At 41.6% G+C, this 144,179-nt stretch overlaps 2 protein-coding genes and 1 long non-coding RNA gene across 4 annotated transcripts; all 3 read right to left on the bottom strand.

Annotated features, from left to right (window-relative positions):
- Positions 1-4,277: 4,277 nt before the first annotated feature.
- Positions 4,278-21,689, bottom strand: Irf4 (interferon regulatory factor 4). The gene is given in 10 exon segments (XM_048348506.1): positions 4,278-5,250; positions 7,549-7,661; positions 11,476-11,694; positions 11,697-11,827; positions 15,012-15,123; positions 17,161-17,302; positions 17,939-18,024; positions 18,806-18,992; positions 20,074-20,345; positions 21,639-21,689. Coding segments are annotated over 9 exon segments (1,350 nt in total). The 5' UTR covers positions 20,290-20,345; positions 21,639-21,689; the 3' UTR covers positions 4,278-5,106.
- Positions 21,690-35,942: 14,253 nt separating this feature from the next.
- On the bottom strand, positions 35,943-133,997 carry Dusp22 (dual specificity phosphatase 22). Of its 2 annotated transcripts, XM_048348505.1 has the most exons (9): positions 133,771-133,997; positions 118,048-118,081; positions 109,389-109,471; positions 85,138-85,187; positions 72,990-73,064; positions 70,593-70,764; positions 69,733-69,805; positions 39,653-39,728; positions 35,943-36,163 (listed from the first exon to the last, which is right to left on the bottom strand). In XM_048348505.1, the coding sequence occupies exons 1-8, from the start codon at positions 133,789-133,791 to the stop codon at positions 39,676-39,678; spliced, it is 561 nt and encodes a 186-aa protein (XP_048204462.1). In that variant the 5' UTR covers positions 133,792-133,997; the 3' UTR covers positions 35,943-36,163; positions 39,653-39,675. The 2 variants fall into 2 exon arrangements, with proteins under 2 accessions (XP_048204462.1, XP_048204461.1); XM_048348504.1 differs by lacking the exons at positions 35,943-36,163; positions 39,653-39,728 and having other exon boundaries at positions 69,253-69,805; positions 133,771-133,993.
- Positions 110,644-110,971, bottom strand: LOC125353053. Its single transcript, XR_007211245.1, has 2 exons — positions 110,936-110,971; positions 110,644-110,782 (listed from the first exon to the last, which is right to left on the bottom strand). It is a non-coding gene; the product is annotated as an uncharacterized LOC125353053 (long non-coding RNA).
- Positions 133,998-144,179: the final 10,182 nt, after the last annotated feature.

The raw sequence follows: 144,179 nt of genomic DNA, 5'->3' as shown, positions 1-144,179 counted from the left end.
TGTATTTATATAGCTTGCTGGAACAAGGGTGCTGAAAGAAATGCAACTTGTAATTCATACCTGTGCAGTGATTTGAAACTATTAGTTTAGGCAAGGCCTGTCCTAGGGGAAAAAAAAAAGGAACTAGATTCTGGAGTTCTCTCTCTTCTAGAGATATATGGTGAATGTATGTTTTCTAGACTAAATGAACATCACCCTTGTATTGACCACAAAATTGTTTAATGATTATAACTGCTTTGATTAAATCAACAGCCAAACTCATTGGGTTTTTTTTTTAAATGATTAACTCCCCAGTCACAGAAGTGTAAAATTACCTAAGATCAAGGGCTCAAAATACTTTTTAGATATACTCTTTAAATACTACCAATTGACGTATTATTTGAAGAGAAATTTTTGCCTAAGTATACTGACTTGATTGAACCCATGACTATTTGTGGAGCAAATAAAATCTCCAAAACCGTGTGATTTTTCCCCCCATTATGTCTATATAGTTACCATTTAGCATATTTAAACTTATCTTAATATGTTGGGGAATCCTAAATCCAATCTGCAAACTTTTCTCATAGATTCATTTAATCTTCAGTGTTTAACACAGCAGGATGGAGCCCTATGCCTGGACAGCCTTCCTGTTAGACTGGAACAAGGTGAGTCAACAACAGACATAGGGGGCCTACATTCAGGGCCCTTTCTCCACAGTTTTATATCAGAATGCTAGTTGGTGACACCTCATGCTCTGCAACAACAAAATCAGAGGAGCTTTACATATAGAAGGAAAAGTTACAGACTTTCTCAGCTTTCTACTAAGCTTTTCAAGACACAGGTACCGAAGTGTGTGTGTGTGTGTGTGTGTGTGTGTGTGTGTGTGTGTGTGTGTGTGTGTGAAGACTAAATATTCTCTAATGACATCCCCTCACTACATCTGATTAGAGTACTACCCAATGTTGGGACAACATTTGAAGTTTTCTTTCTCTTCTTTTTCTTGAATACTCTGAGCTCTTTGAGATTTGAGTTCAGGGACAAAGAGGCAACCAGGAAGGAAGCAGCCTCACAAGAACCCAACAGAAGGAGGAAGTAACTAAAGCAATATGAGGATGAGACCTTGACAACAGACATAATTCATGACACATTTTCTTTTCTTTTTTTTAATTAAAAAACACCAATAGTACACAGGGCTTCATTATGAGAATTCCACAGATAAGTGTAAAGTATTTTAAACACCCTTATTCCTTCTGTTATATTCTCTTAACCTTCGGTCTCCTTCCCCCTTTTCAAGCAGAATTTGATGGGTTTCATTATACTATCTTCATGTGTAAGTATGCAACTTACTTCAGTCCCCTTCACCCTCCCAGTACTTTCTCATTTCCCTCTCCCCCTCCCCCAATGTTCTTTAAAAGTCTGTACTTATCAACTACCTAAAACCACTATTATACATATCAGTATGCTACAAAAGCAAATTTACATAAAAATTGTAACATATACTCACACTATTCACAGGATGATCTGCCTATTTCTGGAGATTTTCTTGCCTGCCAGTCTTAGATACAACAGAACCAGCAGTACTAGGTTAAAGCCAGGGATCTCCTGGGTCCTATCTACCAGCATAGGAAAAGGGAACGGGCAAAATGGACCTCATTACTTGTAAAGTCTCTTCTACCTCAGTGTCTGGAGCATATAGGAACATTTAGTAGAGTTGGCCCCTGGCCTTTCTCTTTCTTTCTCCTCCATTTCTCCTCCATTTCAGCCTCACTTCATGTTCTTCAAAGCAGTGAAAATAAATATCAGTAAAAATCAACCTTTACCACATTCATGTGACACTAATGAAGGATAAATAAGGTCTGTGTACATCTACCTGGCTCAGTCTCACAGATAAGGCATGTAAAGGAGAAACTTGTAAAATGAAGAGTATGGTAGGGTAGCCACGGTGCTACCTGTACATGGATGTAGGCAGTTACAAACAATTTAGGAGATAGTTAATAAAAATAGAGACCTTAAGAGTCTTATAGCTTTGAGAAAAACATTCACTGATAGAGAAAAGACAGAGTGTTATTACAGAGATATAAAAAGGATTGGAATTATATGTAGATTTTTACTTTAAAAGTCATCAGTGGGGAAAACTAAAATAATAGTGAGCCTTCCTGATGCAGCAGAGCAGCAAACATGGGGGGTGAGCATGCTTACAACTTCCTGTGTCTTCCAGAAAAGACATACAATGATGAAAGAGGGCCAGGAAGTCTCCCAGATGCCCAAGCAGGCTTCAGATGCCACGTGAGTCTTTCCAATCAGGCTCTAGGCTTCCCATGCTGGACCCCAGCCACACATCAGTGCCACTCAGGCCTCCGCAGGTTGAGGCAGTCTCACAGTGAAGCAGTGTCATTCTGGTTCAAGTCATGGTTCCAGCTACCCTGTTCTATTCCTCTTCCTCTCACCCAGGGTGTGTGTATACATGTGTATGTGGGGGTGGGGAGTATACAGAGTTTCAGACTGGAGTTGGTCATCTGGTTTTCTGCAGTGTTCCAGACATTAATTGCTACCCAGTTTTACTAAACATGAAAATCCCAAAAAGAAAGAAGCCAAAAAATAAAAGTAAAAAAACAAAACAAAATGAGATGGCTTCATTTTCTCTGTGATCCAGGGCTCTTTAGCATGAGTACCTAAAGTCTTTCAACACCATCTTCTAGTGGGGACAAATCAAATTTGACTGAATGTATCTCAATATGTGACAAGAAACAAGAAATCCATCCTTTCCAGGCACACAAGACAGCAGTCAGGTTCCTCACCTGACCATATCATAGATCACTCCCCGTGAATCACTCAAGATTTAAAATCAGCATAGATAGCTATCGAGAGGAGACGGAAGGCATGGCCCCAGCCAACAGACCTTTTCCTGAAAATGCACCTCCATTGTTAAAGCAGCACAATATTAAAGAAAATTAAAAAATATGCACAGCAACTGAACTCAAACATCTGCTTGGAGAAGGAGGACCTGTGGGTTCTGAGAGAATCCTGAAGAGAACTTAGGTGAACTGCTAGGATGGGATGAAATATTCTCTAGCGAGTTCGGAACCAAGTTGGAGGCCCTGGAAAATAGCAAGTTCTAGTTTTATCTTCTTCTTGACCTTAAGACAGGGATAATATACCCTCAAATACCTTACATCTATAAGATGTGTAAATTACTGCAGCTTGTGGGACATAATCTGCATATAAACATACCCATGCAGAGTGTTAGGTTAATAAGAAACCTTAAACCCTACTGGGCACATTGCAGCAGAATTCAATGACTGTACAAGAAGGAGCTAAGTCTCTACTGTTAGGTATAAAGAACACAGCATAAAAAGGTTTGAACTCAAAGATTTTTAAAGTTTATATATGTTTATAGAAAACTGAAATGTGTTGAAGGAATAAATTGAGTTATTCTTGTAGAGACTTTGAAGGAGGAAGATTTAAGGTAGGAAAAAAAAGAAGAGATGCTTTTCACTTTTTTTCCCTCTTGTAGATTCCTTACATTTTCCAGAATGTGTTATTTTAGTATTAAATAAAAAAAAAAACATTTCTTAAGAGTTAAAAACAACACATTCGGGCTGGGGATATAGCCTAGTGGCAAGAGTGCCTGCCTCGGATACACGAGGCCCTAGGTTCGATTCCCCAGCACCACATATACAGAAAACGGCCAGAAGCGGCGCTGTGGCTCAAGTGGCAGAGTGCTAGCCTTGAGCGGGAAGAAGCCAGGGACAGTGCTCAGGCCCTGAGTCCAAGGCCAAGGACTGGCCAAAAAAAAAAAACAAAAAACACATTCATTACTTAAGGAACTTGATAAATGCTGTTCCCTATATAATACAAGGGATATAGCAGGCTTTCAATATGTGCTTGTGAAATGAACTAAAGAATAAAGAGTGGCATGTATTTGAAAACTAGTGCCTCTTGCTGTGGCTTGAGTAACAGTGATTGTTTTGTAGTTGGAAAAAAGTATATGAACTTGGCTCCTCCAGTCTAAACAAAACAGATAAGAAAATAAGAGGTCAAGTTTACAGAAACAAGTGGGTATCTTCAGGATGCTCTAAAAGAATACATTTGGAAAAGGCCCGATCAAACTATTATTGGCATGAGGAAGCATCTAATATACAAAATAAGCAGAAATAGCCCTCTGAGTGGCAGCTGCACAGTCAGCTGAGTGCTGCCAGGGTGTCCTGACAAAGCTCATCAAACTGAGCTGCTGACTCCTCCCCTTTAGTGTTGCCATGCCTACTACCAATAGCCAACAAAACAAACAAAAAGAGGGGAAATGTCACAGAGCTTTAAAAATGTATCATCAGTACTTAGATTGTTGTTCTTTGAGGAAAAAAGGTCTTACCAGTAATTCAAAAGAATGTGACAGAGACAAAAAATACAAAGGAACAGATAAAACCCTCTTAAGTAGTTATTATTAGATTGTATGACAGATAAAAAAGACCATCCAAGAGTAGCCCTAATAATTTTGATTCAAAAAAATAGTCATACTCCATCAACTATGTTCCAGGAAAGCCCAAGGAGGGGAAGCAGTGAGATTAGGGGCAGAGACCATCCTGAGGAGACTCAAGCACACTCCTGGGCACTACAGTCAAGCCTCAGACTAAGAACCTCAGCCTGAAGTCCTTTCACTCAGTGAACATTTTGGCAACAACCACAGCCCTTATATCTATGGGGGGAGGAAGAAGCAGAGTAGTTTCCTATTCAGATTTTACTTCCCTGAGAAATGGAACATTTAACTGTTCTCCTGATCAGATTTAAAGATCTATACTTCAAGGTTTCTGTCTTTAAGCAAGAACTAATCTACACAAGATTGATGAAAGCGCTTAACTCAATGTAAACAAATTAATAGGTGAATTTTCACAGTTATTCATGACAGCAGACACTACAACACTGGAATCATCTACTTGTCGTGGTGGAAAACCATCCCTTCTTCTAGAAGAAGCTTGATTGTCAGTCAGATGCCCATGCTGCTGCACCTCCTCTCACTGCATTTTTCTCCATTGTGGAAATGAGACCTCTGCTTCTGAATTCCTCAGAAGAAATCAAGGACTGTGCTCAGAGTCAGATATTTACAATGAAACAAAATCATCTAGTAGTTGTTCACTCCTGTATGGAAGAATGGCGGATGGATCTGTGGTAGTCCTCAGGACTGGTAATGTGTTCAGGTAAATCATAGCCTCTCAGGAAATGTCCACTGTTTTGTTGAGCAAAATAATAAAGTTGTCTGGCTAGCAGAGGTTCCACCTTTAATAAGACATTTAAGAAGATGTTACTGAGATATTCTTTTAACATCCTGTAGTTGGCTCATTATGAAATAACCCTCAAATTTTAAAGATTAAAAGTTAAGTCAAGTATAAAGTTACATGCTGTAACACATTAGAACACTTCATATTTTGAACCATTGGAAGAGCCATTTTTAATTAGTCCTTATGCAAAACAACCTGCGAACAGAATCTATTTAGTTCTGAGTTGCAACTGAGACTACAGTTAAAGAGGATACTGTTTAACCAACTCTCTCTTTAATTTTACTTTTAATTAGGGCTGAACATTTTCAGATGAAATGGTTAAATTAAAAACCAAGTGAATTGGAGAGTAAGTCTAGTTGTGACTTCAGATTGACAGGGTGATGGGCTCACCCAAAACAACTTATGATGATAGGTAGGATTCATATTTTTACATCAATGGTAAAAGAAAAAGCCACAAAATTCAATTACACAAGCTGCTAGTTATGAGTGCGGGTCACATTCACCAAAACAAAACTCAATATATGGCTTTTAAGACTGGTATCTAAGACTGTTTTTATGATAAATTAATGTTAAAAGTTATTTATATAAGCCTTTTTAATAGAGTCTCAAACAAACTGCATGCTCTTGATAAGTCAATCATGCCATTAAACTGAGCCTTTATGTGTTTTGATACATGAAGACCAGCATAAATCCTTTATAAGTACCTGGGATTAATTAAACCCATCTAAACATTTTAATTTAATTTATTTTTATTAAGCTGATACTGGAGCTTGAACTAAGGGCCTCAGGCTCTTTCATGGCTTTTTTTACTCAAGGATGGTGTTCAACTACTTTAGCTGCACCTCCACTTCCTGCATTTTGCCAGTTAATTAGAGATAAGAGTCTCACAGACTTTTTTTGCCTTGGCTAGCTTCAAACTGCAATCCTCTGACCTCATTCTCTGGAGTAGCTTGGATTATAGGCCTGAATCACTAGTGCTTTTCCAAAGTCATTAAAAAATTCATCTTATGGGTAATAAGGTGTTCAATTTCTTTTTGGGACATATGATATCATTTTGAGGGCTGCCTTATTTGGCTAACCTTAAAGTCCCAATGATGCCTCACTTCTTAAATATTGTTTATTAATTCAAATTTTTAAGGCAATCCCTGTTGATAACAAATGCCAATGATTATATGAATTATGAACTAAATCACTGGATAGCATTCATGAGAAAATGATAAAGTCCAGGATTCTGTTTGTTTTTACAATCAAGAAGTGGGGTTGTATGTTCAATATTAGGTTTGAGAGTGTTTTATCTCTAATAATAGGAATTGAATGAGAGCCTGTTTTCCTTTTTATAAAAAATTTGTTTATTCATCATAGCTCTGCCCATCTTAAGCAGTGTTAGAGGAAGGACCAATCACTTGGATTTCTTGAAAGATACAGCTTCCTCTATCAACATGTCCAAAAACTAAATAATTCCTAAATATTTGTGGCAGAAACACATATGTGAACAAGCAGCTTCACGGTGAGAAAAAATAATTAAGGAATGTGATGCTTGCAATACAGCATTTTTTCTCAGTGGTACTGAAGTTTGAAGTGGCCTCCCACTTGGTAGGCAAGTACTCTATACTTGAGCCATACACCCACATCTTTAGTTTTCTTAAGCTCTTTATCAGACAGGGTCTCCTGATTTTGCCTAAGGGTCAGTTTCAAGAGGCAATCCTCTCACTTAAGGTTCTGGGACTTCAAGAATACATCACCACACCAACCTTACTCAAGTAGACTCTGGCAAAATTTTTTGCCTGGACTGGCTATGAGCCATAATCTTCCCAATCTCTATACCCCAAGTGGCTGGGATTATAGATGTGAGCCACCAAACATTTGGGGCTGGGGGGGGGGGGGAGAGGAGGCAGTACTAAAGTTTGAGCTCAGGGCCTTGTCCTTGTCCATGTTCTTCAAACCATTAAACATAAGAGAATGTTAAAGAACAACTTTTAGTATTCATCCTTTTAATTCCTGTAGTATAGAAATGTAACAAGTTGAAGAGGAGAGAAAGATGGAATTAGATCCCTGGTTTGAAACATCACTCTAGTACTGTGATGACAAGGTCTTAGGTGAACAGCATGTGGAACCTGAGTTATGCTGATCGCTGGACCTCACTTCCTCCTGTTCTATTTTGAGGTTACATTTATTTTCCCAGGTCACTTGACCTTTGCCTTTCACTTGAGACTTCTCTAAATTGGACTTAACTCTTGATAAAGAATAGGAAAATGCACTGATGTGTAAGTCAATGACAGTGTAATGGAATACTCACGTGGGCTGTGATGAGCTTCCTCTGCCTCTGGGGGTCTGGAAACTCCTCCCCAAAGCACAGAGTCACCTGGAATCTTGGCAGGGGCCGGCCGTGGTGAGCAAATGGCTGCAGCTCTGTGAACCCACAAGAAAAAACCCTCCTCAGAAACCCAGTAAAGCAGCTAAACAGGAAGCAAGAGCTGCCTGTAAGCTCCTCACTGTGAGAAGCCTTGAGTGGTAGGGTTCCTCTAAATAGGTCCCTGAGGGAAAGGAGCAGGCCCCAGGTCCAAAATCACATGTATATGTGTGCATTTCCTGACAGGGAAACTGCCAGAGGAACCAGGCCGAAGTTATGAACACTGCTCTGCAGCATTGGACCCACAAGAAAGCAAAAGGTTGCCAAAAGGAATAAAGGGGGCAGGAAAGAAAAAGAAATTCAGGCAAACCGGGGAATACACTTTTGTTTCTTAAAATGACAAGTTTCTGGCGTCCCAGGATTAAAACACTATTCCATGATTGCAGAGGCCACACTATTGAGCAACTGCTACCAGGGTAATGATAAAGCCTCACTGGGCCCTGCTCTGGTGGATATGCATATCCTGAAGCTAGAGCTCTTACCCAAAGATACAAAGCAAGAGGGACATTGTTGGGAAGACACTTACCCAAAGCCCAGGGGTATAGCTCTGTGGTAAAGCCCTAGCTTCACATTCTCAGTGCCTCAGGTTCTCTACTTAGCACACCAATAAAGGAGGAGGAGGAGAAGAAATACATGTGCTAAGCACTGATGATTCATGATTATAATCCTAACTACTCAGGAGCCTAAGATCTCAGTAATGATCTAGCTGATACAACAAATCCTGAGACTCTTATCTCTAATTAAATGGTAAAAACCAGAAGTAGAGGAATGGATCTGAGTTCAAGCTCCAGTATTGGCAAAATAATAATCATAGCAATATTAATAGTATAAAGAAAATGAAAAAGTGCATGTGTCCAATTTCTGGTATTGAGCCCTGTCAACCTTAACAGATTCAAGAAAATTCTTAGGCCTTGAGGTAGATTCTAAGGTCTTATCTTCAAAAGAATAGAATGTATATGACTGAGGCTTATATAGAGTAGCAGTGCAGCTGTGGTTGGTCGTTGTGAAATGTGCACCCTCAGCTATGCCTTTGGGGACAGTCCCTGGCAGGGTGCAAGTCCTGAATTAGTAGATATCAAAGATTCCACTGCTCTCTGCAGATGAAATGTTTCTAGCTAACTCACAACACCCTTTGACTTCCTGCTTTCTCTTTTCCTTCTTTTTCCAGAATTCAAATTAAATGCAACAGACTTAGAATATGTAAAACTCACTCACACTGCTGTGGCCTGAAAGGATACCTACAGATACTAATAAGTGTGGATGCTAATAAGTGTGGCAAGTTGGCCTAATTCTCTACAAATCCCTGCTTCAACTGCTTGCTAACCCCAAAATGCTTGGTGGGAACTTTTAACCATGTGGAGGCTGGCCTGCCCACCTGTGGTGTCTAATGTTCTCCTTCAACATAAGTAAACCTCAGAGACTCTAGGCCAAAAAAAAAAGAGAGAGAAAGAAAGAAGGGAGGGAGGGAGGGAAGAAAGAAAGAAAGGAAGAAAGAAAGAAAAGAAAGAAAGAAAGAAAGAAAGAAAGAAAGAAAGAAAGAAAGAAAGAAAGAAAGAAAGGAAGGAAGGAAGGAAGGAAGGAAGGAAGGAAGGAAGGAAGGAAGGAAGGAAAGAAGGAAGGAAGGAAGGAAGGAAGGAAGGAAGGAAGGAAGGAAGAAGGAAAGAAAAAGAAAATATGCCCTGGTTACATGGGGAGAAAAGGAAAAGAGGATCAACTTTTACTTGGAACTAAATATTGAATTCTACACAAATCAGTCTGCAGCCTGAGGATGATGTCCTTCTGTCACACCAGTTTCTCACCTGCACCCACAGGTTACTTGTGCATCTGTGACTCAAAATGTACCTTGCAGATCAGTCACACGCTTGGTAAGAGAAACTAGGAGAAACAGCAGCAGATTCCTGGGATTTTGTCATTTGAAAGCTCTCTTCCCGTGGTGTAGTTTGAATCCAGTCCTCTTGGGAAACTCAAACTTGAGAAGTAAGACTACCTTCCTGGACAATCTTATAATCATTTCAGATGTCTCTTAGCATAAACACTGGGCCTGACACCAAGACATAAAAGGCAGTATGACCAAGACTTGGAGGTGATTTGCTGCTTGGATGAAAGGCATTGGCCCTGAGTACCTTAACCACATAGCTGCCTTAGGGGAGCCAGGGTCAATTCTCTTCTTCCTTCTTGTGACCCATCTCTATGTCAAGAGCTTTTATCTAGGGACACATTTATTTGGGGACACTAAAAGAATTTAAATAAGCTGAAGCAAATTTGGGTGAGGCACTGGCACTGAGCCAATAGGCACTTTATGTTCTTACTGAAAAAGAACAGAATGAAGAAGCACCTTCAAGAACCAGCTTCCTACTCCTGGGTATGTATCTGAAGGATGGAGATAAAGTCAGCAAGGTTAAGGGCTATCTGCACTGACTGAAGCATTGTTTACAAAAGTCCCATTCAAAGAAACCAGGATAAGGAATGTATACAAGGACTCAGAAAGAGATAAATGGATACAGAGAATGTGATGTGGTGTGTGTTTGTGTGTGTGTGTGTATGTATACAACACTAAGCTTGTAAAGAGAAGGTAAACCTGTAATTTGCAACAGCATAGCTGAACCTGAAGTGAATTATTGATAAATGACTTAGGCTTGCATAGAAAGAAAAATAGGGCTGGACCTCACCTGGAGAAACTAAAATAGTTGAACTCATGAAAGTGGGGTAGAATGGTGGTTATCAGAGGCTGGGGGAGATGTGAGTGGCTCTAGGTCAAGAGATAGTAAATTTCAGTAAATCAGGAAGAACAAATTCAAGAGATCTGAATCCATCCTTGAGATGCCTCCCTTAAAAAAGATATTTATGTGAGGTAATACATCTGTTAACTAGCTTAGCTGAATTTGGCCATTCTATACTATGTACATATTTCAGAACAATATGCTGTTATAGGTGAGGGGAGGTACATGAAAAACCAACTTCATGGGGTATTTCAGACAGGGCATGTGTGAAGCAGTAGATTTAGAATAAAAGTGCCCAAACTAGCCATAATCGATAGGCAGAACAACTTTCCCTACCCAAGCTGCCCTCCATCCAAGGGTCCCCTCTGGATGAAGCCAAACTATGATCTGGTCAAAGATTTCACAAAAGCCAGCTCCGGACTAATTTAACTTCACAATATGAAAACTAGGGCAACAAAAAGTATTGGAAAATATGATGAGACACACTTGTATATGACAGAGAACATAAAGCCCTGTCATCATTTCTCTCTAGCTAAATCAATTCAGTGCATGCTTAGCCTTGGTCCACCTGTGGGGTAGCATCTGCATAGACAATACATCTTATAACCAAGAATGTTATCAGTGTACTTTTCTAACCTTTGTTATTTTTGTTGAAACCAGAAAAGCGCTGAACTATCAGGAGATAAGCTTGTGGAAGTCACACTATCAATAAAACCGGAACCCTGTGAAGAAAACTACCACTGAAAACCAAAATGGAAAGGTATCCACTTAGTACCACAACTACCATGGCTATTTCATCCAGACTCTTCTTTGTGCCCCGTTGCTGATGTGAGGAGCAAATGGCAGGCAGGCAGAGGTAAGATAGGAACCCAGAAGGAAATCTATTCTGGGATGATGCCCACTGGGTGCATAGTAGGAGTTAGAGCACTGTCTGGGGTAAAAGGGACCCTGTCATGTTCGGACTGTCATGGCTGGGGCTATGGAATGCAAGAGAGCAGCCAGGCAGGAAAGTACTCCTACAGTGACTTCCTTAGATTGAAGGATGAATAGGATTCCTAGTTGTCGGATAAAAGCAGCCAATAGAGTATATTACCTGACAGAAACTGCTGTGTGTCAAAGAGCTTGCAGGTCTGGTCTCTCTCCAACTTGTTGGGTCGATCACTGCACAGTGCCAGAGGCCCATCCCAGTAGATCCTGCTCTGGCACAATCTTTTGGCATAAAGCCCATCTGGGGCCATCCACAGGACCACACCCCTCTCAAGGTGACTCAGCAGCTTTTCAATGTTCTTCCTCTGCCCATTGTCTTCTGGTAAGGGAATAGGACCTGGTCCAGGTTGCTGGCATCATAGGTGTGTCCGTGGGAAATTCGGCAACCCTCGGGGCTGGATGTGGTTAGTTCCTTCACCAAGATTTCTCGGTAGTATAGGCAGATGTGCAGCGACAGTCTGAAAACACAGAGTTCTGGAGTCAATGCTGTTGGGCCTGGGCCATCTGCCACCATGCCCAGAGACTCAACCAGAAACAAAGGACAGAACACTAAATCTCAAGATGCACCAGGAGCAAGCAAGAAGTTCCAGTGTCTAAGAAGTCTGGGAGAACATTATTCTCATAAAAATTACGTTGAAGTGAAATCCCATTGTATAACTACTTAAAGATAGTTGTTAAAATTTTCTATGTAAGAAGACGTAGAGATACCGCATGCCTTGTTTCCCCCATTGAGAATTCCAGGAGATTAGTGCATTTCAATACTTAAAGAAGCCCACAGCAAGAAACTTATTTATCTACCTCAGCAGTTTCCAAATGCATGTGACCATGTATTCTATTTTCTTGTGGGGGAGCATATCTTTCACTAATTTTATGCAAAACAGAAAGAACCTTTGTTAATAACGTTATTTTTGAATGATAATGAGGATGAAAAGAGTAATAATATTTGTGTATAAAATACTATGTCAGATGTCACTAGGAATTATTAAAGCAAATTGATTCTGCACATGGACTTTAATTTCTAGTAGCAAAAAGAATTACAATGATTCTGGGCACTAGTGGCTCACACCTTTAATCCTAGCTACCCTCAGGAGGCTGAGAGTTGGAGGATTGTGCTCTTAACCAAGAAAATCAGAAAAGCTGAGAGACTTCATCTCAAATTAACCAGCAAGAAGCCAGGCTGGAGGCATGGCTCAAGTGGAAGAGTGTTCAGCTGTGAGCAAAAGCCAAGCAAACTTGAGGCTCTGTGTTGAAGCCTTGGCACTGGCGCGCACACACACACACACACACACACACACACACACTATTATATATACATGTATGTATATATGTACATACATATGTGTATATATCATATATGTACATATATATATGAATGCAAATATGTCAACATACCTCCAACTTCCTAAAATATCAATATGATGTGATTTGGTAAAAATTATACACATATGTTGAAGGGTAGGTCCTAGGCTTTAAGAATGGTGATGGGGTGGTGGTAAATGGTATTTTTATCTTCCACTTTTTTCCTGATTTTAAATTAATTTCCTACTGTATACATATGTATACTCATATATATGTGTATATGTATATAATATATATATGTATGATTCTTTTTTTTTTTTTGCCAGTCCTGGGGCTTGGACTCAGGGCCTGAGCACTGTCCCTGGCTTCTTTTTTGCTCAAGGCTGGCACTCTACCTCTTGAGCCACAGTGCCACTTCTGGCTTTTTCTGTTTATGTGGTGCTGAGGAATCAAACCCAGGGCTTCATGAATGCTAGGCAAGCACTCTACCACTAAGCCATATTCCCAGCCCATATGTATGATTCTTATAGGAAGAAATTAGTGAGAAAAATGCTGTAGGAGACAACTGTTAATATTGAAATCTCACTAAGCTTTGTGTTTTAAGATTGAACATATCTCTAAAATATGTTTTCTAAAACTTTAGGGAAAAATTAAATTCATTTACAATAGCCTTACTGAGTTTATAAATCTCTTTAAAATATCAAGCATAGGCAGAATGTCCCAGGCTAGATTTGCAAAGAACCCCTTAACTGAGTTCCTGGACTGAAAGAGAACTGGGAATCATAGTTCTGTGATAGATGTACTCAGGCTTATAACTAATGTCTCTTATGCACATCAAAAAAAAAAAAAAGAAACCCACAAAAGCCTCTTATTCCTCAATGACAGGTTTTGATATGTAGCCCACACCACTGTCTCTTCCATTTCTGTCACTGCAAACAGCTAGTCAGGTATTTCACTGATGACAGTGGGTATTGGCCATCAGAGATGACTTATAGGGTAGGTTTCATTTCATTCATGTCATCAGAAATCACGAGGTTGAAGACACATAAATAACTGTTGGTTTCCTATTCTTCAAATACCCACACAAGTTGTATGTGATCAAGAAAAGGGCTTGAAAGTTGCTAAAAACAGACAAGGCTTGCTCCTCAGAAGTGCTTTCCTCTAGAGGATACCCTCAGTTATTCTATGCATCTCAGGAAATGGCTACGCCTCTCAGAACTTGCGATCTAGAAGGATATGGCAGGAACTGGAAGGTAAAACTCCTCCTCTGGGAGCCAGGAAAGTTCCAACTCTCCTCTTCCTTAGAACTTAGTATTTTTGTCACAGACTGTTAAAGAGCCAGTGGCAAGATATGATTTCTGAAGTGTAAGTTATTTATTTATTTATTTAAATTCAAATTCTACTTGAAACAATTCAAAATATCCTCAAAATCATAAATACACCGATAGAAATACATGCTGCACACTCTGTGATAGCCTTTCTTAAAGTAGATAAGCTTTTCCTGGTGCATGGATTCTTCTAGAAATGGGAATTTACAATTAAGAACAGATCCATATTGTATAGATGATCAAACGGCATGGTCCCCTTGGGTGTAAGAATGCCACTAAAGGGTAGGGGGTATGAGGGACAAGGTAACAAACAGTACAAGAAATGTATCCAATGCCTAATGTATGAAACTGTAACCTCTCTGTACATCAGTTTGATAATAAAAATTTGAAAAAAAAAAAAAAAGAATGCCACTAAAGCCCAGCAATGGTAGCCTACACCTGCAATCATAGCTTTGAGCAAAAAAAAAAGGGGGGGGGGAGCCTCAGGAACAGTGCCCAGGCCAAGCTGCAGGGCCAGCATGTGCACGCATGCGCGTGCACACACGTCATGGTGACCAGTGGCCAAGATCCACGTCCTCAGAAAATGAATGCAAGACCACCTGTTTATAGCTGAACCCTGGACAGATAGACAGCTTTCTGTAATGAGAAGCCTTTATGCTTTTCTAAAAAGTTATCCTATCATGAAGATGTTGGCTACAGGAAATGTTTAAAAATGGAGTGTTTTCACAGTCCTAGAAATTCAGAGAAGTATTGATAGAGCAATTAGAATGACTCTATCAGTGTTCGGGACTGTTATCAAAATCACAAGCTAGCTGGCTTTGCGTCTAGATTTTCTCACAGGTTCTTTATTCACTGTGGTGACTACATAGCCTGGGTGCCAGGATGCACCTACACCCACTCCTGAACCCAAGGGTGCAAAGTGAGTATTTAAATCCATGCCCAAACTACCCCAGGAGAGCAAAGCTAAGCAGAGGCTGGGGCCTCCCGTGGGTGATGCCAGAAGCAAGTACAGCACTCACCTGACAGCGCCAGGGCTTCAGCAGACCTTATGCTTGGCTCTATTGGGATTCCAGGAGCCTGAGATTCAGGTGGGGCACAAGCATAAAAGGTTCCTGTCACCTGGCAACCTGCATTTGCAAATGAAAATCAGATGATGTCTAAGCAGCCTCTGAGGGCACTGGGTTTGGGAGGGAGGACCTGGGTCCCCTGCCTTCCAACCAAAGCCCAGCTCTAAGCATCCACTAACAGAGGGCACATGGCTGTGAAGCAAAAGCAGGTCAAATAGGAGGAAAAACCAAGTTTGAAAGAGGAAGGAACTGTTGTTCAACTTTGAAAGAAAACACAGAGCTCTCTCTGTGTCTCTGATCATAGAGGTTGATTTTAAAAGTAACAAGTTGTTTAGTACACATCTTTATTTTGTTTACTACTTCTGGATTCAGAAGATAATAGAACCATGCTTCCTGAGCCCCAGTAGGCATGTGCTACAATAGATATGAATACACATGGCTGGAATATAGGTCAGTGGTACAGAACTTCTCTAGCCCTGGGTCAGATCCCTGACACTGAACATGAAGCTAATTTATCTGGCACTTCACTTACTGTTATCTATGCTATCTATGCATTGAAACACATCTATCCATTCTAATTTCTGTGCAATCTAAAGCATTGCTCCTTTCTTGTGACTGCTATTGGTGCACTTGTCCCAAGCCTAAAATTTCAAATACTAGTTTAATGTGAGTTGATTCTTCTACAGCAAACTAGAAAAACAAACTTTGCTTCACATCACTCTTTAGACATGAATAAAATTTAATTTCAATTAGATATGGTACTAAATACAAGCATTAAATAGTGATAGACTCCAATGCCAGAATGATGGAGGCAAAGGAGGAAAATGAAGGGACAAGGAATTGTGGAGAACCAAACACTCCAAGAACACATGGAAGGATGAGTGTGGACTCATTTCTGGACTTTGATTTACATAACTAACTCTAAAGTCCTAAAAAGCTTGTTACCATTCATTGGACACACATTGAAAAAATTTTCTTTACCTAGAAAACTAGTTAGAATACAATGTCTCATTTTTATGTTTGTAGGACTCTTTATGGGCATGAAACTACATATAATCCAGAATAAGCAAGTCCTTGGGGACTCAATAGTAGCTAGGTTTCTGTAGTGGTATTTTGTATTTTCATTTTTTATGGTGTTTGTCTACTCCACTCACCTCTAATATGTATCACCTTTAACGCTAAAAACAGCTACAATGCACATATCACTGCACAAAAGAGGTATACCGGCTCAGTAATCTTTCCCCATGTTCCCATACAGCTAATGTATACTCACTTTACAGATGGGAAGAAAGAAATAGATTAGTGAGATTATGTGACCCTTTGTTAGTACTAAGGGACAATCCAAGAGAAAAGACTGTCAAAATCTCTTATTCAGGGAGGATGAAAAAATATGAACCTATTAAGATTGCTATATATATATTATATGTATATATACTTACATATAATATATATTATGCATATGTATACATATGCATATGTATACATGCATATGCATGTATATGTATGTAAGCATATATATTAATATAATATATTAATATAATTTGATTATAATATAATATATACAGTATTACATATATCTATGTATGTATCTATATCTCTAGATATCTATAAATATATATGTATCTATATCTAGAGATATAGATACATATAGAGATACAGTTATAGCCAGGTTGCCAGATTGTCATCTGACAACCCCGGTCTTATGTAGAAAGTGGGGCTTTGTCTTAAAGGATATAGAACTGAACTCCAGATCTTTTCTAGGATTTTCTGGGCACATTACTTACATTCTGTGAGCTTCCATGACCTCCTCTAATTAAAAATTTTACATTTTACCTATCTGGAATGATCTCTGGGGTTTTAATTAAGGCCCCACCTAGGGAAGGGTGTAATACTGTTTCTGAGATTCTATTTGTCTCTGAAGACCTTAGCATCCAATAGGACAAAATACAACCCAACCCCCACCCCCATGAGCTGCACAGATCTTTCTGGCAGCCTCTGGAAAGGGGAAAGCCAAGTGGTGCTGTTTAGGAGGACTGTTTGGGATTTCCCCACAGCCAAAGTCTGCTCTTTGGTCTCATGGCCTAGCGCACTCCTTACCATTTTCACATGCCGGGCCTTGCCAATGGTGGCCACGAGCACCAAATGTCACAGGACATTGATATGGGATTTCTGAGTGTGGCTGTTCTGGGATATAATCCCTCCAGCTTCTGTCATGGGGTGGCATCATGTAGTTATGAACCTGCTGAAGAAACACAGGAATTGCTTAGATGAAAGCATCTACTCTAGGGTGCCTACCTATCCCCAAACTCCTCAAGGAATTTCCTCCTTGGCTTAAAGCCAAATCATTTTATCAACCCAAAAGACTGGGGGAAAAGTGTTTATAAAAACTAGGTGGAAAGTAGCCATTGAAGATCTAAAAGCACAATTGAGACATTGTTGTAAAGTAACAAAATCTGTGTAAAGTTTCATCATATGGTTCAGCCCTGAACCAAAAATACTGCAGGGAAATTTGCCTTCTTTTACCCACCAAAGCAAATAAAACAGAGCTGTAATTCAGATCAGGAAGCCTGGAGAGATCAGCTGCCCTGTGGTTTCACATGATAGAGCACTACTTCCAAAACCTTTGACTTCTACAAAAGATCTGCTTCCCAGGGATTTTGAGAATCCATAGAAAAAGTATATCTGACAGGCAGGACTCAACCATCAGGGAATGATGGTCACTTCGAAAGTGAAACATGGATTCAATGACTAGGGGTTGGTTTTATTCAGCTTTTGGACCAGTCATAGCAAACACTTAAATCCTGCTAGTTTTGCTTAGGTTTTCTCCTATGGACCCAGCCCATAGAATCCAGAAGCCCAGCACCCTCTCCTGTACCTGGGCAGGGAGTGAGGTATAAGATGTCATGGTATATGGGTGGCCCATGGTCATCTGTGGGTCTTCCAGAGGAAGCTGCTTTGCTCCTGTGTTTGAGGAAAAGGAAAAAGGAGCTGACTTAACTAGATATAAAATACTGGAAAAATACCTAAGGGCTGGATTCTTAGAATGCGTAGTACTGTGTGGAGAAATAGGGATTTTTAACATTTCCCTTGAATGCTTATTTATTCATGCCATTCAACTAATTATACAAGCTCTTACTAGTGTATAATAGGTTTTTTTTTTTAAGGAAAAACATGTTTAAATGTGTTTTATGACCAACTATCCTCCACCAAACAGGTGCTTCCCAGATGAGGTCACTTCTATGATGTATTTAAAATGAAGATTGTTTCTCTTGGATATACTGGTCAGAAAGAAGGACCCTGGGACCTGATTTTAATAAAGCACTCATCTGACTGCATTCTATTCTAAAGTTGTCATCTTTATTACTATAAATGTATCAATTCATGGGTGTGCGGTATGCTTCCCCTTGTAGAAAATGGTTATTCATTATAAGTTATTAGGTAATTAAACCTAATGAGTCTTCTAGTTTTTGTTTGGAAATTTGGCCTGTACTGTTCTTGAATTGCCTAATTGAAAAAATACACAATGCAAATATTGACGAACACAGAAATTATCCTGTTCAGCTATCATAGGATTTTCAATGTATAATCTAGAGTATGTGGGCAAGAGGCTGCTGGCTTGAACATAGATAAAGCAAGAGGCAGCAGGCTATAGAAGAGCAAAAAATAGCCTGCTAATAAAGTTAAGACACTATAAGCGTGAGGCTGCCTCTATTCTGCCACCCACATTCAGAAAAGCCCCTACCTTTCTTGGCTCCCTCTGGAACAATCCGGTACACCTTATATGGGTCAGAAATATCAAGCTGGCTCCTCTCAACCAATTCCTCAAAGTCATTGCTCTTGTTCAAAGCACATCGTAATCGTGTTTTCCAGGTAGGAGGGTCTGGCTTATCGATGCCTTCTCGAAATTTTCCTTTAAATAGTGCCCAAGCCTGGTTGGGAAGGATGAAAAGCATGAAAAAAAATCAAAACTCAAGTCTTTAAAAAAAGAATCAGGAGGCTATGTTTCTTAAAGAATGGTGCTTCAAATCGACACTGTTGCTTAAAAAAGGGTCAGAAAGACTCCAGGGGTCCACTAGGTAAAGCATTTCTAACCTAAGCCCCTATCACTGGGTATTTATAAAGTGCAAGCTGGGCTGTGGAGGCTCCTGAAATGGAGTCTACCCATTCAGTACCTGAATTAAGTGTGGCCAAGACAGTGGCCAAAAACTGTTGTCAGAAAAGGTCCCCACAGAGCATATGTGAATGGTCACATCGTCTAAGGTACTCTCAGAGGGAGTTCCCTTCCGCTGCCCTTCTCTGCCAGCAGGAGGGGGCTAGACCTCATAATTCACAAGTTGGAGTGCTGTGGGTGGGTGGGGGAGAAGGAAGGGAGAGAAAAGGAGAGGGAGAGAGGGAAAAGGGAAAGAGAGAGAAGGGGAGAGAGGGAAAGAGAGGAAATATCCAGAGATGGAACCAAATATTGCAAACTGAATCTAAGGAGGTGGGGTGGGGGGTGGAATCCAGAGTGAGAAACAAGAGTAATTAGGAAAGCAGACACAGTAAGGAAGAAAACCAGAAGGCAGATAAGAGCACTGACTAGTGAGTGCCCCGTGGGACAGAAGCGCACTGGGGCCAAATAAGGCAGAGAGGGATCCAGAGGGTTTGAGGCTTGGCTGGGAACCCAGGAACCCAGGAACCCTCAGAGCAGCAACCACGTGCCCTCAGGCCTTTGACCGCCTCCTGGACAATACTCCAGGGATACACTGTTTCCGGAGCCCTCTGACTTCCTGGAAGTACTTGTTCGGGATTGGGAAGGGTCCTCCTTCCTCCTTGCCTTCTTCCTTGGCTTTGGGCAAGTGCCACCTAATGCTCCTGGCCACTGTCACTTAGGACTCAATCCATCCCACGCGAGGGGACAATAAGTGGTTCGCTGCGGGATAGCGTGTGTGTGTGTGGGGGGGGGGGGGTTCTAAGGACTCAGGGACTCACAGCCTCTCATCTCATCCCACCCTGCCCCGGGCCAGTAGTGACCTTGAAGAGGGCGGCGTCTTCCTCGCGGTTGTAGTCCTGTTTTCCTGCGTGCTTCCACGGGATGCGGAAGATGCTCTTCTCCTCGTTTTCCCACACCAGCCCGGGGTACTTGCCACTGTCAATTTGGTCGATCAGCCACTGGCGGAGTTTCCCATTACCGCAGCTCACGGTGCTCATGCCGAACTCTCCGCCTCGGCTGCCGCCCTCCAAGTTCATGCCCAAGGTGCCGCCTGCCACCTTGCGCGCCTAGAATCTCACTGGGCACTCTCGGGCTGCAGGGACATAGAGCCGCCCTTCAGGACTCGCCGCACGGCTCCGGGTCACCCGGTCTCAACCCCTTCCCGCAGTGGCCCCGGGACCGGCCCCCGGACTCTGAGGCTTGGGAGCGTGAGGCACAGTGCCAGAATCCCCCATGGAACAGGCCTTGGAGGATCCCCTCAGCACTCACGGTTCTACCGCTTCCCTCGCGCACCCTCCACCGAGGCCAGCCTCCTTTCCCCATTCTCTCACTCTCTGCGTTATTTTAACGCACCCCCACATCCCAAAGGTTCTGGGACACATGCAACTGTCCACACACTGCCGGATCCAGCCGTCCCCTTTGGGTATTCGGTTTGCGCACTCACTTGCTCGGGTTCCTCTTTGTCCACCGCAGTCCCTCCCCGTCTCACTTTTCCCTCCGCTCTGGGGGGGTGGGGGGTGAGGGGGGAGGTTCCCTTACTCATTCCTCACTTCGCACTCCTGGGCTCCCACAAAGATGCGACCTCGCACGTGGAGGCTCGCCTGCCTCCAGGCTCTGAATCCAGGCTTTCTAGGTGTGAAATCCCTAGCGGGTCCTCCACTGATCTTTCTTTACCCTCCTTTGGTCCCCAGAACGCTCTCAGCGCTCTCCAGCTAGCTAGGACGAAGTGAGCCCTGGAGGCAACAAGTGGCCGCCTAGATGTATTGGTTTGGAGCCGGGCATTCTGAGTGCGGAGCAGGGCAGAGAGGGTGCTGCGGGGGTTGGGGGGGTAGGGGGGGTGGGGAGGATTCAGTACCCAGGCCTGGTGGCAAACCAGATCACTGGGATGGGGTGGAGGCAGCACTGCACAGGGCTCAGAATCTCCCACATTTGGAGCCTCTCTCCCTTCATCAGCACACCAGAGCCTGGGGTGCGTTTGGTCCCTTAAGAACGAGGAAGGAGCCTCTAATAGGTGCCAAAGGGACTTGGGGGCTGTCCTCCGTGGACAAAGCGGGCCCCCGCCTCCTCGGTGTGGATTCCCTTGACTGCCCGCCTCGGCCACTCCAGGGGTCCCGACGGTTCCGTTGGCCCAGGCCTCCCGCGCGTGGCGCCTCTGGGGCGCGGGCTGGGGAGCAGGGTGAGGAGGCTTGTAGAACCGCGAGGGCGGCGGGATGCTCTAGCCGCGCCCAGGAGCCTGCACCTGCACCCCAGACCCGGCACAGACGGGCAGGAATCGGGGCTCCCTGACCCAGCAAGCACAGTTCCCACTGAAGCTAGGGTCCCCGGCGCTGTTCCATCCTTTTACGCCATCCTCACACTACTTCCCCGGCCTGATTCCTGGCCTTACCTCACCGGGCACTCGGAGTTGAGGGCAGCGGTGCGTCCCAAGTTCAAGTGGTGAAACCAAGAGTGAGGTGAGAAAGAGGAACTTTATAGACTTGACAGCCGCGGCGGGGCGGGGCGGAGCGGGCGGCGGGAGGGGCGGGGCAGCTCCGCCTGCGGGGTGGGTGGCTGGGGTTGCTGGCCCATACCAAGGGCCCCAGAGGAGCCCGCGAGCCTGGGTGCCGGCGATCGTCGGTGGCGGGCGTAGGAACTCTGACCCTCGGTGCCTAGAGCCCGGCGTGCGCGACCCCTTCAGAGCTGCGTCCTCCCAAGCTCCAGGCGCGAAAGGACCTGCCCCCAAGGCTCGTAGAAAACGAGTCACAGCTGAGATCGCTCTGCGGCCGGGGCGGGAAGTGGGAGGCTAGTAGTAGCGGGAATCTAGAGCCTAAAGGACTTCCTTTGCAAAGCGCATTGAAAAGTACGTGTGAGGACTTGGGGAGCACTCTTTGCCTAGCTGGTGTAAAAAGAGAAGTCTGTTTCCAGCAGAGGTCAGAGAATGGCATCCCCATTAAAAAGGAAACATCTCTAATCTCTTGAGCTGTAAATCATGGCTCAAATACTGGGTCTGCATGCTTAAAAGGCAAACTCGCTCTTGCATCCCTTAAACTGATGAATTGAGATGGCTCAGAATGCATAGCAGTCGAAGTTTCACTTATAGCAACATGAAAGAAGACAGGGCATGGTCTATGTACTTGATTGCTTTCGGTGGTCAGTTCACCTTAAAATGATCAAGTATTAACCTCATTCTGGTGGGGAATCAATGTCCGAAGTAGAAGTAATATTTGAGTGTACTTTAAGTTTTTACTTGAGTTTCTAAGCTGTCCTTAGCCTCCAAAACAAACTCCCACAGCTTATGCCTTCTGGCCTTTGACCAGCTCATCTTGAATGCTATGGTTCTGTTTGTTTACTTAGTGTTTTCAGGTAAACTATCAGATCTTCAGTTTCTATATGATTTTAGATCACAACCCCAGCTCAACAGGCAACCTCTGAAAAACTTTTGATTTCACTTACTTCTCAGTTTTCTTTTCATCTTACATATTGAGTCAATGTCTCCTAATTGAGGAAACGATGAAGTTGAGGCTGGAGAAAAAAAGGTGCAGTTTAGCACAGATTAGGTATGTTTTCCCAACTACTAAAGGACTTTCTCAGAAATTAACAGGATGCTCTACATTTCACCCAAGTAGATTTTCCACTGTCAAAAACAACAGTTTCCTTGGGAGAAAATTCTTGTTACAACTTGTTTTTCTTCCTTTCTACTTCTTTCACAGGTTCATTCATTCAACAGATATTTTTGAGCACATGCTACTGTGTCAGGAGCTGGTATAAACAGTTAAGGCACAATGTGAACAAATCACAGATTTCTGCCTTCAGAAAGCATTCTCTTCTCAGCCATGTGTTACCTTTTTGCAAAATATGCACACACATTAGACAAAAGGGGACTAAAGACACACTGTGGCAAACTAGCGCTTTTGCTCTTTTGTCCACTTGTCCTCTAACCTTATGAGTCAGTTTCAGCATTTGCTTCACTCATCCACATCCTCTGTTTTTTGAAGTTCAAACAACAGTCATCATATGAAATGTTCGGAGACGTTTCACAGTTACCTTGTTTTAAAATGTGATTGCTAACCTTCAACGCCATCTTCTGGTTTACTTGTTGGTCGGTGAGTCACTATAAGTCATGTTTTAAAATGACAAGATGAATACTAAACTTTTGAATCATAAAACCTTAAAATGTATTTTATTAACTTATGTTAATTGCACCAAATCTTGGGTTTAATTATGATGCTTCTACACATGCATATAATGTGTTTCCATCCTACTGCCCCTTCTTTACCCTTTCTTATTTTCTTCCCTGTTTCCTTTTTCTTCTTCCATGCCCATGACAGTCCCCCCCCCCCTTTTTTTTTTGCCAGTCCTGGGCCTTGGACTCAGGGCCTGAGCACTGTCCCTGGCTTCTTCTTGCTCAAGGCGAGCACTCTGCCACGAGGCAAGCACTCTTGCAACTAGGCCATATCCCCAGCCATGACAGTCCCCTTTTTAACCTTTACATTCTTGCTCCTCTCTTCAGTTCCACATATTAGTGACAATCTGGGATACTTGTCTGTGAGTTACTTGTCTTGCTTCACAGAACATGATGATCTTAAGTTTTATCCATTTTCTTGCAAAAAAAGAAAAAGAAAGAAAACAACAACAATCATTTTGTTTTTCTAGGAAGAAGGAGTAAGTGACAAAGTGGATGCTGCCAGTCATTCATCAGTGACTTCTACATCTCAGTCATAATTGAAACAAACATGTCAGTTTTTTGAGTTGGAGTTTACTTTTAGCCTAAAAATCCTGTTCTACAGTAAAATGCTAGACATTTATCTTCAAATGCCACAACTTACTTACACATGAAAAATAAAAACAAATAGGAAGTAGGTTAATTAGACTGTCTACCTCAAACAAGGGCATATCATATCCCATAAGGAGACTATTCCAGTGACCATTCATACCCAGATTCAGTGTTGTTGGGAATGGAGTCTAGTGTTGATTCTCACTTACCAGAAAGAGACTGCAAGAAAGATGAAAATACCTAAATCTAGCACTTTAAGGAGGGATCTTTTAAAATGATATATTTCCATAGAAGGAAAATGTTTTAGAAGCTTTCATATTATATGTGCACATACATGGGAAGAGCCACTGGAGGAGCTCAATGGGAGCTTGTTTTGCCCCCATGGTTCATCTCAGCATCACAAAACAAAATAACCAGAAAAATAATAGCAAAATTACAAAGAATAGAAAGAGAGATTGAAATTTTGTTTACCTAACATTATTTTATCACTAATTTATTCTCTACAGTGCAACTACTCTTGAAAAATGTAAAGGGTGGTCATTTTAAATTATTTATTAACTAGGGAAAAATAAGTTTTGTTGTTTTGATGCTGTTCTTGACAAGTAAATCTCCTTTAATGTCTTTTAGCTATTATGTATATACACTGCCAATTATTACCATTGATCATGAGGAGATAAGTGACTATATGCTTGGGTTTGAGGTGAGGCGGCCATATTTCACACTAGTGAGACCTTGGATGAACTAACTCTCTAGCCTTCACATGTTCATTTAGGGTGGTAGTATTTCTGCCTCCTAGTGGTGCTGTGATAATAAAGTGTGATGCTTAGCATGATGTCTGGCACATTATGAATGCCCAACTAGTCAAGCCTATTAGCATCTATATCCTACTTCAACACTATTTGCTCTGATTTGCCAGTCAGGTCTTCCTTGTGGCCAGGCAGCCAGTATTCTGTCTAGTTGCAAAGATAAGGAAAGAAAGCCAGAGTGGTCTTTTGCCCAAGAACACAGCTCTAATTTTTTCCCCTCCATATACTGTTTGGCTTCCTGGCTGCCCTTAGAGTTAATGTTTTCAAATTGGCCTCTGAGTACAGGTTAACATTTGGGAGGTAATGTTTTCATTTCAATCTTAGCATTCACCACTTAAGCCAGGGTCAGAAAGTCTCTTTGCCTGTGAAATGGAAGTTGGTAGTAGGTAGCCATCAGGTCTGTATCCTACCTCTAAATATTTTTTCTTCCTGCTCTAACTAGTGATCATTACTAGTTCCCCACTAGCCTTTTTTATGATAAATTTGGAGCCAGAAAAGCTGTATATCTTTTAAAGCCACTGGCCTAACTAACCATTGGTCTTCATTTCATTCTTCAAATACCTAAGTCCACTTTGAGGAAATTGGAGGAAACTGGTATTCTTCCTCAGACACTCCTCTTGGATAATCAATCAAATAAAAAAGAAGATCTAACTTCATATGCTACTTTTATAAGAGAGGAATTACGATGGAACATTCTGGAAATTTTACCACCCACACAATCCAAAAGAATTGAACATTTTTTTAAAGGGATACATCTTTGGCAATTCTAATATAATGGTAAAATATGATTTTGTTCAGGTAAAGCTATATACTTTTCTAATTTAATTTGTAAAATGCTCTTTCTGGATGAAAGAATGTCCAGAACTCTAGCATTAAAATTCTAGAACATAGGCTGTTGAGAAGCAGCTGAGAAGCAGCTCATGATCTCCTCTGTACAGAGTTAATGTGTACTACTTTTCTCTAGGCAAAGTAAAACCCACGTGCAGACTGTTAGGAAATGGGACTTGTCTTTCTAATCCATTATGTAATAAGAAATCATGAAGTCAAAGATGCTAGGGCAACATGGTTGCTTTTCTCTGTGTTAATAAACAACTAGCTTTTCCCTTTTTGCCTCCTTTTACTGCCAGCATTCTAAGAAGTTTCTTTTCTCTCTGACTTGTTACAGTCACTAAGTAAGTAGTGACTTGGCTTTCTACAAGGAACCACTTGATACTGACAATTCCCTTTCCCAAGGCAACAAAAAGGCAAATACTTCATAGTCATGTGGAAAATTTTGTGAAAACTAAAGCAATAGGTGAAAGGAAAGGGGCATCATTTCATTTCATTCATTTGTACCAAGGTTAGCTTACTCTAACCTCATCAACTGTTCTTTCAGCTACAAGAACAAAACTGTGTACCATCACTTGTCACACAGGAGTGTTACTCCTGAGACTGGGGACATTTGCATGGTCAAGTGTTCCTTTCAGAAGCTCTATTTTGCTTTGATAACAAGACTCCATGAAATTTGGGAGGTGGTGGGGTGGGGGAGTTCCTCCTTGCTCACATAAAATATTCTTGGTCAGTCAGTCATCACCACTCTGAGAATCCAGGCTGACCAATGAGCATAGTAAAAAGCATTCCTGATTATTTGGCACAGAGAAAGGATTCAGGAAGATTTATGTGCTAGCTCTTTGAGTTTAACCTGGGCGGTGGGTCATATAACAATGCCTCCAATTTCCCTGTAGTGGGTAGCAATCATAGTAGAGAAAATGTTGTTTGGCCATATTATATGTATGACAGGAGGGAGGGCAATGACCAGGAGTTCGTAGAGGACTCATGAGAGACAATGAGCTACTAGACAGAGCAAACAGGCAAGATGCACAGGAGAAGGAGAAAGAAAATAGATTAGGGTGTTTGGACAAGTATGGTGAGGCTCAGAGACTGAGGAATGGTGTCACCAAGAAGATATATGTGTGTATGTATATATGTATACACACACATATATGGATGTACACACATATGTACATATATAATACATATGTATATATATACATATATATTGAAGCTGGTGCTTAGACCTAAATATAGACAAAAGTACATTTATTTCATAAATATCATATGCACATAGCCAGAAGGAAATAGTTTAAATAATTTTGTGCACATTTTCAGTTTTATGTTATAGAAATTTCTACTTGTAGCATCATATCAGCACTTGGAGTTTGGGAGACTTGAATTAGGGAAGCTCCACCTATATTGCTAGGAAGTGATCTGAACTTTATGTCTCAATTAAAATGTATTTGGAGGTGAAGCTTATTTGTGGTAATTAGGATTTGATAAGTTCATACATTTAGGACCCTCCTGATGGCCCTGGGGCATTCCCCCCAAACAAGAAGGTAGTCCTGAGCTAGCTCCTCACTGTATTTTGTGGTGTTGTGTCCTGTGATATGCCGTGGAGCAGCATGAAGCACCTCATTGGATGCCAGTGCCAGCCTCCAGGACTGAGAGCTGAGTATGTCTCTATGCCTTTTCCCTTTTTACTATGCCAGCACTGAGACTTGAACTAAAGGCCTTACACACTCACTTGGCTTTTTCATTCACTACTGGGATTCTACCACTGTGCTACATCTCCACTTCAGGCTTTTTGGGGGTTAACTAGAGATAAGAGTCTCATGCGCTTTGTTTTTCCTCTTCCTATTCAGACAAGAATAATCTGACTTTAGTGTAGGTACAGTATGGAAAGAAAGACACTAGATTGCATGATTTGGTAAGTATATTGAATGTATACACACACTAGGAACTTAGGAGGCAGTGTGTAAGGAAGGGGCAAGTAGGGGGCCCTGGCTGGGATTATATGATCTGGACCCTAACTTCCACTCTGCCCTCTACCAAGCCACCACGTGCACCTTCTCCAGCTTGTCTCACCTCGACTCCCCTCACCCTTAAGGCAGGGATGCTGAAAACAATATCTATCCCACAGAATTGTTGGGAGAATTATTAAGGTAGATGCTGGTATGTGTAAAGCACTTAGAGCAGTGTCTCCTTCTTGGCTTTTTAGCCAGGGCTACGTAAGAGAAAGTGCATGTCCTCTATATTCACTATTTGCCTTATCTTTTGCTTGTAGCATATGACTCCTATGATAGAACATGTAGAATATATATTTGTACTCATGTGGACACAATATTTAATATACTTGCTATCAATTTAAGACTAACAGATGGCAGTCTCAAAAGTTGCTTGAAGGGGCTGGGGATATAGCCTAGTGGCAAGAGTGCCTGCCTCGGATACACGAGGCCCTAGGTTCGATTCCCCAGCACCACATATACAGAAAACGGCCAGAAGTGGTGCTGTGGCTCAAGTGGCAGAGTGCTAGCCTTGAGCGGGAAGAAGCCAGGGACAGTGCTCAGGCCCTGAGTCCAAGGCCCAGGATTGGCAAAAAAAAAAAAAAAAGTTGCTTGAAGATATTTTATAGAATACTAACTGCACTATATTTCATTAGAGAAAGTTTATAATTACTAATTTTGATGCCTATGGGAGTATTTCATCTGAAGTCTAATGCATCAGACATTTTAGTATAGATTCATGAGAAGTAAATAGTATTGGCTGGTTTGGAGGTTTCCTTTCCCATCTTGTGGAATAATGTAAAGAAATCAGATGCAAACTACTGCAACTAGAAAATAAAATATGAAACAACTTGGAACAATGTACACAATTGATTTTTTTGCAAACTAATATTTTTAATTAACCTTTTTCATTAGTGACTCTGTTCTGAAATTTTTATTTTTTGAAAACAATGTGACTTGAGGAAAGAGGCTATGTATCTGTTTTTCCTTTTTACCTGGTTTTGGTTGTTTGATCTGAATGGGCCCATTAAATCATATTTTTTAAAAAAGAGTCTCATAATGTTTTCTCCCTGAGATGATTTCTAATCATGATCCTCAGATTCATGCATGGTAGGCACATTGCCAGCCCCTAAATATCTTTTCTTTATGAAGTAGCTATCATCAGGCATTTTGTAGTTATAATGGGAAATTAACTAGTATAGAAGAATCTGTCTCCAAGACTGGTGGCAAGACCTAATTTTCATTCATGAGAGACTTGAAATGGTCACCAGTCTTCTCCTGGACTGTTCTCCCACTTATCATTTTCTACCACTCTGACAAGGGAAGCTCAAAGAGTGTTCAAGTGGGTTACATGGTCTTGCTGTATTATTGTACAACATCCCTGTGTCTCCTAATGACCAGAATCTTGATGGCATCTTCTCCCTGACGGCTCTTACCTAAAGAGCCTCCTAGATGATTGCTTCAGCGGTGAGCTCAGTGTACCCTCTTGGTGTCTCCTGGAATCTGTATTTCTTGGAGGCTGTAATTCTAACCACCAGAGCCCAAATTTATAGAGATAAGAAGTACAAGTTCCCTAGTGCTCACTGGCACTAGTTGGAACCACACAACATTTCTCCACTGGCTCCCTAAATTGCAGATCCCACAGTAGATGACTTTTGATTACTGTAATTGTGTGCTGCATCCTTCCATCCCTTTTGCAAGCACACAGCTGATCTGTCCCACTTATGTCCTGGTTAGTGTGGGACCATTGCTTTCTCACATATTTGAGAGCCATAGAAGTGTTATTCTCAATATCTACAGAACCTGTATTAGGTATACAGTGATTTGTACCAAGAGAGTGACCACACAGTGACCTTATCCTCTGAGTCTGGGCTCCTTACCGTTATCGTCAGTACCCAGCCCTATTAGGGCTCTCTGAGATCTTGTTGGTATTTCCTAGGTACATGGAGATTCTACTTGGATTTTGATGGAGTTATGTCTGGATAAACTCATCATAAATTGAAAATAACAGAACTTTAAATACACAGATACATGCAAACAACCAAACACTCAGCATCATAGCACACACTGTACAGTTGTCTCTTCTTGTAACTGTGGGTCTTCAAGAGCTAGGTCTTGGGGCTGGGAATATGGCCTAGTGGCAAGAGAGCTTGTCTTGTATACATGAAGCCCTGGGTTCGATTCCTCAGCACCACATATATAGAAAAGGCCAGGATTGGCGCTGTGGCTCAAGTGGCAGAGTGCTAGCCTTGAGCAAAAAGAAGCCAGGGACAGTGCTCAGGCCCTGAGTCCAAGTCCGATGACTGGCAAAAAAAAAAAAAAAAAAAAAAAAAAATATATATATATATATATATATATATATAGAGAGAGAGAGAGAGAGAGAGAGAGAGAGAGAGAGAGAGAGTCAAACTATCCCACACTGGGGACCGGCTCTGTTGGGGTTCCGGTGGGACACAGCCCCTTACTCCTTAGCATGCACAGCACATCCCCATACAGGTCTTCTTGGATGATGATCCACAGGGAGTCAAGAGGGTGGAGGGGGAAAATCTTGGGGTGCACAAATGCTGAATCACAGGAGTAAAGGTTTTGCATCATTTCTGGACATGAGGGAGAGTTCCTTGGAAGGCCCCTGGGGACTCCAGGGGCCCCAGAACTAGAGGGAAGAAATCCTTCCTTTCCAAAGGCCATCTGGGCAGCCCCGTCCAGCAAATGCACAGGATATGTGAAGGAAATGTCTTTTGTTTTCAGTGTCTTCACTGTATGATTCATCAGCTTATTTCTTCTCTTCTTTTTCTACATGAAAGTAGTTCATTAATGCAGAGTCCTGCATAGCAAGGGACAGAAAGGGAAATTGGTGAAAGAATAAAAAAGTTGCATTCAAAAATGAAGTCTCTGATCTTCATGAATACACAGGAAGGAAACAGTTGCCTTGAATTGTCTTTGGTCCTGCAGAGGCAGAGAGGCAAAAGATTTTTCTGAACACTCCAAAGAAATGTTTGCTTATGTATTATTGGAACAGGCTAAAAGTTACTCCCCATATTTAGAGGACTTAATTTTTTTAAGTTTATCTTTTTTAGCTGACAGATATGAAGATAAAATTCCACTATTAATTTGGTACTATGTGATGTTCTAAAACATGTGTACACTGTGCAATTGTTTCTTTAAACCCTGATGTGTTTCCCAGGCAGGTGACACATGAGTGGCAGGCTCATGTGAGGTCATATGTAAGTAAGACAAGGACAGAACCAAGCATGAGGATAAGGAGAGTTTTGCTGAAAAATATCACATGAGAACTGCCATTTGTGCAGAACTTTGATCAGAGAGCTAGACTTCAGGCAAGGAAGGGTAGAGGAAAATGCCAGGCCAACAACTGGCGCCTGCTTCTCAGGGCCACTTTGGGTTCTGGAATCACTACTTCAGCTGTATAGAGAGGGTTCATGGAGGACATTATGGGATTTCTCAGCAAGATTTGTGTGTGTGGAGTTGACTGGCCATTTTGGGGCAGAGTATAAGCAGAGAATGGAGCTCGTGGTCCTATGGGTATTAAGAGCCCAGTGCTGCTCAAAAATGTCATAAGACCTTCAGCAGGATGGTGCCCTCCAGCCTGCTGAACTTCTAAGCATGTCCTTCTCCTCCCCCAGTCCCTGCAAAATCACTTTGTGTTGTGAGGCAATCCCTTATTGGCCTGAGAAGATCTGCTGGGAAGGGTTGATTCCAGCTCTGTTTGCTGAATCACTAGGGCACTGGCAGTCCTCGGTAATTACTATGTCACTGAGCTCAAAGTGAAATGCCTGTTATAAAAATTCCTCCAGAAATCCCCCTTCCTTTCCAAATGTTATGCTTTTTCCTTCACCTCTTCAAAATCACTATCAAAGACGTGGGCTTGGCTACTCATTTCTGTGCACCAAATCCATTCTGTTTTTGTTACATAGCACTCACTAAACAGAAAAGAAACAACTTTATGCAGAAGGTGACACCACAAAGTGAACCCCTCAAAGGGTTATTAACATTTTTATTAAGCTTTTTTGACAGGTGGACTTAGCTTTATCTTGAATAATCAGTGTGTCCTTGTAGCCTCTGAAGATACAGTTTCATAAATGAATTATTCAGTTTTATTTGAGCATGACTAATAAGAATGAACTGCATATAATGTTGTGGAAAATTTAATGTTGTTTTACCAAGTTATACACTTTTTCTTTTATAAGTTATACCCTCTAATATATTAGCAAGCTTGTGTTCTCCTGGCTTTTACTTGGCTCCTACTTATGGCATCTTTCTTAGCTGAGGTTACAGTGTGTGCTACTACACGCAGATTTTTTTAGCTGAGCTGTGATCTTGCTAATTTTTGCCTGGGTGCTGGCTCTCCTTGACTCTCCTAACCTTTGCCTGTAGAGTAGCTGGGATTAGCTTTGATATCTGGGTCTTCTTGGTTTTTTGTTTTGTTTTTTTTTAAATAGTGATTTCTATTGGCTTTCTATTTGTCTACTGGACCAAAAAGTCCCAGCTCACCCCAATAAAGCTCAGCTTTCCAAGAATTGTGAACCTACTGTGTGAGCAGGCCTCTCAACAGGACAGGAAGTACCCGCCCTCAGGGGTCAGAGCACACCGTCCAACAAGCTCACTCACTATATTCTATGCTCTTCCTCTTTTGTGTGTGTGTGTGTGTGTGTGTGTGTGTGTGTGTGTGTGCGCGCGCGCTTGTCCTGGGGCTTGAACTCAGGGACAGAGAATTGAGCTTTTTAGCTCAAGGCTAATTCTCTTGAGCCAGAGCTCCATTTCCACCTCTGTGGTTGTTAATTGTAGATAAGAACCTCCTGTTTTGTCATTTTTGAACCACCTTCCTCAGATTTCAGCCTCCTGGCTAGCTAGGATTATAGGTGTGAGCCACTGGTGCCTGGCTGTACTTGTTCCCTTTTTTCTTTCTTTCGTGTGTGTGTGTGTGTGTGTGTGTGTGTGTGTGTGTGTGTGTGTGTGTGTGTGTGTGTTGGGTTGGGTTTTTTTGCTGGTCCTGGGGTTTCAACTCAGGGTCTGGGCACTGTCCCTGAGCTTTTTTGTGCTCAAGGCTAGCACTCTACCACTTGAGCCATGGTTTTACTTGCAGCATTTTCTGAGTCGTTTAATTAGAGATAAGAGTCTCATGTGACTTTCCTGCCCAGGCTGACTATGAACCTCTGTCCTCACATGTCATCTTTCTGAGTAGCTAGGATCAAAGGTGTGAGCCTCCAGCACACAGCTTACTCATCCTTGTCCTTATTTTATGGAAGCAGAAGCTGTCCTTCCCCTATGCCAGTGGGTATCTCTGTGTATTTCCCCAAGTCCTTGTAGTGTGGTGGTTCATGGGCTTGTGAGGTCTCTTGCATTCTTTCAGTAGCATAATAAAGCATTCTGCGGCAGACTCATTACTTTATGCAGAGGCAGGGCTTTCAAAAACAGAGTGGTGGCCTGGATGTGACAGCAGTTAACTAGCTTTATATCCTGAGTTTGAAAAGGCATGTCATTCTGTCTGTCTCTGTCTCTGTCTCTCTCTTTTCACACATATTTGAACTCAGTGTCTTGTGCTCACTCTGGTTTGCTTGCTTAGTAGGCACTCTATCTTTTCAGCCATGAGTCTAACCCTTGTTTTTGCTGGCTATTTTGGAGACAGAATCTCATGAATTTGTCTGACTAGTCTCTGAACCACTATCTTCTGAATTTCACCTAAGCAGCTGGGATTACACGTGTCAGTTCCTGACTCCTGGCTAACTTTGTACATTTTGAGATGCACAGAATGAGATAGCAATGAATGACCATGACTGGGAGATGTTACAAAGCAAGTACCAACAATTACCCAACCTGGCTCTGCATGTACCCAACTCATCCTTGAAAAGGGTCATCCAACAGGGAAGTGTCAAGTAGAATGAACATAATGACAAGATGGAAAAGGGAAGTGACAATAGAAAGAACTAAAAACAGCACTAAGGAGATTTGGATTGAACCTTGAAGTCACAGGTTTTCAGTGCAGCAGAAGAAGGAAAATCATCTTTCTAGGTTGAGACTAGCATGGCCAGAAGTCTTGAAGTATGATGGGGGATTGTTAGTAGAAGAACAAGCAGTCTGTGGTAGAGGAGGGGATGAATCAGGGTAAGGAGGGGCTGGAAGGATGTCTAAAATCCATCAGGGAAGAGCATGGAGAGTATTGAGAGAGTATTCAGATCAAGTAAGGAACTGGTAGCTGTTGGAAAAGACATTGGTTCTTTTCTCCCCACCCCCCACCCCCGCTTTATTGTCAAAGCGAACTACAGAGGGGGTTACAGTTTCATATGTAAGACAGTGAGTACATTTCTTGTTCAACTTGTTACCTCTTCCCTCATTTTCCCCCACCCCCTCCCCCTTCTCCCCCCATGAGTTGTACAGTTGGTTTACACCAAATGGTTTTGTAAGTATTGCTTTTGTAATCATTTGTCTTTTTATCCTTTGTCTCTCAATTTTGGTATTCCCTTTCCCTTCCCTAGTTCTAATACCAGTATATACAGTATCCAGGGTACTCAGATGAGATACAATGATAACGAGGGTACAACCACAGGAAGGGAATATGAGAAAAACAAAAACAAAAGGTACAATTTCACATGGCATGTTGAAAATAATTACAACAATGATATAACACTTGTTTTCATAACGTGGAGTTCATTTGATTTAGCATCATCTTATGTGTTCATAAGAGAATAGCTATTGGGTTGTTGTGATCTTCTGCTATGACTAGTCTAAACATGTACTAATTATTCCCTATGAGGGAAACCATAGAGTCCATGTTTCTATGGGTCTGGCTCACTTCACTTACTATGATTTTTTCCAAGTCCTTCCATTTCCTAATGAATGGGGTAGTATCATTCTTTCTGATAAAGATACAGAATTCCATTGTGTATATGTACCACATTTTCCTGATCCACTCATCTGCTGAGGGGCATCTGGTTTGGTTCCATATTTTAGCAATGACAAATTGTGCTGCAGTGAACATTGTTGTGCTTGTAGCTTTAGTATGGTCTTGCTCTATGTTTAATCTTCTGAGGAACCTCCATACCATTTTCCAGAGTGGTTGAACAAGTTTATAGTCCCACCAACAATGTAGTAGGGCTCCCTTCTGGCCACATCCCCTCCAGCATTTGTTTCTGTTAGTTTTCCTGACAATGGAAATTCTTACTGGGGTGAGGTGGAATCTCAATGTTGTTTTGATTTGCATTTCTTTTATGGCAAGTGATGTAGAGCACTTCTTCCTGTGTTTCTTGGCCATTCTCATTTCCTCTTCAGAGAAGTCTTTAGCCCACTTTTTGAGGAGACCATTGGTTCTTTGAGGATTTGTTTTGAAGAAATTTAATTTTTTGAGTTCTGCATATATTTTGAATATGAGGCTTTTGTCCATTGTATGGCTGGTAAAGATCTTCTCCCAATCTGTGGGCTTTGTGTTTATCTTGCAAGCTATGTCCTTTGCCCTGCAGAAACTCTGCAGTTTGATGCAGTGCCATTTGTCCAACCTTTCTTTGATTTGTTGCATTTCTGGGCCTTTATTAAGGAAGTTTTGTCCTGTGCCAAGGAGCCCAAGTGTTTCTCCTATTCCTTCTTTTAGTGTTTTCAGGGTTTCTGATTTTACTTTTAGGTCTTTGATCCATTAGGAATTGATTTTGGTGCAAGGTGATATATAAGGATCTAGTTTTAATTTGTTACAGGTGTTGAACCAGTTTTGCCAGTACCATTTGTTGAAGAGGCTGCCTTTCTTCCGTCCTTTTTTTTTTTTTTTAGCACCTTTATCAAAGATTAAGTAGCCATAGTTCTCCGGGTTCATTTCTGGGTGTTCAGTTGGGTTCCATCGGTCCTCAGGCCTGTTCTTGTGCCGGTACCAAGTTGTTTTTATTACTATAGCTTTGTAATACAGCTTGAACTTTGGCATTGTAATTCCTCCAGCACTGAATTCTTTCTATTTAGGATTGTTTTTTGCTATTCTCGGTCTTTTTTTTTTTTTTTTTTGCCAGTCCTGGGCCTTGGACTCAGGGCCTGAGCACTGTCCCTGGCTTCTTCCCGCTCAAGGCTAGCGCTCTGCCACTTGAGCCACAGTGCCGCTTCTGGCCGTTTTCTGTATATGTGGTGCTGGGGAATCGAACCTAGGGCCTCGTGTATCCGAGGCAGGCACTCTTGCCACTAGGCTATATCCCCAGCCCCTATTCTTGGTCTTTTATTGTTCCATATGAATTTCTGGAATGCTTCCTCTATTTCATTAAAGAATGATGTTGGAATATTGATGGGTATTGGGTTGAATTTGTAGATAGCCTTGGAAATATTGCCATTTTGACAATGTTAATCCTCCCAATCCAGCAGCATGAAAGGTTTTTCCATTTCCTTAATTCTGCCTTAATTTCCTTTTTTAAGACATTGGTTCTTAAACCTTATAGAAATTAAATTCTCTTAGGGTGTCCCAACCCAGAGATTAGGATTCAGCCAGTAGACCTTGGGGTGTGTACTTCCATAGAGATGGTTTTCATTCAGGGAATCTGAGGACCACACACTTTGAAGATAATACAGTACACACATTAAAAGCTTTACAGTTGGAAGTGACACAACCCAAGCTGAGGTTTAGGAAGAGAGTCTTGTGAAGTGCTAGATGGAATAGAGATGCAAGCTGTGGGAAGTCAAGACCTGCTAAGTGTGGGAGGTAGCCCCAAGGCTCATGGAGGGCATGGCATGGGCTGGCAGCACTTCAAGAATGCTGAGTCCCAGGCATTGTGGTGACAACTCCAAAGAAACCATAACCAAGGAGTAAGGTTTAGGATATGAGGTTGAAAGTCTGAACAGGAACATAGGCTCAGGGCCACATACATATTGGGCAGATGGTTTTATCAAAAACAAACCAGGGCTGGGAATGTGGCTTAGCAGTAAAGTGCTTGCCTAGCATGCATGAAGCCCTGGGTTCAATTCCTCAGCACCACATATGCAAAAGAAGCTGGAAGTAGCACTATGGCTCAAGAGGTAGAATGCTAACCTTCAGCAAAAAAGAAGCCAGTGTCAGTGCACAGGCCCAGTCTAAGACCCAGGACTGGCAAAAAAACCAGTTCACTTTCTAAGCAAGAGAAGTAAATGGATTCAGCCTGGATAAGGAGACACAGCTGCACATTCATGCCTAGGGAACATAACATGAGTCTCCCAAACATAGTGAATATTGTAGTGAGCATCAGGCTTCTCTATTTCCTTTACTTGTCAGGTTGGGGCTAAGGGGAAGTCAGAGGGAACTAGGACTTCTCTGACTACGGACACTGATCACTTCCCTCCTAGTAGGTCTATTCAGCATAGCTTTGGAGTCATCTTGGGTGGGAACAAGGTAACTTCCTTTAAAAGCCTGAAGCAGGCAACCGTCTATGGGAAGGAAACCCTGCACTGACCTGGACTATCTAACAGGAGCAAGTGCGAAGCTATTCTAGGCTAGGGGAAACAATCAGGGACTAGGCTTGCACATGAGGAGGGCATGGTACTGGATCCCGACTTCCCCAGAAAGGCAGTCACTTCAGGTAGGCAGTCACTTTAAAATGATAGCATAGCAACTCTCAACTGCCTTAGAAATGAACCCAACATGATCATTATGGAATATCCTGGTTGTCATTAACAGTTGCTTCCATTCTTTTTCTAACTGACATTGTCAACATATGTTTAAAAAAAAGTCACTACAGGGGTCATTAAAAAGAGAAAGTAAATCCATATCCATTTAAACAAGAGCATAAGCCAAGTACCCATGGCTAATGTCTGTAATCCTAGCCTCTCAAGATGCTGAGACATGGAGGATCACTGTTAGGAAGCAGCTTAGGCAGAAAAGTCTGTGAGATTCTGTTTCCAAAATAACCAGAAAAGGCTGGGCTAGAGGCATGGCTCACATGGTGGTAAGCTAGAAGCATGGTTCAAGCAAGCAAGATGAGCAAGCATAGGGTCCTGAGTTCAAACCCTGGCAGTGGCAAACAACAATAACGATTACATGGCTGAAATGAGCAGACTCCTTCCAAAGAACAAGAAGAAACTCCCAGATATATATGTTTGGGGTAGTAGTGAATGCCTGCAATCCCAGCTACTGGAGAGATGGAAGTAGGAAGATCACTTTTGAGAACAGTTGGGGCAAAAGTTATGGAAACACAACTCAAAAACAAGCTGGGTTGAATACAGTGAAAAACACCTGGAAAATTGAGGTAGAAGGATCCCTTTCTGAGGCCAGCTGTAATAAAAGTGTGAGATCCTGTCTGGAAACAAGAAACCTCAAAGGGCTGTGGTGTGGCTCAAGTGGCAGAGACCTGCAGCCCAAGGCCGTTCAGTTCCCTTTATCACTAATGGTCATTTAAATACTCGTGGAGGCAAAACCTAAATACTGGGTATATCTGCATAGTTGGGTAATTATATTCATGGAAATTTTCATTAGTGGTAGAAATTGCCTATGCTCAGAAGTTAAAGGAACAGCACAGATGCAAAATTTTATGCATGATATGATCTTAGCTCTAAGACAAAGGTGCAAGAGTTAGGGAATCCCCCATGTGCTACGACCATGTGTGGTGGGGCCACACAGAATGTATAAATGGTTCTTATCTCTATTTTTTCCTGAGCTTAGCACTCATGGGGGATAAAAATGCTTTGTTATCAAACTCATAAAGATATTTTCTTAAGAAGAAAAAAATTAATGCCCCTAAAGATTCACAAATCATGTTAATTTAAAATTCAAGGATAATGCCTCTTGACCTTTGCTTTCACTCAGCTCCTCCATCTATGCCAACACCTGCTTCCTTTTCTTTCAGCTGTGGAATGACTTCCTTAAGCATATTTGATGTTGGTCACTTCGATGTTCAGATTAATGCCTTTGGCTGGATCGCTTAAAATCTAGCTTTGACCAAAGCTGTCAGCAGAAAAACACAAATCCCACTCAGCTGACATCCTGGGTGAGGCTTTGGGGAAAATACAATGCTATGTTAGAGCATGGTTCTTGTCTTCAACACATTTTCTCTGGTTTTTGCCTTAGAGGAACTACTTTTACCAAAATTACCAGTGACATTCTTCTGGCAAAAACCCAATGACCTCATTCATTTCTGAACTGCTGGGCCTCCCAGCACCTCTACTGACAGAGGTGGCCAGCCCCTCGTGACATCCCTCCTAATGTGGTCTTTGAGGATGTACTAAACCCACAGTCAGAGTGTTCACAATCCGTTGAACATGTAACTGAACTCTCTTCCTTCTTCTCAGAACCTCTAGGCTTCCCCATGCTGTTGAATCAACCCCACTTATGAGAACCAATATTGAAAGCTCTTTATCTTCATGATATTGTCCTTATAACCTTGGGCCCAATGGCCCTTTTAACCACTACTCCCAAACCTCATTTTTGTCTCTTCCACTAGATCCTTTTGTCTGAAGATTCTTGTGTTCTCTTCAGCAACGAGAAGCGTCTTGTCTCCATCCCAGACCTGAGAACCACAGCTTCCTCTTTCTGGACAGGTCTTGTCTGACCCATACATCATTCACAGGTTGTCTCAGGGTTACAGTTCACAGTACATGTCATTTCTATGGGTGCTTGAAAAAGATACTTTTTAAACTAAACTGAAATACTTTCCTGTAATATAATTAATATCTACAAACAGCATAATAGGTGAGTTACTTTAGTCAGATCATTTTTCTTATATATTTATTTATTTAAATTGACAAATAAGAAATTGCCCATGTTTGTAGTGTCAAGTTGACTTTGTTGTGACCAAATAATTGATCCAATCTAAATGGAGGAAAGGTTTAGCCAGGTACTGATGGCTCATTCCTATAATCCTAGCTACTCAGGAGGCTGACATCTGAGGACTGTGGTTCAAAACCAGCTCTGGAAGGGAAGTCTATAACTACCAAAAAGCCAGAAGTGGATGTGTGGCTTAAGAGATAGAGCACTATCTTGAGCAAAAATGTTAAGGGAGAGACTCCAGGCTCTAAGTTCAAGCCCCAGTACCAGCACCAAATGAAACCAAACTAAACAAAAGGAGGAAAAGCTTACTTAGGCTCATAGTTTCCGAGGCTTCAGAACACAGTCACATCATGGCAGAAACACATAGCAGAGGAGGTCTGGTTCACTGTGAAAAAAAAGGAAAGAGATAAAAAGTGGAGACTAGAGTTCCAATAAGTCCTTCAAAGATTTACCCATGAGGACCTAACATCCTCTGAAAAAAATTCCATCACCTCTCAGTAGTGCCAAGTTTTTAACACCTGGGCTTTTGGGAGACATTCCCAACAGTAGCATTGATGGTGTTTTGATGTTCATGGACATTGTAGTTTGGTGAAATCAAGCTGCTAAGTATACATATTATCTCAAATATGTGTATATTGGGGGCTGGGAACATGGTGGTAGAATGCTTGCCTAGCATGCATGAAGCCCTGGGTTTGATTCCTCAGCACCACATAAACAGAAAAAGCCAGAAGTGGCACTGTGCCTCAAGAGGTAGAGTGCTAACCTTGAGAAAAAAATCCAGGGAAAGTGCTCAGGCTCCAAGTCCAAGCTCCAGGACTGGCAAAAAAAAAAAAAGTATATATTTATGGATGGAGAACATTTTCTTTAGCATTTTCTCAAGTATAAAATGCCTACAATAGATTTCATGAATTTGTTTAAATTTTTTATTCAAACTCCCTAGTAACCTTGAGACCTCCCTTCCACTCTGCCCAACTCCTGACAACCATTGTGTTATCAGTTGGATGCTTTTGGATGCATTGTGTTACTAGTTGGATACTTTTGAGGTCCACATATGTATGAGATTGTGTAGCACTTGTCTTTGTGTGTGTGACTGCTTTCACTCCACAGTGTCCTTAGTGATCATCCATTTGGTTGGGGATGCCAAGGGTTCACTCTCTTCTCTTGTGGGCATGCTTTTAACATTTGATGTGTATAATATGAACTGTATTTACTATACTACACAATGTCACTAGGAGCCTAGTCCCCAATCTAATGGAAACCTTGTATGCTTTGACCTATATCTTCCCAGGCCCTTTCTCCTTAATCTTTGATAACCACCATAAGTTTGACTGTTTATAAGTACATCATGCTTCATTTATATTTCTGTGCTTGGTTTATTTCTTTTAACATAAAGTAGAGGGTCAGTTTAGATGGCAGAGTGTTATCTAGGAGAAAAAATGCTGAAGGAGCATGTGAGACCCTGACTTCACACACCACTATACACATTCTCTGTCTCTGTCTTTCTATCTCTCTCTCTGTCTCTATCCATCTCTCCCTCCTTCTGTCTCTATCTCTGTCTCTCTCTGTCTGTCTGTCTCTCTCTCTCTCTCTCTCTCACACACACACACACACATACACACACACACACACACACGCATACCCAACCACAAATGGCAGTATTTCTTTTCAAAGGGTGGGTATTATTCTATTTCTACTTGAAGGGTATATGTACTGTATTTTCTTCATCAACTTATCCCTTGATGAGTACGTTAATCCAATGTACATCTTGACTATGTATTGTGAACAGTGCTAAAATGAGCAAAGGGAGTGGAGTGGAGATAGCTGCCCAGTGCCAGGAGAGCTGGATCTCCTGGTTTAATCTTTCTTTCTTTCTCTTCTTTCTTTCTTTCTTTCTTTCTTTCTTTCTTTCTTTCTTTCTTTCTTTCTTTCTTTTCTTTCTTTCTTTCTTTTTTTCTTTTTCATTGAGAAACATCACAGTGTTTTCCATAGTGGCTAGATTAATTTATGTTTCCCTCAATGGTGTACTAGAGTCTTATTTTCTCATTAAGGAGACTGATTCTTAATGTTTGATTTGCATATTTTTCCTTGTCACAGCTTATTTCTGCCTAGTAAGTTCCATGGTCAGATAATATCATATTTTCTCTTTCCTTATTTTCACCAGACTTAAATAGTGCTTTGCACAGTTAGCTATCTGACAGACATAATGACATAGCAAGTCCTGATAATTTTCAAAATAAGGATGTGTGTGTGTGTGCACGCGTGTGTGCGCGCGCGTGCACTCATCCTGGGCTTAAACTCAGAGTCTGGATTTCTGAATGATGCTTCTTTTTTGCTCAAGGCAAGCACTCTACAATTTGAGCCACAGCTCTATTTGTGCCAACGGTACCCAAAATACCACCAGGCCTGCCTACGACCTCAGAGCTGCTCTCAATAGAATGAGCAGAGTGGTTGAGTCCTGTGTCCCTTAGTGACTCTGTGCCACTAACCAGGAAGAGTTCTGGAAAATAGCCAAAGAACTGGCATCTTTGCAACAATTCCAGCTTTGTCAGCCAGGGGAGCTTGAAACCAGGATTGAAACCTCTGTCCTCATTTTTCTAAAAATAATTCTTGAGGAACTAGATTTCAGAAGAACATAAGTCACTGCACACAGAGCTGAATGCTTTTCCAAAGCAGCCAGGAAATGAATGGGACATGCTATGAGGCATCTTAGTAGAAGTTTCATCATTTAAGTTTGGCCTTTAGAATGCAATTCTGACAGAAATCCTACAGAATTCATTGGCATGTATTTTCCAAATTTATATGCAAACAATTGAGAGTAGGTCTTGAACTGCTCCTCAGAGCTGTCAAAGATATTAGCATCTGGAGCAGGGTTTATTCTGAATGGCAATGTGAGAAGCATTAGGGTTGCTTCTCCACTAATCTAAAGTGCTTGAAAAAAGTGTTTAGTTATTTTTGTTACAGGTAAAGTCTTCTAACTAGTTGAACTTTTCAAAGCTAAAGTCAGAATAGTGTGGATTGGCCTGAGCAATGGCTATACTTGCCAGCCATTATTGGGTAGTTAAAAGGAGGAAATTCACTGCTGGGATTCACAAAGATTCATGCATTTTGTTATAATTCGCTCTAAACAATATTCCTTTGTATTTTACAAGAAAAATTGGTTTCTGAATCTTACAAAATTGTTAAGTATCTCTCCTGGCTCCTGGCTTATTGTAGAACACAGGAACTAGAAAGGCAAGTGAGATTTTGGCTTACCTTTGGAAGTTTGGAGTGAAAAGTTAGAGATTAAAGACAAGCACTACTGAGCTCCAGCCTCATTTCTGCCTCCCATCAGCTCCATTCCATCAGGCAACCGATTAACCCTTCAGGTTCCTTTCTTCTTCTGGTAAACACGGTACTATTGCAACTCCTTCGCTAACTCACTTGACAGATAAATTCTTTCCTTCCTCTCACTGGCTTTGTATGTTATTATTATTATTGTTATTGTTACTTGGCTTTGCTAGGGCTGAAATCCCAGCTAGGTATGCAAATACTAAGAAAGATATTTCTTTCCCCTTCCTTCCTTCCTTCCTTCTTCTTTCCTTCCTTCCTTCTTCCTTCCTTCCTTCCTTCCTTCCTCCCTCCCTCTCTCTCTTCCTCCTTCCTCCCTCCCTCCCTCTGTAATAGGGAGGTCAGATCTGGCCAGTGCCATCATTAGCTGTGGAGGAACTTCAGGTTGACTCCAGCTCAAATTAGAGCAGAAGCCAACTCCATCTCCACTAAGCCCTCCCCCACCCTATCCAGGGAAGCTCCCCTTTATTATGATAAGTTATGTAAATTGACCACTTGAGGCCTGGGAGCTTCTAGGGAACCTGTGCCCTCCTATGAGTAGGTATATCCACCTGCATCATGTGAGCCCCACCAAATCCATGCACCAATTCTAACTGGAATGCTAGGATGGTTCAAACAAATACTATGAGACAGACTGTATGTAACTCTATTGGCCACCTGCGTGCAGCCTAGCATGCTCTGTAAGTGTTGTATCCTCATTGGTCACCTGTGTGGCAAGTTTGACTGTGATGTTTACCTTATAACTAGGCTGGAAGGTCACAGGGACACGCGGTCCCAGCTCCTGAGTCTGAGCCCTGATCCTGCACTCGTGGTCGGCAGTTTCGGCTCCCGAGTCTGGGCTGCAACCAAGGCCGGTCGGTTCACTTTTTGTTCACTTTTTACTTCCCCAATAAATTTGTCTTTTTGTCATCTTGTAGCTGGAGACTGTGTGGTGGACTCTTGGGGGAACCAGGAATCCCCTCCCTTGGGGGGGGACCCCGTTTCATTGTAGTGAACCCCCACTCCACTTCATATTGGTGCATTGTCCAGGAAGAGTCCTTAACCACAATATTTTTTGGGGAAGACGCCCAGGTGAAGAAAAGGAACCTCTGGATGTATGAGATATGTCTAGGGCCGCCTGAGCGGGCCTGTCTTTAGGGCCGCCGAAGTGGGCCCATTCGTAAAGGGGCTGCCAAGTGGGCCCGTCTGTAAGAGTGCATTGAAAAGTGTACTGGCTGTAAAGGCCGTCTGTAGGGCTGCCGAGTGGGCCCATCTCTAAGAGTGCATGGGAAAGTGCATGGGCCCTAAAGGCCATCTGTAGGGCCGCCAAAGCGAGCCCGTTCATAAAGGGGTGCTGGGCTGCCGAGTGGGCCCCCGCCTGTAAAGGTGCACTGGGAAGTGCATAGTCTGGGGCTGCCGAGTGGGCCCGTCTGTAAGAGTGCACTGGAAAGTGCACTGGCTGTAAAGGCCATCTGTGGGGCTGCCGAGTGGGGCCATCTGAATCTGAAGGTGCACCATCTGCAGGCCTAAGACAGAGAGAAGCTGGACACAGCCAAGCTCTCTAAGGCCGGGGTGGTCAAGGGACGCCTCGACTCCCTTCTGGAGGTCCTCATTGGAAAGGACATGTATAAATTTTTTCAGAAAGAACAGGAATTCTGACCTTGTTCCTTGTTCTGCACATAGTCTTGTCTGTGTCTGTTCACACTTCTACTCCTGCTTGCTAGTGCTGTGATTGACTTTTCTCTACAGATAAGCATGGGATGAGCAAAATCCACCGAGGAACTGCTCCTCGACCTGTGTCTGTTCTTGCTTTTGCTTTTGCTTATTGTTGTTATCAGATGTGTTTTACAGGAAAATATGGGATGCCCTGAAGAGGTTCAGGCTCACTCTTATGAGGTTCATGTCCCCTTCGCTTCTAATGATCTATTAAATTGGAAAGAGCAGAACCCTCCCTTTTGTGACTCATCAACCCACCTGGGCCGATATTCAGCAACTCCTGGATGTCCTCTTCACCACTGAGGAGAAAGACAGGATTCTCTGGGAAGCCAAGAAGCTGTCCCAGGAAACAATGGCAGGCCATCAGAAGACCCCCTTGAGATAGAGGAAGCCCTCCCCTCCTGGAATCCGGACTGGAACCCGAATTCGTCGGCAGGTAGGGAGCAGCTAAAGGTTTATTGCCAGACTATTCTGGGCGGTCTCTGGGCGGGTGGAAAGAACCCTATGAATTTGTCTAAGGTTGGGGAAGTAAGACAGGGAATGGATGAGTCCCCAACAGCCTATTTAGAAAGGCTTCTTTTTTTTTTTTTTTTTTTGGCCAGTTCTGGAGCTTGGACTCAGGGCCTGAGCACTGTCCCTGGCTTCTGTTTTGCTCAAGGCTAGCACTCTGCCACTTGAGCCACAGTACCACTTCTGGCCGTTTTCTGTATATGTGGTGCTGGGGAATTGAACCCAGGGCCTCATGTACACGAGGCAAGCACTCTTGCCACTAGGCCATATCCCCCGCCCCTAGAAAGGCTTCTTGATGCTTACCGTACTTATACTCCTATAGATCCAGAGGCAAGTAAGGGAATTCTTGGAAACTGTAGGGTACTGTAGACTCTGGATTTTGGGGTTTGCTGAAGTAGCATGGCCCTTATATGAGATTACCAAAGGGCCAGGAGAAAATATTAGATGGACAGAAGAAGAGGAACGGGCGTTCCAGACCCTTAAAAAGCAGCTAGTCTCAGCTCCAGCCCTGGCCATTCCAGATATCCACAAACCTTTCCACCTATTTGTGGATGAAAAGGCTGGAGTGGGAAAAGGCATGTTAACTCAGAAGTTAAGACCCTGGTATCGGCCACTGGCCTACTTATCTAAACAATTGGACCCTGTTGCATCAGGATGGCCTACCTGCCTTAGGGTGATTGCAGCAACAGCTCAGCTAGTCAAAGACTCTAACAAGCTAACATTGGGGCAGGACCTAGGGGTAACTACTCCCCATGTGGTTGAGAACTTGTTGTGAATTCCCCGGACTGGTGGATGTCCAATGCCAGGCTAACACAGTACCAGGCCCTGCTGCTCAACCAGCCTAAAGTGACTTTCCGATCTTCCACAGCCCTCAACCCTGCCACCCTGCTGCCAGACACTGATCAGACGGTGCTGCACGACTGTGCGGAGGTTGTGGCCCATGTCCACAGGATTTGACCAGACCTCACAGATGTCCGCTACCAGACGCGGAAAAGACCATGTTCACCGATGGGAGCAGCTACGTGATGGACAGAGTGAGGCTAGGGGGAGCAGCGGTTGTGGAAGGGGACCACGTCATCTGGGCTGAGCCATTATCAGTGAGCACCTCAGCACAAAAAGCTGAGCTCATTGCCCTAACCCAAGCTCTGACGCTGGGAAAGGACAAGAAGGTCAACATCTATATGGACAGCAGGTATGCATTTGCCACTGTACATGTACACGGGGCCATTTACAAGGAACGCGGGCTGCTGACAGCAGAAGGCAAAACCATCAAAAACAAAGAACAGATATTAGGCCTACTTCAGGCCATATGGTTGCTGTAATGCACTGCCAAGGACATCAGAAGGGAAACTCAGAGGAGGCAAAGGGGAACTGGAGAGCGGATGAGGCTGCATGGGAAGTGGCTGCTGGATATAATAAGTACCTGCTAGTTTTTGTAGACACTTTTTCAGGATGGACAGAAGCTTTCCCAACCAAATGGGAAACAGCACAGACTGTAACAAATAAGCTGATAGAGGAGATAATTCCCAGGTTTGGACTCCCAGTAGCCATAGGCTCAGACAATGGCCCTGCTTTCATCTCTCAGGTAACCCAGCTTTTGGGTAAGTCATTGGGGATTAATTGGAAATTACATTGTGCCTATCATCCCCAAAGTTCAGGTCAGGTAGAGAGGATAAATAGGACTCTAAAGGAGACCTTAACCATATTGACCCTTGAGACTGGTGAAAACTGGATGGCCCTCCTACCATTTGCCCTTCTGTGGGTACGCTGTACACCATACTTTAAGGGCATCACACCTTATGAGATAATGTTCAGGAGGCCTCCTCCCCTATGCCCTAAGCTTGGTTCTGAAGCCATAGCTGAATTGTCTAACCAACATTTGTTATAGTCCTTACAGGCCCTGCAGAGAATCCAAAATGAACTTTATTCCCAGATCAAGGCTGCTCATGAGAAGCTGCCTAAGGATGCCCTAGTCTTACACTCTTTTGTGCCAGGACAGGTGGTGTGGGTAAGGCGACATAAGACTGAGTCCTTGGAGCCCTGCTGGAAAGGCCCTTACACCGTAGTCCTGATCACTCCTACAGCTGTCAAGATAGATGGCCTAAGGACCTGGATCCACGCTTCCCATGTCAAAGCAGCTAACCTGACCAAGGAGGACAAGTGGAAGGTGGTGCAATCTGGTGATGACCCACTAAAGTGGACATTTGTGAAACATTTGAACTAGTAATGTTTTTCTGGCTTTGATAAAGAGTAAGAATGGATGAGTTTAAGTTTAAACTCGGAGTTTGAGCATTACCAAATTTTTGGAGGTTTATTGCATTGTCAAAAGAGGAACTGAGGAAAAGACTTTAAAATCAAAAATGCATTTCCAGTCTGTCTATAGGCATTTTGTAACAGTTTTCAACAGACCCACAGAGGACAGGTGATTCCTAACATTGGCCCTTAACAAGTTCCAGGTAAGAGCATACTTAAAAACTATTTCCGTGTGAACCACCTTGTTGCCTTAATTGGAGTAAAGTGGCCTCTTGTAAGACTCACTGATCTGAAATCTGCGGTTCGAAGCCAGCCCAGGCAGAGAAAGGTCCCTGTGAGAGTCTTTGTCTCTAGTTGGCCAGCAGAAGTGCTGGGAACAGAGTTGTGAGCTGCTTTGAGGCTCAAAGTGGTAGAGTGCTAGTCTTGAGCTAGAGAGCTGAGGGACAGCCCTCAAGCCCTGAGTCCAAGTCCAGCGACGGACCAAGAGAAATGCCAAAGGTGCATTTACCTCTGAGTGGAAAAGTCACTCCTGGGACAAATGGAGCATCCAGAGGCAGCAAGCTACTGCTTGGATGGCAGATACAGTGTCAGGTCTCAGAGTCACCTGTGTTTGGCCTTTCAAAAGTTAACCAGAGCCAGGAGGTCCTAAAAGAATAGTTTGTAAGCATGCCTTTCTAAATGCTCATGCCTATGTACTGGGCAGGAACTTGCCAGTCATCTGTGATAGTAAAGCTAAGATATTGGGGAGACATTTTTCCCGTGGTAACCTTCCCACTCCTCTGAGTTAACTGGAGTTGAGGAGCTCTATTAAGAAAAACATGCCTGGCAGGCTACAGAGTCACTCCCAGGAAATGTTTGGAGTGGGAGATGTGTCCAAGTGTACTAGAGTGTCCAGATGAACTAGGGTGTGGCCTCAGAGGAGGTGTGCCAGTTGCCTAGGTAACTGGATGGAGATTTAAAACAGGTGAGAACACCTGCAGCTGTCCTGGGGATGGACCTCATAGCTTTCCTGGGTACAAGCTTAAGAGCAGCAGTCACATCGGACTGGCTCTTGTATCATACTTGCTCTCCCCAGAAACCTTTGGGTGGAGTCATGTTACAGTCCAGGCAAGATTAAGCTCTCCAAGAGAAATCAATGATTTGATTTTTGTGTACAAGAAAAAAATGGGGGAATGTAATAGGGAGGTCAGATCTGGCCAGTGCCATCATTAGCTATGGAGAAACCTCAGGTTGACTCCAGCTCAGATTAGAGCAGAAGCCAACTCCATCTCCACAAAGCCCACCCCCACCCTATCCAGGGAAGCTCCCCTTTATTATGATAAGTTATGTAAATTGACCACTTGAGGCCTGGGAGCTTCAAGGGAACCTGTGCCCTCCTATGAGTAGGCGTATCCACCTGCATCATGTGAGCCCCACCAAATCCATGCGCCAATTCTAACTAGAATGATAGGTTGGTTCAAACAGATACTGAGACAGACTGTAACTCTATTGGCCACCTGTGTGCGGCCTAGCATGCACTGTAAGTGTTGTATCCTCATTGGTCACCTGCGTGTGGCAAGTTTGACTGTGATGTTTACCTTATAACCAGGCTGGAAGGCCATACACAGGCGCGGTTCCAGCTCTTGAGTCTGGGCTGCACACGTGCAGGCGGCTCCAGCTCCCGAGTCGGGCCCTGATCCTGCACTCGTGGTCGGCGGTTTCGGCTCCCAAGTCTGGGCTGCAACCAAGGCCGGTTGGCTCACTTTTTGTTCACTTTTTACTTCCCCAATAAATCTGTCTTTTTGTCATCTTGTAGCTGGAGACTGTGTGGTGGACTCTTGGGGGAACCAGGAATCCCCTCCCTTGGGGGGGGACCCCGTTTCATTGTAGCGAACCCCCACTCTACTTCACCTCCTTCCTTCCCTCCTTCTTTCTTTTCTTTTCCTTTCCTTTTTCTTTGTTTCTCACTTTGCTGTAGTTCTTGCCATTGAGAGTTCCTTCAGGAGCCCTGAACCCTTCTGATAGATCCTGGCTTTCAATGAGAACACCCATCTCCTTGGGCTCTCCACTCAGGTACAGTATTAAAAAAGCTTCACCTGAGGAAGAGCTTAGTGGCAGGGTGGGGGTGGGGAGGGCTATGAAGTCTGCCATCTCACAGCAAAAGCCACAAGGGCAGACTTCATAGCCCTCTCTCTAATTTGAGAGCCCCTCCTACATGTAAGACAATTGCCACAGACCTTGTGGTGTGTAAGTAGATATCACAAGGTTGAGGGATCCTCCTCACATCTCTGAGGGACCCACCAAGGGGCAGTGAATCAAAGGTGCCTGGGCTCTCTGCCCAGTAGAACCTCATGGAAGTTTCAGGACAAAGACTCATATTGAGCCCTGGCTTGGCCATTCCTAACTACATGACCCCCAGTATTCAGTGGGTAAGTAGAAAGGTCAAATGGAAGCTGAGGCTAAATGAGCATTAGGCCAGGGGCAGCCCCAGAGACCACTGCCCAGCACATCTTTCTCTACTAGTACCTTGCCCCCTCTGATGGAGTGAACTGGAATAATCTCTTTTCCTCCTAGGAATCATGAAAAGTATTTCCTAAGAACAATACAATGAGGATTTAAATAGTATCATGAAAACACATTCATCTGTGTTTCGGACATAAATTTTTTTTAAAAAGCACAAAAAACGGGGCTGGGGATATGGCCTAGTGGCAAGAGACCTTGCCTCGTATACATGAGGCCCTGGGTTCGATTCCCCAGCACCACATATACAGAAAACGGCCAGAAGTGGCGCTGTGGCTCAAGTGGTAGAGTACTAGCCTTGAGCAAAAAGAAGCCAGGGACAGTGCTCAGGCCCTGAGTCCAAGCCCCAGGACCGGCCAAAAAAAAAAAAAAAAAAAAAAAAAAGCACAAAAAACTATTGTGCTTTGAGCAATGGCTAACTCAAGCTAATGAGCATATGTGTTACCTCACCTACTTACTGAGATTCATCATTTAGTATCTACCCAGCAATTTTCAAGTAAACAGTATATTGTTATTAACTACAGTCACCCTGGTATATGACAGATCTCTTGCACTTAGCTCACAGTACACAATTTTAAAACATCATGTTTTGACTACACACACACACACATACACACACACACACACACACGATTTTTGTCTGTAAATTAAAGAAAACAAACAAAATTAGATAAAACTGTGCTTTGTTCTTTTGTAGGAAAGATGGAGTCTAAAGACAGGACAGAGGGTTTTCTCCCTTCCAAGAGGGAAGCTGACCTCTGCCATGGGCTGGATGCCCAATGGGGTTTCGCCATTTAGGACTGTCACCATTTAGGACTGACGTCATTCCCCTTATTTGCAAGTTTTCCTCTAAAGTGAGATAAATATTTCCTGAGTGCTAGAGTTCCGTTCAAAAAAACAGCTGTAATTGAAACTGCCATTTACAAAATAAAATCTCCAGAGAAAACCTGAGAATGGGAAAGGCCTCACAGAAAGAAAGGTGGAAAAGGCTGGAAACTGCAAGGCTGCAGTTTTGGAGACAGGGTCAAGGCTTTATGCGCAAAAGTCTGAAGATAACGGCTTCTACAGAAATGAGAAGATCCTACTCAGAGATCATTCCATATCCATTAAAGCAAACCTTTCCAGGGGTACTGGATGACCCCTGCTCCTTGGGGAACAGACACATTGTTGAGGGGAAGCTAAAGGGGTAACAGACACCAAGAACAGCTATTCCTCCCTGTGATTCTTGGAGCTTTATCCATCCAGAAGTTGTAGAAGAGATGAGTAATGAGAACCACGTTACTACGTCACCACACTGAAAATCAAAGTATGAGTAAGTTCAGAAGAAAGTAGGGAGAAAGGCATTTACTGATATCTCAGAGAGATGAGGGGGTGGGGAAGAGAGAGATGATGGGAAGGAGGGAAGAAGAGAGGGAGGACTGCACTGTGTTATGGGACAATCATGTCAAGGAAGGGAGGGAGGGAGAGAAGATTTTGCTCTATTATAGGACAACAATGTCAATCTCATTCCATATCTCTGCAGTACATTTAGATGTGTAGATTCTTTGACTCACTGTGGTACTTTTGAGGAATTATCTGAGGTATAAAACCACACACACTTGCAAAGAAAGATACACATAACATCTAGGGGACCATATTACCTCACACAGCTCCTCACAGCAACCTAACTTCTTTATGTCTTTGTTAATTCACTTTTTTTCTCTTCCCTCTAGCATAGGATACCCTCAAGGCCAGGATCCGCTTGGGCATTTGTGAGACCCAGAAGGCTGCACAACATAGAAGTGGAATCCATTGCTATTTGTTGAAAGAATGAATGGTACTGAAATAAATGCCTCTGAGCTCAAGGTCTGAAACAGAACATTATCAAATATAACCTGGTTGTAAATCAATGTGACCATTATAATAGCATCATAGGAATAGACATATTGATGAAGAATACCAACACTGTTGAGTGCATAGAACCTGCTGTAAGACAGTTCTTACCAACAGTTTCACCTGAATCCATTGACAGCTTTTTACTTTGGAGTTTTTATTTAGAGAAAACTTGGTTTTGATCTAGACTGTAAGCAAATGATTTATCCTCTGAATATGTCTTCTAAATGATAACTCATGTAAATTTCATATCCATCTGTTGGAAACAGACAATGTGAACAACATACCTACAACAATCCCAAGCAGAGTGTGTGGCTGTCAGTATATGTATACACATGCATGTGTGTGCCTATATAGTGTATGTGTGTGTTTTCTTGTTTATTGTCAAAGTGATGTACAGAGAGGTTACAGTTTCATACGTTAGGCATTGGATACATTTCTTTTACTGTTTGTTACCTCCTCCCGCATTCCCCCCTCACCCCCTCTCCCCTCCTCTTTTCCCTCTCCCCCCATGAGTTGTTCAGTTGGTTTACACCAAGCAGTTTTGCAATATTGCTTTTGTAGTTGTTTGTCTTTTTATCCTGTGTCTCTTGATTTTGGTATTCTCTTTCACTTTCCGAGTTCTATTACCAGTATATATAGTTTCCAATGTATTCAGATAAGATACAGTGATAGTGCAGGTACAACCACAGGAAGGGGATACAAGAGGATCACCAATAGTAGCTACAGTCACATGGCATGTTGAAAGTAATTACAACAGTGCTATAACAGTTGTTTCCATAACATGGAGTTCATTTCACTTAGCATTATCTTATGTATTCATAGGGGCATAGCTATTAGGCTTTTGTGATCCTCTGCTGTGACTACCCTAAACCTGTGTTCATTATTCCCTATGAGGGAGACCATAGAATCCATGTTTCTTTGGCTCTGGCTCACTTCACTTAGTGTAATTTTTTCCAAGTCCGTGTTTGTATGCTGCTTTTCCTTTTGTATTTTGCAGTTTAGGGGATGGAACCCAGGGCCTCCTGTGTGCTACTGAGTGATACACCAACCTTCTACCATTTTTGTATGATGTGACTTAATGTAGACAGTAGGGAGATGACAAGGGACACTAAAATGCAGCAGAGCCATCAGGACCCTGGTTCATCTCTCTTTCCTCCCTCAGAAATTTTCCTCTGGGCTTCCTGTGCTTACCTCTTAGTCACTGCTGAGCATCAGGGCAGGCTACCCACTGGAGCAAAAGAAGGGTCAGAGAAGTTGCCCAGGACTGCTGAGGTGCTGCTGTTTATTTGTCAAATTCCCAAACATCCCTCTGCCAAGTAGAATTTACTGACTCACATCACATCAGCCTCCTTTTACATTATTAAAGCTCCAAACAGAGCATTTCATTGCCAATTTATTATCACACAATGGCTCCAAAAACAAATGGATAGAATTTCACCTCTTGTCACTCTAGCCACCCAGAGGAAAGAAGTGAGCACCCAGCAAGTCCACGGTCTCAGATAAAACATTTTAACTTTGGTTGATTTCTTCTTGCTCCCAGAGAGGTTTTGTGCTGTACCAAAATGCTGGGTGGTAAGAACTTTATTCATATTTTACCTGTTTTCTTTCAATCTCTACTTTTGTGTAAATGTGATGCTTTCACATTAAGAATAAGGGTGTACTCAGCCAAGTGTGAAAATCTAGCTATCCTTTAGCAATCCCCTCCACTGAGGAGGCTGAGATCTGGAGTATTACCCTGGAGACCAGCCTTGGGAGAAAAGTCCCTGAGATTTCAGCTCCAAAATAGCCAATTGAAAAGCATGGCTGGAAACATGGCTCAAGTTGTAGCATGCAAGCTGGGAAAGAACAAGGACCTGAATGCAAATCCTAACTGTCAAAAGAAAAATAAAAAGAGCAAGAGGGGATTCAAAATTCTAGAGCTGATCTAAAGATTATGGTAAAATTTGTTGCCTGACAAACTGAGTATACTTTATTAAAATTCATTATTTTAAGGTTCTCCACTGTTACTGCATCATTTTGACGTCTTAGCTGCACCAGTTTAATATCATTTACTACAGATTAAGAGCTCAACCAGAAGACCAAACTTTGTTTTCTTATCTTTCTCTCTGGTTGACAGTGCATATTACTAGAGAATATTTTAGGATTTTAGAATTTATCCAAATAGTTAAAAAAGATAAGGGTTCATACTTTAAATATATGAAAAATTAAACAAAATCTAATATAGTGACACATAAGTATATTTGAAGGGAAGGTTTTGTTAGATGTATATGATTTTACCTAGGTTTCCCTAATGGTTAGTCCAAATTCAGGAAGTCTAACATGATTCTCACCATCAGTGCTGTTGAATTTGGGGTCAGATAATTCCCTGTGTACTTCAAAAAGTGCAGCAGCAAATCGACCTTTGTTTTCCAGATGCAAATGGCAGCCTCCACCCTTGTGTGGCATTAAAATGTCCCCAGGTATTTCTGTGTTTGGAGAACACAATAGATCCCCAGTGGAGAACCATTGCTCCAACCCACTAGGAATCAATCTTTAATTCTACTAAAGAAAACAAGATACACTAGTCAAGAAAAAGGAAAGAAACATCGACAGAAGCAGTAGCATGGAACTCTTAAAAACTACTCTCAGTGAAGGAAGCTAGCTAGGAAAGATTAAGTACACCGTACTTGGGAGGAAAATTTACCGGTGAGTGGTTATCACTGTTGATCGTGGGAATGGGGATCAAGTACAAGGGGTGGGGTAATTTTATGGGGTTCTGGTGAAGGCCACACAATTTGATAGTTTTAAAATGAGTAAAATCTGCCAGGTACCAGTGTCTCATGCCTGTAATCCTAGCTATCCAGGAAGCTGAGATCTGAAGACTGATGTTCAAAGCCAGCCTAGGCAGGAAAGTCCACAAGATTCTTATCTCCAATAAACTACTCAGAAAAAGCTGGAAGTTGCACTGTGGCTCAGGGACAGTGCCAAGGCCCTGAGTTCAAGCCCCGGGTCTGGCAAAAAATGAAAGAAAGAAAGAGTAAAGCCATTGAATTATACACCTCAGATAAATGATTTTTTATGTAATGTTATTGGTAAAACTGTTGGTTAAAAGCATGAGAAAATTAGGAGATTGATAAGATATCGTGGAAGAAAATTGTCAGACAGGAGATAATAACCATCCCAATGATTTCCTCACTGAAGAAAAGTCTTTGAAGGCAAAGAGAACAGGTGCCCCATATTCTGTGTGCCCAAATGACTGTTGAAACAAGTCCACAATATTTTTGTTGGTCAGACAGCTGCAGTGTCTGTTAACACCTGATGCAACCCAATGGGCTGTTTAATTAGTTCTGGGCTGAATCTTTCTACGGAAAATAATGTGCATGCATGACTACTCATGTTTAGCATGGCTAGGAAAGTGGCTGGCGATTGGCCAGAGCATGTCCTACAGCTAGTCTATGTTTTCTGTTAGGATATAAATTAATTCTCGTCAATGATGCGACAAACCCAGTGTGACATGATATATAAAGAGGCCAGAAACTACTCAAAATTCCCCATTGCCCACTCAAATGTCTACAATCACACACACACACACACACACACACACACACACACACACACACACACAGAGTTTTATCTCCTTCCTTTGGTTTGTTTTAAATGACAACTGCTGTTGTTATTCAGAGAAGTTCTGAGGACTTTCTGAGTATGATGGGAGAATGTTTAACTGCTATTAATTTACCATACCAAAAAATGTAGTCTTTATGTAGTGACTATGAGATCTGTCTGGGGATGCCTCTGTGTGTGTGTGTGTGTGTTTTCTTCTGGAGAAGAGGGGGCTTTTTCTGTTGTGAACATTAACCTGACTTTATTGTCAATGATGTAAGATTCACATGTAAACACTAAGAGAATAGAAGATGTGTATGGAGAGGCTGGAAAGAATCAATAAATGTCTTTTCTAGTTGATATCAAAATACCTAAACTATCCAACCAAACAACAAAAACCCCACTCACCTAACAGAATATGAATCCTAAATAAAGAAACACATTGACATTTCTAAAATGTTCAACCTGAAGTTGCTAATCAAAGTGAGAAATAGGTTAGAAACTGGGGCTTTAGGATAAATTATTTTAAGACCTCAATCCAATGACCTTTTTTAATTAAAAAAATTCCATGTAAAACATTGAAAACTAAAAGGACAGTAAAAAAAGACAATTTAAAAGTTCTAATTTCCCCCAAAGGCCATACAAAGAAAGATAATTTCTTCTTTTACTAATTTCACATAAGATAAGTTTCAATCTTGAAATTCTAAGGGAAGTTATCCCCATTCAAAGGCTTGATAAACTGAGGAATGGAGCAATCACTCTGGGTCTCTAATAGCAGAGGCCACCAGGGATATTTAGGAGACTATCCACTGCCTGTTACCACAGTAGGAAGAGAAAGTGCAATAATAAAGAATTCTGATTAGGCCCAACTTACAAACTGGAGGTTGAAGGCAGGAAGGAGTTCATCTCCATAATTCAGTTTTTAGAAATATCATAAAGGCATTTTGTCTTTCATTTTTGCCAATAAGACACTGAAAGATTACTAGGAAAACTGGGTTTCTCCCATGTACCTTTTACAAAGCATACAAACATCAATTTCACAGTGGTATCTCATTAAGCATAACTAGGGCAACAGATACTTTACCACAATGATCCCACAAAATATCGAAATAAGAGAAGGTGGCATTGACCCACTTTTTTCCTTTATCTTAAATGTTACATAGTTGCCTTTGAACTATTCATACATAGTAAGCTTCAGACATTTTCAAAGTTTTCTAATGCCAGATATGGGTGGCTCACATTGTAATCCTAGCTACTCAGGAGGCTGAGGTCTGAGGATCATGGTTTGAAACCAGCCCAGGCAGTAAAGTCCAGGAGACTATCTAGCCACCAAAAGACCAGGAAGTGGCTCAAGTGGTAGAGCTCTAGTCTTGAGCAAAAAGGTTCAGGGACAGCACCTAGGCCAAGCCCCAGAACTGAATATGGACAGTTAAGTGCAATTTTAAAGACAAGAAGCATGTTTGAAACAGAGTAAAGTCCTTGACAACTTGGAAACAGCTCAACTTCCAAGGCAGCAAACTACCTTTTATGTTAAGGTTTCCCAACTGCCAGCCAGCCTCTGAGAGTCAATCTACAGAAACCAGGGGTGAGGATATGTAGGTTCAGCAGACTCTTCCAGAACACCAGAGGCATATTCTCCATTCTATTTAATCATTTTCTTTAAAAAGGTTGTCAAACTAGCTTTTAATTGACTTATTACTCCAGCTTTTCTTCTAGAAAAGTTAAATTTTTTTATGGAACTTGAAAACTTGTTTTCTTCAGAAAAGCCTTTGGAATAAGATAATTCTTTGCTTTGGGGCTAGAGAACATTGAATGGGTTGACAAAATGATCTAGTTAAACTTGTTGGATTCATATTCAATTGAATAAGTCTGATTGGTTAGCTCTTGGTATCTCTTAGAGATGCAATTTAAGCACTAGACTTGTGCAGTCATGGTTGAGGCCTTGAGTTTGGTTTGCCTGGCAGAGATTCCCAGGAGAATGATAGGTATTCAGCTTGGGTCCTTGCTTTTCCCAGATGAAATTCCCACCTCCTACTTTACTCAGTTCTCAGGCCACCAACCCCATTCTCTTTTGTGGCTTTGGCTAATGCTTTGTACTTCTTGATTTTTTTTTCCCAGTCCTAGGACTTGGACTCAGGGCCTGAGCACTGTCCCTGGCTTCATTTTGCTCAAGGCTAGCACTCTACCTCTTGAGCCACAGCGCTATTTCTGGCTTTTTCTGTTTATGTGGTGCTGAGGAATCGAACTCAGGGCTTCATGCATGCCAGGCAAACACTCTACCACTAAGCACATTCCCAGCCCTAATGCGTCGTCCTTCTTTCTGGCACCTTTGCATCTTGGTTCCTCCTTGGAATGTTTCATCCTTGGAATTCCAGAAATGCTTTTCCCAGACAGACACATGACTATCTTCTAGACTCTTAAAACTGAAATGTCAGGCTGGGATTGTGGCTTAGCGGTAGAGAGCTTGCCTAGCAAGCATGAAGCCCTGGGTTCGATTCCTCAGCACCACATGAACAGAAAAAGCCAGAAGTGGTGCTGTGGTTCAAGAAGTAGAGTGCTAGCCTTGAGCAAAATGAAGCCAGGGACAGTGCTTAGGCCCTGAATTCAAGCCTGAGGACTGGCAAACAAAAAACAAAAAACTGAAATGTCACTTGCCAGGTTGCCCAGATTTCCTCAAAGGGGCTCTCAGATACAGTAATTCAACAGTACAAACATAAAAAATGTGTTCTTATTCAAAGTCCTCTAGCCTCAAGACATAGAAAGCAGTTCTTCTGCAATGTGTTACATGGCAACAACACTCCCTCTTATTTATAGGTCCCACAATGTTCATTTATTAATTTGTCAATTATCCTTTGGAGCCAGCAATGCCATATGATTGCCTTGATTTTGCAAAGCTTCTAAACTATTCAGGCATATTGTCTTGGTTTTGCTCATCTTATTGTTCATCCACTCAAACATAGTGTAGGAACAAAAAGTCTTGGACTATGGGCTAGACTGAAATTCTAGATCTGGTTCTGCTACTTAGAGCTAACCATGGGTACTATCTCATAGGTATGACCATGGTACTTATTATCCTGTAAATCTGTTGGGAAAAGAATTTAGATGTATGTATATATCTATATTCTATAAATGGAAAATATTTTTAAAGTATTGTAAAATGGGCCAAAAACATGTACTTTCTTGCTAAATCCCAAGGTGGGTTTCTTTTATTGGGGAAAAATCCACATCTTTTGTAATTTTAGGAAGAAGTTGTTGGACAGAACATATAGAGGGTCTGCCTTTTTATTTTATTTTATTTTTTAAATGTAGGGCAAAATATGTGCAGAATGAAGCAGATTTCTGCACCAGGGCCATGTGTGTTGCACTACAGTTTGAACTTCAAGGTATGGAAAACTGTAGAACACAGGCTCCAAGAGCATTGTGGAGAAGTGAGTAGAGGCAAACTTGGGCCCATGAGGGTCTGAGGGATGAGCTGGGTCCCTTGCCACCTTCTGACTAGCTCAGGAGGGGTACAGCAAGTGACTGAACGAAGCCCATGAATGGAGTGGGGAACTCTGATAACAGGCAAAGCAAGGGAGGAGCAAAGAAATTCCCAGGACCAGTAATTGATGAGCATCGGTGTAACTGATTTCCTTTTGTGCCCCAGATTTTGTAAGCAGTAAGAAAGACAAGGACTCATTCTCGGGGAGTTAGAGGTCTGTGGGTTGGAGCTCATGGCAATTCCAGGCACAAGCAGGGGAGCATATTTCATGACTGGAGACCAAAACAAATCACTGCTACTTCAATTAGGTGACATCACCAGGTAGATGGGTTTCTGTAGTGGAGGCAGGCAGTCTTGATAAGCTGCATTAAGATGGAGATGCTTATTTAAAAACATGCCAATGAGAATTCTTTAAAGAAGAAAAAGGGTAAGGTCCACCTTTTGTTGACCTTTTTTTTTTTTTTTTACAGGAGATTGTCTTCCATATAATCGGTCTCTTTGTAGGAGTATCCATGAAAGAACCCAGAACAGGGAAACAGCGCATTCTCATGCAAGCCCTCAAAAACAACCTAAGGTATGTTCAGTTGTGTTGAAGAAAAGGCCAGAAAAAAAATGAAAAGGGCATATGGAAAGTCAGAGAATTTTCATGATCTTTTCACTTCTGTGTCTGTTGAAACAATGAAATGGAACTAGCTGGCTAGTCAGGTGTTTGAGAATGCTGATAAATCAAATTAGAATAGGGAGATGGGGGGCAACGACAAAAATCATAAATCATATGGACAGACCTTCAGGGTCTCCAATATTATCAAAACAAATGGAGTTGATATAGAAAAAAAGTATAGCACATAAGAGTTTGTGTTTCCTAAAGGAGCCTGAACACAGAGGCATGGCTTGAGTATTTGACATTCTGCCATGAGACAACCATTAATGATCACAAAATGAAACAAATAATAAGATACAGAAAAGAAATACGTACAGTAAAATGATCTTGTATTGAATTTTTAATGTATTATCATGCCACTAAAGAACAAAAATTATTTAGGGCTAGGGGTGTAGTTCAATGGTAGAGTGCTTGCCTAGCATGCATGAGACTCTAGGTTCCATCTCTAGACTTTTGTAAAACAAAAATACTTTTAAATGGGAGGGGGAAAGTCATATTATATGTGTTAATTAAATCACGTGTAATTTGAAAAATCTGGAGACATTCTGCTTTGTCACAGTGAATAGGTCTGTACATTAAAGGTTAAATAATTAAAGGTCTGTACATTAGTCAATGTGCTTTTGTGCTTTTTTTAATTGAAACTAAAGTTCTCTATGTCAGATTTTTCAGTCCGTCTTTTGTCTTCATTACTGATATACACTTGTATTCTTTCAAAAAGTTTATTACTGTGATGAAAACAAATGGACCAATTTTGAGTCATATGTTACACAGTATGTTAATAAGTGCTCTATAGCCAATGGCTCCTGTATCTCCCACATGGGACTTGGAAGGGTCATGCTGCTTCCATGGACTGCTGAGGCTGGAAGTACTGCAAGGAGGCATTTGGTAAGGTTTCCCAATTTCCTACTGTACCCTGCTCTACTCTGTCTTTGTGTGTTTGAGTGTGTGTGTGTGTGTGTGTGTGTGTGTGTGTGAGAGAGAGAGAGAGAGAGAGAGAGAGAGAGAGAGAGAAAGAGACAGAGAAAGAAAGAAGAAAAAAGGAGGGGGACCTCTAATCTATATGCACCCATGGATTTCACTGTAATTGAATGGTGATGAGGTCCTTGGAGTTGGGCTGAGTATTTCAGACAGTCCTGTTTGTGAGGCTCATTGTTGTTTCATCTCTCTGTAACATTTCCCTTTGGCACTAGGTGCTCTTAGATTTGGTGCTAGGTGATCCCCTTGGCACTAGATTTCTGCAGGGTTACTTGTCTCCAGGAGCATCATGGGTGTCCTATAACCTCTTTAGGGAGCACCTGGCCTACCAGCTCAGGCCATACCTCTGGTCACACCTGAGCAAAGCTCCTCAGAAGGGCAGTCCGTGGTAGAACCATGCATGGGGCTGGTGAGAGGAAGTGGTCAGATGTTACCCTACCCCAGAGGCTTCTTCCCACTCCTATCATAGAAGTGATACTCCCAGTAAGTATTTTGCATTGTCTACTGTTTCTACTTTTGAGGGCCCCAGCCAGCATATCCCATCACCAACTATAATAGGGTAATATAGTTCTCTGAAATGTCACCTCTGCTGGCAATTCTTCTTTGGAGAGATCCCTGAGGCATCCAATTCAGTGTGGCTCTTGCAACATCTCGCCTTTGGCCCATCCTGCATAGGCCCAAATCATAGCTCAGGATCTTAAAAACTGCCCACAGCCCAGATACAAGCAGCTGGAGTCCAGTCTTATCTTCTCTCTGTATTTTGTCTTTGGGTTACAGTCACCTTCCTAAGACACAGATGATATGCCAAGCCTCTGATCCACACCTAGATCTTGTAGTTTGCCATCTCCTCCCCAGAATGCCCTATGTGGAGCATCTGTGGTCCTTTCTGCCTGTGCATTCTGTATCTGTACTCAGAATTAGCTTGTGGAATATTCAGGAGTGGCTGTTCTCTCTTCCCCGCCTTATAAAAAACTCTGAGATCAGGGCTGCCATGTCTAATTATGCTTGCTCCCATGGCAGTCTACGCACAAATCTAGTTCTGCTGTCCTTTCCCCACTTTCATGAGAGCACACTTTGCAACAGATTGCCTGGATAGCTGCCAACCTGGAGGACCTTCCTTCAGAAGCTATCAGCTTTCAGATAGGCCACTGTCATAAGCCTATTTTGGGGGTGCATGTGGGACTCAAACAAGTCTAGAATATTCTTTAAAGATAAAAACAGTGAGTCACAGGCAGTGCTCCACAGAGCAGGCTTTGGGGGCAAATGTGTAGACTAGAATCTCCACTCAGACCTGCTTTTAGTATTAACTGGTTAATACTCAGATGTTTCTTGGAAGCTAGTAGTACTTCCTCTATTCTGCTGCCAAGTCCCCAGCCCCACCCATGGCTCAAGGAAAGGTTGTCTTAAAGCAATTGCCAGCTCTGAGCTGGGACCTCATTACCAGATGCCCTCGGGATATAAGACAGGACACTTCCAGCTTCCTCCACTTTCCTCACTGTGCTTCTCAAAGGCTGCCTTGCCAGATCCTGTGAAGAGCCTTATTGGGTTCTGGTAACACGGTGCACTCTGGCCCTCCTCCTCAGGATGCCAGCTGCTTTGTCACCTATTATTGCTTCCCTGGGCTTTGTCCTCGAGTTCCTTGAGTACATCTGCTTCCTTCCTAGGACCTCGGCACCAGATGGAAGACACCTCTGCCTAAAGCCACATGCCTTCAGAGACTAGTACAGCAAGCCCTCAATCTGCAAGTACTTGTTTGGGCATCTAGATTTTCTCCTCACCTTGCCTAACAACGGAGCACCAGGTAGAGAAATGAGTGTCAAGCATCCACCTGCACATGTGGGCAATTCTGAATTCCTGCCAGAGGCATCTTGTGCAGCAGCTCCACCACTACCATTTCATTAGTTCTGCTTTCTATATAGGTAGTTTGGGTATTTCAGGACTGGAGGAGTTTGAGGTACATCTAGCCAGAGTTGCAACACTGCTTAACTGTCCTGATTTGGCCTCTTTCTGCCTGGGAAACTAGCATTTGATTTCTTCATATGTCTCAGTGGTTCTTCATCTACTATGGTTATATGAAGCACTCAGTGATAGTTGGTTTTGTTTTAGGGACTGCCCTGCCATCTAGATGGGAGGACTTTTGAGATCAGAAGGTGCCCTCCAAGTTCAAAATGCTATCTGGAAAGCTGGCTCTGGACACATCATTGTGTCACTGGACAGTGTACTCTGGCCCCTCTCATAATAGGAAGTTTCTTTTATGGTAGGCTGGAGTAGGAGCTCCCCACATGTGTGGGCAGACTCCTCTAGAATTTCCCCAAGGTATGCCTCCTCTAGAATTTCCCCAAAGTATTCCAGAGAAGCAGGACAAAATTCCAGAGAATCTGACACAAATGTGGTTCCCACCCACGAGGTTGGGACTCTCATCTGAAGAACCACATCTACCTTGACCTGTATCACCAAGCACCATACCTCTTGTGCTTAGAGACAACAGTAGGATAGGAAGGGCTCTGCCAGCACGGAGGAGGCTTTAGTTCTAGAGGAAAGTGACCATCCAGGTGTGAAGTGTGTTAGCATGTCAAACAGCACCCCTCACGGACACAGTTGAATCTGCAAAAAGCCCATGCCAACAGCTGAGCAATGTTCCTTTCTTCATGCTTTCCTACCTTCCTTCTAGCACTACTTTGGTGTGACGTAACACAGGAGAATCCTAGCCTCTGGCTCATGACGTCTGGTACTTTACAGCTTCTTTTGAGACTCAGATCTAAGGAAGCGGTGTCCCTGCCTATGAAGAGCACATCCTTCACAAAGCAGGAGGTGACATTATTCTGTTGTACATGGGGAGGACCTCTGAATTTTATTTTCCAAAAAAGGCTCCTCACGAGTGCTCTGGGGAAACCCAGAGCTGCCAACACATCGCAAACCTGCTCACAAGCGAAGTCTGGTTCCTGTTTGTGCCTGCTTGGCTGCTCTTGGGTATGGCAGCAGAAGCTGAGGTCAGGGCCAGAAAGCAGATTCAGAGAAATAGGCTATTGTCCTATTTCTTGCATGTCTCCTGCACAAATGCCACATGTCACAAATGTGCATCCCGAGTGGCTGTTGGCAGGCCCTTGTAAACTGCTGTTTTTCCTTGGGAAGGCAGATTATATGAGCATTTCTGCTCCTGAACCATGTCCCATATGGCATGGTTCCTTGAAGGAATCATTAGCCAAACCAACTGCCCCTCCAATTCCTGCCACCTAGCTTTAAAAATCAGACCCAGTACGTGCCAAACAATGACCTGATCCAAATGTCTCTTCTGCTAAACTGGCTCCTAATTCAACAATCATCACCCTCTCCTGCAATTAGCATGCCGAAGGACCAGTACTTTCAGGTACCTTCTAAAATAGCTCTTGGACAACCAAACTCTAATAACTGAACTAGAAGCTTCAGGAAAGAAAACTGTAAACTGTTCACTCTTAGGAGCAACCATTTGCATAGCAATGTGGAGTCAGAATAAACCCAAACTTGCAGATGTTCAAACATGCACTGGCAACTCTTTCCCTTGAAAGACAGAGACTGGGGCTCAGCACTTGCAGCTTTGTCAGACGTTAAAGCTGGTGACTAGCAAAAGGACACTAATTATGATACTGGCAGAAATGATGTTCTAGTAAGGACACATGATGGATCATATATCCTAGTGTATCTGAGGACAAGGAGATTCCATTGAATGGAAGAGGGAATGAAGCTTGCAAGTGAAAAGTCAAAGGAAGTTTTTTATTTTTTTTCTTTGTATTTCTTCCTTTCTTTGGGCAATAGAAAGGAAGGGAAAGAGGAACTACCCTGTACAATCTTGGTGGCTTCTTGTTAAATACATATATAAATACAAGAGTGTTGAAAGTGCATTCTTCATAAAATTATTAGTAACTCAGGGTCAAGATGGGAGGAGCCGTATGATGTAGGATAGCAGGGGTGTGACTCTCCGTATGTTCTCTATTTCTATGAAAGACTGCATGCAGAGTGGCGCTTGGTGCCCACCTCTGGCCATGAGATAGAGGTTTAGATGCTTCTATTGGTGCCAAATACCTACTGCCTGCCTTTAGCTTCCTAAGGGTCCAGGTATCTGAGCTTGGCAGGCTCCCAGACATGGATGATATGACTTCCTGGGAGTTCAGAAATAATTGTTAATAAAACAATTACAAACAATAAGTGTCTATGAACATACACACATATACATGCACATACACACACACATACAGCTCCAATCACTGGAATTTAGTTGTTGTCTATGTAAATAACTGATGCCATGTATCTCCAAGAACTAAGGGAGAAACTAGATAGAACTAGTACTCAGAAATTTAAAAAGCTGCTTGCAGGATTCCTTAGGGAATATATGCCCGCCTTTAACAAAGGTGCTCTCTGACTCTGTGGGGCCAGGAAAGTTTGTAGACAGGTACACTTGGAATGGGGATGGATCTAGGAAAGGTGGTTTTATGGTACCATCAGCCCTGACCCGCACCCCCCCACCCCCCGCTGAAAAGGAGAGTACAGGGGAGCAATACAAGGGCCTTCCATGACAGTAACATTCTTGCCAGGGGATGCAGGTAGGTCAGAAAAAAATCCCCAGCTTCAAGCTCATGTGCTGACTGTACATGCTCACAGCACAGTGATCAAGGGTTAAACGGATTTCCCTAAAGTTCGGATGAGAGAAGCAAAGATAGCTTGGCCAGGGGATAAAGCTAGTCTTTGGAAATCTTACTGTATTCTCTCTTTCAATGAATAAGGAGATTAGAGGTTTAAATTCTACCTAAAGTTTCATGATTCTGGTCTCTGGGCAACTTGTGTATTTATCCTGAATGCTGGCTACAATGGGGATTAAGCCTCCTTGGTACTCTGAGATCTGGGACCCAGTCAATACTTCTCCAGCATCTCCCTTAACTCCAACCTTTGTATAACTCAGGCACACACTGCCATACAGGGCAGCGAGGCACAGACAAAAGAACTACGGTGATGGCAGCAAGAGCCCAGAGAAGACAGGTTCCCAAACCCCCGTTCTCTCACATTGACTCAGTTATCACCAGTGACTTCTTGTTCCTCCCAGTTCTCCTTCCCTCAAGTCCATTTGCCTGCCTGGAAGTTATTTCCATGACTGTCTCAAGGTGCCACCTTCTCTTACCTGATGGTGGTAACAGATTCCTCCCAACAACTATCTTGAACACCCATTCTCTCTGGGCACCCATGGGAGCCTTCTCCCCTGCACATAGAACACCCACCAGTTCACTCAGTACTGTTCAATGTGCTCCTGCAGTAACCACACTACAGCACCCACAATCCTCAGCACTTAGTGAAGGGTCCCAGCTCAAGAATCAGACCTTGGGGAACAAAGTAAAGTGCCTTACCTCACTGGGCTTGATTGGGTCCAAGGGATGGTCTAGTTCATATATAACCAGGACCTTACAAGTAAAAACTTTGTCTCAAACTGTATGTTGGATACTGAAAATCTGTAATCCAAAATGTTTCCCAAATCTAACACTTTGAGTGCTGATATTTTCACAAGTGGAAAAATTCCATACTTGATTCCAGGTGACAGTAAAAGGCAGATGCATTAACAATACTGTATAAAATTACCTTCAGGTTCAGTGTGCATGCATTTTTTAAGTATATATGAAGAATAAATGAATTTCAGGTTTATGTCCTAGGTTCCTCCCCTAAGATAATCCATGATACAGATGCACCAGGATTGAGAGTACATACAAAGCAGGGGAAAAGGTCATATGTCCTCAATCCCAGCATCAGGGCCACCCTTATAGTCCTGCTGTCCTATCTCATTGCAGGACCGCATCTGACAACAGCACCCATCATCTAATCATTGTGTGGCACTTTGCAGTATGAACTGTCATCCAGGTTCCTAAACTCATGGAGAAGGAACTCCTTCTCTCAACTCAGAGGGGCCAAGAAGTATACTTCACATTAAAACTGTCAGTACTGCCAGAGGCTACCTGCTGAGTCTCTGAATCCTGAATCAGTGGGCAGAGAGCATTGGGGGACTTCTGTCTGTGGCTAATAACAGTGCTCAACCAAGTTGCCCCTGGTCCTGCCAGGGGAAAGCCAAAGATTCTCCGGAGACTACTGGGGATGTGCCACCCTCTCATGAGTATCCCTACAGATGGCATTGGGAGACATGCTCAGTACTCCTAGTCTCATTAACATAGAAAACACACAGGCACCACAAGAGGGGTACCTGTCACACTCAGGTACACTTGTCCAATCAGAATACACACTTTCATGCCCTATGTGGTTTTGTGGCCCGCCATGTCCACTGGAAATGCTGCCAGCACAGGAGTTTTTCTACCTTCCTCGAATAGTACAAGCAACATCTAGAAATTAGAAATAAACTCAAGCTAATAAGCTGCCATCTGCAGACAGTGTTCATGTTTATCAGTTCAAGCCCACCTGTCTTCCCTTCAAGCCAAATTTAACCTTGCACCAAATTTACACAAGGAAAATTTAGTAAATGGTCTCAAATTGCTACTCAAGTCAGTTTCTGTTCTTTATATTAAAAGCAGCCTATGGAGTTAAATTCTCTTCAGTAATGTGGCAAATGTTTTTGCAACACCAGCACTTGTGTATTCCTCATTGAATGCAGCCATTCTAAGGATGTCAAATATTTAATGTTCACTTTGTGCAAGAAAACCTAACTTCAATGTCAGAGTTTCTTTTAACCCATACTGAGGATTCAAATTCCTTTTAGCGTGGAGCATAAAGAATCATGCTAGGCAGAGGCTTTCCCTCTGAGACCTGTATCCCCAGACCAAAGGGTAATTTTCTGTCATGGAGGTATGGGTATACCCTTCATAAGCATATAATTGTACTGTCTTCTGGAGGTTAAGCTCAGCCTCTAGGTCAAGGCTCAGTATTGCTTTGTGGTCTTTCATAGAGAGAAATGCATGCAAGCTCATTTTACCTAAGGAAGAATACATTGCACTATGTTGGTTAAGTTGCCCTTTATTTAAAAATGCCCCCAAAAATGTAGCATTTGGTAAATTCTACCATGGAGAACATAAACCACGGATAATACATACACCAAGAGATGTTTCCTGAGCTGGGAGATTTAAGAACATGAGGGCAGACTTCACACTAACATAATCTAGAAGTGTTGGCTTTTTCCTTCATGAAAAGTAATTGTGATTGCTAAACAGTGTGGTAGGGTTCTTGAGATTATTCTACAGGCCTTTGTAAGGGCAGTGGAGTTAAGGTAAAATATCTGCTTTTGCTATTAATTCTCAACACAATACAGCATGATTTACACATATATTCAGTTTAAAATGAAAAACAAGTTTACAAATCACTACTGGTAACTTAAAAATAAACTCTAGGTTGCTTTTCTTTTTGGCAGCACCATTCTGAACTTTGCAATATTTCAGAAACTCCAGGTACATTACAGTCTTCTGAGAAAGGACCAGTACTTCAGAATTCCCGGGGAGGCTGTGGAGAAAGAACACTACTGGCAACAAAAATTAAAACATTTCAAAACGTACAGAAACACATGTAGTTCATAAATGTAGTACATGTAGATTCAAGAATTCACTCTGATATCCTAAATACGCTCCTTTTTCTCTTATTACTTTTTGCCGTGTTGGAGTTAAGCAAATAGCTTACCACTGAATTATTCCCTCTGCCTTTCTAAATACTTTAATTTTGCCAGCATATTCCAATTTTTTTAGATTAAGGAAAATGTACTTTATAAGAAAATTGGTTTTGCTGAAGATAAACAATTTTAAAGCCACATTTCCCTTTCTTGCTCATTATATATATAGGGCCTGTACACTTGTGCAAAGTTGGTAACTTCATTTGCTCTGGTCTTTTGAGAAACTGTGCACCTTTGATAGCCTCTAGGTGTGGGGAAATTTCTTTGCACTCAGGAGTGCTTTGTGTGGTAGAATTCAGAGAAACTAGATTCCAACATCTTTTCACAGAGAAGTTGAAAATATGCACACACACACACATATATGTGCACACACACACACACACACTGTTCATGTGGTATTCTGTGCTTAAGCAATTTCAGTTGGTATAAAGGACTGGACCACTGAAATGTGCACAGCATTTCAGGATGCCTGCTATCCCAAACTGCAAACAGGATGCTCTTGTGGCAAACTTGTAGATTTTTACCCACCAGAAAGCATTATGTATGGGAGCCCAAATTGGAAACTAGTTCAATGATAATGACTTTTTTCCCTTTGACTTTGACAAAAATAATGACTGAATATTATCAACCATGAGGCAGAGGTGACTGGCATAATAACAAACCCCACCTTTCAAAAACACCTAATGAGGTAGCTGAGATCAAAGATCAGATCCATAGCACACACCAAAGAGGAGCTTAATAAATGGTCAGGCATTTTATAATGTAACTGCTACAGTGTTTAATAAATGCTCTCCCACCCCACCCCCAATTCCTACAGGTACATGCAAACATCAAGAGGAAGCCCTGCTAAGTGAGAATAACAAGAGGCTGGGGGGAGGAGGGGAGGTGGCAGGGTGCATGAAGCTGGATAGAGGAGCCGGCATGGGCCCTCTGGTGCAGGCCAATGTTGGCTGAAGTTCTCCTGCTAAACATGGAATTCAAACACAGTTGAGACAAACACCAAATAGGACTCAGGGACATGGTAGGCTGAAAAGAGGCCTGGACTTGAGGCAGCAAGGAGTCCAAGGCCTGTGCACTTAACACTAAGCCCAAGGCAATGCTAAGAGCATCTTCTGCTACAAACTCACAACTTCTAGGAGCCCTGGGAACACTCCCCCATTCAGGAGGGGCCTCACATCTCCTTTTCCCTACATATTACCCTCTTTCTGCCCCTGAGTTCTTCTCACTGTCTGCTCACAGGTACTTGGCAAGAAGCTTTTCGGAAGTGAAATTCAAATGCCTTCCATGAGGAGCTGAATAAAAAAGATGGCCACACCAATCTTGGCAGCATGGATTTTATGACTTCCAACAAAATAAACCTTCAAACTTCACACATGCACAGACAAATTCACACACACACACACACACACACACACACACACACACTCATAATGTAGCCATGGGTCTACTTTCATAGTTGCTCATACATGCATATGCATGTAAACATATGCAAATGCACTCTCTCTCTCTCTCACACACACACACACAAACACACGCGTGCACACATGCGTGGTGGTGTACAGCATCCCAGTAACATCCCAGGTGTAGCAAGCTCAGGTGAAGCCATCAGGGTAAAGGTGGACAGAGTGAAGGGGTCTGATGGAGGGTTGAGTCAGGTCACGGGAAAGGAGCCCTGAGCATTCCATCTCCCTTTGCCGTCCTTGGAGGCAGAAGCCAGCACACCAGCACACCAGCACATGGCTCTTAGGTAGCACGGAAGACCAGCAGTAGGCAGGAAGGCAGGCACTAGATTCCTCTGTGTTAGGTCTCTGTTGTGTAGTTATTGTAGGTCACAGGAGGCAGGGTGGAAAAGCTGCTCCACCTCCTGGCACCAGGCTGGGATTCCATATGCCCTTGTTCTTTATATTTACCCAGAATATTTTTGGCTTCTTCTGCATCCCGCAAAGGGCTCTCCCCATATTCTTCTTTCAGCCACTGCCGATACTGCAGAGGTTGGAAACAAATCCAGAATGTTACCTATATGTATATACCTATATGTAGTGACAATAATAGAGATCTTGTCACACACAGAAATAAAGATGGAAATAAAAGAGCAATGGGTAATGGGCAAGCTCTGTAACTACCTAGTCTGTTTCAAGCTTAGAGAGATATCTGCTCCTTCAGGGCTTTGGCCTGAAGACATAAAATAAGCCCCAAATGCATCTGTCTGGCAGACGTGGAGTGGTCATGGTCTGCTGCTAAGGGTTCTGATGGCAGGAAATTCATCCATGTGTCACCTATGGCAACCAGGACAGTTTAGAGGAGTCTGGGGGAAAGCATGGAGGGAGTTTCTGCAAGTCAGAAGAGTTTTGCAAAGATTTGCTATCTTCCTCCAAAGATAAAATTTTGACTTATGTAATTTATGTTGGAAAAATAGCCCCTACCATCTTCATCTGGTTTATCAGGCTAGGTTAAAATGAATTCAAAGCAGAACAAAAAGATAAAACAAGTAGAAAGTAAGCCAAACTAAGAAAATGGTATTTTACACAAAGGGAGATATAGATGCATCACAAGTGGATACAGAGCACTAGGTGAAAGGACAAAAGGTAAGATCTTGTGGTATTGTTGGGGCACATAGGTGTGGTAACAACTCCTTTCAGGATATAGGTGGGTATTCTTGACTCAATGTCCTCTGAGTCTTTTCTTTTCCAAACGCCATGATTTTGAAAGACTGAGGCCATGACCAATGGGCAGCTTCCAGCTTTGGAACAATTCCCTGAGAATTGCTTACCTGCTGCACTTCATACTTCTCAAACTCCTCGAGCTGCCTCTGGAAGCCCAGGTTGGGATTGGCACAGGACCTCCCCGCACGCACAGTATGTAGGGCATCCTCCCAGCCAAAGTCAGTGACGACCATGATATATGCAACCACCAGTGTCACACTCCTGGAGACTCCAGCCAGGCTGTGGAACCGAGACAGCCCATGTACAAGGACAGTTTTGACACTAGTTTTCCCAGTCCATTTGGGGAAGGGGACTTGGAGGATCCCATTCTAGAGTTTTCCTGCCTTGCATCATGTGGGGGCAAAGGCAAGCAAGCACTTACCAAGTAATCACTCAGAAATACAAGTTTCCCTCTACTTGAGATGATAGGATCTCAGGCAATGTTTTGGTGTTTTAGCCTCATTTTTCATCCATTTTCTATAGGACCTGGGCCTGGACACTTTGGTGTTGTGACTTCACATTGCTCCTGAGCCCTTCTGAGAAGATTCTCATGTCCTTAGACAATGAAATAACTGAACTACACCCAGGGGATGTAAGCTTCCAAGATCCATGAAACAAAAATCCCATTCACATCCTAACACATTTAAAAATCTCTTAGCTACTCTATATGATGGCTACACCCATCATTTTTAAGCCCATGGGAAGTCTTAGTAGTCCTTACCAAATCTTATTTGTATGTGTGCTGCTGGTGGTGGTGGTGATGGTGGTGGTATGTGTGTGTGTGCATGCATATGTGTGCAATTCAACATAATGGTTGACAGCAGTAAAGCAGGCCCACTGTATAAGCCCTGAGACCTGGGGTCAGGGTGAGGCATGCAGAAAATAACGGTTAGTTGTCTTTATCAGGGCTGAATAAGACCAGTTTTAAATGCATATGCAAATTAAGGCAAGTCACAGAAAGGTTCTGCCTCTTCACAGTTGGATTGTTCTAGCAATGTTTTGAGATGAGGAAGTTCAGCAAATGTACCATTTTTCAAGAAGCCTTATCTTCAGATATAGACAACTGTATGAGAGATGAATTATGATGATGATAATAAATAAAAACCTTACTCGCAGTATTGGTTCTTTACCAGGGCTTATCATGAGAAACCCCAAGAGAGTTTTCAAAAATACATCTGGCTGTGGGCTGAAGCCCTGGACATGCAAATTCACCAGAGAGCTGGGAAAGCCAGGGTCAGAATTGCAGAACTCTGCCCATCTCAACTGTCTTTGCCTGTCATCAAAGAACTTTAAATCCAATTTAACTCAAGGCTAAAACCCCATCATTTGTATTTGCTATACTGCTCACTCTTTTATACAGTGCAATTTAAGGAAATCAACTACCTTCAAATTCATATAAATCTCCAGAATACTTCTTTTAGAGGCACTGACTGGCTTCTCTGGGTCTTTTGCATGGCTCCTGTCTGTCCTGGCAGGGCTCCCCTCAATCTGAGTAGCAACAGCCCAACTGTGTTGCAGGGTGGCTGCTTTGGGGGAGAGTCCAGGGAGACTTATGCTTTCAGTTAATAAATGACACACCTCATTGAAGAGGTGACATGGCCAGACCACAGAGTCCTGGATCTAGAACACTGACTACTAATTCCTTAGGCAAATTAGCCACACTACTAGCTGTAATACAAATGGCAACTTACTATGTGCTTTGTACACCATTTTCCATACAAAAAGCCAAGAGTTTTAGATTATCTCTAGGTTGACTATGTCATCAACTTACTTTTCACTGTATGTATGTGTGTGTGTGTGTGTGTCCGTCCACAGCTATCCAATGAACATCAGTTTCAACACTCATTTGCAGATAGCAAAATCCACATGTGCTCAAAACAGCATCGTATTTGATATACTTATGGCACTTTAATCATCTCTGGATTACTTATAATAATGTGTATGTTAATTCTAGTGATTTTCTTAGACTGCGTCAAAGCAAAGAATGCAAGAATAGAGAAAAGCCCCAATCTGAAGTAGACAAGAAATGGTTATTTTGGTTACAGTAATACATTGCTAAATACACCCACAACTGCAATATAAACTTTCCAGAAAGGAAAAAAAATGTTTTGAAAAACCACTGAGGTTGACAAGTTATTCTGATGAAATGTTAAGAGACAGGCTTAGCAAATGACAGCATCTGTTGTCCTACAACTTTGACACTACCTTCCAAAAATCCTAGTAATGAGTGAAATGAAAAATACAAAACAAAAGCAAAACAGCCAAAAGTCACTTTCAACAACTTAAAAAAAAACAAACAAAATCTAACACATAGCAGGGCAGAGGTTGAGTGTGCATTTGAGATTCAGAATTTAGAGAAAATGAATAGGAGATGTAAGTAATGAATCACATATAGAAAGACATTGATGGAATTCCAGCTGACCACAACATGCTAAAGTATATTATACAACAAAAGACATACGTACCAGTGCACAAGACAGCCCTCACCTTGGAGCCGGCATTCATGAATAAATTTAATACTTTCTTTGAAATGTCTTGTCCTAGGCACAGAAAGAAAAAAAAAGTGACATCTTTTAATCAGCAAACAGCAAAAAGAGAAATTTACCTGAAGTTTCTTGAAAGGTCACAAAGCCCCATCCCTTCAATGCTTTGGTCACTCTATCTGGGGCCAGAATTACCTCAGCCTTGATCTTGGTCACAGGCATGCTTCAGTCTGGTAATACCTCTGACTGCCTGGAATTCTTTATAACTTCTCTGCAAGTCATCCCTGAAGGATATGGTTCTCCCTAACTAGGAGATGGTGGTTCCTGCTCAGCTTGTCTTGTTCAGTGTCATCAACAGAAGATATGGAACCCTCACACCAGCTGTGAACCTTGTACAGCCAGTGACCCAGTGAGGTTCTCCTTGCTGGGTGTGCTTGCTTCCCAAGTTTGCTTCTGACTACCCAAGAAGCCTAGAAGCATTTTCCCACAATCATTTCTCTGCATTCTGCACGTCTTCTATGCATGCCACTTGAGAAAAATGGAAATTTCAGCTCAAATCCCTGTTCTGCCACTCAGTATGGCCTAAGAAGGGCAACCTAGAAAGTAGGAATAATACCTTCCAGGCTAGCTGAGGCCACTATGCTTTGCAAACTCTGAAGTCCTGAATATGACACAAATGCCAGAATCCTTTCTTCTGACCCTTTGATTTTTGGTCCACTCCTTTCTCTGGTCACTTGTTCAGCCCATGGCTATTCAAGGAAAGCCCACCTATAAACCCTTACTCATACCCATGGGCTGCTCCTTGTGGAGCAACTTTTCAGAGGTCAACTTCAAATGCCTGGTCACTTGAGAACAAAGCTAAGAAGCCCTAACTTTGACAGATACCTAGGCAGTTGTGGGCCCAATACCATATAGAAAGCATTCTGGACTGGTGTGTGAATTAAAAGGTGGGGAGTGAGGGGATACTATACTTGCTTCTTTCTTATATTCTACCTACAGATGGCTTCTTTGATCTTTTTTTTTTTTTTTTTTTTGGCCAGTCCTGGGCCTTGGACTCAGGGCCTGAGCACTGTCCCTGGCTTCTTCCCGCTCAAGGCTAGCACTCTGCCACTTGAGCCACAGGGCCGCTTCTGGCCGTTTTCTGTATATGTGGTGCTGGGGAATCGAACCTAGGGCCTCGTGTATCCGAGGCAGGCACTCTTGCCACTAGGCTATATCCCCAGCCCCTACAGATGGCTTCTAAAGCTTGAAAATACCAAAGGCTGCCATACACTAAATTCACTTCCCTTTGAACACTGATTGAATACTGACCATTTATGAGAGATTCAGATAAGCTATAAGATAATCAGTAAAGAAAAAGGTGTAATTTCTGACTGCAGAATGACAGGGAAAAGGAAATGAATTAGAATGGTGGCATAGCCCAGGTGGTAGAGCACTTGCTTGGCAAGTAGCCAATACCCTAGGTTCAGGCCAAAGTATAGCATCAAAACTCACCCTAGCTATTGAGTTAAGAAGAAAATCGGGGCTGGGGATATGGCCTAGTGGCAAGAGTGCTTGCCTTGTATATATGAGGCCCTGGGTTCGATTCCACAGCACCACATATACAGAAAACGGCCAGAAGTGGCGCTGTGGCTCAAGTGGCAGAGTGCTAGCCTTGAGCAAATAGAAGCCAGGGACAGTGCTCAGGCCCTGAGTCCAAGGCCCAGGACTGGCCAAAAAAAAAAAAAAAAAAAAAGAAGAAAATCAATAGCTTTCCAAAAGGTCCTTAGTGAGAGTGAGATAGGCAAGAGGTAGAAAAATTAAATGTGTGATAGATACATGCATATGTAACATATACCCATATACTGTCACCAAGCACAAGTGTTGCCATGAGTGAAAGGGCCAAGCAGCCCATTCCAATGGCTCTGGACTCATATCCCAAGTCTCTAGCTAACAGGACACTGCAGCATCGGCTTCTGGGTAACTTTCTCAGAGGTAAACATAGGAAGTGCCTCGGAGAATTACCCAGACACTGAGAAAGCATTTTTGCCATCATCTTGATATTTAAAATGTGAATAGTGAAACTTTAGAATACAAGCCATGATAGACAAGCAGTAAAGCTGGGTGTAAGAAAGGGGGAGGCAAGTATTGGAGAACTTGACAGGAGCCTGCCTCCTGAGCAAGGTGTTTGGGCACCCATCTGAGGGCGCAGGCAGAGGGCTAGCTTGGTGCTGGAAGCTCCTTATCTCTCAAATAAAATCATCTGTTTGTAGTTTGACCTGGAAGCATTACAACTATGATGAGTCATGGCCAGCTGCTCTAATTCTGTTAGGGGCAGCCAAGTGCCCAAGTCCTGGGAATATTCTATCTTCCTTCAGCTCTAGCTAGTTTTCCATGGAAGGGCATGAGGACGAGTAAGGTTTCTGGGGACACTTGCCCGTCCAGATGAAAGAAAAGTGATCCATCTTTGCCTCTGGCTTCTTTCCAGGGAACTGCAAGCACCATGCCTAAGGTTGCATCAGTACCTGTACCATAGAGATTGTTTCCCAGGATGGAAGACCAGAGATGGACAGGTCAGACTCTGAAGGAAGCCAGCACCCTGCTTGGGCAAATCCTATCAGGCTTCCTGGTACACATCTCTATCTGAGAACAATCCAAGAAACATTCTACTAATACTAGTGATCAAATGCACTCTACCTGATAATAAAAACTCATTTGACAATTTTAGAAACCCTGAGTCAAAACATCTAGCCTACAAGTACTCCAGGCTCCTGACTGCAATCTGTCTCCTGAGTATTCAGGGCAGCCTGACTTTCTGCAAGTCACTGTATGCAGGAAACAGGCCAGGAGGAAGGAGCCAGATGCAAACCCCAGGGCCATTAGGACTCCAGAACCCTGACTGACTAGCTTCAGGGGATGGTTGGGAGGATCACACTGTTGTCCTCTAGTACATCCACACTGAGGGCCACAGAGGTACCCAGGAGGGTAGCTCTCCTAATTGCAGCCCAGCATTTTACTGCTCCCAGTGAGTCTCTATCTGTCTGGAGGATATTGGGTTTCTGAGCACAGGGATGAATAGTGCAGGTGTCAGATACAAGAGCAAATCTAGAATGAATGTTAACTATCAAGTGGATGAAAAACAGGGCCTCAGAATGCATTGCAAAGACCACAGGGACCACAGAGATATGAAAGTCATCAGGGCCCTTCAGAGTTAACATAGGACTTGAGAGTCTTTAGGACATGGCTGGTTCTCAGGACAAATCAAATCTTACAAAGAGAAAAACTGAGCCCCTCTGTTGAAGCCTCAGAGTAGTAGCAACGTTCTATCTTTAGTTTTCACATTTGCACATTGAACATTGCCCACCACAGGCATGAGAAAATCAGTCTCCAAGAGCCAGTCATGCCATACCTTAAATAAAAGGGTGTATGTACTCAGCTAGTTTATGGCCAAACCCATCCTCTAAGCCTAAGGCAGTGTGTGAAGACCTTTAGGAAGTATGGGAAGGTGTCCCCACTTATGCCATCCTAACCCTTCTGGCTCTTCCTTCTATTGGGACTGTCTGAAACAAGTTCAGCTCAGGAAAACCCATGGGTTGCAGCTCCTATCACTTGGGAACAAGGATTACAGACATCCAGGGGCCAAATTTGTGACAGGGTTATTTACTGTTCCAATCCAGGATCACTGAATTGAAGGCTACCGGGAGACTGCTCAGAGCCCCTCCTGTGAAACTCAATTCAGATGAGGCTGTAACCAGTCTGCAGGCCAAGCCAAACATTCCCAGAAATGCATTTTCCAAGAAAAGCTAAGAAACCAGGCCACTTTGGTTTAGAACTGTGTTGCAGAGTGTGTGGGGTTATTTCCAGGGAAGCTAATGATATAAGCTCAAGCTCTGGTCATTAAACTCCCTCCTCCACAGTGGGAAATACCCACAGCCTGGCTTCTTCTATTGCTCAACTCCAGTTTGAAGCAGAAGCACTGATCTGAAGTCATTCCACCACAAGGTGTTTCAATGAACACCAGTTCTCTGATTTTATTTTTTTTTTGCTTCCCATTTGGTTGACAATTACCCCTTTACTCTATTAAAATTTAATTTAGTTTTATTGTCAAAGTGATGTAGAGAGGGGTTACAGTTACATATATAAGGTACTGAATACATTTCTTGTCAAAGTTGTTAATCCCTCCCTCATTTTTCTCCCATCTTCCCTCTCCCCTAAGTTTGTACAGTTAATTTCCAACATATTGTTTTGTGAGTATTGCTGTTGCATTGGTTTGCCCTTTATCCTTTTTCTATTTTGATGTTCCTCTTCCCTTCTCTAATTCAGATAAACCTATATACACAATACCCATAGTACCAAAATCAAATACAGTGACAACAGGGGATAAACTCTAGGAAAGAAAAACGAAAGAAAAAAGAAATAATTTCACCTAGTGAAAATAACAATTTGTCACCTAGTGACAAATAACAATAACAATTAAAAAAAACTTAATTTCCATATCTTGGAATCATTTTGCTTAGCATTATCATATATGATCATATGTACATAGCTATTAAGCTATTGTGATCCTATGCTAGGACTATCCTAGCCATATATTAATTACTACCAATGAGGGAAATCATGGAATCTATGTCTCTTTGGGTCTGGCTCACTTTATTTAATACGACTTTTCCAAGTCTTTCCATTTCCTTACAAATGAGGCAATGTCATTCTTTCTGATGGAATCATAGAATTCTTTCGTGTATATATACCACAGTTTCTTGATCCATTCCTCTACTGAGGGGTATCTGGGTTGGTTCCATACTTTAGCTATGGCAAATAATACTGCATGGTTGTGCTAGTAGCTTCAGTATGGCCTTGTTTGTGATCCTTTGGGTAAATGCCCAGAAGTGGGTTGCTGGATCATAGGGGAGCTCTGTGCTAGTAGTCTTTTGCGGAACCTCCAGAGTGATTGAAGAAGTTTACACTCCCACCAACAATGTAGTAGCATTCCCATTTGGCCACCTGCCTGCCAGCATCTGTTGTTATTAGATTTGTTGATAATAGCCATTCCAACTGGGGTGAGGGGAAATCTCAATGTTGTTTTTATTTGCATTTCTTTTATGGCCAGAGATGGTGAACATTTCTTCATGTTTCTATTGGCCATTCCCATTTCCTCTTCAGAGAAGTTTCTCTTTAAGTTTTTAGCCCATTCATAGAGGACATTTCTTTGAGGATTTGTTTTTGGAGGACTTAATTTTTTGAGCTCTAAGTATATTTTAGACATGAGGCCATTGTCTATGAAGATCTTCTCCCAATCTGTGGCCTTTCTATTTATCTTGCAAGCTATGTCCTTTGCTGAGCAGAAGCTCTGCAGTATAATGCAATTCCATTTGTCCAACCTTTCTTTGATTTGTTGTATTTCTAGATCTTAATTATTAAAAATGTTTCGACCTGTGCCAAGGAACCCATGTGTTTCTCCTTTTCCTTCTTGTAATGTTTTCAGGGCATCTGCTTTTACATCAAGATCTTTGATCCATTTGGAATTAGTTCTGGTGCAGGATGATATAGAAGGATCTAACTTTAGTTTTCTGCAGATGTTTATTAACCAAGTTTGCCAGCACCATTTGTTAAAGAAGCTGTCTTTCTTCCATCCTATTTTTTTGGCTCCCTTATCAAAGATTAAGTGACTATAGGTCTGCGGTTTCATTTTGGGGTGTTCAGTTCTATTTCATTGGTCCTCAGGCCTGTTCTTGTTTGCTTTCATATAAATTGTTGTATTTCAAGTTCCATTTGCAGCAAGTGAGGTGAGCTTATCCAGAAGGGATTACAAACATTACAAACTCACCCAACAGTGTCTAGGGTTAGTTCTGCCCTGGTAGGACATCTCTGTGAGGTGGGAAGGAGGCTGCCATGAGACATGTCCTAAGTGTAGATTCAACAAGAAGCTTGGTAGATCTAAAGGAGGAGATCTATCTCCTCCCTCCTCACTGACAGAAGCTACCAACTCTCCTACGTTTCATGAAAAGCCAAGAGCTAGTGACCAGACAGCCCTTCCAGATCTGCCAGGATCTCAAGAAAGCATGGTAGACGATCTTGTAAATCACTCCTTATGATGTTAATTTGTTTCCCTTTATTTTGTGCTGGTACTAAAGCTTGAATTCAGGGCCTAGGACCTGTTCCTTTGCTTTTCTGCTCCAGGCTGGTACTCTGCCACTTGAGTCACAGCTCTACTTCCAGTTTATTGGTGGTTAATTGAAATGGGAGCCTCATCGGTTTCTATCCTGGCTTGCTTCAAAATCCTCAGATCTCAGCCTCCTGAGTAGCTAGGATTACTGGCATGGTGACTGGCATGTGGCTATGGTATTATTATTCTTTCATTTATTTATATATGTATATATTTTTTGGTGCTGGTCCTGGGGCTTAATCTCAGGGCCTGAGCACTGTCCCTGAACCTTACCTTGGTGCTCAAGGGTAGTATACTACTATTTGAGTTATAGCTCCACTTGAAGTTTTTTCTGATAGTTATTTGGAGTCTCATGAACTTTCCTGCTCATAATCTTCAGAACTCAGTCTCCTGAGTAGCTAGGATTACAGGCAGAACCACTAGTGCCCAGCCATCATATTAATTTTTTAAGTGTTTCTTATTCTAAGATTGTGATTTGGAGGCTGTGATCCACACTGAGGGATCTGGCTACCAGGAATGGCAGCTGGCCTTCCCCCAAAGCTAGTAGCAGCACACCAGGTTGTGTTGATAGCAGTGTCTAGGATGGCAGGACACAAGACCTTTCCTTCAACTGAATCTGAAGGTATGTGCTTATGTGTTTATATGTGTGTGTGTGGTGTATGAAGAAAAGAAAGATTAAAACTCTGTGAAAGGCAAGCACCTTAGTTTTTGTTTTATTTTTATTTTTAAAAAGAGAAAAGTATGCTGGGTACCATCAGTAGAGCTGTAGCTCAAGTGGTAGAGTGCTAGCCCCGAGTTCAAGGCCCAAGGCCTGGCAAAATAAAGAGCAAATTAGACACAGTATTCTGTGATGGGGGCTTCTTCCTCCTGGGACATAATTAGTCTAACCCTCCAGGTCCCAAACTGCCTACTTCCCAGCTGAGACTCTGAAGGTGAAGGCATCCCCCACATATCCCAAGCAAGATGAATAATCTTCACCATACAGACACAGAGAGCTACTCCTATCAGCACATAGTATGAAACACAGAGAACTAACTCACATCTGTGTCAGGGAATCACTGACATACTTTCTGTTTTGCCAGATAAGGTCAATTTAGAAGCAAACTCAGAAAACCAAAATGACCATGACAACCAAAACAACTCTCTACCACCTAGTTCAATATCATTTCACAAAAGAAATATTCATCAGAAAAAAAAAGGGTCAGAGCCTAAGAATAAAATATTGGTCACTGAGCTGAGTAGGGAGGCCACATGAAATAACTAAGCACACCTTCTTTGGAGTGCTCCCAGGCATTGGTGGCTCACGCCTGTAATATTAGCTACTCAGGAGGCTAAGATCTGAGGATTGCAGTTCGAAGCCAGACTAGGAAGGAAAGTCATGAGACTCTTTTCTCCAATAAACTACTCAGAAAAAACTGATGCTGTGACTCAAGTGGTAGACTGCTAGCCTTGAGCACAAAGAGGTTTACGGACAGCTCCCAGAGCCTGAGTTCAAGGCCCAGGACCAGCAACAACAACAACAAAAAAAGTCCAGGGAGAAAGCAAATACACATTCATGTACATCTGCATCAGCCCTTCCAGGACACACAGTGTGTGCACTTGATACCACTCTACAATGCCTCTATGATGACATCGTGCAAAACATACCACATTGGGGCTGTGGGGTTATTAGGACACTTAGAACTTGAACTTTTACATTTCCTGACTTGGCCAGGCTAGGTGGTTGGGGGAACTGAGCTAAAATATCATGTTAACGTTATCTCAAACCAGGTTTCTGCATTTTAATTTCCTGGAAGGTCAGATGGGGAGAAATGACATTTCTGGATAGTTTTTAGCAACTGTCTGTCAAGTGACAGCAGTCAGCCTCAAAGGTTACTGACTTTTCACTCAGTGTAAGTAGCCAGAATTCCTGTTGGTTCAGGGGTTAGCAGGGAAAGATTTAGTCCATAAAATGTTATATTTAAAGTTGGGGAACATTTTTACAATTGTTACTTATGTTTAAAACATTAAGCAGTACAGTTTTTCACAGTTTATTTTGTCATTGAATAGAGGGATTCTAGGTATGAGAAATTTAATTGTAAGGCCAGACTAAAGAGATGTCATTGCAAACTGGGATCCCAAGAGCAAGTTTTACAAACTAACAACCACAATTTATCTGGCTTTTAATACCAGAGCACTAAGAGTATTTTTGTCCTGACCATATACACCAACTGATCCGATGGTAGAGAAAGTGAAGATTCATTGTCAGCTTTCAGTATTTGGTGAGCAGCAAGTAACAGAAAACCTTAAATGAGTTAGGTCACAGAGAGTAAAGCATTCTGCCTGCCAACTTCTATCATTTGACTCTAAAACAAGAGCATGCTATTATTTGTCTTACAAAAATTCATGTGTTGGAACCTTAATTCCTTAGTGCAGAATTGAGAAGAAAGACCTGGTGGGAGGTGGTTAGGTGATAGGTGGAGAGTCTCCATGAATAGGTTAGGGCCTTTCTCAGAGAAATGGGCCAGCTGGCTCAGAGTTTAGCCCCTTCTTTCTCTTCTGCACATGTCTATCTATCATTGTATTAAGTATCATGATGCCCTCATTAGATGTGGCCACTGAACCTTCAGCATTGTATGAATTACCTTGTTTCAGGTGCTCTGTTATAGTAACAGGAAAGGGACTAAGACACTCATCATTAAAAAGTACTATCCTTCTCAAAAGGACATTACCAAAAAGTAGGTAAAAAGAAACTTACATTGTGTGTTATTTCTTTTTTAAAATTTTATTTTATTGAAAAGGTCATGTTACAGTTATATAAGGTAGTGAAAATATTTTTCAGCCCTCCCTCATTTTCTCCTGCTTTTCCTCCCCCCTCATAAGTTGTAAAGTTCATTTCCAATATAGTGTCTAGTGAGTTTCCCTGTTGCTTTGTCTCACTGTTTCTGTGATTTCCCTTCCCCTCCCCAAATCAGATAAACTTATATGCAAGACAAAGGGTATCAAAACCAGAAAGTGACCACAGGGAATAAGTTAGAGGAAAAAAATGAAAGAAAACTGAAATAGCTGCAAATAAGACACTAAAAAAATAAAACAAAAACCTCTCATTTTCATATCATGGAGTTCATTTCCATTAGTGTCATTTTATATGGTCATATGTACATAGCTATTGGGCTACTGTGAACCTCTGCCAGGACTATGCTAGGCATATACTAATTATTACAAATGAGAGAAACCATGGTTGCTAAGTTATTTCTTCACAAAGAAAAATACATTCTAAGTTCCAAACTCAAGAAATATTTCAAGCCATGGACAAGTGTGTGCCCAAATGCTTCCTTACAAATATGTCTGATGTTATAAACCCAGGAGTAGTGGAATATACTGTAATACCAGCAGTTGGGAGGCTGAGGCTGGGACATTTCAGGCTTGATGTCAGCCTAGGGTACATGAGACTGTCTCTGCATGAATGAATAAGTAAATACTGCATTCCCTAAGGAGTAGTCACACATGTGTCTATGAGCATGATTCCCATTTTCAAAGTGCTCACCTTTTTTGTCTTCTGTTTTCCATAGCTCATCTGAGTTATGCAAGAAAAGATGCAAAAAAAGGGCTAAAGGGCCAACCAAAAAACTTGACTGCTACATATTTGAGATGGAAGACACCTCATCGAACTCCTCCATGGGAGGAGCTGTATTTGGGCTGGTTTTGACAGAAGATCTGAATTGACCCATGAGATGCTAAAACTCAGAAAAGAGGCTGTCATGTGCTATTTCCCTCCTTCCACACTCGCACATTGTTCAGGCCCATGCTGGCTTTTTGAGCAGAAATAACAAGCTGAAGTCTGTTTCCCATGATTCTCAAGACATAAAATATATTTTGAATAGAAATACACTAATTTTGAAAGTGGCTAGAATTAATGGGACAAGTTCATCTAACTTACCTCCCAAATTCTCAAGGCACATGAGAGAATTGAAGTGTAATAGGTTAAAATGACTTGCCCAAGGTATACTTTTTTTTTCTTTTTTGAGATTTTCTGACAGCTAGGTCTTCTACTGCTTACTTATCTATCATGTGGCCACTCAATGCTTAAGTTAGATCATTGTTGTGGACAATGGAGATGGCACTTAGGCTCTAACAAAGCTGGGGAGCTCAAGTATAGGTAGCTGTCTGCCCAGACAGCAGACACTTAGGATGGCTTGATTCTATACAAGAATCAAACTGTGTACCAGATGCCAACAAGTTCAGGAACATGGCTGAATCTTGGTTGGAAGTAAGAGCAAAGCAACTACTCCAAAAATAGCTATCAAAATATGGGCAGAAGATTGCTGTGGTCTTCAGAGAAAGGCAGTGGCTCACTTCCTTCCGTATAGACCGTGCCCTTCCAACCACTTCTGTTTCTTAACTCGACTAGTAACCAGGGAAGTTCTCCAATGCTTCATCTCTTCCTTAAGAGTAGGCTACTACTTTGTTTTCCTAGTAAAATCTCTACTCCACCCTCCTCAATCTTAAAGGTTCGCCTTTCTGTGAAATTCCAAAGTCAGTGTAGAACACAACCCTTCAGTAGAAGATACTGGTCCCAATTTCCCACTTATTTGATCTAATTCTATACCATCTCTCCCTTGTGTGGCCACCTCACCCCTCTCCATACCAACACATCTGACTCTATTCTATCCCTATTTTATCAAACAGGTAGAGCTCTGAAAATTACTGCAATTCCTGTGAGTTCTTTGTTCCTCAGCAGTAAAATCTCAATGTTCTAGCGTCAAAGAGGCAGGTCACTCAGGCTAGGAAACATAAGTATGTGGCCTATACTACTGACTTGTAGGATTAGTGAGCATGAAGACCTGAGAGCCATGAAGGATAAATTCTGACGTCTGTAATTCCCAAATTCCCAAACACCACCTGGATACAAAATTCCCCTGATGAATTGCAAGATTATGTGATTCCAGGAGGGCTGGTGTGTCTTTGATCTCTCCTTCCCTGCCCCACGTGTGTAGCACACACCAGTCTAAGGATCAGAGGCTGCAATGAATGAGGAGTGTACAGAGTAGCTAATCTACCCTTAGGCAGGCAGACTGTAAGGGTCAGATCTAGGCTTTAGCAAAACTCTTCTTAACTACACAGTCTCTCTGGGCCACTCCTGGATGGTCAGGGCAAACCTTATAACCATAACTGCCATAGGCCTCCATGGTCCTGGCCTATCCACTTCCATTCACGTGATTGCTGTGATTTTGACAGTTCACAACTGTGCACCTCTCCTTATAATACACAAAGGACAAGGAGACACCAAATATTTATTTAGATATAAGAAACAGAAAGCTGACTTTTTTCAGCCAGAAGGATGCAGCCACTCAACTCAGATAGCTTTAAAAGCATGTTATCCTACATGGTGACTGTGAACTGCACATGACTACTATGCACTGGAAATGTGTCTGGTCCAAACTGATATGAGCTAGGAGTGTAAATGATACACAGTATATTCCAAAGATTTAGCGTGAAAAAACAAATGTAAGGTATCTCGTGAATGTTCTGATACTGATTCCATACTGTAATACTAATTTCAGATATGCTGAGTTAAGTAAAATAAGTTATTAGAATTAATGCTGCCTCTTTCATTTTGTTTTCTAAAGTGTGGTTCCTAGATTATTTAGCACTTGTATGAGTTGTATTTATGGCTCAAATTCCATTTCTATCAGATATCACTGCTTAGGATGAAATCCAACTAATTTCTTTAATGTTTTGTTTCTAGATAAAAGATGAGCATGCTAAGGGCTTGATTCCAGAAAAACTAGACCCTTTCCAACTGACTGTGCTCTGTAAGTGGGACTAGAAAATGACAAGGTGCCTCTAGCCATTAGTTTATCTAATTCCAACTTCACAGGACCCTGTCCTTACTCCCTGAGCCAGTGACTGGGCTCCTTTACTCTTTAGGAGTTGACTTTAGGAGCCTGTATTCAATCTTTTCCTATATCCACTTTTAATATCTAATAATACCGGGGAAAAACTTACAGATTTTGAGATGGTGAGTCTGCTGCTGGAATGCACAGATATTTGACTCCCTGTAGAACAATAAAAAAGACACATAAATAAAAATAGAAAGATGATATATAGTCAAGCAGTGTATTTAAAGGAACTATCGCTCAGGTCAAAAACTAAAAAGTAAAAAGAAGAAGTTTTTAAGTCATCTTTTGTTGCCAAGGAACTGAGGAAAAATTCTTTTTAACTAAGGTTCCTGCTTCTTTTCCATGGTACACAAATATTCTTGTCTAGTTTGCAGTCAGGTTGTAGTTTAAAACAAATTCAAAAACAAATCAGAAACATAAAGGAAATGAGTATTTTTCAGTGTCAACAGATTCTAAAACTATTGCCTCACATACCTGCTCATATTCTACATGTCCATGTATTTCATTTAGAATCTTGACTACCCACAAAAAGGAAGCACTGTTACTCAAATCTTAAAAAAATGACTAAAACTTGTGATGTCATATATCTTTCTATGTCAATTTTAGCATCATCAGAGTTACAATTCTACTAATAGGAATTTTACAACCAGGGAATCATTTGCTTTATCTTGTTGTTTCTAGAATAAAGTATGTATACTAAATAAACAAATTTCTTTAAAAAGTAGTCTGAGGGCTGGGAATGTGGCTTAGAGGTAGAGTGTTTGCCTAGCAAGCATGAAGTCCTGGGTTTGATTCCTGAGCATCACATAAACAAAAAAAGCTGCAAGTGGTGCTGTGGCTCAAGAGATAGAGTGCTAGCTAGCCTTGGGCACAAAGAAGCCAGTAACAGTGCTCAGGCCTGGAGTCCAAGCCCCAGGACTGCCCCCCTCCCCCCAAAAAAGGATAGTCTGATATTTTTAAAAAGTCAGTTTCTACAAAAATCTTTTTAAAAGTTTGTGTAAATTAATGTCACAAAATCTAGGACTAAACTGAAGTCTTACCAAAACTTGGTTTGTTTCTTTATAGATTGACCTTATAATTCAAAGGTCTTTAATGTCAAGGAAAATAACAAAAATACAAAATAAAATACAAAACAAGAAAATGTGGCATTATAAAGAATTAGATAAACCATTTTTAAATTTTTACCTGAGTATTTTTACAAGAGAGGATTTCATTATGATAATTCAATAGGTATATACAGTGCACTTTCAACATGTTTATATTTCCATTCCCTTCCCTTTTCAGTGTTTGGTGGGTTTCATCATTCTGTCTTCCTATATGTATGTGTATGTATGTATGTGTATGGTGTGTGTGTACATGTATATATACACACATACATATACATACAATATACATACACAGATATGTAGATATACATATCTTGGAAAATGAGAGAAGAAACTCAGAACCTAGAAAAATAATCAGCAAGTGAGAATCAAAGAAGGGCAGATACATGGTAGTGATATAGACATATCTAAATCACTTGGAGAATAGTTACAGAACAACTTGTCTTTCAATCTTTTCATTAAATTCTTCCTGATAACACCCACCAATAAGAATGTGTGTGCTGTCTTTGCTACTACAGTCCTGGGGAAAACTTCTAAATCCACACTTGGATTGCCTCATGCAATGGGAGAGGGATGTCACTACAGCAGCCAATGACCAGCCACCCTTGCTGCTTGTGATAGACTGAGGCCTGGGTTTCATGACTTTGACACACATACAGGAGATGGTTAGGTACCAGGGAGAAGGACAGGAGAAGAGGTCTGTAGGTGGGCAGGGCATGATTGGCTGGTGCAAGTGGCAAGAGAGCTAGCTAAAGAGCTGATGGAGCCATCATGTGATGAGCCCTGTAGACTATCCTGGGACTTCAACCTGTTTCTCCAGCTCTTCCCAGCAAGCCATAATCTTTCAATTATAAGTCCCTTTCCTATGGAAACTAGCTCAGACTGGGATTTAGTATCTATAACTCAGATTCCAGTGATGTAATTCCTTTCCTATCTCCCACAATTATGAGAAGTTTGGAAAAACGAAGTATTTCTTCCTGGATAGTTTCTACATACTTTTTAGTTTCAAAATAATAGTGACTTAGAAAAAAACAAGTAATTAAAAATAATGTAATCAATTCAGCCAAAGTTCCCTGGGGTATTACTAAGGGTAAGTTTTACCTCTGTATATCCAAAGGGGAATATTTTGCCTGAGATCAAAGGGTTGATCAAAGACCTGCTGGTAGAAGAAAGGGAAGCAGTCGATTTTCCTGACTGACTTTCATCTGTATTCCTGCCAACTTCATTGTTGCCTAGATTCTGAGGATATTCTCTGTAAGAAATGTTGAGCAGTTATCTAAAACGCTAAAGCCCTTCAGATACAGAGAGATATTATGTTGTAATTTTTTTTTCACAGCTGATGACTGAACTCAGGGCCTTGCACTTGCCAGGCAAGTGCTCTCCCAGAGATCTATCCCCAATCGTTATGTTGTCATTTAAAGGGCAACACAACTGAAAAGGAAATCCTACAGTAAAAGTCATTTCTGTCCTTCTCTCCATTAAGGCCAAAGAAGTTTGCTGGTGGAGATAGGGCCACTGATCACTTACTACAGCAGCCAATGACATGACTCACTGACTTCTCTTTTGAGTTGGCAGTTGGATTGGACCCAGAAGCTTGTACAATTCCTTCCACATACCTCTTCCAATCCGCTTTTAGTCCACTTGTAGAGGGACAGAAGGAGTCTCCAGACCATATCCCCCACCACTACATTGTGCAGCTCAACAAGTTCAGTTAGGTGAGGGCCTCGCTGAAGTGGGCCCTTTAACAAAGTGTGGAAACATTTGCCTCTTAATAATATTGAGGGATGGATACTTTATTGAGGTGCAATCTAAAGTCAGAGGAAAAGAAGAAACTGAAGAAATAAAGAGAATGGACAGAGGGAAGGTTCTTTGTTTATTACATTCACCATAAACATCAGGAAGCCCCTGCATGAGGCTGTATTCCCCCTGGTAGTGTCAGATACGTGGAAGGAAATGAGGTGAGCAGGAGAATTTGCCAATCACAAGAAGAAGGCAAAGGGTATTCCTCCGCTATCCTCATCCTGCAAGAGAAGAGACAACTTTTGGCCATGCTGAGTCCCTCACTTTCATAGCTGGTATGGTAACTACAGCTTCCTTTTTGTGCATATTCTAAAGAGGAACAAAGTGGCTCCCAACCACAAATTTGGGGAGTCTCTGCTGTTAAGGCAGGACAGAAAAATATAAAACAGAAGACAAGACTATGTTGTGTCAATGATAGAACAACAATGCATTTCCTTAGAGTTGCCAAGTCCAAAGTAGGTGCTCACTAAAAGTCTGCTAAGCTCTACAGAAAATGAGGAAATCAGTTTCCCCACATATTACTCTATGTGAACAGTACAGGGTAAGAAAATGCTGTTGGGCATCCACCTTATTCTGGTGATTTGGGTGACTATAGAAGCAGGAGAGCATCATTTTAGGGCATATCATGCACAGGGCACACTGTCTACACATGCTCCAGTGGTATCAGCCACTCCTGACCCCCAAAACAGATTGGGAACCACTCCACTATGATCAAAATAAGAATTATGCAAATTCAGCCACAGAAGGAGTCAAAACTGTCAAAAAGGTTCAGCTGCATGCTGACCAAGGCATTTATTTATCTTAGCTTAGTCATTAACAAAGCACAGATCTCTTCAGGCCACAGACAACAGAACTCAAGCTCCTTAAAAATGGCTTCAGATATCTGCACATGTGCACTGTTCATAACAACTAGTTTCTAATTCAGAAAGCAGCATAAAGACCCTGGGACCACTTGAGAACTGGGTCAGCTTATAAATATCCTAGGATCAACAGCACAAGGTTTTCATGCTATGTGGAAGAAATGGGTCCTGTAGTAAAACCTACACAAAGTTCCAGTGTCTGATAGTGAGATTTGAAGGTAGAAATAAAGGGGCAGAATATACTTGGCTATACTTTAAAAAAGAACAGCAGTCGTAGAGGTTACAAAAAAGTTTTCCAAGTTTAGAATAATCTGAAAATTTTGTAATAAAAACACAAATATTTCTAGTGATAGTGCTACACAATTATTTATTTCCTTATATTACCTCCAATATTTTATAAAAACAGGGTTGGGAATGTGGCTTAATGGTAGAGTGCTTGTCACGCATGCATGAAGCCCTAGGTTTGATTCCTCAGTACCACATAAACAGAAAAAGCCAGAAGTGGTGCTGTGGCTCAAGTGGTAGAGTGCTAGAGCTTTGGGCAAAAAGAAACCCCAAAACAAAAACAAAAACAAAAACAAAAAAACTCAATAGCAGCACCCAGGTCCTGAGTTTAAGCCCCAGGACTGGCAAAAATAAATAAATAAAATTGTTCCTCTTGAAGAAAATACTAACTAAATAAGCAAAAATTTAATACTTTTCATGATGTTTCAAAAAGTATATTGTAGAAAGCCAATTAAAAATAAACTCTGGATTTCTTGATTGCCAAGTTATAGCTTTACAATCTACACTATCTATTTTGTGTTACATTGATTTTTTTTTAGTAGGAGGACTCCCTCTATTCTTTAAGACTCTGGATTTCTATAGGGGACAAAGAAAGAATGGCTTAATTTCTTTGCTGTACAAGGCATTTTGAATAGCCTTACATCCACAGAACTATAGCTATTCAGATGAGGTGGGCACCAGAGGAAAAAGGGAAAACATTTACAAAATGGTTTCTTCTTACATGAAGGCAACTGCATATATGCTAAGTATTCATACTACCAAGCATCACATCAATTAATACAAAAATTTGGTAAAGATTAGAAAAATTATAAGAAAAAAGTAAAAGAATTAAGAGGGCTCTATGAAGGACAAGCTTTTCGAGTGGTGACGTTCTCATGTTTGGTTGTGAATGACACAATAGTCACCACTGGAGTAGAAAGTTTTGAAAGTATTCCAGAGGCTCTAGGGGCACAAAAGTCAGAGCTGTCTCAGGACCAGATTTTCAACAGTTCTACTGTTTTCTCAGTTTTCTGTTTCAACAAGTTTAGTAACCACCAAAAGCCAGGTTTTTGCCTGAAACTAAAAGATTATACTTAAAATGATACATAGGCACAAACTTGAAAAGCAGAGCTGAGATTGTGATTGCAAGACTAAGAAAGAGATCAAACTCTCGCTTGTTTCAAGTACAATTTCTAAAACTTACTGTTCTTTCCTTATTGAAACATTGCAAATAGGAGTCTTCTGAGGAACCCAGATGATATTCTACTTTCCAAAAGAAAGACCATGTCCTGTGGAAGGTTTTCTCCTTTCCAGGAAGGTTGAAAGAAAGAAGATATGGAAAAGAATTGTGTCCCACTGTGGGCAGCAACATGGATGGGCCAGGAGGACAACAGGTTGAGAGAAAGATAAGCACTGCAGATCCTTATATGCAGGAGCTAAATAAACTTTTCTCGTAGAAGTAGAGAGTAGAAGAGTGCACAGCAGAGCCTGAGAAGGGTCTGCTGTGGGGAGAGGAATGGTGAATGGTAACAGGGTGTAGTTGGATAGGAGAAAGAACTTATCATGGTCTGAAGCACAATAGGGTGACTATGATTGACAAGAATTAAGTGTATATTTCAAAATAGCTAGTAGACAGGATCTGGACAACTCTCAATTCGAAGAAATAATAAATGCTTGAGGTGATAGATAAACTATTCTGGTCATCTTAGCACTCATCATCACACACTGTATAGATGCAAGTGAAATACCACACTCTACCTCATCAAATGTTATTATGAATGTATAAGAGGACATAATTGCTGTCTACTCAAAACACAAGTAGGAGAGTATGTTTCAGAAAGGTCTAGAAATCATTGCAATGGAAAAGTTACATGAGCTGCTAATAAAAATGTCATGATTAGAACCTTAGCCTTTTCATTTTAGCACATTTGATATTAGAAACAGCCTGGGCGACTCATTCTAAAGAAATGGCATCTTCTCTCTGACAAAGAAGCCCATTTAGGAGATCACAGAGTGGTCTGCTGAGATGGCCTCTCCAGTTAGTTCCCTACACATGTCTTGATTCCTACTGATCACATACCCACAAACACCTTGAGCAGAACAAAATGGTGACCCAGTCACGAGCTAGTTTTACCACATTCCGCTCCAAAACTGACCTTTCTTAAAAAAGTGAATTAAAAAACGCCAAAAATTTAAAGCAAAATCTAAATTTGGATTGGCCTCAGCTGATCAGAATCCAGACCACAATTCCATTTCACAGTAATAAACAATAAAAAGCTTCTGTTGGAGATAACCATACCATACTTAAAAAATATGGTAAAATAGTTTTAACACAAATTTACCATATTCTTCTTTTGGTTTTCTTTGAGGTGGGATCTTACTATGTTTCTGAAGCTTGTGGGTTTAAAAGATCCTCCTGCTTGCTAAGGAACAGGGACTATAGGTATGCACCATCACACCTGACTACTATCTTGATCTTTTTCAAGCATATGATTCTGTGGCTTTAATAACATCCACATGGTATACTATCATCATGACTATGTATTTCTGTAACTTTCTGACTGTCTGAAACTGGGACTCAAAACCCATTAAGCACAAATGTACCATTCTTTGTATGCCCACAGCCTCTGACAACAAACTTTCTTCTTTCTATCTCAGTGAATCTGGCTACTTCACTTTTCAATAAACCTAAATGTAAGTAAACTTGGAAACCTTAGTCTATGCTCTTGAACCTCAGAGATCCAAGAGATGAAGACTGCTGACTTGAAACTGCCTTTGGATATATGCACCTCCACACTGGGCAAGAATTGTCACATTCCAGCGAAGGTTATCTGGAGACTGCTATTTCCCTTTTGTGCATGGAAGCCAAAACCCTGTGCCTGGACTGTATTTTTTTAAATCAGTATTTCTCTTCAATTTGAGAATTTACATAGAGTCCATAACATTTGTAGAAATCATATCATATTAATGGGTAAATGTAGAAGTCAAAATTCTATCTCTGGGAAGATTACATGAAGAAAGACTTACATGTGCTTATGGACTAAGAACCAGAAGTCAGAAAATTATTATAAATAGGAATGACATTCAGAGCCCACTTTTAAAAATTGTTGGTATCAGTAAAAGTCTAAAAGAAATCACCATAATCACCACTGAAAATAAGTATGGCTCCTGTCCCACACTACTGAATGCCACTATTAAAAACTAAATAAACATCTAAGTACCCATTTACCACCGATTCTTTCTGTGCACTAAATTTAGGCAACACTTCTACAAATAACAACTTCCAAGAACTCTGTGGTCCTTGGTAGGGTGGGGATGGGGTGGAAAGATCCAAGTGAACAGACAAGATTTAGCCTGGGGTTTTGATTTTAGGAGACAAGATGCAAATGAGAAACCTACACCTGCGTGCTTCTTTCAGGTTAGTCAAAAAACAACATACATTTGACTCGTTGGATCAACAGATGAGGGCTCAAGTGCTTATTTTTGTTCAAAGCATTTCAACAAAAGACACGTCGGATTTCCTTTAACTAGCAGGGGGTGGGGTATGGGAAAGGCAGTGGGGGAGATCATGACAGCTCCATCTCACCACTGAAAACCTCGGCCACATTTTCAGTTCAGTGTGTGGCCTGGATGATGTACACAGTTGTGATTCATGAAAATGGGGCTGTTCAGCGGCTGCTCCAAAACAAGGCTTTCTGCAGTATCATTTCAAATAGCTTAATGCTAAGTGACCACATTTAAAAAGGCCCATGAATGAAAGCACTGCTTAGGAGAAGTCAGTGATCAACATTTTAATTATATCTGTAGACATAATTATGGAAAACATCTCTGTAAAAGATAAATCTTTATTTTACCATATGTGGCTAGGAATATTCTGCATTGCCTCAGTATCTGAAAAAACAAAGGCCTCCTTCAAAGTCCTTTACCACTTGTCCACAGCCCTTTCTAACTCCAAGCTCCATGCTCTCTCTAATCCCAGCTCACCAGTTCTAGGGACACTGGGCTATTTCCAGTTTCCTCACATGTCACAGACTTTCTTGCTACCACTGCTACTCAATTCCGTGCTTTCTTCTGCCTGGATACCCTTCTCCTGAGAGTTCCTCCCAGTGGCTTCTCAGTTGAAGCCCCCTACCCTCAGAGGAAACCCCCAGCTCTGTACTGCCTCCCCTCAGCACTGCAGCCAATGCCCAATGATGCCCCAGCACAGGTGTTACAGTACATGCAGCACAGTGGGCTAGGGCTGCCTGTGAATGGCAGTCTTGCCATTAGACTTTCAAGTCCTGTTAATCATCTATCAGCTCATTCCCAAATAATTCCAAGTGAAGGCAAGCATGGCGAAGAAGGCAGGAGTGATTTTAGGATTTCAAACCTATGGAGGGAACTCCAAAGTGTCCCGAAAGCATTTAGCTCTCAGGCTGGTGGAGGCAGAATCACCATCCCATTGACAGGTTTTATATGAGAGGTTTTAGAAGGTCTAAGTCTCTATCTTTACTACTATGGTCAGTCACACTATGAATGGAAAAGTGTTAACAGGTGTATGCAAGGCAAAGGAGGAAGGCATTTCCAAGACTATGTTCAACTGGGGATATGTGACTGAAGCTTCAGACCAAAGTAGAACTCATTCTTCCTAGGCACCTGGCGGTGAAGGTAGGGTGGGCAAACAGAGCTGTGTTTACTGGAGCACAGTCAAATCTATTCATTACATGCTCTTTTGTGGTTCCTTCATTACAGTAGGGAGGAACACCAGATCTTATTCTCTCATGAGGTCTTCTTTTGTCCTACTGATGAAGCTCATTTGGTACCTTACTCTTCCATTTCAATGATATCTGGTGAGACATAGCACCTTTTCAGAACTGCAACATACTTGTACTCATTTTTCTTCCTGCCAGAGAAGGATTTCTCTTAAATAGAGGGCTTGTTCTAAATGAGGAGATGCAATGCAATGCAATGTGTGAGCAACTGTAAGTATAGTGGTGGTACATAGTAGATGCTCAATAATTGGCTGACAATAGGTTTGTGGCCAGGGATCTCATTCTACCTATCTGCCCAGTTAATTACAGCATCACACAGACCAGGATGAAAGTATCCTAGTGTGCCTGGCCAAACCAATCTTTTCATCTCATCAAGATGTGACTTCCCCTTAAACCTAGCTACCTATCCCAGGAGACTCAGCGCAGGTCAGAACCTCATTTATGCCTCCCATGCAGATACTCAAATCAATGAGTTTTCAGCAACCCTAGACTGTTGTAGAATGATAAATCAGTGACAACCTGGACTGTACAGACTGCCAAATGTCCTCAAGTTTGGATGTCATCAATAGCACTGAGTAAACTCCGTAAACAGCATTCACTATTCTTAGCCTAACACCACCCTCTCTAGGATCAGACCATGGCAATGTTGACTTTGTAGAAGAGGCAAATGCTGGCCAAGAGCTTGGCACTGCCCTCAAATGCTGGCTAGTCTCTCAAAAGTAGGGCTCATATGTGGTGAGGTCAGAACCAGAGCTGCAGAGAGGGATCACTAGAGTTCAGAATAGAAGGAAGCCCAGGGGCTGGGAGGTTGGGGAGAAGTAAGGAACAGGACAAGGGCAGCATTCATCCTCCATGTGGGTGATTATGCCACTTTCATGCTCCATGGCACTACCTGAGATTCATATACAGGTATGGTGAGAAGGGTTTTTGTTCTTCTGTTTAAGGACCAGGGTTCCAGGGCACCACTTTACCATCCTTCCCCATATTTGCCTTTGCCAGCAATCTGATGCTATTTTTATTCTGACAGCTGCATCCTCTTGCATGAGCACAGGAGGAAGCCTCAAGCCACCTTGGTCAGAGCTCTGTGGGAAAGCACCACTGTAGCACCTCCTTGGCCATCAAGGAGGCCAGAAGACCCTCCCTAGGTCAGCAGGACTTCAAGATGACCAGCCAAAGCCACCCTATAGGGAACCACGCAGAAGTAGTTCTCTTCAGGAAAGGCAGGGAACCTCCGTTTAAAGAAACAGTGAAATACCACTAGGCTCATGCCCATAATCCTAGCTACTCACACAACTGAGATCTGAGCAATTCAGTTTGAAGCTAACCTAGATTGACAAACTTAAGAGATTGTTATCTTGAATCAACCAGCAAAGAGCCAGAAGGAGGAGCCCAGAAAAGTGGTAGAATAAACTGCCTTGTACAAAAAAGCTAAGCAATAGAGGCCCTGAATTCAAACCCCAGCACCAGTACATACTTACAAACAAAAAGTGATTTTAAAAAGTGTGTATGTATGTGTGTGTGTGTGTATCTATCTATCTATCTATCTATCTATCTATATATAATACGACTCTTGGAAATGCTATTCCTTTTCCTGTTTAGTTAGCTCTGAGGCTTATTTTCCTTGAAGGAGGGTTGGGTCATTCCATATTGCAGGTTAAAGTGATCATCTGGTAGAGAAGATCTGAAATACCTTCCATTCTGGCTCTGGAGCTGTCAGCCATGAAGTTGGAAAATTCAGTTTGTTCTTGCTCCACCACTGCTAAGCTTTGCTCTTCCCCAGGCTGGTACCCAGGATTTCCCTGTAAATGACACTGCTTATAAGAGTAGGAGTTTCAAGCCAAAGTCTTGGTACAGTGCTGTTCACCTGGGATGCCTAATTCCAGAACTGCACAGTGACCCAGAAGCTTGTCTCTGCAGCTGTTCTCAGATGACAAAGAAATAGACCTCTGGATGCTTTTAAAAAATATTTTTATTGTCAAGGTGAAGTACAGAGGGGTTACAGTTACATACATTAGGTAGTGAGTACATTTCTTGTCCAACTTGTTATTCCTTTCCTCATTTTTTCTCCCAAGGATACAATCGCTCTGTCAATCATCTTTCTTTACATGGGAGGGGGCAAAATCTGTGCTAAGAGGAGGAGGTTTTAAGTTATATCTGAGAAACACTTGTACCTCCTCCCCCCCCCACCCGCTCCCTTGGAAAACACTGGGATCTGCTTATGGTTTGGCTCATGGGAACTTTCCCATATTTCATTTGGGTCTCATAAGAGGAGAGGAAAAGAGGTAGCTGACGTGTCCCAGCTTTGTGATCAGGCCAAACTTCACACCTGCTCTAGTTGTGGTAATGACTGAAAGAAGTCATTTCTCATTCAAAGCTAGCAGTGGATACCCTAACACAGTCTCCAGAGCACACCAGACAGTTCTGGAGTAGGAAGGGAAACCTATTTTAAAAGCAGTCTGGACATAGCTTGTTCACTTGGCGTACTCGGAGGTGATGAAATCAGCTAGGCACTGTTGCTTCACTCTCAGAATTTTAAATGATCACTTCCCTTGCAGGTGTGCACAGACATGGGTCCACCTGCATTGCTTACCCAGCAGTGTGAATTATTAAAGGCACCTGAAAGCAGAAGATTTGCTTAAACTGACCTTCAGTAAATTAAGCTACATTTAAATCATTTTTTCTTTTTTCAATTAATTTTTTTGTTATCTTTAGTTAGTTGTCCAGAGGGTGAAAGTTTCAATTCAATGTCAGTTTATGAGTACTGGTTAAGACCACATGGTGCTTTTAGAGACCTTTAACCCTGTGTTGACTGCTAACCACATATCTTTAACAATGTTAACTCAAAGGCCTTCCACCTACCACAGTAGTGTCTCACTGAGTCAAGTGAGGAAGACATCATCACTGTGCTTGGGGTTCCTGGTAAAGTTCCCTCTGCATACATTTTTGGTTGTTTCCACCAAACTAAGCCACTACCCTCCTTTAAATTCCTTAACAAAAATTACATCTCCAATTAAATCTTGTCACGTTTGAATTTTGTATTACTCTCCTCCTTTTAGCACCTAAAACAGACATGCACATGAGGGTGTCCTTGAATTATTAGGGCTTATGGAAACCCAGGAACTGTACTCTCTACTTGGGGCCAAACAATAAAAACCCAGAAGGGCGCCCTGTGGCAACCCTGCAGGGAACCCTAGACATAGTCAGAAGAGTGGAGATAAATAAGAATGCAGGTTAATAGGTTAATAGGATGATGAAGATCCGACCATCTCAATATAAACGTGGTGACTGATGAGATCCTGAACTAACACATTCTGAACATTGTAACATAACATCACATAAATGGCAAGATGGGATCATAGTTCCATCAATGTTTCCTGGTCATGATGTCTTAGCATTCTCTTGGGTTTTATTCAAACCCAATGCATGGCTACACATATACACTAATTAATATATCATTACGTCCAGCCTAGACCTCTCTTCTGATCCCTGAACATATCTGTTCATTCAGGAATATGAAAGGAACATCTCACCCAAGAGGAGCTACATGCTATCAGGAGACTCTTGTCCATTAGTGGCTCAGCTGTTCACCCAGTCAGTCCATCAATCTGGCAAGTCCATCTTCAACCACTCTGACACCTTCCTCATATGCATCTAGATCTAAGCATTAGCCAATTCCTTTTCATTCCATCTGAGAAATGACTTTTTATATTTTGAAGCTTTTTTAATAAGATGCTACAACTTTATGGCTTATAACTTCTTTATCATTCTTCTTTTCCATTTATGTAGTGTCTTTCTTTACCCCAATTTTTTTTCTTTTAATTCTACTGCATCTATGTTTAAGAATTTTAAATGAGTTCACATCACTTCCCTTGCAGGTGTGCATAGGCATGGGTCCTATTATGAGCATGGCAGTGCATCTCAAATATTTGGGAGGCAGAGGCAAAGGACTGTAACCTCAAGAGTAGCCTGGGCAAGGTTAATGACACTATCTAAAAATAAAAAATGCAAAATGGGGGCTGGGGATATGGCCTAGTGGCAAGAGTGCTTGCCTTGTATTCATGAGGCCCTGGGTTCAATTCCTCAGCACCACATATATAGAAAATGGCCAGAAGTGGCGCTGTGGCTCAAGTGGCAGAGTGCTAGCCTTGAGCAAAAAGAAGCCAGGGACAGTGCTCAGGCCCTGAGTTCAAGTCTCAGGACTGGCCAAAAAAAAAAAAAAAGCAAAATGGTTGGGAAAATGGCTCAACGTGTAAAAGACAATAAAATCAGTAATATAGAGAAAAATATGGTTATGTTGTCTTTCTTCTGGTTTACAATGGCTGCAGAATCTTACCCTGTCCTTTAATTTTCAATATTGCTGTTCCTCTGTGGACAATTTATAAATACAATCAGATTCAATGTTCACTTCCAGGAAAGAGAAATCTCACCCACCAGCATCTAAATTCAAACCTTCACAATTCTAACCAGGAGTACAACAACAGATTTCCAAGGGCATATGGGTTATCCTCTTTCACTCCATTCCATTTCTGTGTCAATACTACAGGAAAAACAATCTGAATATATCAAGTGACTACATAAGTCTTGGGTAATCCTTGCTTCCTACAGTAAAGCTTAGACTCCTCAGTTTGACAAACAAGTCTTTTCCTAATCTGTTCTGGGCCTGCTTTTCCAGCCTCGCCACCCTGAAAACCTGTTCTCCCGAGCCATTCACTTATCTCCACACCCTATGTCTTGGTACACTCTGTGTTTTTTCCCATAGTTTTGCCTGTCCCATGTTGTTGCACACACCATGTTCTTTCCCCCAACTCTAATTGTCTTGGCTCATTACCATTACCTAGAAAACTTCCATTATCATCTAAAACCATATAAAACTGCCACTGTCTGGAGAAGACTGTCTGGCTGTCATTTCCTCCTTCATGCCATATGAACTATTCTATCAGGTACACATTTGCAACTCTAAGGTGTTGTCATTGATGATTTATGTGCCCGTTTCTCCTTTACACAGTCTCATTCTTTTCTTCTCTTTATCTTCCATTCTTGCTTTAATGTCAGTGCTCAAGAAATGTTAAGTCCCGTTTAACCAAAAGGAGAATGGAAGGCAGTGCCACTCTTGCTTCAGTATAGATCATCCACTCCCATGAGATGTACCTCCTTGGGACATCTCTTATAGATTCAAGGCACATTCTAGCCCTCTGCTTCCTGCCTCAACACCCTGCTTCTTTGCCAATTCCCATGAGTAGCCAGATGAAGTCTAGACGGACAGTTCTACCTTTTGAACCACATATATAAGCACCTTCATATAATCACTGTGACTGTGTTAATCCACAGTGCACTGCAGTCTGGATACAGAGGCCATGTAATGGTCTATATTTTCAACATTAGTTTGTGCTACTTTGATTCAACTTACTGAACATGAAAATGAGGTTTTAAAAAATTCAAAATTTTGGTTATCTTTTTCTGCTAGGATCAGGGTTTGAACTAAGGGCCTCATACTTTTGCAATAGTTTTCTTACTGGTGCTTCATCACTTGAGCTATGCCTCAAGTGCAGAATTTTGCTAGTTGAAAAGGGTGACATTTATATTCATAAACTGTTTTGCTCAATGGCAACTACTTTGTACAATTACTTAAAGATAATGAAAATATTTTTTAAAAGTAAAAATGAGTTTATGTCTTTATTTAGGATTCATCCCTTGGTGATGTAGCTTAATGTACTGGGCAACATTTCCTTTTTCTAAAAGCCCTTTATAGCCAGTAGAGATTTGTTTTCAAGGCTATCCTTCTCCAAAGACCCTACCTCAGAGATCCTGGTAGACCTTTCCTGCTAGATCTCTTGCTATTTCTTACTGAAGACTAGGAGTGATGCCTAGTAAGCAAGTCTACTTTATGAACGAAGTCCCTGACACATATTGATTGTTTGATCATGTAGGAGTCAAGAGAACACTGAAAAGAAGAACTCTTAAGCAGAAAATATTCGGGAAACAGAAAAAAATCTAGAGTATGATACTGTAACCTCTCTGTACATCAGTTTGATAATAAAAATTTGAGAAAAAAAAAGAAAAAAATCTAGATAGGGTGTTCTTCAGAAAGTGTTGGCTATTCAGAAATGCTGATTACTGAGTAGAAACACTACAGCTGAGGCCCATAGATAGATGCCTCTAGAACTCTAGGCCAGTAAAAGATGAACATATATTTCTTTATTCAAAGATTTAAAACACACCATTTATTTCTTAGACTCAATTTACTACTGAAAGGTTTCAATCCCTTCTGGTCCATTCATACCAGAATCTTCTGCTTCTCCACTAGCAAGGGTGCTGGTGGTATCAGACGTCGACAGGCAGATGGAGCTTCTCTCTGTGGACTTGACTTGCCCCCAAGAAAACTTGATTTGAGAGTGATTACTAGACAGTTTTCGAAAGCTACCAGAATCATTTCTATTTGAGTCATATCTATTTAAGTCAGGGGCTGGCTTCAAACAAATTTGCCTTGATACATGGAAGACATCTCAAGTACTGGCTGGGTAGAGCAGGGACTGTTGGTTCTTAGGCTACATCAAATATCTTCCTGGAGAAGTTAAAAATCACTGAGGTTTGCTGGAAACAGTTGTCACTCTGAAAACCATTTCAAGTCAAACAGTGACTTGTTTCCAAAGGCTCTGGACTTCACAAGCAACTTATTAGCATGGCATTGTTTCTGTGCTGTAAGAACCAAAATCATCCACACTGCAGGAGTCAGTGGCCCATGCAAGTCAGAAATATCTTGCTTGATACTTCAAGCTGCTCACTAGGGGAATCTGAATCCTAGAAGGACACACAAAGTCATTTTCCTGTCCAATCTAAGTAGAAGGAGAGTATCTGATTTTGAAAATATAGTTTATACCATTACAGGTGTGTCTTGGGCTTTCTTCTACAGCTGAAAATTAAAGTGACAAACAAATGAGTGATGTACTTGCTTTGTACCTGCTGACTTGAGCTGATGTGATGTTACAGATCACAGGCAAAGTCATGAAACACTGTAATACCAAACAGAATCTTCTCTAGCTAAGCCTGAACAGTCAGATGCATCCACTTGTCATTATCACAGACACAGGAGTATGGCCCACTCACCTGCCTACCATCTTCCCTCTCTCCATTCAGATATTCTCATTGTAATACATAAACTCAAGGAAAGGAAAAAATACAGAAAAAAGTAGAAACCATCCTTCCCAACATTTCCTTTTATCTTACTCTGCTCTTGTAGAAAATAAGTGGAATGGGATGGTCTTCTGGAATGGTCCTTTCAACTCTTATCTTTGCATTTATATGCATCTATATAATAATCACCATGGATTTCAAATTTAATACAAACAAGATTAGATTGCTGGTAGTATTCTATAATGTATTTCTTTTTCTTAATGAGGTCTCCCCTTTGAACATATACTAGTTTCCTCTTCGTTTTGAAATGCTGCCAAGTACTTCTTAATATGGATGAGCCGTAACTAACTACTATCTTCAGGTGAATAGGAGGCTAGCTCTACTGTTTACCATTACCAACATAACTGCCATTAACTTCTCTCTATTCAAATATCTAGATTCCTCTTTATAATAAGATATGGCTTTGGGGGTCATTCCCTTTGTGTACAGAGAAATGTGGCATATCCTTCTATAAGTTAGGCATGAGGGGCCTCTGGATCCTAAAAAGTTAGGAATGAATGATATGGCCACCAGAGGGAGAAAGAATCACATCAGGAGGTAAGGCCTAAGTGATTATCAGAGAAGAACCATGAACAATGGGCTGACCCATTCTGTGCTCTGAATGCCCTCTCAGCTTTTTCTGAGTTGAACACAAGCTCCATGATGTTTCCACCACTCGTACCCCTACCCTAGGCATGGCTTTGGGTATATCAAGGCCATGATTATTTGTTTGCTGCCTATGTTGTAGATGTACTATATTCCTTTATAGGACCATGTTGCAATGCCAACCAAAGGGAAACAATACTTTAGAGATCCATCAGAAAGTCACGGAAGCTTCACAGGGGACTCTGGGTGGTAGTACCTTAGTAAGTGAGCATTCTGAACTATAGGCTTCATTAGCTCTACAAAGCTGGGCACCACATATGCCATTATTTCCAGACAAGAAAGAAACTGCAACAACAGTCCATGAAAAGGAGGCTGTATATTAACCAGAGCTTCTAGTTTCACACATTACTCACCAGGAATAAACTGTTCCTGATACAGTCCTACTTTGCCATGTCCAATGTGCAACAAGTATCCAAAGATAGTTTCTCACTTTGGAATGGAGCTAAAACTACTCTTAAGTCTCTGTTCATCTGCAAGCACTCACAGAAGGGACCCAAACTGAATGCTGTTAAGGACCAAAAATCCAAATGTGTCACCTGCTTCTGCTGCTGACCAACTAAGGGGCCTCAAATGGTTATAATGGCTAGTAAAGAAACTGTCATAGGCATACAGAGTTCATGCTCTGACCAAGGAGCATGTATGCATACATGCAGACACAGAAAAAAGGAAAGAGCATGAGAATGGTGGGCGCCAAAGTGTCTCTTTTTTGTTTTTTGGGTTTTTTTTTTGTTTGTTTTTTTTGCCAGTCCTGGGGCTTGAACTCAGGGCCTGAACACTGTCCCTGGCTTCTTTTTGCTCAAGGCTAGCAATATGCCACTTGAGCCACAGCGCTACTTCTGGCTGTTTTCTATACATGTGGTGCTGAGGAATCGAACCCAGGGCTTCATGTACACATGGAAATATCACACTCATTCATTAATATATGCAATTTACATGTCAAATAAAAACAATAAAGAGAGAAAGTAAGAAGACGAGGAAATAGAAGCACACTTTCCTAGACTTCGTTGTATATTTTGGAAGCCAAAAAAACTTGGTTAGAGAAATGGGAGACCCCTCAGAGGGATACTTGGCAGGGAACCAAGGTTTTCCCAGGGCTCCCTCAGTCTCAAGTCATTCAGTTACTGGGCTCAAAAACCAGGCAGAAAGGACGAGATTGTCCACCAAATGGGGAATCTCACTTTAGTGAGAATTCTCTCAAAATAAACTCATAAATACTGCAGTATACACATAAATAGCAGTATGTAAAAGAACCAGGACAAGCTGTCTACTATAAACAACCTCTCAAAATTTAATGCTGGGCAAGAACAGCTAAAAAATCTTTAATATTCAAGGAAATATAAAGCAAAAGAATTACAGAATAAATGTCTGGCTGTAAGCCTAGAACTTAGAAAGCTGAGGCAAGTGGATCTTGAGTTTGAGGCCAGCTACACAGCTAGTCCCTGTATACTATTCTTAACCCCCCTCCTCACACATATAGGGTTTAAAATATAAATACCACAATTGAAATAGAAAATTCGCAAGCTGAATTCTAGCTCCTAAGATTTACCTTCATATAAATATAATACTTTCATTTGCATACATGTGTAAATTATTTTTTCTCTATAAAGTCCTACAATGAGTCATTTCAAAATTAAAATCTTCATGTTACCAGCTTCATAAAACCTTTAAAGTATTTGTTAATAGTGAAAAATAGCTTTGTTTCCTGCAGGTGCTCTGGTCAGGTATACAGAATGAAAAATGAAACAACTCTGAAATTTTCACACTAGAAAGACAGAGTTCTGTTTCTCTTCTCAGGGGAAGGAGAAACCTTTCATTACTTAATATTATTTCCTTAGCATCTACAAACAAACAATATTGGGTTTCTTGTTGACATTTTTACCATGTTCATTCTCTTCAACCTGAAGCAATCAGTTAATACTGAAGACATCTGCTCAGGTCCATTCCCACAAAATAAGGAAAACATTTTCAACAAATGCAACCAATTTCCCCGCCAAGTACTAAGCATGAAAACAGATGAAGGAAGATTATTGTGCCCTTGAAATTTTTGATGATGTCTGGGCTCACTTTGTATATGAAATTAACTCATAGCAAAGATTCCCTTCAAATGTATTAGTAGCACACGTGCTAATATTTTCATACAGATATACAGATCCATTGGTTCATGGCTGACAGGAAGATGCTTGTCTTTGTAGTGAGAAGATCTTGGGTTCCAGCCCTGGCTCTGCCACTTGTGTACAGGCGATAAGTCACCCAGACCAGTTATACCTCAAAGGAAAGATGATAACACCATTTGACTTGCCAGGCTAGAATTCATGGAGGATGTCAATAAAATCACAGTATGGAACCTGGCCCATCCAGAGGAAGTCACTCCCTGGCCTTCTCTGCTGGCTTTCTTTTGGTACTGACATCATGACCTGATTTCCCAAATCCCTAGCCATCACCAAAGGCCCAGTCAAAGGCAGGCTCAAAAACCACTCTGGGCTTGTGGGCAGACAGGGACTTTTTTCTCAGGGCTTCCACTCTTCTTTGTTGCTATTTGATTCGTTTTCTTTCTTGAGCCACAACTCTTTTCTCACTGGATTGTAATGACCACAAATATTTATAAAATAGTCGTATCTCATGTATATACTACATTCTGCTAAGGCACAGTGGGATGAATTCACTTCTGCTCTCTCTAGCACCTGCCCCTTGACCTAGCACAGAGCAGGAGTTCAAGAAACAAGTAACTCATTAACCATCTGCCTTACAAGAAGAACTGTATTATAAAGGGAGAAGTCATTAAAAAATCATGTACAACAAAATATTTGTGAAGTAAAAGTAAAGAACAAAGCCTAAAAGAAGCTAATAGGGACATCTAGTCAAAGTATGTTTTATGAATTCTGAAAATGTCACAATGAAACTCATTCTTTTGTACAATTAATAAAAAAGGTTCTCTGCTAACAGTGGTATTGAGAAATAGGTTCTTTCACAGAGTCATTGGCCTTGTTTCTCTATTAAGCTGGCATTTCTATAAGAGACAAAGGCAACAGGTAGAACAACTGTCTAGCATGCACAGGGCCATGACTATGACTCTCAGCACAGAGAAAAGAGGGTGAGAAGGAAGGCTATAAGGAAGAAGAGGAGGAGGAGGAAGACGAGGAGGAGGAGGAGGAAGACTACAAGGAGGAGGAGGAGGCGGTGGCAGACAGACAGCAGGTACAAGTAAACAGAAATGGAATTAGCTAAAGCTAGGTACCAGTGACACATACCTATAATCCTAGCAAGAAAGAGTGAACTGGAGGGGAAAAGGGTAAAAAAGTGCAGCACTGTAGCTAACTGGATATTGATGAAAGTGAACTATGTAACTCATGGGTGTAGACAGGAGGGAGGGACTGGGAGAGAGGGAGGGAACAGAAGACACTGAACAAAAGGAAACTGCTCATCACCTGACTCATGTAATGGTAATCCTTCTGTACGTCACCTTTATAATAACAATAAGGAAAATCAATAAAAAAGAATGACAGGAAGGAAGGTAGAGAAAAAGGAGGGAAGGAAGGGGAAGAAAGGGAAGAAAAGGAAGGAAGGAAAGGAAGGAGGGGAAAGAAAGAAATCAGCTCTTCCAAATCCCACGTAGAAGCTACTGATCCTAGTGAATGTGAAGGTGGCTCCAAGGTTTCACAATGTTCCTAAGAGTCTTCTTTCTGGAACAGTTACTCCTCTGATACTCTTCCTCTAAGAGACAGTAATCAATCTTAGTCCTCTTTCTCTGGCCTACCTGCCTCATTCTATGATCCAGAGTAAACCCACATCTTGTTTCATTTACCAAGGAAGCCCCAGACACCACCATGCTCTGCTTTGATGACTAGTGATGAGGCCAATGACCTGAGGACTCAGAATAGTGCCTTTCATTTTCTCCTATCATTCTGCTGCTAGGAGGAGAATGAGATCTGAGAATGCTATTTTGGGAACTTCCTTCAAATTACCCAACTAGTGGAGCATCACATCTAATCCAACTAAAATCAAATATATTGTAAGTTCTGTATTTCCTTACGAAATACAGTCAACAAACATAACTGAAAATGTCCTCATAAGACTATTTGTGGTGGGTATACTTTAGAGTACTGGCATTAATCTGGGGCAAGTTGCAGAGCATTATGTTCCCAGAGGGTATCTGACACCACAAAACCTATACAACCTCTCAATGTACATATGACAAGTTCTCACAACAAAACAAAGATAGTAATATGAAAAGGTAACAATCTATGCAAAAGTAGTCTCAACTGGCAACAAGAACAGGCTGGGTACTGTCTCCTACACTAAGTCGCCTTAGCTCGGTGGATCTAAGAAAAGCCTCTGATTAAGCTTCCACACAAGAAGGCTTGCTTGTAGTTCTCTGGGACCTGTTGTCCATGGAATAGCTCCATAGGATCTTAGGCAGCGGTGTATCACTTAAGTATTCTTACACCCACACAACTTGGTATCTGCATCATAAACTTTTGAACCTTCATTCTCTAAACATAACCATGAAATCTTTAGAGGGGTCTATGGTATGCTAAATGCCCCAAACTTTTTTTTTTTTAACCAATGCAGCTCATCCTATGCTACTATTATGACCTCAATTCTAAAACCACATTCAGCAACATAACTACAGTCTCTCAGCTCACTTGCAATAAAAACAGCTCTTTAGATCCTAAAAGCCTTGATAATTGATGTGAAGTACCCCAGTGCTTTATCCATTGAGATGTTGTGGGAAATGAGCAGGACATCTCTATAGGGAAGTGCTCAACCTATGGGTTCCTGGAAACAGGACTCCAGCACTGATATAGCAGGACTAAAACCCTTCCATTTAAATCAGCTCCCATGTTCCACATCCTGTCTAGCCCAGACGTGCTTCCATTCTCAAGCAGGGTTCCTCCCCAGGCAGGGGATCTGCTCAGCCTATTTGCTTAACCTTTACATCATCTCTCTACTCCCCACCAGCCCTACCCTGTCTTCCAGGGATGAGGGCCAGCAATGTGAGGAGCTGTGAAAGAATCAGGTCCATCCATTAATTCCCTACTGGCTACCAACAAACGATTTCTCAGACTCATTTAAACTGGATGAGATCATGGGTTTTGAATCTTAATTTGAAATTTCATATAGAAGACAGATAAAGTCCATAAGCTTCTGGGATCCCAGTAACTTAATTACCATTGGGGAGCAGTTCAAACAACCTTTGGGTCCCTTCTATTTTCCCATGCATGCAGCCAGAGAAGTTGTATGTTATGTTTTAAGAATGTTGTGCTCATGAATTACCTTTGAAATAAAAAATGAGTAAAATAAAAGGGATAATGCCAAACTGTTACACTATCAAGTTGCAGTATAAATACTGGAACAAATAAAATCACACAGAAGTATTTACTACCAAGCTGAAGGGATAATAGCATCCAAAGACCATAAAAGAATGTTCTGAGGATTCTCAAAGGACATGCTATTGAAAAGTAGGTGGAGGATATGAGGCTTTGGGGGAAATGATTAAAAAAAAAAAGGAGACTTTCTTTCTTTCCCCCTCTTTTATTATCTCCCCCCTTCTTCTCGACATTCTTTTTTCATCTTATCTTCATAGATAAGATGTAGAGGACATAAAAAAGAATATAAAAGAATATATAGCATATTAACAATGTGGAGTGGGACAGTTTGCCCAGAGACCTGAGGTTTTATGCAAAAAGTGGCCTCTTTTTACTTGTGTTACAGGCCCACCTGTTTTAGTAGACAGTTGGGGTTTCCTGTGTGTAGAAGCAGGGTGGTCTGGGACAGGTAAAGGATGGAGCTGCCTTATTTCTAATACTCCAAGATCATGTGTCCAGACAGGTGTTACAAATGTCAAGAGAGTTTGAGACCATGTTCCATTAAGTAGTAAAGTAGAACTGGGGGCCAATGGTTCAAACCTGTAATCCTAGCTACTCATGAGCCTGAGGATCATGGCTCGAAGCCAACCTGGGCAGGAAAGTCCATGAGACTCTTACCTCCCCTTAACTACCAAAAAGCCAGAAGCAGAGCTGTGGTTCAATTTGTATAGAGTGCTAGCCTTGAGCAAAGAAAACAACAACAAAAAACTCAGGGAAAGCACACAGGCCCTGAGTTCAAGCCCCACAACAATTACCAACAAAGAAAAAAAAAAGAGAAAGAAAACACTAATAAAGTAGTTTGGGAGGTGAGAGTAGGAAGGACTTTTATGTATTATATTTTTTAAAAAAAGGAAACCTCAAGCCTCATCTTGTGAATTAAGAGGAAGTCAATTATGATCAGTTTACAGTTTAATTTAGCCATGACATGACTATATCTTAATCACAAACTACCATTAATACATTGAAAAACAGAGTAACTCTTAACAAAGGAAATGTTTTGGTACATCCAACAAAATTATGCTACAACACAATTTCTAGCACCTTACTGAAAAGCTCTGAGACAACAAAAGGAGAATTAGGCTCCCCTTCTCCAAGTTTGATTTTCTAGTCTAATATTATTTAATAGAATTATTTATCCTTCTCCATTTCCACTTGTTTTAGCCTACTTACACTAGCAAAATCTGCTCTTAATGGCTAAAAAAAGGACCTTAAAATAAAATACTAAGTACAGCACTACTGTTATATAATATGAATTTCAATGAAGGTAGCTTGAAGTAGGATTATTTCTTTCAGAATAAGGTACCCCTCCCTTTCCAACACCCTACCCCCTAAAATAGAAAACCCTGCATCACAACCACACATACAGTATTTTTAAAAAGAGACCATTTGGGCTGTGTCGAGGCTAATGAACAGAAATAGATTTTAGTCCTGGCCAACGACTCAAACCGTCCATCAGGGTAAAACTGAAGGTTTTTGGAATTAGTGTACACGCAGACACACCCTGCTTACCCTCAAAACCTAAAACAGCTCTATACTAACAAAGTTCCACATAGAACAGTCCTGGAAAATTACCAGGGACAATTTACCTCCCATTATTTTTAATCCTGTATACAAATGGTAGATATTTGAACTTACATAGAAAACAATACAAGGAGTAAGCAATCTGAATTCTTAGAAACTCTAAACTAGAACTAATTTAAAAGGAATGATAATAGATTTTATTATCTGTTGTTGGGGATAGAACCTAGAGCCTCACCCTTCTACCACTGAACTACATCTTCAGACCTCAAAATTAGGTGTTTTTGCCTTTTTAACTGGTTCTAAGGCTTGAACTCAGGGGCTGAGTGCTGTTCTTAAGCTTTTTTGCTCGAGGCTAGCCCTCTACCGCTTGAGCCACAGCTCCACTTCCAGATTTTTGATGATTAATCAGAGAAAAGAGACTCAGGGACTTTCAAGCTCAGGCTAGCGTCAAACTATGACCCTCAGATCCCAGCCTCCTAAGTAGCTAGGATTACAGGAGTGATCCACTGGCTCCTGGCTGAAAATGAGGTTTTAAATGGCCTTAAAATCTAGGGAAAATGCAGCCTGTCTTTATTCTTAAGCATTTAGCCAAAGAATTTAGCTACCAATGCAATGGCACATAGAAAAAGAACATACCCTCTGGCAGGCCACAGGCAGGGCATAAATGTAAATATGGACTAAGAACAAAAGCAATACTGCCAGTGATCACAGAGCATACTAATGTCAGAGAATATGACTGCCTTGAATTATATCATATGCACAACCATGACACAAATGAACACATGTCATGCACACACAAGACAAATGAACATATGTACATACAATACAAATGATCTCTCTCTTTCTCTCTTACCTCCAACATGGGCCTGGCACTATCATGAACAGAGAGAATGTGTGTCACTTTGTTCTTGCTCAATTGTTCCATGTCTCTGGCATCTGTCATTGAAGATAAGAGATGGACATTTTAATATTCCTTATGAAGTAAATACTCCTAAATTCTAGGCAGGAAACAACACAGCATGACTGCTAGCTTTCTTTCTTGGAAATTCATTATTGATCATAGCTAGAATAATCTAGATTTTAGGAACTGAATTTACTTATTTTTACTAAATCAATTTTTATCCAAAGTATGAATTTAAAACTATAAATGTACATATGTTAATAAACTTTATTAATTGTTAAAAGGAAAGAACCTAAGAGGTTTTTTTAGTAGATTGTGAAACTATAGAACCATAGACCAGACATGACATGCATATCATAAAGATGTTTAAAATATTTAAAAACCCAATTTAGGGGCTGGGAATATGGCCTAGTGGCAAGAGTGCTTGCCTCCTACACATGAAGCTTTCGGACGGCCAGAAGGGGCGCTGTGGCTCAGGTGGCAGGGTGCTAGACTTGAGCAGGAAGAAGCCAGGGAAGGTGCTCAGGCCCTGAGTCCAAGGCCCAGGACTGGCCAAAAAAAAACCAAAAAACAACCCAGTTTAAACAAAATACTAAAGACCCACTTACTATAGAAGACAGAGGCACCTATAGGTATCTCCTGTACCAGGTATCAAAAGCAGAGACAGGTCTAGACTGACACAGGATTGTGGTTTATAGACTATATTCTCTTCAGAATTGCTCACCAAGTATTATTATTAAATCATCTACAAATAAAACAAGAGATACCAAAATTATATTTCCTTCCTATGACCTGTAAAAGGAATATCAGTGATGTGGTCCCTAAGTTATAAACCTTTATTTACTTATATAATGGGAGTCTGGCCAACAAAGAAGGAAGTCACCTCTCCTGTGTTCCTGGCCACACCAAATTCTTCAAAATGACGTAAATTATTAAAAATGATGTAGGGATTTTTTTTAAAGAGCAAAAAAAAAAAACCTCTAAGATAAAATGTACTTATTTATTATGTTTTTAGGGAATATTTAATGACATGGAGAAATGCTCAGGTTATAATGTTATGCAAGGGGGTATAACAGACACTAAATACAATCACAATATAAACTCAATTTGTAAAATCCTAAAATCCTATCATGCCAAACACACATGGTGCACGGACTAGTATTTAGACTTACGAAGGTATAGGGTAACAGGTGACTTTGTGTGTGTGTGTGTGTGTGTGTGTGTGTGTGTAATTGAATGGCTTTTAGTGCAGTTGTATGACCATTACTAAAGTCTAACTTCAGAACATTTTAATCTCCTATGAAATATAATTTTATAACAAATTAGCATATTTTTAAAATTTTTTTCTTTTTTTCTTTTTGCCAGTCCTGGGGCTTGAACTCTGGCCTGGGTACTGTCCCTGAGCCTTTTTATGAGCAAGGCTAGTGATCTACCACTTGAGTGACAGTGCTACCTCTGGCTTTTTTGATTAGTTTATTGGAGATAAGAGTCTCACAGACTTTCTTGCAGATTAATATCTTAAAAGTTAATCAAGGAATTAAAATTAGACCTGAAAGAGTAAAGGCAAACACTGGATACCACACATGAGTTAACAGACTGTTGGACTCCTGAGAAAAGGGAAGCAAGCCCTGGGTTAGTGCTGCCTTCCTGCCTGCATACTTTCTGTTCCTTCATGGAACCATCTGTGTGGATGTGCAATTTGGGATTACCCTCTCCCACAAGATACAGGCTTATGTACAGACTGGAATGTGTAAGGATAATGCCATATGCCATCAACCCTTCCTTGCTTCCCTGCCCCTGCCTCTTGAGTTTCAAACCAGCTCTGCCTAGGCTCTACCAGTAGACAGCAAGGTACTTTTTAGCTTTTTGGAAATGTAAATTTCTAGGTCCATTCATACCTAATGAATGATTAGAATCTGTATTTTATTAAGAATCTCAGAAGACAGGTATGGAAATATAACAATGAAATTCTCCTCCATATTTTTAAAGTTTGGTTTTTTTTAAAAAAGTCATCTGTACCCTACTTACCAAGCCCAGGATGGGCTGAAATGGATGACCTATAACCTCAAACCCAAGAAAGCCTTTCCTCTGAATGCTAATGCTAACTGATGTTATTTCTAAGCCAGAAAACTATCCTGAGTCCCTGGTGATACTAAGTACAGAAAATAAACAAATAAAACTACTACAGAGATATTTGCTGATACTTCAGCATGATCATCTCAGAATGTAAGATTACAGACAGAGTCTCTTAAACATTTCTGTTGCCTTTATATTTTTAAATTTGTTTTACTGATCATCTCATGTTAGTTTTGTGTGCATGTGTGAACATGCACATGCACATGCATGCATGAGCACACATGCTGATACTGAGACTCAAATGCTTTTTTGCTCAAGGCTAGCACTCTATCCTTAAACCACAGCTCTACTACCAACTTTTTGATGGTTAACTGGAGATTAATGTCTCACACTTTCCTGCCCAAGACTTGCTTTGAACTATGATTTTCTTTTTTTTTTCAATTTGGTATTTTTTTAATTAAAAATACTTCACTTAAAGAACAAACATCTTGAGATTACAATGATGAGGATTTTTTTTTAATTTAGCTAGTACTCGTATTTGAACTCAGGACCTTGCATGCATGGCTTGCGTGAGCCATGCCTATAGCCCAGGTTTTTTGCTGGATAGCTTGGAGATCAAGTGAGGGCTTCCCTGCCCAGGCTAGCTCTGAAACTTGATTCTCTGCATCTCAGTCTCCTAAGTAGCTAGGATTGCAGGCATGAACCACTTGTGCGTGGCTGATGACAGCCTTTTATTTTTAAGAGTCTTGGGAAATATAATTCAGCAGGTGATGACCTCTTAGGGAAGGAGATTTCAGTGGGATGGGAGCCATTGTCTTCTCCAGGGGCTTGGAGTCAGGGCCTGAGCTCTATCCCTGGCTTCTTTTTGTTCAAGGCTAGCACTCTGCCACTTGAGCCACAGTGCCACTTCTGGCCATTTTCTATATATGTGGTGCTGAGAATCAAACCCAAGGCTTTATGTATACGAGGCAAGCACTCTTGCCACTAGGCCATATTCCCAGCCCTGAACTATGATTTTCAAATCTCAGCCTCCTGAGTAGTCAGGGTAACAGGCATAAGCCACTAGTGGCCAGCCCATGTTATTTTATAATCAGGGAAACAAAAATTTATAAATCCAGTGTTTTCAAATACAAATGCATTTATAAGTGAATAAATATTTCCTTGGCAGTAATATTCTTTTCCTCTCAGGCAATCCTTCCCTGGTCCCTGGACTCTTGCTCCCCCCTGCCTTCTATCTCTGGTTTATCTTGAAGGCTCTGTGAAGAAATTGTCTCCTTCACAGAAGTGAAGCTCTGGGACAGCCACATGTACCTGTCCATTCCGTCTGGGTCATCCATTCCCTTCCTGGCTCACAAGGTCCCAAGGACACTACTGAGACCTCACTGGTGTACCTGGTGGCTTTGCAGGAAAATGTGGTTCTAAAGGGCAAAGTAAAACCACCCATGCTTATGAAGGATGAGAATCAATACTTTCCTTCTTATCCCAACATGAACAGTGGCAGCGCCACACCTAAGGTGTAAGAATGCTGGAGTGGCCACACAAATGAGCTCATCTGGCAAAAGTCAAGCAGAGCTGAACTAGAATTAGCCAAAGTAGCAAGGTTAGGCTGATGGTGTGCATCTGTAATCCTAGCAACTCAGGAGGTGTAGTTCTAAGCGAGCATGGGCAGAAAAGTTCATGAGACTCTTATCACCAATTAACCACCCAAAAGCCAGAAGCATTGCTGTGGCTAAAGTGAAAGTCTTAAGGAAAAAAGCTAAGAGACAGTAGCCAGGCCCTGAATTCAAACCTGAGTTCTGGCACTGAAAAAGAAAAGGCCCATTAGAGTATTAGAACCACTTTGGCAGTGCCTTTCAAAGCACCTGCAACAGTGCTTCAGGAACCTAGGGTGGCCATGAAGGATGGAAGGGGAAGAAGCTGCAAGGAAAATGGGAGGATGAAAGAATTATCTGTGTAGTTCTGGTATGTATGTACCTATTTCATCTAGCGTGTTCTGAACTTCAGGCTATTTCAAGTCATTTGGAGGCAAATAACTTTGCCTCCAAAGTTGAGAATGTGTTGATCGACAGGCAATAATTCAATCATGTTTTTAATGTTGTTCTTCCCCCTGAGAAACTAATTGAATAACACCTACAGTTACTATACACTGTAACATCTAGTTATGAGTTCACTGCTTATAGATTTGAATGCTTTGCTGTGTCTCATTTTTCTGACCTGTAGGGTGAGAAGAAGACCAGTAAGAATATCTCCAAAGTATGGTAGTGACTGAATGATAGAGCATGGTCCAGTGCTTGGCATGTGGTAAATATGTGATCACTGTCATCATCTGTTAAGGCTTGGGAATGGTTTGTCTTCCAAGGGTTTATGTGCTAGAAACTTGTTCCCTAGAGCAGTGGAACCCTTTAAGAGATAGAACTTAGTAGCAGGTAATTAGGCTGTAGGAAACTCTCCTTGGGAAGGATTAGTTCTGGCATGGGGGAGTGAGTTCTCCAGAGAGCAGGTTTTTATAGTGAGGCCACCCCACATTAGAGTCATATTTCTTCCAGATCGCTCGCTATTTCTTCACCATGTTGTGATGCAGGCAAAGGGCCCTTGTCAGGATACTAGTACCATGCAATTGGTACTCCAGAATAATTAGCTGAATAAATTTCTTTTCATTATAAAATAGCCAGCCTGGGCTGTTTTGGTATAGCAACACCAAACAGACTAATAAATCACCATTATTATTACAATTGCATCAAGTCCCAAGGCTGTGGCATGGACATATGTCAATGCTGTTTTTAAATCCACACTTACTGCAATGACACTGGAACCCAGGTCTCTTCCACCTGACAACCAACATGTATAAGATCTCCTAGGTTAAGCTGACATAGACCACTTCAGTTTCAAGGACTCATGTGTAGTTATTTGCCTACTCCACCCCATCTGAACCAACTTGTTCTCACAGACAGAGAACTATAGTTCTACAGATACAGAACTCTGAGACCTTGAATACCCTCTCTTTGCACATCACCACAAATACAATGCTTTAACTTATTCTCACTCCTCTAATTTTTGTGAACATCCTCAAACAATGAGAGCTTCCTCCAACAGCTGACATCCATGGTTACCTGTGCCAAGTTGTGAAGAAGCAAAGAACACCACCTTCCAGCCAAGAGGGAAACTATTCCCTACCCTTCTTATTAAGTCTCTGGGAAGAGTTAGCTACTAGACTCAGGATACAGAATCATGCAATGGAGGAGAGGAGAGTATCAAAGACTTGCTCCAAAATCTGTGTTTGGGGGGAGGAGGAAATCATCAGATATTAAAAAATCACTTGTGATTAGATTCAATTATAAAATTGGGAAAATGTAACCTAAGAAGCTGCAAAGTGACATGTAAAGGATCCCACTAGAAGGCAAGAGGGCTAGGAAGGGGCAAAGAGGAAGGATATACAGAGGGAAGGCAGGAAGGAGGGCAAAGAAGGACAAGAAGAGCTATTAATAGGAAGAGAGGAGAAAGAAGATGGGATAGAAGGAGTGACTGTTCATTTTTCTTTATACAGTTTCTAAGCTGCTCCTTGAATTAAAATTGTCTAACTGGAATTTAAAGGGGAAGGGTGAATAAATAAAGGAGATGAATAAAAGAGGCCATGCTAAAGCACAAATGTCAGCTGCATTCATTTCCCTGGAGAAAGAGGTTGCTATCCTTGCTCACACATGCTTACTATAGACTTGGCAAAGTGCTATGGCTTCAGGAGTATCTACATTGCTCTCAAGACAGCCCCAGCCTGCAAAAGGGAATTAAAATGGCACTGCCTCTACCAAGTACCAGGCACTGAGCATGACCTCACTAGTTGGTTAGTCCCCACCATGGCCCATGAGCCTGATGTTACTGTCTTCAAGCTACATGCTCAATTACTCGTGTAATTCATCTGTGAAAAGACTATGGCCTTGCAGGCACCCTGAGATTACAAGGCAAGACATCCAACAAATTCCCTGCTCTTCAGATCTGTTCCTATGCAGTACCTGACCTAGATTCTGACCACCTGTGGATGAGAATATTTGTTTATAGCTAACCTGCAGAATGTGACCTGCAGAATGTGACCTGCTCCCAAACAAGCTTGTAAAAGAGTGAGCAGGTTAAAGCCAACAAACAGCTGCCATGCTTCCTCTCTTTTCAGCTTCTTGTCCATGCACTGAATTATCATTCTTTTATTTTAGATAAGCCTTGAACATGATGTTTAATACATGCCTTGAGAATCAATGACTGTATGACTACATAACAATATCAGAAAAAAACAGCAAAACATGGACCATATGGACAAGGAGAGGTTGTGGCTGCTTGCAATGAAACCACAAAGCAAGAATCCTAGAACCATGAAGGGTTCTTAGGACAGTGACTATTAAGAAGATAGGTATAGATTTCAATATTAAAAGAGTTTCAGCTATTTTCTTTTTCTTTTTTTTGGGGGGGGGGGGCTGGGCACTGTCTCTGGCTTATTTTTGCTCTACCTTGTGCCACTTCCAGCTTTTTCTGTTTATGTGGTGCTGAGGAATCAAACCCAGGGCTTCATAAGTCACATTCCTAGCCCTCAGCTATTTTCTTAATGCTTACACACATGTTCTTCTAAAAGACAGTAGTGTTCTCTGAGTCAACTTAAAACTCCTATTGGCAGATCAATGTGGTTGACATTTATTAGAATTTATAATTTGCAGTCTTATTTACCTAGCAATTCTTTGTCAAAGAATTTATCTTAAATCCTGTTTTCAAACCTAAAGATACCTCCTATGAAAGCAGTAAACTTCATGAAAGCACTAAATAACTAAGAGGTTTGCTCAGTTATTATATTCCAGTACCTCTCAGCCTACCTAAATTCCTACTGGAATTTAGGAATTCCAGTACCCTTTTAAATATGCTCTAGCATCAAATAAGAGCTCTCTATGCTCAATTCTCTCAAACCAATTATATATGAGTACTGGAAGGGCAAAGGAAAGGGACAAAACATTACTCAGAGAAATCTTGACAACTATTTGTAAGGTCAATCTGAACCTAAATTCACAAATTCAAGGAAAAAAACCACATAACATATAGGAATGGTCTTGACTGTATTCAACTTATTACATATACATACACATATATACATGGGCACACATAGATGTAAGCATATACATGTGCACATTCATATGTGAATGTATAAATGTGTATAGATACATGTATGGTGCATATGCATATATCCATGTGTATACCTATGTAATAAAGCTTAGTTCTTTCCAAACAATATGACAGAGTTTGCTACAGGTTTCCTAGGTCTGCTATTCTATTAACTATATCTCATCTCAATGTTCAGGAGCCGTGGTTTTCATTGGTTACTCAAACTTGGAATGCAACACAGAAGGCAGACTAGGACCCTCTATAAACCCACAAGGATGATGATCACCATCTGATTTATTCAGTGGATGAGGAAAAGTCAATAGCTGAGTTCAAATCACTAAATACTGAATAACCATAGGGAAATGTGTGAGAAGTCACTACTAGCATAATCTACTGTAGTTGAAACTGACACTTGTGTTTCCTGATGATTAAAAAAAGGTAGGCTTCTAAAAAAAATACGAGTGGGAGAAAAATGAGGGAGGGGGTAACAGTATTCAACAAGAAATGTACTCATTACCTTACATATGTAACTGTAACCCCTCTGTAGGTCACCTTTACAATAAAATTAAATTTAAAATGAATAGGCTTCTAAAAATTTGTCATCAATAAATAAAACAAAAGTGGGAAAAGAGTGTAAATATGTTACATGTTTGCTAAATGTGCCTAGTACCCATCACCTTTGATAATAACCAGTAAGCATAGGGAATTAAAAGGTAAAGTTGGAGCCCAAGCAGCCTCACAATTAATAATGGCAAGAGTGTCAGGGCATGGGTGGAAATGGTGGCTATGTGCAGAAGAAACAGGAGACAGAAGAGACAAGAGACAGAAGAGACTGGAGTCTACACTCTGCCTGTGAATCTCACAGGAGAAGTCTCTTATTTAATGTTTTTATTTTAATCAATTAATTTACTTATTGTCAAAGTAATGTACAGTGGGGCTACAGTTTCAGACATTAGGCAGTGAGTACATTTCTTATCAAACTTGTTACCTCCCAGGAGAAGTCTTTAAAAACTGATTTCACCTTTAGTGGAAACAACTCAAGTGTTCACCAGTAGACAAAGGGAAAGCAAAATGTGGTCACATTACCTAGGCCTTAGGAAATTCTGATATATGCTACAATGTGGATGAAGACAAAACATTATGCTCAGGGAAACAGTCTAATCATAAGAGGACAAACGCTATATGATTCATAATAACAATGCAGGGCAATATGGAGTTGGTGTTTAATGGGGCAGAGGTTAAGTTTGGGAAGAGGAAGGGTTCTGAGGATGGAAGGTGAGACTGTCACACAGTCATGTGAAAGTCCTTCAGGTAATTGACCTGAACCCTTAAAAATGGTTAGGACAATACATTTTATGCTGTGTATATTTTACCACTAGAATTAAAAAGAGAGAGAACTCACCTTTGAAGTTGCCGATGTACAGGCCAGACAGAATCTAGGAGAGAGACACAGACATGAGTATCACATTCTCAAAGCCCATGCTGTTGTTGGCACAGAGCTGGAACCACACCCTAGGTGATTCTAGCAAAATCTAAGCACCTTCCCGGAAAGGGGAAGAGGACCTCATCTCTATGTTCCACTCCTCACTTGGCCACTAGGAAACCTGCTCGGTGGGTCTCAGAATACATGCTTCAAGTCACTGAGCATAAGACCATTCTGAGAGCCCACCTTATCTCATCATACTCTTCTTCCATCCCTGGTGAACTTTGTCCTCTGCTGCTCAAGATCTGTGGGCATGCTAGGTTTGCTTCCAGGTGGGCCAACTGCTAACTCGTCCCTGGGAGGCATTGCCTGAACTCCAAGAGTCTGGACCGTTAAGCTGTATGGTGGCCAGGTGTAAGTAGGCCTGTCTTTTTGCTGGATTAGAAAGCTACTTGGGCAGGTGCACCGCACCTCAGCACCAGAGACAATGAGTTGTTGAGTTGTTGAGTTGTTGCATTCATGAATGGTACAAATAAACACAAATTAAGAAAAGACATTTGCTCCAAAAGATCTACATATTCTATGGGCAGTGGTTCTCAAAACAGATATTCACTAGAACCCCTGATTCTGTTACAGATTCCTAAGCAAGCACCAATGGCTCATGCCCATAATCTTAGCCACTGAAGATACTGAGATCTGAGCACCACACTTTGAAGCCAACCCAGGTAGGAAAGCTCATGAGGCTCTTATCTTTCAATTAGCCACCCAATAGCCAGAAGAGGAACTGTGGCTCAAATGGCAGAATGCCAGCCTTAAGTGAAAAAGCTAATAAGATCATGCCCCAGTACTAGCACACAAATTAAAAAAAAATTCTATTCAAGCCCTCTTCTTTGCTGAATTTCCCTACATGGAATATTTTAGCAGAGCTGAGACGCAAACTGAGGACAGTACTTTTCACAAGGACCCCATAAATTGCAATGTTCCAAGGTATTTTCTTTTTGCAGTACTGGGGTTTGAAGTCTGGACCTTGAACATGCAAGGAAAATACTTTGCCACTTGAGCTACCTCTCACCCCTGAGGTAATTCTGATCTTGCCAATTCTTTTTATGGGCACTGAAAACCATATATGGACTGCCCTAGAGTCTAAAAATAGGTCCACATCCTCACTGCCATGATTTCCAAGCACACATATCTCACTGGCTTTGCAGATGTCTGACTGTACCTTCCTCCTGACTTGTATATGTCCCTATTTTTGTCTTCTCCCCCCGAGAAAAACAATCATGACACAGCAGTCTGTGTCAAGTTCTTTACGTGCTCTGACTTTGTCAGTCATCTTTCTGACAACTGGCTGCTTTGCCACACACTGACAGCATGTGTGGAGTCACTGCAGAGGCTCTGTTGTCATCTGTCAGAATTGCAGGGTCAGACTATGTACAGCTACATAGAGAGGCTACAACATGCATTGATCAAACCAGAACAGTTCTGGGAGTGAAAAGAGGTACTGTTAGTAAGTACTCCAAGACAACTGGCAAAACAGAAGTGATCTGAGTAGGGGACAATAATCACCCTAGCTGCCTCAAAACCTGGGGACACAAAATTAACCTGGAAGGTGTTTCATGGGCCCTTAAGGTCATTTATCTCCTTGACTGAAGTCACAGCAGGAGGCAGACAAGTCTCTTTCCTAGCTCAGTAGCTAAGAAAAAGTGAGACCATATCCTCAGGGAGAAACAGCACTGGCCCCTGTTAAGAAACTCTTGACAGATGTTTTTGAAACTGTGTTTCTTGAAACACAATCAATTTGTAAGGTCTACTGGGAGAAAGGGTAGATAATTCATCATTCCTGCTTTAAAACATAAAGAATGTAAGTTCATCTTGGAGATGGATCCAGTTATTCTCTAGTAGTTCTTGGCCATCTGGAACTTTTTCACATATGGCTGACCATTCATGAAGGCCTCCCCTAAGACATTAGATACTAAAGGACATTAGATACTAAAGATTGTTGTGGCTGATGGTGACAAAGACTCCGTCTGATCCAACATTAGACAAGCACCTGAGAACTGTATTCCACTAGGCCTTGTCCTTATCCCAGCGTTTCAAGACAGAATCCTGCTAAACTGGGTTATAATATAAAACCCTTGGCTCCTCTTCCTCCACCCTTGATAATACAAACTTCCTTTTAGTGATGTTTTATTCACTCCTGATATAAGGACAGCTGAATTCAATCCGCCTATTGCAATAGCCTTCAATAGTCTTCCTTGTCATCTTTAACCAGCTCCAGAATATTGTTTCAGTAATTACTACAAATAACTCTATCTCCACACAGATAGCAGTTATAGAGTCAAGATGACCATTTATTTGTCCAATACAATATATAATATCCATTACCATGCTCGCCCCTGTGAAGGGAATCACAGAAAAGGACTTGAAGAGTGATTTGCACATTTTTGTTTAGATGCTGTGTGTAGGCTTTACTTCAATTTGCCTTAAAAAATAAAGAGGGATCATTTGAGGAAAATATCATGGCTTATTTTTTTTCTTCTTTGTATTTCTACTACTATTAAACATGAGCTAATATAGATTATATTGCTTTTAGATTAAAATAAAAACCAGGGCATGAGAGTACATCATTTATGTGCCCTAATGCCATGACTTTATGGCTTATAAATCCACTTGTGAATTCATCTCCAGTCCTGTTTTGAACTCCCTGCTGGAAGCGTGAAACAACCCATTATCCTCAATTCCTCTTGCCCTCATGGGACCTTCTTTCAATCACCTTGAATAGAAAACCTGGAGCCTATAAGCAAAATGGCCACTGACTTCTAATTTTCTACCTTTACCTATTAGGTAATTATTTTGTATCTCTCTCTTCAGGCAGAGTCTTTAACTCCATTAGGAACCACTGAACATATTCTCTGTTGCATCACATAAATTTTCTGTAATCATATTTCACTGCATTATTTCCTAGATCAAAATGTTCATGGGTAACTCCTCTCTTAAAAAAATAAAGAAGAAAAATTTCTACTAAATATTCAATGTGACCGCCACAGTGTAACAGCTTTCTGTTGCTATGATAAACTGAGAGAAACAACTTGAAAGGAGGTTTAGATGTACCCTATTTTCTTGATCCATTCATCTACTGAGGGGTATCTGGGTTGGTTCCATATTTTAGCAATGACGAATTGTGCTACAATGAACATAGTTGTGCGGGTAGCTTTAGTGAGGTCTTACTTGTAATCCTTTGGGTAGATGCCCAAAAGTGGGGCTGCTGGGTCATAGGGGGACTCTATGTTTAGCTTTTTGAGGAACCTTCATACTGCTTTAGAGAGTGGCTGAACATGCTTACACTCCCACCAACAGTGTAGCAGGGTTCCCTTTTAGCCACATCCCCACTAGCAGCTGTTCTTATTAGTTTTCTTGATAATGGACACTTTTACTGGAGTGAGGTGGAATCTCAATGTTGTTTTGATTTACATTTCTTTTATGGCCAGGGATGTTAAACACTCCTTCATATACCTCTTGGTTACTCTCATTTCCTCTTCAGAGAAGTCTCTTTTTAGGTCTTTAGCCCATTTATTAAGGGGGCAGTTGTTTCTTTGGTGATTTGTTTCGGGGGAACTTAATTTTTTGAGTTCTAAGTATATTTTAGATAGGAGGCCCTTGTCTGTTGTATAGCCAGTAAAGATCTTCTCCCATTCTGAGGGCTATTTATCTTGCAAGCTATGTCCTGGGCCGTGCAAAGGCTCTGCTGTTTGATGCAATCCCATCTGTCCAACCTTTCTTTGATTTGTTGTGTTTCTGTGCCTTAATTAAGAAAGTTTCGACCTGTGCCAAGGAGCCCAAGTATATCTCCTATTCCTCCCTGCAATGTTTTCAGGGTTTCTGCTTTTTCATAGAGGTCTCTGATCCATCTGGAATTGATTCTGGTGCAGGGTGATATATAGCTTTAGTTTGTTACAGCTGTTTAACCAATTTTGAAAGCACCATTTGTTGAAGAGGCTGTCTTTCTTCCATCCTATTTTTTAGCGCCTTTTTTTTTGGGGGGGGGGTCTTTCTTCCACAGGGTTTTACCCTTGATGTCACTGTAACTGATTGTGGTACCCTGGGTATTGTATAGACATTTATTGGAACTGGGGAAGGGAAGGGGAATGTCAAAATGGAAAAACCAAGGATAAAAGGTGAACCAATACAACAGCAATTCTTACAAAACTATATTCTGTAAACCAACTGTACAACTTGAGGGGAAGGGGGAAGACTGGGGAGGGGGTAAGGTGGAAGAAAAATGAGGGAAGAGGTAACAAGTTTGATAAGAAATGTACTTACTGCCTTACGTATGAGACTGTATTCCCTCTGTACATCACTTTGACAATATATAAAGTAATTTTTTTTAAGAAAAGGAAATTTAGAGTTTTCACAAGTTCTTGTTTATGCTCACTTTGTCCCATCATGTTGGGCCTATGGAGTACAGTATGTCATGGTGCAGTGAAAAGATAGTGGAAGAGGTCTGTTTACCTCATGGTGTCTTCAAGGTCATGCCTTAAATGACCCCCACGTTCTCCTATTAGGTCCTGTCCCTAAAAGTTTTCAATTTTTCCAACAGCACATGGAGATCAAGCCTTTAAAAAGACATTTAAATTCTAAACCACCCACAGGACACTTCAAATCTCTCTTTTGTTTTTCTCTTTGTCAGTCATGGGGACTGAACTCAAGGCCTGGGCACTGTCCCTGAGCTTTTTCACTCAAGTGTAGTGCTCTAATACTACATTCAGTCACAGTGCCACTTCCAGTTTTCTGGTAGTTAGTTGGAGATAAGAGTTTCACAGACTTTACTGTTCAGCTGGCTTTGAACCATGATCCTCATATCTCAGCCTCCTGAGTAGATAGGATTATAAGCATGAGTCACCAGCACCTGGCTTTCCAAATCATGTCTAAAGGAGTTCCCCTTCTATGTCGTGTCTAGCCAAGTCCTACTTTCCTAATACCTCCTCTGGCCTAATCTTGCCATATCACTTTTCCTTGCTCCCAAGAATTTCTCACTGTTGGAACTCATCAGCCCTTGGGCATGCTAAAAAATTATATTAATATACATTATTAGTATACATTATCATATTATTATAATGGATATTTTCTCTTTATTGGTTTCCAAGGTTCTGGGGCCCTTTCCTAGGTTTGAGAAACCATGCTTCCCACTTTTCCTTGGGAATTTTGGTGGGAAGCATATCCCAGCTTTTACTATAGAGGTTGCAAGATACCAAGCCAATGCTTACATAAGATTTTTCAGTTCTGGTGTATGTGTGCAACTCAAGGGTAACAGATCACTGCACTTGCTGCAAACAATAATCTGGAAACAATTAGAGCATCTTTTTTGCCAGCAGAGGCAAAGAGTTGGTGGCACATTCAACATCAACGGGATAAGGCAACCCCAGAAATTCTCTCACCAGACAGCTTATGGGATCTGCTCTAGTCAGAGAAGCCTGAGTCTTGTTCACCAAGCTTCCTTGTCATCTGCCCAGTTTACCTAAAAGAGCTGCATTTAGATTCTCCTACTTAAAACCTGGTCCCTGGTATAGACTTCTAACTTGAAAAAAAAAAGGCACAGATGTGGCAAAGCTACCCAGACCTTGAGGTGAGTAACAGGTATGACATACCCATTCCCATTCTACTTCTGTCAACAAGGGCCTATCTACCTTGCACTAAGCACTTCAGATGGCGGTCCAGCACACTGGAGATCGCTCTGACCAAAAAGGCTCTTTCATTCTCTGGTCATTCCTGCCTCATTAATATTTGCATCTATGCCTCAATAACTTTGAGATTTAGTGCAGCATTTTTGCTCTGCTTCTTAGTATCTTCCCTGAATTCCCACTGAACTACTTTATTCTAGTCTTTTCCTTCCACAGAACCCTTTGAATGGTCTCCACACTATGCGAAGTTAACTGTGTGACTCTTAAGCTTCATTCTTCTCAGGGCTCTAAATAGCTTTCAATATGAACTATAAATTGTATGCCTCAGCAGTGACCTGACAAGTATGAGCAGTGACCTGACAAGTTTGAGCCTCTTGTGTCCTTAGCCTCAAGCCCTGCCCTGGTGCTTTCTCCAATCTCACTCACATTTGAGACGTTAACCCTGATACAATGTGTACCGTGGCCATATGGGGCCACAGAAATGACCTCCCAAATGTCAGCATTCAGGTTTTATGGAAAATAGCCCAACTTTAGGGCTGGGAATATGGCCTAGTGGCAAGAGTGCTTGCCTTGTATACATGAAGCCCTGGGTTCGATTCCTCAGCACCACATATATAGAAAACGGTCAGAAGTGGCACTGTGGCTCAAGTGGTAGAGTGCTAGCCTTGAGCAAAAAGAAGCCAGGGATAGTAGTGCTCAGGCCCTGAGTCCAAGGCCCAGGACTGGCAAAAAAAAGAAAAGAAAATAGCCCAATTTCTGAAAAATAATACATTTTAAATAAAAATCACTCTAATATTGATATACACCAACAAAATACATTTGGGTAGTGACTATGGCCTGTAAACATTCAATCTTTGACAACTATCTGCTTCTTGCATCTTACATGTAAATACAGTAGTCATTTGGCATTTCTGAAGGGTTTGGTTCTAGAGCACCCAAAGGAAGATAAAACCCATGGTCCCTTAGGTAAAACAGTGTGGTCTATGCACACAATCTACACACATTCTCCAGTACATTTTTTTTTCTTTAGTGATAATCGTGTTTGAATTCAGGTCCTCATGCTGGTTAGAATAGCACTCTACCACTTAAACTAACCCTCCAGATCTGCTTTTTGCTGCAGACAGAACCTACTAAACTTTTTCCCAGGCTGGCCTTGAACCACTAACCTCTATATCTCAGCCTCTGGAGTAGCTAAGAGTATAGGCATCAGCCACTAATACCAGAGTCCAGTACACTTTAAGTCATCTCTGGGTTACTTATCCTGATACAATTTAAATGATATATCAACTATTGTCACTTCAAAACTATGCAATTACTCCCTGTACATGGAATAATTAAGGAAAACAGTCATCACATGCTCACTATAGAAGCAAACACAGGCCTAATTACACAGCATAGGAAAGAGACTTAAGGTGAATGCTTCAAAAAAAACCAGACACTATGAATGGAAGAGGCTACAGCAGGATGTGAACTACCCTATTACTGCATTTGCGTGGATTCAGCTCAGTGTAGCAAATTCAAATTTTTGTTTTTTTAATGTTGACAATTTTCTTTTGAAATGTGCTTGACTGAACTTGTGGATGTGGAACATACAGATAAAAGAACTGCTAACATCTTTTTCTAAACCTGATTGGTTGGTTCTACTGTGGGTAGGTACTCACATAAATGGTTCCTCAATGACTCAGAGAACAATAAGCATTACCAACAAATTGGGAAAAGGAAAAGCAAGAAAAGAAGGGACATGGTTGGCAATGCCAGATGATAGCTATGACAGAAGGATCAAACTCTTCTCCTTTCCCTTGAGTGTGTTTCCATGTAGCAATCAGTGACTGGCAATATCAGCACTCTGGGGCCAGTATGGAAGGAAAGCAAGGGCCCAAATGGTTGCATTAGTAAAATAAGAACCTCTAGATAAAGAGATGAATCACTACAAATAATCTGGTTAGGCATTTTACATGTATGGGAAATTTATCCAGCAGTGGTAGCTCATGCCTATTATACTAGTTACACAGGAGGCTGAGATCTAAGGATCTCAGTTTGAAACCAGCCCAGGCAGAAAAGTCCTTGAGACACTTATCTCCAATTAACCATTAAAAAGCCAGAAGTGGAGCTGTGGCTCAAGCAGAACAGCACTGGCCTAGAGCAAAAAAAGTTCAACAGTGTTCAAGACACACACACACACACACACACACACACACACACATTTGAAGCAGTGTCAACTTTAACATTCTTTTTCAAGATCAGGAGAGTGAGCTAGAATTTCAAAGGCTGGAAATAGAAAGCAAATTGCTCATTCCCATTTCTGTCGTCAGATTCAGTTTCTCTTCCATACAGAATTACAAAACAAGATCAAGGAAAGGTGGCAGCTTCTGGTGAGGGCCTTCTGGCAGAATGCAGGCTGCTGCAAGGTAGAAGAGACATATGGAGGAGAGCTAACTTATTCCTGTAAAGAAAGTATTAATCCATTCTTTCATGTTCCACTTGCCTCCAACAGGTCCTATCACCTCTTAGCACCATTATTTTAAGAATCATGTTTCAGTCTCAGTTTTTTGGGGGGAAACTAGCCATATACAAACCACAGCAGAACACACCATGTTCCCGGACAATACTCACTAAAGTTTGGAGGTAATCAATGAGTAAACTCACATAGGAACAGGTTCTCTGGAGTCCTGTTTTCTGTTATCAGACTGTCTGGACACAGGTAACAAAGCCAGAGTACTTATGCTGAAGTACTTTCCAATTACACTAAAGACATACCATAGTGACAGCTCCACATTCAAGATTTTTTCACAACCACATATTACACTGTACTAATAATGGCCAAACAGAAATACAAAAAATACTTAGCTTCAAATACATTTGTGCCTCCAGAATAAATGCTGTTTCTAAGACAGGAAATATTTCTCTTAGTATTTCAGGATGCCATGGAATTTAAGAACCCCACCCAAAAAGATGTGAATGATAAATTCCTGGTCGAGCAGCTAGCTTGATGCCATTTGCTCTAGGTGGCTGGGAGGAGGCATGGGTGAGGATCTTAATTCTTCCTAGGTCAGAAAAGACTTTCTGGGTTACAAAATCAGGAATCATAGGGAAATTTTTGGTGGATTCCCTGAAGGGTTAAATGTCAGAGACTTTCTTAATGTAATTTCACCATAGTATTAACCAGGAAGAATCTGAGAATATCCTCCTTTGCCCTTATATCACTACCTTGAGCATCTTCTCTGACAGATGTGAAAATTTAAGACTAAAAGGAGATCTAACATGGTAGTACATGTCTGTAATCCCAGCTACACTGAAGGGTTGAGGCAGGAGGACCACAGGTTTAAGGACAGTCTGGGCTAGCAAGTAAGCAATTAAGTAAAATGAGACAAAGATGTGCCTTAATGGTAGTGTTTACTTAGTGTCTTCAAAGCCTTGGGTTCAATCTCCAGTACCCCCACTCCCTACAAAAACAAAATTCAAAGAGAAAATATTCATGCGTTGATGTAGTAGAAAGACAATGAACACTATTATCAGTATTGAACAATAGCTGCTTGTTTAAATTCCTTGAGGGGGATCCTCTATAAGATTCCAGAGGCCAATTTGGGTAGCTAAGTCATTATATCTGTCATATGCATTTTCCACTACCAGATCTAGCACAGTGCCTTGATAATAGTGGTTTAAAAGTCCAACAATGAACAGGTTACTGGATAGATGAAGGCAACTAAGTCAATGGGAACCAGACGAAGTCGCAGCATTTAGTGACACAAGAATACCAAACTCTGGCCTCTTCTCCAACTCAAACAGTACTTCTCAAACTTTTAACCTCTGTTTCCCTTCTTGATTTCCATTCAGATTTACAGACCTCAGGATATGCAGTGGCAGAGTGATAGATCAGTAGTCCTCTAAATGGAGACAAACTTGTACCCCTCCAGGTAATATCTGTTAATGCCTGAGATATTTTTGGTTGGCCCAGTGTTGGAGAAGGTTGCAACTGGTAGGGCACAGGTCTGGGATATTGTTAAACTTCCTACAATGTGCATGTCAGTCCCCACAGCAAATAATTATACATTTCAAAATGTTAACTGTGCAGTTGTTGAAGCCCTTCTTTCTACCTTGGGGCACATAGTCCCCTTGAACCATAATTCTTTCTTAACTGTGCTCCCTTATAGTCCCACAAAGAGAGAGAGAGAGAGAGAGAGAGAGAGAGAGAGAGAGAGAGAGAGAGAGAGAGAGAGAGAGAGAGAGAGAGAGAGAGTGTGTACCAGTCGTGGGGCTTGAACTTAGGGCCAAGGCCCTGAGCTTTTTTTTGCTCACGGTTGGCACTCTACCAGTGATCCACAGCTTTACTTCCAGCTTTTTCTCAGTTGTTTATTAGACATAGGGTCTCATGGACTCTCCTGCTGGGGCTAGCTTTAAACCATTATCCTCAGATCTCAGCCTCCTGAGTAGCTAGGATTACAGACATGAGCCACCAGTGCACAGGTGGAAAGAACCATTCTAAATCAGTTGTCTTCCTTCTTACACCTTCTTCATGGCTAGGTTGCTTTGTTTTTTGCTTTGTTGTTTTCTTTTTGCTTTTAATGAAGTATTATAGAACTTAAGAGTCCTGAGATAGTGAAAATAAGTTTTACATATAGTTCCTCACCTAAAAGATGTGAAGAATTTAGACTTTTGAGAAAACTTAGCTTTCAGAGGCTCCACAGAAATATGACATTTGCATGTAATAGCTGTCTTCATTTGTCCCTAATCTTACCAGAAACATTCTACTGTACTTAGCTCTTAGTGTAGTGAGGTACTTAGCACTCGGGGCCCAACCACCTGGCATTGGTGTCCAGGCTTTTTCATTCATCACTGGGTGACCTAGATGGCTCTCCTAAACTCTGTGCATCTCATCTTCAAAACAGTCATGGAATGAGCAGCATCCACTTCATAGGTTTAGGAGAGGAGCAAATGAGTGTACAGTGAAATAATCCAAACAGGACCCCACCCACCATATGCTCATTGGGGACTGTAGTTTTGGTCAACTCAGAGCATCTATTGGGGCTTGGAATGAAAAACAAAGGACAATTTCTTTATCAATGTCAAACATAAAGGAAGGGAAGAGAGTCACTGCCTGTTTTATAATTAATCTGACTATGAGGCTGTTTTCGAGATTTTTCAAGGACTTCATAATTTATTTGGAATGGACTAGCACTCTAGCTCAAAGGAAAGGCTTTGCCTATCTTAGAAATCTGTGGAAACTGGAATCCAAACCTGGTTCTACCACTTCTTGCGTTAGGACCTTAGTCATTCTACCTAGTCCTTCCAAGTCTTCATTGCGCAATCTTTACAAAGAATAAGACAGTCTGACCTCATGAGACTGTGGTGAGGCTTAGATTTTATAGAGTACAGGTACCTAACATGAAGCTCAAAAACTAACAGATTAAACTATTAAGCTGCGATCACAATTTTATTGGACAGGATATGCAAGGCTGTTCCTCTCCCACTCTTTGTAAAACAAACACTTATGAAAAGATCTACCATGGTGACTTGAAATGCAAATAAAAACTGCTATCCACCAAAGCAGTCAGAGCAGAATCTGTATTGCTTAGTTCCTAAGTCTTCTTTGGCCAAAGGTGACCAATTTGTATGAAATGAGAAAGAACTTTTATTCCAGGAACCGTATTTTTCCCCACCCCAAGTTATAATTTTTTTAATTTCTAAAGACTAAAGATATTACCTTTTCATTTATAAATGTTCTTAGAAATGCATTTCTTTCCCTTCATTTTTTTAAAGTTTTTATTATAAAACTGATGTACAGAGAGGTTACAGTTTCACACGTTAGGCATTGGATACATTTCTTGTACTGTTTGTTACCTTGTCCCTCATACCCCCCTCCCCCCTCCCCCTCTCCCCCCCTGAGGTGTTCAGTTCACTTACACCAAACAGTTTTGCAAGTATTGCTTTTGTTGTTGTTTCTCGTATTTTACCCTTTGTCTCTCAATTTTGGTATTCCCTTTGAATTTCCTAATTCTAATACCAGTACACACTGTTTCCCATACACTCAGATAAGATTACAGAGATAGTGTAGATACAATCACAAGAAGGTGATACACAAACATCATCAATAGTAGAAACTACAGATACACATGGGATGTTGAAAGTAGTTTGAAAAGCAAGCCCATCCCTCTTTGGTCTTTATACTCTCGAAATAATCAGAAGGGTTTGTTCCAAATTACAGCACAATTGATGGAAATGCGGTACTTGTGGCTCCTGCTTGCTGGCTTCCAACAATTTATTTTACCACTATCTCACTTTGTAATTTGGGGAAATTTCTGATCTTAAGTGATACATATTTAATCTAGCAGGATCTTTTGCCTGCTGAAGATCTCTTCCAGGTGGCTTTAAACACATCCACATTCTCCTGAAACTGCCTATCTTTACCTTTGGCCTCTAGTCTTCCACTTTGCTCTTTTTGTTTTTATTTTCTTCCTTCCTTTCCTTTCTATTCCTCTCTTTCATTCTTTCTTACTTTTTCTTTCTTTCTCTCCCACTCCCTCCCTCTCTTCTTCCTTCCCTCCCTCCTGCTCCCTCCTGCCCCTCATGTGTCTTTGTAAAGGTTTTTATTTTGTTGGCTTCTCCCTTTAAACCAGCAAGTACTGGTAGCTATTAAGTACTTAAATGTAGCAAACCCTCAAAAAGATGTGATTCCATATAAATATAGATAAGTCCATATTTCATTCTGTATCTATGTGGATATGTTTGTTTCTTAAAGATACCATACCAGACATTAAAGATGTACTAGAAAAAAAGCACAAGATATTCCATAAACAATATTATATATTGGATACTCTTGAAATGAGAACATTTTTGACATATTTAGTTGAATAAAATATATTCTGAAAAATGACTTAACATCTGTTTTACTTTATGTGGCTACTATGAAGTTTTAAAAGTTCAGACACTGCTCACATTATAATCTACACTGGCCAACACTGAAGGTTCTGGGAAGGCACTTTGTCCATATGTCTCAACTCCTCCCTCTCCTTTCTAGCCAGTACCAAGTGCATGAACAGTATGTGTGGAATCAACAGTGTCTCAATCTCTCTGTTTATGTGGTTTGCCATTTATACACTAGAGATTGTCTCTATTTGAAAATTATGGTAATAAGAAATCTATTCATTGAAAGGTTAAAAAGCAAATGAATATACTGCTTTTGCTGAAAAGTATGAAACTATTTGTGAGTCCCCTAGACAATCTTTTATATTCTTCAATTTATTCTTTGAATTACATATTAAAATACTACAAATTAAATGCAGAAAGAGGAAATGAAACAATTCAAGAAAGAAAACTGTAGAAGTTACCAAAGACAAGTTGATGTATGAGAATAATCAGTGAGAAGGCAAATGGAGCCCTCACATTCATGTTGAAAATTTTACTATTATAATTTAAAAGCAGGGGCTGGGAATATGGCCTAGTGGCAAGAGTGCTTGCCTCCTATACATGAAGCCCTGGGTTCAATTTCCCAGCACCACATATATAGAAAATGGCCAGAAGTGGTGCTGTGGCTCAAGTGGCAGAGTGCTAGCCTGGAGCAAAAAGAAGCCAGGGACATTCCTGAGTCCAAGCCCCAGGACTGGCAAAAATAAATAAATAAATAAATAGCAGAAGGCTTATGGTGCTGATTGAGACATAACCCCAGTATTTATCCCAGGAAGAAGATGTCTGTTTCCAAACCAAATCACTGCCCCCCCACCCCCCCCAAAAAAAACAACAGAAAAAAAAAGAGAAATGGAGAAAGAAAACAAAAACAAAAAAAGAAAGAGAGTCACCAAAATGCCTGGATGACTGACGCACAACTCAAAATATGCAACAGTTCTTTCGTTTTTGAGCCAGGTCTCCAGGACACAATAGACTTAATGAAGGCAGGTGCACTTTAGTAGGTATGTAGGAATTCCCCCAGGACATTTTTCCTTTCCTACCTTGGATTCCTATTTCCACTTCTCTTCAGAAAGAACAAAACAGTAAAGCTACCAGCACAACCATGCTTCATTGTAGCACTATTCGCCATAACCAAGATATGGAATCAGTCAAGATGCCTCTTGACTGATGAATGGACCAAGAAAATGTGGTATATATACACAATGGAATTTTACTCATCCATTACAAAGAATGATATGGTACCATTTGTAAAGAAATGGAAAAACTTGGAAAAAATTATATTAAGTAAGGTAAGACAGGCCCAAAGAGACAAAGATTGCCTGGTTTCTCTCGTATGTGGCATCTAGAATTATGTTATAAATAAATAAATGTTTGGTGGTATACAAGCGGTTACAAATGTATTATCTAAAATACAGTTGATTCTAGGGAGAACTCAAATAGTGTAAAATTCCTTAGAAAGGCAAAGTCAACGCTCAACAAAATAAGCTCTTGCAAGAGGAGAGGTAAGGCCAGGGGGAGAGGGGTAGATAAATGAAGATGAGAAAGGGAGGACAATGTAGTCAGCAAACCAATGTATAGTCTACAAAATTAAGAAAAATAAGGGAAGGGGTGGGTGAGTGGGAAGTGAGAATATTGAAAGGAGTGACAATGATCAAGATGTATTCATAAAGTGCTTTGTTAAATGGCAACTGATTCGTACAATTACTTAAAGATAATTTAAAAACTGAAAAAAAGTTTAAAAAAATAAGAAAAATAAAATGAAGAGGGCGGAAAACATATAACCAAGTAAGTGCTGATACCACTGCTGAGAAAAATCAGAGAGAAAGAGGAAGAAAGGGAGGGAGAGAAGAGAGGGAGGAAGGGAGGAAGGAAAGAAGAAAGGGAGGGAAGGGAGGGAGGGAGAGAGGGTTTGTATTCCTTTGTAAGTAAAACCCCTTCCCACCTTAAGTTGTGCCTCCATGGATTATTCTTGCTCACCCGATATAAGGGAGGGAAAGAGGAAGAGAGGGTCAAGGAGAAGGGAAGGGAAGAAGGAGCAAAAAAGGGGAGGTGGGAGAGGGGAAGGGGTGTGTAATTTAGCCACAGTGATACACCTATTCAATATGGAAGTTGTATGTGTGTGAAGATGTAAGGGAATGGAATATACTGTGGAGGAAGGGAATCCTAAAGCTAGAGACTAATTTGATCAAGGACCATTTGTGTAGAGTCCCCATGTTTGTTGAGAGCCTTAAGAAAGTCTTCTAAGAATCCTCTTTAAACCAAATCTCAAAAACCTTCCCCTGAGGTTGACACTAATGCATGTTAGGCAAATCTCCACTGCCAGAGCTAGAACTGGGCACCTCCTTCTTGACCCAAAAGACAAGAGAGTCACAGACTCCCTCACAGGCTGGGAAGAAGATGGAAAGAACCTGTAGGACGGAAGGTGGATGACAGAACAGGGCAAGAAAAGTAAGGAGGGTTTTCTAGAAGACACAGTGAGCACAAGTAGCCTGGCAACAGGTTTCCCTTGTAGCTGAAACCGCACAACCTAGGACAAATCAATTCTGCATCTATTCTCTTATACTCTTCATAAAACCAGATCCGTTCTTAGTTTCTGTCAACTTCACCACCAGTTAAAAAACAAAACAAAACACCTTCACCATATCTGTCAGCGCACAGCACTGGGGAGGGACGAGGAAAAGACAGAAGATGCCTATCGCCGATTTACTAGCGAGGTGGGCGGTGGAGCTCGAGAGCAGGGCTGGGAGACTCAAGACCGGGGTGGGGGGGGAAAACCGCACTGTTCCCGGCCGAGCGCGAGCTCTGGGCGGCCCGCGTCCGCGCTTTTAAAGGGCACGGGGCCGCACAGCACACCCAGGGGCGGGGCGGGGGGGGGTGCTCACCCGGAAACCGCGGAGAAGGGAGGGGGGGATACCCCCAAAACAGACACCACGATCGCCGTCCGCAATGCACCGCCCTCTCCCCGACACAGGACAGCGCACCAGGATCCAAGCCGGGGAGGGCTGGCAGGTGCGGAGCCTCCGCCTCCCCGTCCGGGGACTGGGGACAGGGTGCCCCGAAGGCCGCCCAAGGGAGGCTGGAAAGTGGGGGGCCGCGGGCACGGAGGATGGAGACGCGTTACCTTGTTCATCCCATTCCCCATGGCGGCGGCCGCGCTCGGAGCACGCGGATCCCCGCGCGCACAGGCGGCGGAGGAAGGGTGGGGCGCGGGAGGAGCGCCGCGGGCGCCGGAGCTCCCCAGTAAACAACTGGGACACTAAATCACCGTCCGGGCGGGCCTGGGCGGCTGGGCTGGCTACCAGGACCTGGCATGACGGCAGTGTTTTCCGCTCAGCCGCCCCGGAACTTCCCGGCGACTTTACCGGGAAATGGTCTCACTTTGGGGCCCCGCCCCGCCCCCGCGCGCCGGGAGCGCGAGCTGCCCCGCCCCCTCGGCCCGAGACTCGCACCCTGGGGTTTGTAGTCAGGTTCTCGGCGGCCGCGGGGAGCGCCGCGCGCACGCGCAACCCGCGCGCCATCGCGCGCCGCCGCGCGCCCCAGACTCCCCTGGCTCCGGGGAGGGGCGGGCAGAGCGCGCACGCGCACTCAGGCCATAGGGGTTTGTCGCCGGCGGGAAGCCCGCTGCAGTGTGGGGTCTCTGGTGGCCTTTTCCCCTGGGGTCACTTGGGGGCCTGTTACCAGCAGTCTCTTCCCTGCCTTGACTCCCTTGGTGAATCGGGTGATGATCAGAACCCTAGCCCCTGGGGGCTCCCCTGTCTGGGTTTTCTAAGCAAGACAGATTTAGGCCGGGGGATTCCTGGGGCCCTACCCCACCCACTAAAACCGAGAAGGCCCTCTGCGGAAAGGTGAGTTAGGTGACTCACCTCTACTGAAACCTGACCCCTTTATCTGGGGGTGCAGATGGTGGACCAGACCTTCTGACCTCAAACCTCACTGGACTGTGTCCCTCTCATGGGCTTGGGAACAGGCCCTGGTTGGCGCCTAGGTGAGGGTGAATATGGATAGGCTCCCCGCTGGAAAGCCCACACCTTCCCTTAGAAAGTGTCTGCCTTGTTATGTGAGGAGTGGAACACTGTCCAAGTTGTAGCAGGATTGGTTTGGTTATTCTGTCATCCTCACTAAAACTTTAGATTCTTTTCAGTGAATCTTTGTGGTCAGATGTTTCTCCAGTTCGTTTTTTGTATCTTTGGGAATGCTCTGCACATAGTAAGTGTTCAAACAGTTGTTGGTGTTTGTTTTTTTTTAATGAAGACATGTAGTCAGATGATGTGGTATGGCTCCTGTATCTTGTCCCCATCCACCATACCAAATTACACCTCATAATCCTGTGGTTTCTTTAGACTTGTCAGGTTTGCTCCTGGGCAGGGCTTGTGCTGAGCCATGCCCTCCCTCTCCCCCAGACAGTGCAAGTCCTCAGCTCTTTACATAGCATCTCATAAAGTTAAGATTCCAGTTGCTATCACATTACTCTATTAAAATTTTTCAGAACACTCAAAATTAGAGATGATCATGTTTCCTTTTTGTCTGCTCACTAGTCATCACTCTGGTTCGTAAACGGAAAAGGAATAGTTGGACTCAATCATCAACAGGCAAGGACTGTTTACTGCCAGGAAGGACACAAACTTTCCTGCGGGTTTGGAAATGGTGGAAGGGGGTGAAGTTGGGACCCCCGCTTGCTTATAAGGGATCAGAACAAGGAGGCAAAGGTTAATGAAAGCGCCCCCTAGGTCTAGGAATTTGAGGGCTTTTTACAGCTGGGCCTTGGGGTGGGTGTCAATCCTTCAAACCTCCCAACAGAGGAAGACCTTGTCTGATTGACTATGTGGTCTTGTGGCCTTTGACAACACCTAGCACAACATAAAGGTCTATTCAAATTTGTCAAACTAATAAATTTTGAGAACTGAGAAAACGAATGGTGAGGTTCAGAATAAAAGAAAATTTTAGAAAGGGAATGCAGATGTTTTGCAAAGAGGTGGTAGATTCCATCTAATGTAATTTTTCTCGTTGTACACATCTTCAGGGCATTCAAAGGGACCAAGACCCCTATGTGTACAAAGGCCCCGGAAAATGTGCACTGCATTGCTCCCCACAGACAGACCCAGACCTATCAGTGCCACTTCTGCCCTTTGCTCTAGTGCTATTCATTCCCTATCACCTTCACTTCCTCTTCCACATCCTGACTTCCAGGCACACATGGACAGCCTGACCCCTTCCTTCTGCACTGCATTGTCATTATGTCATTATCTTTTGTTCTCTTCTGATTTACAGATGGCACAGCATGGTCAATGGTCTACTGGGAGGCTCTCTAAGTGATCTTGGGAAAGAGCATCAACTTTTCTCAGCTAGCTTTTAACTTTTTGGTTCAATAGGAAAAGCTGAGGCAATCACTACCCTATGAAAGAGTGAGATATTTTCTTGCTTGCTTTCTTGCCTGCTTTTTTTTGGCAGTTATTGGTAAGAGACTACCTCTCTTCACTCCTCTCCACTTCAGTCCTAGAACATAACCCTATGTCCCTCTGTCATAACACATTATCATTATAATTTTTATTATAATTCTGTGATTTTTGTTTTCTCTGGTTCCTGAGTATGGAAAGAAGAGAAGGAGGGAATCCCCTAAAAAAAACCTAGAATGTTTCACATCTGTTTCTGTTTGTGTTTTCTTTTTTTTTTTTGCCAGTCCTGGGGCTTGGACTCAGGGCCTGAGCACTGTCCCTGGCTTCTTTTTGCTCAAGGCTAGCACTCTGCCACTTGAGCCACAGTGCCACTTCTGGCCATTTTTTTGTATATGTGGTGCTGGGGAATTGAACCCAGGGCCTCATGTATACAAGCCAAGCACTCTTGCCACTAGGCCATAACCCCAGCCCCTATTTGTGTTTTCTAATATTCATAAGCTTTTTTAAGGGTTACTGTTAGGTTTGCCCAGGAAAAGGGCCACTTTTCTCCATGCCAGTCTGCATGTACACCTCCCCCTCTCCTTGTTTTTCATGCAGGATCACAGCACATGTCCTTCCCCAGAAGTCTCTATGCAGCACCTGCGTTACCTAGGTGACTGGCACACCTTCCCTTTTGCTGAGGTCACATCCTGAACCCTCCTGGTTACACCTCTGAAGTCGCATCTGCATCTGCATCTGCCATGGCAACTCCTCCTATAATAAACTACTCAAAATAAAAATCCAGAAATGGAGCTGTGGTTCAGGTGGTAGAGTGCTAATAGCCTTGAGCAAAAAGCTCAGGGACAGTACCCAGGCCAATGAACAAAAATGTCAACGGTTAACTGACAGGAGCTTAAAGTGAGCCTTAGACTCAGGAAAGTTAGCCTTGGCAGCTTCCTGGGTCTCCTATACATACTCTGTAACCTAGACATCTACCAAGGCCTCCCACCGGGCCCTTAACCATTCCAGTCTAGCCCCAGCTTTTGACTGCTTACTCCTAACCAGCTGACCATGCTCTCCCCTACCCATTCACCAGGCATCAGAAGTAGCTAGGGGCATTTCCCACTAACTCCAGGATGGCCTGGAAGGCTGGAGATAGGAACTAGCCGAACTACCCAAGTCATCCAACTTTTAATTTTCTGCCCTGAGCCCTTCCTTCTGACATTTGTGTTCTCTAATATTTTTTCTTATTGCTCAGCCCCTGCCCTCTAAAATTTCTTTCAGATTGTACCTAAGGATACATACATGCATTCACCACCAAGGAACAGTTGCCACTTGCTGCCTTCTCACAAACAGGACAACAGCTCCAACAGCTCTGCCTTCTACCTTTTGCCAGCAAGAAGTAGCCAAAGAGAACCAGTGCCCCTTTATAACTCTCAAAAGCCTGGAATGATTTGCCCAGGAAAAGGGCCACCTTTCTCCATGTCAGTCTGCATGTAGACTTCCCCCCTCCCCCTTTGTTGTTCATGTGGGACCACACATGTTATCCCCCAGTAGTCTCTGAACAGCACCTGCATTACCTAGGTGACCAGGATACCTGGGAGCAGTTACCCCCCCCTTCCTCTGAGGTCACATCCTAGACTGCCCTGGTCATGCCTGCTTTGGACTATGGGAGGTTCCCAGACTCTGAGGTCATGTCTGCATTTGCTGTGACCACTCCTCCTCCCCACCCTCTCCCTACATTAACCCGAGTCCTGCTGGAAGTCATCCTTTTCAGCCTCTTCTCTGCCCCTTCTTTCCTTCCCTTCCCTTACTCTCTCCATATGCCTTCATCTCATGCAGACCAACAGTATGCTACCCCCCCCCCCAATAAACTCTTCGAGTTACCTCAAAACCTTCCATATTCTCTTGTGATTTTCATGGATGATATTTACTCCAATGCAATAAAGATGAGTTATAAGGTTAAAAAAAAGAGCAAGAATTTCATATGAGAGCAATGTGAAATATTAAATCAAGCTAATTAACATAATTGAATCACTTCAGATATTTGAAACTTTATATGGCCATAACATTTCAAGTTTACTCTGAACAAAATTTAAATTTTTCATTAATATTAAATATTACCTATGTTATACTATGCAATTAATTGCAAAATAATTTTGACAGAGAAAATATTAAATTTGTTCCTTGTATTAAAAAAAGTTACAACAAGGACCTATACTGGCCAAATAATGACTGAAAGTAAAAGAAAGCCAGACCAGTGAATCTTGGGAAAAGAAACAAAAAGAATCCAGAGCTCCATATATTTGCTATGTATCTTGCATTGAAAGTACTCTGCTGACCCAGCAATCCCACTCCTGGGCATTTACCCAAATGACCACAAACCAGCCTGAGCTAATGCCACAAGCACAACCATGTTCGTTGCAACATTGTTTACCATAGCTAAAATATTGAACCAACCCAGATCCCCCTCAGTAGATGAATGGATCAAGAACAAGGTGGTACATATACACAATGAAATTCTATGCTTCCATCAGAAAGAATGGCATTGCCCCTTTTGTAAGGGAATGACCAGACTTGGAAAAAAATTTACATTAAGAGAAGTAAACCAGATCCAAAGAAATATAGACTGCCTGGTTTCCCTCATTTGTAATAGCTAGAACATGTCTATAAACCTACAAGTTAACTCAATGGATAGTAAACGACAATTACACTTGGATATGATTATATTGCTAACTTTTTGACTTTTTAACTTTTTAGACTGACTGGAAACTGCTATCTTCCCAATCTCCCCTCCAGAATAGCTAGAATTGCTGATGTAATACACATTCAATTCAAGAGAGGAGAGGCACAGAGAAAACAAGAGGCCTTGGGCATTGCTGGACCCAAACTTTATATGAAGCCACAGCTGTAGTTTACAAAGCTCAGACTTTCTGTGGCTCTCTCCTTTGGCATCACGTTATTGTCAGTGAAGAAACCTTGCCTAGGTTAAACACATCCATCTTATGTGATGCCTGTGGCTATTTTCCTTGTCTACTGTGGTTATACTTGACTCATGTATTTCCTGTCAAGGAAGTTCCCTAAGTGATAAACTAGGTCCTTTGAACTTTTCCTAGCTTTAATAAACACAAGAAACAAAACAAAACTTTTCTTGGTTAGTATCTCCTTCCCTCAAACAATAAAATATGAAGCACTGATTTTTTTTAGCCTCAGTTGAATAATCATGTTTTTCTTGGAATCTGACACTATTGCTGTGAGATCCAGCACGAGCCTCGCTTTATCCCTGCAGCTCACCTGGGCACAGTGAGGAATCCATAGGTACCCTTACCAGTTGTGCTTCTCTGTAGCACCTAGTCACAACCTCCAAACACTGTATGTTGTTGGAGATATAGCCCAAGGGCAGAGCACTTATGGAGCTTATAGTATGCATAAGACACTGGGGTTGAGCTCCAGTACCACAAAACAACAACAGATAACCACATGTGCTGAAATCTAGAAGAGGGTGGGATAGCTTCTATGTGTCCCTAGTCAGAAGACCCTGTCAGTTGGCACTTGCTGCACCTGCACAGATGTTCTTCTCTCCAAGGTTCACTTCTGCTTCTTTAAATGTCTGAGGGGGCAGGGGACAGCCCAGAAGTAAAGACAGCAAGGGAAGCCCCAGCTCAAAGTGATATTGGGCAAAGCAAGCCCTCCTTTGTCATCTTAACACCTGTCCGCTACTTGTTACTTCAGAGTTCCTCCCTAGAGAAGAGCTTGACCATTGGTTTTGCTCATTTCTCTTGTTCACTCTTCTGAAATAAAAAATTGAACTGGAACAAAAGACAAAAAAAAAGTCTGGATGGGGTAGGGGTGGGGTGAACAGAGCAGGGGCTTTCCCGAAAGAATGGAATGTCCCTTGAAAAATTTCACTTACCATGCTGGGAGAGGTTCATTTCACCTGATACAACACTATCATAATTGAACATTCTATTTTTTGTTTTTATATTTGTTAATTGTTGCTTGAAAAAAATTAAGATTCATTAAATGTGCTGGATGTCCATGATTCATACCTGTAATGATAGCTACTCAACAGGCAGAGATCTGAGAACTGCAATTCAAAGCTAGCCTTGGCAGAAAAGTTCATGTGCCTCTTATCTCCAATATTTCCATCAAAAAGCTAGCAAGTAGTGATATGTCTCCAGGTGACTGAAAAAGCCAAGGAAGATTGCCTTGGCCTTGAGTTTAATCCCCAGTACTAACTAGCAAAATAGATACACAAATCATCAGATAATAGTAAGCTTTTTGGGGGGCGAGTGGGGAGAATCACTACACATCACGTGTTCCTGTGGTTAAAGAAGACCTAGAATCATATTTTAATATCCACAGCAGCACATTACAGGACATAACAGGTGAGCATCTGGAAAAGATAATCATATCCAGAGCAACCACCTAGCCCCAGAACCTTATGTTTCCCCAAGACAGATAACCCACCTTCAAGTGCAGTTGCCCTGTGGTTTTTACCATCCCTTTTATAATTGTGTGTCCTTTCTGCCTCAACTGAAGCTCAACTCAGATCACTACAAATAGTGACACACACAAGAGCCAGCACTGCCTGGGGGCTCAGGCCTGTGCACTAGGAGACATGTCTGGATTATATAAGGTCAAGACCCATCTCTTTCTTATCTCTCACATGTCTCTTTTCCTAAGAAGGACAAAGAGGTCTGAGTCAAAGATCACCCTGTTTACCCCATTCACAGCTTGCATTACTAAACAATCCAGAAAAATATTGCCATCAAAAATATTTATATTTGATTTAATACTGATTTCAATTCTTCCCCTACTCCTATCCTCACAAACAAGGCAATATCATTGAACTCTTATGTAAAATGATTATGATTTTTCTCAATTACAGGCACTCTGCCTCACAGGTAATGTAAGGTGTATTTCTAAAATATAACAGCTGTTAACTTTGAAGTGTCAGTTCCTCCTCCTGCTTGTTAAGGATTTGAAAGACAGCCCAACAGGTGTGCAAAAGAAAGTATATGCAATAGTACAAAAATTGGGTAAGACAATGTGATATATGCACATCTCTCCTCATTCTTTTTTTTTTTTTTGCCAATCCTGGGTCTTGGACTCAGGGGCTGAGCACTGTCCCTGGCTTCCTTTTTTGCTCAAGGCTAGCACTCTACCACTTGAGCCACAGCGCCACTTCTGGCCATTTTCTGTATATGTGGGTGCCGGGGAATGGAACACAGGGCTTCATGTATATGAGGCGAGCACTCTTGCCACTAAGCCATATCTCCAGCCCTCTCCTCATTCTTGCAGTAATATGTCTTCAGATGTGGTCAACTGAGCTGAACTTCTTGCTTTTAAATATTTACTGTTTGGGCTGTAGCTACAACTACTAAGCAAAATATGCAGAAAGTCATCTATCTTGTTGGTATCTTTTCTCAAACTAAATTGCGCAGCAGCTTCTTGCTATACAAGTGGGGTCTGACTTCCTCCTGAGTTATAGCGATTCAAGGACTTTGTGTACGTATAGGTGTTGATCATGATGGCCAGAACTGTGCATCTGAACACCAAAGGGTATTACAAGTCAGATTCCTGAGTGATCACACACTTATTTCTTTAAACAGATGCAAAGATCACTCTTTTTAACCTTTCTGCATGCTAGGAGCCCTAGTGTTTAGCCTATCCTTTCCTGTAATATTCATGTGGTATCTGGGCCTTACATTGTAGTCTTTGATCCATTTTGAATGGATTCTGGGTACAGGATGATATATAAAGATCTAGCTTCAGTTTTCTGCATGTGGGTAGCCAATTTTCCCAGCACCATTGTTTGAAGAGGCTGTCTTTCTTCCAACTTGTTTTTGACTCCCATATCAAATATTAGGTGGGGCATATGTCTGTGGGTTCATTTTTGGGCCTTCTATTCTGTTTCATTTTTCCTCAGGCCTATGCTTGTGCCAGTACCAAGCTGTTATTATTATTATTATTATTATTATTATTATTATTACTATGGCTTTGTAATAAAGTTTGAAGTTTGGTATTGATATTCTTCCAACATTGTTTTTTCCTGCTAAGGATTATTTAGCTTCTCATCAAAGAAAAGCCAAGACCAAAGTGCTTCAGTGATACATTGTACCAGAATTAAAGAAGAAACAATGCATGTCTTTTCCAAATCCTTGGGGTGGTTGTTGTTGTGTTTTGTGCCAGTACTGGACTTGAGTGCAGGGCCTGGACACTGTCAGGTGTTTTTGCTCAAGGATAGCACTCTATCTCATGAGCCACAGCTCTATTCCTAGCTATGAAGTAGTTAATTGAAGATAAAAATCTCACAAAATTCAAACCATAATCCTCAGATATAAGCCTTCTGTAGCTAGGATGACAGGCATAATCTGCAATGTCTGGCTTCCAATTTTACACAAAAAAACATCATGGAGGACTTTGAATTCATGTTAGGAAGTCATACTTTACTAGTTTCACTAATGTGAAAGCCACAGAAATGCTTCAAGAAAAGATAAACAAAGGTGAAATACTTCTTATAAATACAAATATTTTCAGCAAAATACCACCCAACCAAATCCAGTAGCATATCACAAAAGTTATATACCATGAACAAGTGAGAGGCCTGCAATGCAAAGTTGCTTCAAAATATAAAAATCAACTGTAATGTGCACATTCACATAGTGAAGGAAAGAAATGATTATTTTAATTGCTGAAGGAAAAACATTCAACAGAACTCAACATTCTGATGTTAACAATAAAAATCCTCTAAGTACTGTAACATTTGGGATTAGGGTTTCAACATATGGATTTGGAGAGGACACAAACATGCAATGAATATAATCTGAGTAGGTTATTCAGGAAAAAGTACTAAAGAACATTCACACTGAGGAGGAAGAAATTAAATCATTTCTATTAACTCATAGCATAATCTATGTAGAAAATATTAAAAACTATGTACATTGAGTTTAGAACTATTATACAAATTGAGCAAAGTCTCAGAACCTGAAATCAACATTAAAATGGTGTGTTTGTCTACACACTTAAAATCAACAATCTAAAATGGAAATTAACTGAACAATTCCACTTATAATAGAATTGAAAGAAATAAAATCATCATTAACCAGTTAGGTGGTAGATTTACAGACAAAAACTAAAACATGCTATTAAAGGAAAATTTAAGAGTTCTAACATTGTTACCCCTCCCTTGTTTCCAACATATTTTCTTGTGAGTGTCACTGTTGCATTGGTTCACCTTTGTCTCACCATTTTGTTGTTCTCCTTCCTGTCCTTGATTCAGGTAAGTGTATATACAATATACAGGGTATCAGTTTTGACAAGAAATGTACTCACTACCTGTACATATGTGACTGCAACCCCTCTGCACATCACCTTGATAATAAAAATTAAATTAAAAAAAATAAAAATAAAAATTCTAAGTAAGTAGAAAGCCACCCATGTTAAGGAATTTTAACTTATTATTTCTCATTGCTAGAGTTTAGATATGGGAGTTCCCGCTCAAAGGGATCATGTGTTGTTGAAGACTTGGCCCTCTGTTGGTATGCTGTTGAGAAGTGATTGGCTCATGATGGCACTTCCATCACCATGATTAGGAAGTTTCTTCATTCTTCATTCTTCCAGGATTCCATGAGGTGAGGAGCTTTGCTGTGCTGAGTTTTGCCAGTATGATGTTCTGCCTTGTTTCAGGCCCACAGTAATGAGGCCAAGTGATCATGTACGGCAACCATGAACCAAAATACATATTTTCTCCTTTATCTAAGATATTTTGTCCACAGCCATAAGCAAGTAATACAGATATCATTACTACCCAAAGTGATCCGTAGATTAAATGCCATCACTATCAAAAGTCTAACTCCATTGTTTCATAAATAGAAAACTCCATCCTGAAATTCTTGTAAAAATTGTAAATCACCCAGAATAACAACAAAAACGACAACAAAATTCTTTCAAAAAAGTAAAACGGGGGACACCAGTAGTGCATATCTTTCTTTAATTCTAGCTACTCAGGAGGCTGAAAAGTCCATGACATTCTTATCTCCATAAAAAAAAAGCCAGAAATAGAGCTGTGTCTCAAGGACAGCACCCAGGTTCTGGGTGCAAGCCCAGGATTGGCAAAAAAAAATTTTTTTTGAGCTACCATACTTATGGAATT

The sequence above is a fragment of the Perognathus longimembris genome, chromosome 6, assembly GCF_023159225.1.
Source record: "Perognathus longimembris pacificus isolate PPM17 chromosome 6, ASM2315922v1, whole genome shotgun sequence".
In the NCBI taxonomy this organism is placed as follows: domain Eukaryota; kingdom Metazoa; phylum Chordata; class Mammalia; order Rodentia; family Heteromyidae; genus Perognathus; species Perognathus longimembris.
This window is presented reverse-complemented; position numbering and strand designations above follow the sequence as displayed.

Bases quoted from the DNA above. Each gene is read 5' to 3' on its own strand.
- Dusp22 (XM_048348504.1), bottom strand. From the start codon at position 133,791: ATGGGGAATGGGATGAACAAG. The intron at 73,065-85,137 runs GTAAGTTTTTCC...TTCTGTGCCTAG, and splicing joins GACTCACCATCTCAAAATCT to GACAAGACATTTCAAAGAAA. The intron at 69,806-70,592 runs GTAAGCAATTCT...CAACCTCTGCAG, and splicing joins AGAAGTATGAAGTGCAGCAG to TATCGGCAGTGGCTGAAAGA.